Source organism: Epinephelus lanceolatus, chromosome 11, assembly GCF_041903045.1.
Source record: "Epinephelus lanceolatus isolate andai-2023 chromosome 11, ASM4190304v1, whole genome shotgun sequence".
In the NCBI taxonomy this organism is placed as follows: Eukaryota; Metazoa; Chordata; class Actinopteri; order Perciformes; family Serranidae; genus Epinephelus; species Epinephelus lanceolatus.
In genome coordinates, this window is record NC_135744.1 from 33703962 (window position 1) to 33812220 (window position 108259).

The following is a 108259-nucleotide window of genomic DNA, read 5'->3' on the forward strand; positions in this document are numbered from 1 at the left end:
TGAATGAATACTCCATGTGGTATCGGATGACATGGTTTCATCAGTGTTATCATAGCTTTTTGGTACACAGCGGCTATAGTTGTTGCAATACGTGTTTGAAACAGTGAGGCGCTAGAGTGCGCCATCTGTTTGAATACAATATATGATTTCAACGTTAGATGGGAGAAATTCCTACACACTGTGGCTTTTAACATAATCAAGAGCAGAAGTTTAAGACCAGAGAGGTCTCGGTGTCTCTGGGGGACTGAGGAGGAATTCTGTGGAGTAAAAACGGCAGTGTCAAAGGATTTGAGATCAGTTCTGTGGATAAACAGAGCGTGCCACCCTAAAAAACACAACGTTTTAGGTTGTTTAAGCCAAATATGGCAATGGCTCAGGAACCAGCGGAGAGATTGATAAAGCTTTCTCTTTACATTTAGCTGTTAGCCTGCTGCTAATGCTCCCTGTGCTCCTTCCTAACAGATATTTAAGCATCTACAGCCTGTAACCTCAGCTCCCACTAATAAAATAACTGGATTATTTATTTGATGTAATTAATTTGGCCATCTGAGGATTAGAATTATTTATTTTTGAGGGTTATCAAATTCCTACATCCTGCCACTTGCCGGGCTCTGTAAACATGCTGGGCTGTACCCAAAAGGTCCTTTCTATTATAAAAATAAATGAATGGTATCTCAGTTTTAGACTCCAGTGATTTGGTCCATCTCTGTCAAATTTATCAGCAAATGTGGGCGGCTCTGAATTTTGGAAAGGATGCTGCCTGCCGCGTCTGTTGGGAAGTTGGAAATGAGCAAAGGAGCCGAATGAGTGCTGGTGGAGTTACATAAGCTCATTACAGCGGTGTGCATGCATGCACGCACTCTCTCTCGCTCTCTCTCTCTCTCTCTTTACACACACACACACACACACACGGAAACAACACTATGTTGCATTTTGCCGCCTGCAGTCTGTCATTAACCTTGACTGTATTTCCACTGTGACCCCACTCCTGCTTCTGTCTCTCTCTCTCAGGCTGGATGAGGATAGGTTAAATATCAATACACAGGGCTGTGCCACTTTGAGATTTAAGGGGTAGACTCGTTGTTTTTTGCTGTGTTTGTGTGTACGTGTGTTAGTTCTCGAATCCAGGTTAACTCTATTTCCCATTATTTGTGAATAGCATAACCTCAGGAGGAGCTTTGCCTCTCATACATGCACCACTCGGCTGCAGCCTCTCACTGGGTTAAAACACAGTTTAATGGGAAACTGATTTGGCATTCAAACACCAGGATAAATTTTACTTTCTAATAGGAAGCTCAGGGGATAGTCGGGCATTTTTCTATAAGCTCTACAGTTTTAAATGATTGCCAACTTTTTTTAATGTCTTGCTGTTTCTTGTCTTCATCATCACCAGAAGCTGTATTAAATTAAAGCATGCCTTGCAACTCTCTTTACAGAACATAAGCCCTGTTTCCACCGAGCAGTACGGTACGGTTCAGTTCAGTTCAGTTTGGTATGCTTTTTTTTTTGTTTCCACTGTGAAAAGCTGTGGATGTTATCTATGGAACTGTTCCGTGTCATCTCCATTTTTGGTCCCCCCTCTGTTGGGGTACCTAGCACACTGATGCAGTACTAAAAGGTGGAGCTGTGAACACTGCAGTCTGTTGATTGGTCAATAGAAGACTGTCACTGTCTCAGGGCTGAGTTGTGGCTGGTTTTGAGGCTCATGTAGCCACTGTTCATACCATGGCAACTTTTACATACATTAGTAAACTATAAAATGAAAGGATGTTTTGCTGCCTCTTGCAGCAGCTATAGTCTGAAAAAACTCATTGGGTCGACTACCGGTGACTTTTAAGGTGGAACGTAATCTTGTAATGTTACTAGATGCGATGAGTTGACAACGTGAATTCATCATCACACCTTAAATTTCACTGTGACAACTTTGACCATTCCATTAGTTTTTATTGTCTCTCTTGGATGACATAGAATTTCAGTACTGAGTAGAAGAATATGAATTTCAACTGGGTTATGTGAACCGCATATATTCTAATCCTCACCCACAGAAAAAAAGCATTGCAGAGCATCATTCCTGTGGGCTATGGTAAAACTTGCGCTTGCCTGAGAAAGAGTGAATGCACATACCCGCTGTTTTTAAATATCCAATGGAGAGAGACTCTCACTCCAGTTCGTTCTTTTTGTTCAGAAAATGTTGGCCTAGGACCCCGTTCTGTGGATGATAAACAAAGTGCAGACTTCCCTCTTTGTCACGGTGATGAGCTAATCAAGCAGGTGCTGGATGGAGCGCTGAGTGACAACCACCCCGCCCACATTTAAGAGTACTGTCTACAGTGGAAACGTTAAATGGACCTAGGTCTAGGTACCATGTCTGAAGGGTTACTTTTGGTGCCAAAGGTACTATACCGAAAATGTTTTGTTAAAAGGAGGCTTTGGTATTTGACAGCATCTTGTCTTCAGAAGGAGATTTATCCTGGTGTTTGAGAGCAAATTGATTGGCCCACAGCTCTGTGCTTGAGCCCAGTGAGAAACTGCAGCAGGGTAATGACTGTAGTCTTTATCTGTCAAGAGGTGCTTCACAGTAGAATTATACTCTCACAGAAAAAAGAGTTGGGTTTCAGGGTCATAATATTTCTGTCTTATCTTAAACTGTAAGTGTATTTTAACGTCTCTTGACTTGAATGGATTGAAAGTGCAATCTCAGACAACACAAGAAATTGAGTTTGGTACATTCCTGAAGTTAATTGAGAACTAAACAGGAGAAAAGTGCAACAAACTTCTGAATCAAATCTGAATCATGAAATGTCTGAGCAAATGCCACCCAGGCTGTGTTTGGCAGCTGTGCAAAGATTTGACAACTTCAGCTTGAGAGCTGGGAATCACAGTGGTATTTTGTCTGTTCAAACACACCAAATATCATTCATTTGCAGTGCACTTCCAACTCTCACTGCTCCTGTAAGCAGTGTGCATTGCCACCACAGAGAGTGTGCTCTTGGGAAAGAAGATTTCAAATTACTGGATGATGGTGTGTGTGTCAAACAGATGTTAGTATGTTAGTTAAAGCAGCGCAGCTACAAAAGTGTCAGTGGAGGGGAAGCTGCAATTTTGCTTCAGTAATTTTCTCCCAACTTAATCGAACCACTCGGTAGACTGCCAAAAGAGAAAGATCATCAAAAGTGAGACTAATTCTGAGGTACATTTCCCAGTTATGATATTGACCCTTACTTGATGTGCAGAGCAGATACACAGACATGTGAAATGAGATAATGCACCAGACTAATCTGCTCAAACCTTGATTTTTACCTCGCTTAATTCATCAGGGATATGCAAAGCAATGCTTTGAAGTATCAGACAGTTAAAGTTTGAGGTCATGAGTTTTGTCAAGTCTTTCTGAGTAAGCAGACTGATTTTTCTTTTTCTTTTTTTTTTTTTTTTTTAACTTTTTTCTGCCTTCAAGTGAAAAGCTGATGAAACAAGCTCCAACCAAGTTAGCTGAAAAGAGATTATTGATCATTCCAGTCACTACAGGGGCTAAATAAAAAGCTGGGGACCTCATAGCTGTGGGCTGAATCCAATTCAGACACTTATGTTGCACATTACAAGTCCAAAGTTGTTTGGTAAACTGTTGACGGCATTTTACATCAAGATGTATTGGAGAAAAATAAAACAAAAATGTGGTATAAATGTGTAATTTCATTGGGTTATAGTTCCTGAAATGTTACTGTGTGTGCCTTTGAGTCCGGCTGTCTTTGTGTCCACTTTTAAGTTAACAAATGAGGCGGGTGAGAGAGCGGAGCAAGAGGACGTGTCAACTGTCAAGTAGCTGTCAGGTTATGTAAATGCGGGGCGAAGGCAGGAACACAGCGAGGACACCGCGCTCACGGAGCTGGAAAAAAATATGCGTCACCGTTCAAAATCAATCTCCATCGATCTTCTGCAGCGACATGATCTTCCAATAGCCACTCAGTGTCAAAGGCACAACACCACTCCCATCCACACACACACACCCTCTCAAATAAACACAACCCAGTGTGAGCAGATGAAAAAAAGAAATACATACATGTTTATTTTACAACAAGGGCACATTTTTTTTGTACAAACTGTAAACTAAATACTGTAATTATTCTGAGGGTTATAATCTTTGACATCACGTTCATGAATGAACACCAGAAACATGTAAATAAATAAATATATAAATAGTCAGTGACTGCTGCATCTTACTGTAAATTATAATCCCACACTGGAGAAAACATACAGCATGTAAGTTTGCTACACACATTAAGGATTTTTGAAGATAAAAAGCACTTGTGTTCATCACAAAGTCTACATTTTGAACATCATTGTACAATACTCTATCCCTGCACTCCCCAACCCTAAATACTGCAATTTATTTTTGAACATGAAGCTTTGTCACTGAATTGATGTCGAGGTAGGGACTCCTTCATTATCCTAGACGGTTTGAATAAGCTAAAGCATCATCACCACGTTCCCAGGGCCTAGGTGTGCTGCTCGGCCCTACGTCTGCTGCGTCCCTTGGCCCGCCATCGGAGGGAGAGGAGAGATTCTGCACTGTCAGATTTGCTTAAGCTGTCATACGTCATGTAGCTACACTGATTGAGAGACCGTGTACTGTCACCGTAGCTCCCCCAAAGCAACATGTAGGGCAGCCTGGAGGAAATGCTCCGGATCAAACAAAACATCTCGCTTGCGGGACTGTTGCCTGACATCACCCTTCTCCAAAATCAAAGCAGTGGCATCTGGAGAGATGACTCACCGAGTTGACAAGGTGAGGGCTCGGGGGGCTTTTACATGGAGCCAAAATACAGCAGAGATCATTTCAACTCACAGCTGGAGGTATGTTTCTATAAATGTGTACATACAGCATATACGAAACATATACTGGTAAACCTGTAAATGCCAATGATGTCACGACAAATGGCAGATTAATCTCTATATCAGTAAGAATACCCCTACCCACCCCCTCAAATTTCAGCTTATAAAACACTGGTTAAATCACAGCATAAGCTACAGTACAGCCACATTCAGCCAAAAATAACAATTTTGGCAACAGCAATAATAATAATAATCATAATCATAATCATAATAATAGTAATAAAATGGCCAGGTGGAGCTTTGATTCAGCGCCTTGACTCAAACTACAGAAGGGAAACAGTAGGCCCTGTCTGTTTAATAATAAATCCAATCTGTGTTAACATCGGGAACGCTCATCAAGTCGACAGAGGCAGCCAAGGGAAAAGAAAAAGAGATGGAGAAAAGGGAGGGTAGGGGGTGGGGGTGGTGGTGGATGTGGAGAGGGGGGGAAACCAAATCTTCCCTTAAGCAGTTCCCCTCCACGTCCAATGCTGACAGATTATGTGCAGTTCATGTTTTATCGCATGTTTGAGCTGGCTTGTGTTTGGAAGTAATTAGGGAGTAAATTAAGAGGAACTGATGAAGAGAGAAAAGGCAGGGCCACTGAGCTGATATGGTTGAGAATTTGTAAAAGGCATGGGACTTAATGGGGGATGTTATTGTATATTGTTGCACTCACATAGAATTTCATCTGGAAAATTATATCAATTCACAATAAAAGATGACTAATCCAAATCCCAGCGCGCCAACGTCCGTTTTAAAGGGATGGTGCAGCAGCAGTCAGCAGGAGCCGAGGACAGGCAGGCAGAGAGGACAATCAGTTGCTTTTATGTCACAAGCCAAGTCACATATTGAGCTAAAAGCCCCCCCCCCCCCCCTCCCCCCCTTTGTTGCCATCTAGATAGCATTGGATTTTCCAGAGCAGGAAAATCAAATGCTTCGTTCAAGACCAATTGCTTTCTATTGGATCAACTCTTCCTTTCTCTGATGTGCAACAGTTTCACGCCTTCATGGACACACACACAGCACACGCTGGACGCTCAGCATACGATGTCAGAAAGCATGCTGTTGAGCATTCTTTCCACGGCAACGCTGAACACAGCAGAAAACTAGCTGCACGGGGCTTCGACAAGAGAGCTAATTATGTCTGATAATTATGTGTGCCATGCAGAGACTTTGCATCTATTCAAACTTTTAAAATATATACAATTAAATCTAATTTAACGTTTGAAAAGAACAGTAAATTACATATAGTTTTTAACTTTATGAAGCCTGTTAGGTGGAGATAATGAATAGGCCCTTTTCCCACCCTCTGCATTCATTATCATAACTTGTGAGTTCTTTTAAATCAAAGTTAAAGACTTTCCTGTTTGCTGCTGCACTTTATTAAATTAGATACTTATTCATTTTTCACACTGCACAGTAACTTTCATACTTGTATTTTACATCTGTCTTTGTATATATTAGCTATTAGCTATTCTTTTCTATTCTGCAGCTCTTCAATTGTATTTAAATGTCCTTCTATAATGTGTTTCGTCTGCTCTGTCTTGATGCTTTTGATGTTTTACCTAAAGCACTCAGCTTTGTTGCCAAAATGTGCTGCATAAATAAACTTGCCTTGCCTATGAAACGTTGAAAACACAAGCAATAAAACTGCTAAATTAAACACACAGAGGGTTGGCTGGTTATTTGTCCTGGTAAGACCAGCAGCTTATGGTGGCTAATGTTAGCAAACAATGGAGCTGTAGCTGTATTGTGGACATTAGTCTTTGATGAACAACTACTGTGACATTGTGTTTCGGCATTTACCATTATCACAAACAGTACTTAAAATACTGTAGTCAACTGTGGCCACACCGGTCAACGTTACGCAAATCTTACATTGTTTTACTTTAAAGGTCCAGTGTGTGGGATTTAGTGGCATCTAGAGGTGAGGTTGCAGAACTGAAACATCTGCTATGAGTCCAGCTTTTAGGAGAATGCTAGTCTGAGTGGGCGGAAGTTCGCTGCATAGATCAGCCTCTCATTGGGCGGAACGAGCCACCCGCTGAAGTCCCGCCCTACCACCTCCGGTTGTGTAGCAGTTTTCAACATGTCCTTTACTAACTTGTGCGGTGTTTGATCTTGCGGGGATGTAGCCATTTTTCTGCCATGGTTCGCGTCTGTAGGCGATATTTTTGCAAGCGCACTGTTGCTGTGGCACCGCCAAGAACGATTGTGATTGGTTGTAAGAAATAAAAAACAGCCGGGGCGTTTTTTTCTCCTATCTTAAAGTGAGAGTCGGCGCAGCCAGATCTTTCTTTTCTTGAGAAAGGTCTGGTGAGCGAGACTAGGAGAACGCGAATGGTCCTATCTAGAGCCACTGTTTGGTTTGTCCATTCTGGGCTACTGTAGAACAACATGGCGGACTCCATGGGTGAGGATCAAGCCCCCAGGAACAGTGGCCAGCATGGAACCCAATTTCACATGGCCAAATGTGCAATTACAACTTCTGGGTTTGACACACAATACCATAGGTCCCGATAACACGTTTTCCCATAGACTTATAATGTGAAAGAGATCCCTGTGAATCAGTGGATTGGGATTTGATCCATTCAGTCTGATAACATTTCTAGAAGTCTAGAAGAGCCGCAGGATTAAATAAGTTTTATCCCTATTCAAGTTAGCAGAGGGCTGAACTGGAAGTTAGCGGCTCTGCCACACTCAGCCATTTTAAGTTTCTAGTGTGCTTGCTCCATGGACCCCACAATGCTGCAGATCCAGGTAATTTCATGCCATGGAAATTAGCTTTTTTAGGCTTCATGCGCCACTAAGCACCTTTCATGACTTTCATGGCACCTTTCTAATGCTGTGTTCATTTGTCTTTTTACATCCATGGAAAGGACTCGTTCTGTATGTAGATTTAAATGGCTCATTTTAAGCTCATGAAAACACGATTCGTAGATCAGGTAGTTATAAATTAATCATAACATAGTTAAGAAGAAGTATATTAAGTATTTCTGCCAATCAATGCCCCTGAATGCTACACAAAGGACCTTTAAACTCAAACTCAACCTTGAATGTGAAACTAACTGTAAAGTATCAATACAATCAGTGCGAGTGGAGCCAAGCACAAACACCACAAATACAAAAAAAATTAAAAAGCTTGTTTGAGCACTGTCAAAAATATTTTAAATGTAGTTTTATAGCTTATCTGTGGTTATAAAAATCATTGCATCATAGGGACTAACTCACCCAAAACTGCCTTTTGTAATGGACTTTATTCTGACTAACTGCATCACTTAAAATGTAATTGCATATATTTTAAATGCTACTTTGCAAAAATACATGGCAGAGAGGAGTGACAATAAAAATGTGTTCGATATCTTGAAGGTAATCCACATTGTGGTGGTTTGTCTTGGACTCCACCCCTGCGAACAGAGCGACTGTCACACTGCATGCTCCACATCGCCACTACAGCACAGCATGGCTCCCAGCATGAGCAATTTACAAAATCAGATATCTGCAAGTTTGCAAAAGGTCACAAAGTGTCACTTGCATTACGGCTGAATGAACTCCGCTGCTGCTGCTGCTGCTGCTGCTGCTGCTGCTGCTACCTCCTCTGTCCAAGTGCGGGAGTTTTAGTTTACAGATTTACATTCTTTTTTAATCATGGACTGACAGCATTTGCCAAAAATAGAATCATAAGTACCACTTTGAGTGGGCAGGGTAAAGACTTAAAATGGAGGGCTGCCAGAGGAGATGGTGAGGCAGACAGGAAAAGAAAAATATAAATGGAAGGTATGGTGCAGGTGAGGAGGACCGTGCTGACTGAGGGAACAGTGAGGAGGAGAGAGGAGGGAAGAGGTTGACAACGCTGGAGAAATGAGGGCAGTGCGAGGGAGGAAGGGACTTTGCTGACTGAGGAAAGGGGAGCAGGAAAATGGAAAGGAGAGGAGACTATAGGGCCCTAGAGAGGGTTTGCTGAAGAGCAGCAGAGAGGGGAGACAAAGCTAATGAAAAGACGGAGTGAGGATAAGGAATGGAGGAAACTTCAGGTGAGCCAGTCTGATCGGTCCCAGTTGGGCATGACTGAGGAAATGGTCAAAATAGGATACAAGGGAAGGAAAGTAGAGGGGGGACTTTTCACTGCAAGATAAGATGTCTAAAGGGGTGTAAGAATGAAATCTTTAAAAATATATGGCTACTTGGCTTATGGTAGTGAACTCTATCACCTGCCCCTGCCTGTTTTAAACTGAATATTCTTACTTTGGTGTCTGAAGCAGTTTAAACCCCAAAAAATTACCACTGCAATACAGGTGTTTTGATTCTGCAACAGAATTGCCACTAAGAAATGTACGGAAGAGAAATAACCGCAATAAACAACTTATTATACTGTACCAGAAGCTGATTTACCCACATTGCTCTCTCTCCCATGAAACACATACAAAGCACCTATACCTACAAGACATTTTGCTAATAGTTACTACATCTTCCTCCACTGTATATACTGTGTTTAAGTCCTTTCGGGATTGTGTCAGTACTGTACAGTATACACATGCAGATGTATACATCTTTAAACATGTTAGAAAAATGTATACATGTGCACATAGCTAGTGTTCTGCGTTAATATTCACATTATCAACATTTATCATCAAATTTCAATTTCATCAATAAATGCTGAGAGTATTTTGCAGATAGTTATATCCAGGATAAAGTGCCTTTACTTTAAAACATTCTGTAGGTTTTTCCATGTAGATTTTTTTTGACAGTCTTAAGGTCCCGTATATCCCACTCACTGTCTCCCTGTCAGGCATGTTCATAACGATATCTGTCTCTCTCGTTGCTTCTGCTGTCCTCCTGTGTAAGCTTTCCGTCCCTTTGTGTGTACATACGTGCCTCGATGTACCCCTCTCCATCTTTTCTCAACATGACACGGTTTTATGCTGTCCATTCTGTGTTATGGGATTGATCTTTTCCAGTGTGACCTCAGTATCGCTGTCTAAATTCCCAGAGATGGCTGGCGAGAGTTTCTCCAGGGCGTTGTTTACCATGCCCACCTCGATCTCCCCTCCGCATCCGTCCTTCTTGTGTAACTCCTCCTCCTGACACAGGATGCTGTGGGGCATCACATAGCTGGCTGAATGGTTGCCCTCCTTTGGGATGTGACTCTTGGGCTGATACTGACAGTTGGGGTTCGAGGTAGGGGCGCCCATGTTGTTATTAATACTGACGATCTCAATGGCATTGCTCCCCGGGCAGAGCCGGTGGCAGCCCAGGAGGATGGAGAAGGCCTTGCGGAAGTCGGCGTTGAAGGCATAGATGATGGGGTTGAGCGAGGAGTTTGCCCAGCCAAACCACACGAACACATCGAAGGTGGTGGAGCTGATGCAGGGGAAGTCCGTGGCACCGTCCGGCAAGTTTGGCTCACAGAACGGAACCATGCAGTTAAGGATGAAGAAGGGCAACCAGCAGCACACAAACACTCCCATGATCACTGAGAGCGTCTTTAAGACTTTGGTTTCTCGTTTGAACGACATTTTGAACGAGCTCTCGCTCTCTATGCTCGAACTATTCCCCATGCTGCTGTGACGGTTTTTGGCACTCTCTGCTGCCCGCTCCAGGGCAGATATTCTCCGTATCTGTTTCTGGGCGATCCGGTAGATCCGGGTGTAGGTGACGATCATAATAGCCACGGGGATGTAGAAGCTGATAAGGGAGGAGGAGATGGCGTAGGTCCTGTTAAGGCTGGAGTCGCAGTTGTCAGGGGGCAGCTCACCGGGGTACGTTCCATTTAGCTCTGCGTAGCTGGTGGTCTGAGCTTTGTGCCAGTTAAGCTGAACAGGAATGAAGGAGATGAGGACTGACAGGGTCCACGCCACACTGATCATCAGACATGCCACTTTCGGGGTCATCTTGCGTTCATAGCGGAACGGGCTCGAGATGGCCCAGTAACGGTCTACACTAATCACACACAGGTTCAAGATGGAGGCAGTGGAGCACATGATGTCAAACGCCACCCAAACGTTGCAGAATGCACCAAACGGCCAAAACCCCACGATCTCAGTCGCTGCCTTCCACGGCATTACCAAGATAGCTACCAGAAGGTCAGAGATGGCCAGCGAGATGACAAAGAAGTTGGTGACCTTCGACCTCAGATGTCGGAACTTGGTGACGGCAGCACACACCAGTGTGTTGCCTAGCAGCGTAGTGAAGATGAGGAGGGAGAGGAAGCATCCTGTCAGCACGCGTTTGGAAGAGTCTTTCTCTGCTAGCAGCTGCTTTCCATCTCGAACTGTTGAGAAATTCTGATCCATTGTTTAAATTACACTGCTAATAAAGTGAGATAGGGGGTGGGTGAGGGGGGTGTCGACAGTCACCCCATCACATCCCCAGCCTGCAGCAGCTGTGCCTCTCTCGGGAGGAGTTTTAGACGGACGGCGTAGCTGGTGGAGAGGTCAACTGTCTCGGCACCAGCTCTCCAACAGACTGGGTCATCCATAGGCGCCTTGTCACAATCACCATCCTTGCACAAGAACTGCTATAAATATTTCAAAAAGATCTCTTCAGATATTTGCCCCCCCAAAAAGCCTGGTTCATTAATTCCTGCAACAGCAGCATGGGCAGCAGACATTCTAGTGTGAAGAGGAGGAGGAGGAGTATCCCAGCTGTTGTTTGCAGTTTGTTTACAAATCAGCACTGCAGTCATAAAAAAGCAGCAGTAAAATTATATTGAAAGTAAAGTCCTTGGTCCTTTTTCTCCTCTCTGTGGTTGCCTCAGCTGTCAAGCGAAAGTTTCACATCATATTGTTGCCGAGCTGTTGAGTAAACAGAGGCTTGGCCAATCATTAGCCTTATATACCACCTCATCAATAACTTGTATTGATGGTTTTCGCGCTGCGTTTATCTGATTTGTTTAATGATCCTCTAGGCGTGTCCGTGTGATTATATTGGTGCCTGCACCAGAGCTGATCCACCCCAGCTACAAGGTGTTTTATTTTTTTTCTTAATTTCTTTGAATGCAGCTTCCCGTTAGTTCATGGCACAGTCTCTTAACAACATTTCCACCTTGGTGACAAGTCAAAAAAAAATAGGCTGAAAACAGAATTCAAAGGTCTCGACAGTCCATTTAGATATCAGAGAGATATTAAATGTCTAATTCATCACATGTAGGAAAGCACATCAATACCACAGCTTTGTTTATGCTGACATGTCGCTGTAATCCAGATGCGAGGTCGTTTTTTTTATTTTTGGTTTAGTTCGCGTGCCCATTTGTGTGGACACAGCAAAACGACCGCTCAGCTTTCAAAAACATTCAAGAGTTATTTTTGGCCACCCACCTAAAGTCTCTCTGGCAGTGCAATCCCTGGGTTGACGTCTCTGTAAACAGGAGCGCAGTTTATTTTCTTATTTTCGAAATCTTCAGACAGCGCGCGCTCCTCTCCGTGGATGTGCGCAGCTCTGGACCGGCTGCACCGTCTTGGGTCAGTTTGAAAATAATTGAAACCCAAATCAATTTGCATTAATAAAATCACTCAGTCCCGCAAAAATCCACATCTCCTCGGCGTACATCCAACTTGTATCTTGGTACCAAGTGACGGAAAAGGAGCTCGCCGTCTCTGCGCGCTCCTCCATGGGAAGTCAGTCACGCTCCCCTGTTGCGACGGTCCTCAGGTGTTTTTTTCTTTTTCCCCCCTTATCAGTCCTTATGCTTCTCTTTTTAGGGCCATCCTCTGTTGTGCAACATTCACTTACCCTGTGATGTGTCTGCGGTCTGACTGGCCGGCGGAGAGTGATGGGAATGACTCTCCAAGAGCCGTTTTCATGCGCGCTCCTCTCTCTCCGCTCAGCTGCAGCCTGCTGCTGTGCGCCACGGTCTTTGCCACAACTGCTCCATCTATCCAGGGAGGCTGTGAAAGGTAAAGCCACCCAAATTCACACTATAAAGCACCTTTTGTTTGCTTAAGAGTTTAGCCACATATTGTGTATAATGACAAAAACCTTTAAGGCCAAATTTGATGACAAAGAAGGTTAAATGGGGGAAACATAAGGAAAACATGACTTCATTTCTGTTTCTCAAATTATGTAAATTTCAGATTTTGGTGACTTTCTCATTCACAAACAGGCCACACCATAAACTCCCCACACTTCTTACATAAACAGTGATGATGGTAGCCCCTTCATCTGCTTGCACTTTATTTTACACTTGACCCACACTGTCAAAAAGTGGAATAACATCACTGCTGTAAAGTCACCAAAAGAAGAGAGGAGCTAAAAATGAAGGTGCCTTGATGCCCTGAGATGAACTTGTAGCCAGCAGGCATGCACACAGAGGCACAATGAGGCCATCTACTGGATGCAAGATCGTGGGAGATGATGTGAGAGTGGGGGAGTGAGGGAGTGAGCTGCAGTTACATTAACGTCACCTCAATAAACATGACTGAACAAGTCTGAATTAGATTAGAGTCCCATGAGCCACTGCAGAAGGAAGACCCGTGAAGTCAGAGAGACAGTGAGTGCTGAGATATGAGTGTGTGTGTGTGTGTGTGTGTGTGTGTGTATGTGGGGGTGTGGGAGGATGTGAATTACAGGAGCTAATGCTATCATGCCTTTAGCTGCCTAGTAGGCCTGGCCAGTTTGAATATTAACTATTTAGCAGGATGAAATCCTCAATGGACTCTGTCCCTGTGTGTGTGTGTGTGCATGTGTGTGTGTGTGTGTGTGTGAGACTGTTGTTACGCATGTGTGTGTGACTTTATATGTGTGCATTTATGACTGAGCATGTCTGCAAGTCTGTGGATGTGTACACATGTATTTTTGTGTGTGTGTGTGTGTGTGTGTGAGTAATGCATGTAGACAAGCCAAGTGTAAGAGGCCTGGCAGACACAACGCCCACATTTCCCTGTAGCACAGAGCCAGGGTGTGCGTGCAGCCGACAAAGTTCAAACCAAGACCACGTCACACACAAAAACACACACACGCGGACTCGCTCACTCACTCACTCACGCACGCACACACAACCAGCCATGCAGGGTAATTTATGTATGCTCCAAAAAGCAAACAAAATAGAATAGAACGGAATAGAATAGAAATGTCTTTTTGGGATGACTTTCTGCCACATATATATATGGGTCAGATGTTTGATTTGTCCTTCAATCTTTCGAAATATGACTTCATAGATGTGTCACTATTCCATTTGCGTCCTTTGTGCTTTCATATGTGGCAGCCTACAATTTAAAAAAGCCAAAAATTAAGACAAAAGCAGAGCCTTTTGTCGTTAGGCTTTGTACATCAAAATTCAAATCATGTCTTGATGATGTATTGAATGTCCTTGATGCATTTGAAATGAGCTGCAAGAGTCTTCTGACACATGTCTGCTGGTTTAATTCAAATTAATGCAGCAAGTTTGCTAATGAACCGGTGTCTCAAAAACTTAGTGTAACTTTTCATGACGCTTAGAGAGTGTGGCAGCCCGCCTCCTGACAGGAAGTTAATCAAATGACTCTAATTGTCATTCTGCTGACCCTCCGTTCTTCATACAGGCAATGAATCGCAGGAGATAACCTGAAAACTCCCAGGAAAGGTTTCTCACTGTGCCTGTGTGGTACGAGCTGATCTCTGTGGGGGGAAAGTGCCATCCTTTAATTTTCAAGGATTCAGGCTAAACCAGACCAATTTTAAAATATTACCACAAGCAGAGTTCAGCATTCCAATCTGATATGAAAATACCAAAGATTTAAGGCTGTGAGGGGGGCAAAATCTGCAGGGAACAGCGCAAAGATTAACTCTTGGCACTCACCACATGTTTTATAATACACTTTAATGTTGAATACGGTTCTGACAGCAATGATCTATATGTTACATACATTTATATTACCCCTAATATAAAAGATAACTGTAGCCAGAAGGGGTGTGTGAAACCAAGATGCATCATTCTGCGGCTCACAGATGAATGTAAATGAAAATTGGTACTTATGCTCTAAAGTTAGTTCCTTAAGTCAAAACAAAGCTGGTTTTGTGTAACAGCATATTTAAGGGACGTTCCCCAGCGTGTCTACCAAATGTTAGGTGGCTGCTTCATTTGAAATTCAAATTTGGTGTGGTACATTTACAGCAGTTAATGTAAGAACCAATTAAAATTATAGCTTTTTTTATGACATTTACCAGGCGCTGCTGTCATTACTCATTAGCTGGAGCCTATTTGTTTTCTTCAACAATAAGTGGGGCAATTACCTAAAGAACAACAGTGAATACTGAATACTGAGCTCCCTGTGCTACAGATCTGTTTAGAAATTCTCTGTTAGGTTGGCCTGAGAAGTGTGAGAAAAGCCTGTGGACCTGCTTCAAACCCATTCAACCTTTCATGTAAAGTATACGAGTAATCTTCAAGTGGTATCACAGTTGCTTTGTGTAAATTTCCAGTCAGCTGTATCAAATATATGGTTATGTAAATAACTTAGTGTTTGAAAGTTCTGAGATGAAATTGCATCATTAGGACAACCCCTTCTCACTCTGAAGTTGTCGAAATCTGGCACTTGGTCAGTGACTTCCGGCGTCAGACACGAAAAGAAAAAGCCGTCCTTTTATGTTGGCATGACACACAGCCAGTTGCTGTTATTGTTTAACAGTGCCCTGTGGCATCGGTGGAAATGCAGCGGGACAACAACAAAAGTTAAGGCAGTGGAAGTCCAAGTAGGGTGGGTGGGTCCAACAACCCGCCGGGAGGCGTGTGTTCGCGCTCCGCAAGATCGTAAAATCAAACCCTGTACTTTTTTTTTTAAACCCAACTACGTGCGTTTGTTGGCTAAACATATCCATGTGCATAAGTTGTTGAAGGAAAAAAATGTCAATTTGCATACACTCTCTCAAAATAAACGCACTACATTGGTACAGTGCACATTTCTTGTGAAAATGTATTTTGAAAACAGACAATACATGCAAGTAAGTAGTATTACCCCCCTTATGGTTGTATGCTTCCACTAACCAGTCATGTTGCAGTTTACATCCATGTCTGTCCAGACTCATATGAAGCCATGACAGTAGACAATGCTTCAAATATGGATGTTGAAGATCTACAATCAGCACAGTTTCAAGATGGACACCCAAAATTAGTGTCACCAATTCAGTATCCCAGATAATGTCTCTCCTTCTGTTCCACAGTTTTGGTGATGAATAATGGCCAGAATGATCCTGTCATATAATCCCTGCAGTGAAGCTGACCTTTGACCTTTTGGATATAAAATGTCATCACTTTATGATGACATTGTATATCCAATTTAAAATTTCACTGATTTTATTCTATTAGACATGTGTGTGAAATTTTGTCATAATTTTCACGTGAAATCTTCAGTCAGGGTCAAATACATTGTTTTGTGAGGTCACAATGATCTTGACCTTTGACCTTAGACCACCAAATTTAAATCAATTCATCTCTGAGTCCAAGTGGACGTTTGTGCCAAATTGTAAGACACTCCTTTAAGGGCCTCTTGAGAGATAGCATTCACAAAAATGGGAAGGACAACCTGAAAAAACAATGCCTCTGGCCAACACATTCACACACAGGTACCCTGGATGTGTTGGTGTTGACGTTCTGGGACGCCATGTCAACTTCTGCCTGTTACACGCACTAAGTGTTTTCAAAATATACCTCTGTTTTCTCAGAATGTACAGTTTGCATACAGTCTCTTTCAAAATAAACTCACTACATTGGTACAACACTGTAAACTGATATTTTTTTTCTTCAACAACAAACACACGGGGTTACGTTTAGCCAAGACATGCACGTGGTTAGGTTTAGGGAAAAAGAACAGGGTTTGGCTTTACAGTCTTACGGGAAGCAAGCACCGGCCTACTGGGTGAAAGTCAGTTGTTGGACCCATCCAGCACCCCTTGTACCTGCCCTACTTGGACTTCCAACCCCTTAACTTTCATTGTTGTCTCATTGCGTTTTCCCCATGACATGGAAGGAGAGCTTTTTCGTCGGTGTCTGACACCAGAAGTCACTGACCAAGCGCCAGTATTAGACAACCTCTGAGTGAGACCCGGTTGCTCTGGTCTCAACAAGGTTAACTCTTCCTCCAGCCTCATCACCAGAAGAAAGAGTTGGCATTGTACATTTCTGCTAACCATGGATATGTAACATTTGTGTGTTTCATACATAATATATCAACATTTCTATGACATAGTTCAGATTACATAAACTGACTTTGTCATCACGAGCTGGAGGGGATGGCGTGACACCTTGGCAAGACAGCTGACCACTGCAGATCAACAAACAACAAAACTGGATGCTTTTTTAGTGAGACATTGGGGCTTTTCCAGTGGTGACTGCGGCATCAAAACCAGGTATTTTAAACCAAAACATGTTTTTTTCCTTGCCATAACAATATGCTGTTTGTGCTTGAACATAACCACATGTTAACCATAGTGTTGGTGAAACATAAAGAAGTGTAAGGTTTAAACATATCTGCTACATAAAACGTACAAATGTTACATATTTGTGGTTTGCAGAAACACACATATCCATTTATTCTGGTGGTAAGTCGCCTTCTCTTAGACTTGATACTTGCTGTCGGGACAGATTGCTTTTTAAAGGCACATTGTTTTTCCTGTCTTACAAGAAATGTCATTTACAGTGAATGGCAATAATAAAACACCAGTGTGGACATTTATGAGACTTCTATCAAGGTGAGATGTCACCGTTTTTCAAAGCTGTCAACAGCATTAGATTATTCTCTGTAAAATAACCAAATAAAAACTATCATTATAAACAAGAACTGTCAGACCTTACTGAGTCATATTTGTCTAATATTTTACTGTGTGTGTGTGAGCGTGTGTGTGAGAGAGACTAATCCACAGCATAGATGTCCCACACACACACACACACACACACACACACACACACACCTCTCTTCCAAATCCTCTTTGTCAGTGTGACATCCATCAGGTCCCAGGTTGTTGTTGCGGGGCCTCAAACCACCACACAGTAGCTGTGCCCTAATCCCACCACTGAGATTCACCATCTGACACACACACAAAACAGCCTTCATGACATTGAACATAATTCTTCTCATTGCAATAATTCAGTGTAATCAAAACCGGCTGTGTGATCTGTGTGTGTGTGTGTGTGTGTGTGTGTGTGTGTCATCACATTCATCTGCTGCTGTTTGCAGTGTGTGGCAGCCTGTCGAGTGATAGAAGCTTATTGCTGCTTCCAGTAGGACCTCTGAGTGATCTCATTGAGCCATTAGGCTCTTAATTACCGCATTGCTTGAATTCCCTCAGAGCTAAAAGGATATTTATTTACACTATGTAAGATAATGGGGGCAGAGGAGATAGCGTGTAAAAGTAAAGAGACAACAGGCAGTGACCTGGATAGCAAGGCCGTTTCATCATGAGTTCTAGCATTGAAACGCCTCAGTCATGTCAGATCCTTGGCAATTAAAAAGTCTGCTTTATAAAATAAACATTTAGAGGCAGACGTTATGTTAAAAATTTCCACAACTTTCTAAAAAATGTCTTTACTTTTGCGTGACCGTTCAACCTGAGGTACCTTTGTAACATTTGTGTCTTTAATCTCTGCAGTTCCCAGTTATGCACGCACACACGCGCTGGCAAGCACTTATGGTTTTATCTCCCTTTCTTCTTCTCATTCTCTTTTGTCTCTTCCCTTTGTCTCTGAGGATAATACATTTAGAGCAGCTGATGATATCTGGACCATCTGTTGGCAGTTTTATTTGATGAAGTAGGTTTTAAAAGGTCAATCTCTAAATATAATGCACACACACAAACAAACACACACACACACACACACACACACACTATCTATCTATCTATCTATCTATCTATCTAGACTACAATAAACTGGACTGCTTTCTGACAGAATTATATTGCATGTTTGAATTTAAAGAATGTCATCATAGTTCATAATGTGTTTTTAATTATACAGTTCTGTATAGAAAACTGTGTGAGAAGCAGGATTTGGAGTTAGTGAGGTCACTTCAGGGTAACTCAGGATTTTCAGTACTACAAAGTTGGTTCTCTTTCTACCAGGATAAATCACCGTGGTTACTTATACTGAACAGCTAACCTGCTCCTATGCAGGTTAACTTCAAGGTTACAGCCTGTCAACACCCTGACCTCTGACCAATCAGATCACTGAAGAAAAAAGTATCTATGAACCTAAGTCCGGAGTGACAGGTAAAAAAAGGAGCCTATATGCTGTTATAGGTCAGTGGAATCATTTCATTCAACAGAACTTCTAACAAACACAGAGATCGTTCACACACTAAACATATGATTTCAGCACTATTTGAAATTATGCAAAGTTTATTTTAGTCCACAGTGATAGCTGACAGTGCTGCTACTTTTACACTGATTCCATCACTGCAACTCAAAATAACCTACATGATGAGAACTAGGATAATATATTTTTAGTAAATAATCCACACACTGTTAATTGGCTCCTGTTATAATAAATGCAACATTTCAGTCAGACAGACCTCATTAGTCACTAACTACTTACTCACCCTTTACTTCAGCAGCAGAAACAGTCTGGCATCACTTTCAAGTGTTTTATGTGACATATTCAGAGTAGTATTGTCATCATCCAACTAAACAACAAAAAAATATTTTTGTCCTTTACATTCACGCCACTAACATTATACTGTCCTGTATTCGTAGACTCCGACGCCACCATTTCATCTAATATCATATGAAGATATTATTACCAGACTATTGCAGGTCTAACACATAGAGACAGACAACCATTCACACCTACGGACCATTTAGAGTAACCAATTATGCATGTCTTTGGACTGTGGGAGGAAGCCGGAGCACTCAGAGAAGACCCACACTGACACGGGGAGAGCACAATTTGAATTTGCTCAGCAAGTCACTCTGGCAATCAGTATTGATGCTCATTACCCATGCCATTGGAGCCGAGCTGCACCAATCACATCGGTGTATCTGATATAGGCGGGCCAGAGGCAAGCTAAACAGATGACGACAGCGCTGCGATGATGAAGTCCGGAATCAGTCAGTAAACATTGCAAGATGGCTACGGATGAACACCAGTTGTTTGAAACGGCTTTGGCCGCTACAATGAACGAGTTAGACTTGACTTTTTCTCTAAAAGAGGAACAGAAGACGGCGCTCGAGTCTTTCCTTTGCAAGAAGGACGTTTTTGCTGTTTTGCCGACTGGATATGGCGAGAGTCTAATCTGCCAGTTAGCTCCGCTGGTAGCTAAGCACTAAGTATTGTTCTGATTGGTCGTAGTGTTATCCCTCGATTTGGGCCATTTTCATTACTCATAGCCAGACCCTAAATCTTTCTAGATTTGGGTCTGGATTTCCAGGCTAGGGAGAATATGCAAACTCTGTAAACCCTCCTGGGATCGAACCAAGATCCCTCTTGCTGTGAGGCAACAGTGCTAACCACTACACCACCGTGCCACCTTGTCCTGATGATGTCGCCAGCAATTAACAACCTCACCTCTTTCACATGAACAAGGGCTGGATAGGAAAACCCAGAGTTGACTGAACTGGCTGATAGCCAGCTTTGAAGTACTGGTTATCCAGACGGCCAATGTTAGGGTTAGTCAAACCAGATAACGAGAAGATATCCTGGGTAAGTTGAACTGACCTCATAGTACAGGCATCTGGAGTTCCTTCATCTGTTTTCCCATTTTTCATCCGGTGGCAGGTTCTACGTGTGCAGCATTGTAATGAGATCATTCGCTGCGGTGAGATTTAGTTAAGTTATTCTTTGACAGTAAGTTCCTGTGTTTTTTTAAAGAGATGGTCAATACAAAATGTGCCTCAGAAACATATTTGCAGCTTCAAATCCTCCGTGTTTTATTGCACTAACCTTTCAAAAGGTATTTTAATTTGAGCTTTAGCAAAGCACTGAGGAAGACAACCTGCATAAAAGCAATAAGGCAAAATAAGATTATACTGTACTTTCCAAACTCCTGCTCAGCATCCTGATTTTTTTTTAATTAAGTTGTGTAGGGGCAGAACATTTCCTCTCTTTGAAATGTCACATTTGATTGTGTTTAAGTTTGGAAAAGTTGCCTATTTTCTAAACCCTTTCACAATAATTGTCTCTTCTGCAAGCATATCTAGGAGAGTGGACCCTGCTTTGATGGCACCACTTTGTTCAGATATAAGATGTTTATGTCACACGTCTTAAGACATTGACTATGATATACATACAACACATTTTTCATTTACTTTCTCATGATTGCCTACAAATTGGTTCTCACTTTGACAGAATTATGTCATTTCATTGGAACATATTCCCCCAAATTGTGACAGTGTCTGAATTTTAGTTTAAGTTGATACGTTTTGTGTCTTTATTAACACTCAGTGATGTCCTAAAGCAGGGGTCTTCAACGTTTTTTTGGCCAATGACCCCTTAGCTGAAGGGAGATGGAGCAGGGACCCCCGAACTACTGAAAATTGAGTTTCATATTAAACTGGGCTGACAGTAGAAACATAACTTTTTATGGTGCATGCATTGCTCAGCTATAGATATAGATATTTCTAAATAATATTTATACATTATGAATTTATTTGACAAGAATTCATTGGTAACAGTTAACCTCTCATCAGTGCTGCGTACTGTAAATTATTATTATTACTATTATTATTTTGAATAGGCCGATTTATCTTCGTTAACATTTTGGATTCATGTTAATGTGTTTTTTAAACAGTTTTTAATTAAAAAAAAAAAACAGTTTGGCGCCCCCTGCAGTAACTCTAAGGACCACCTAAGGGTCATGGACCCCCTGTTGAAGACCCAGGCCCTAAAGCATACTGTATGCTGGTAGATTTTACTAAAGAACCGGACAATAAAGCAACAAGGAAAAAGCTTTTTTGTGTCTTGATCTTGCTGTGGCAGTCTGGCAAGACACCTCAAACTGTTTTGAGATTGTTTGAAAATTTCATTGTCCCCTTTATGAATTTTAATTGCTTAGGGGGATTCATTAATTTCCTTTTTGGCACATTTTATCTGTTTTTCTCACTCTTTGTCTAACACACACACACACACACACACACACTCACACCACAGATTGCTTCCCACCAGACACTTTATTTCAGTGTTCCATCCTTTTTATCAAAAAGGCTTTGCAGCTCAGCTTTAGTGCGCACAGCTTTAAAGCCAAGTGAGTGCAGCTTACATTGTGCTGTGGAATGAGTACAAAAAGTTTAACCTCACTTACAGTAATTCCAAGCCAGGGATGTTCTGCTTTCGGTGGTGTGTGCGGGCGTCATTCGTTATAGCAGCAGTAATGAGGGCGACAAGTATGCAGTGGCGTGAAACACGGCATTACACAGAAAATGATGATGAATGAAGCATCTTAACACTCAAATCTGTTTAAACCGTTCATACTTGACAAGCTCAATATGTTTCTTTCTAATAAGGATCTTGCAGTGTGGCCTCTGGCTCTAAAACTAAAATGTATGAAATCTGTGCCTCTCAGGGGCGAAGCAGCCACAGGGTATGACCACCAGTGAGCTATCAGAGGAGAAAAGGCAACACTGGGAAGTCATTTCAAAGAAAAATGCTGAACTGGAAATGGCACAGGGTGAATGTAACTTTTCCAAAGATGATTATCTCAGATGATGGTTTATTACAATAAGAAAATGGAAGTTACTTGTGCCATTAGGAGCTGGAGGTCTATCAGAGGGAGAGTGATTGCTCCATTTGAGAGTTTGGGCTTGTAGCTGAATGAAACTTTACTTGGAGACCTTTACTGGAGAAATCTGCTCCAAGGCCAGCTTGTCTACAGAAATGGTGCCTTTAACATTGGAAATTGTTAATTAGGCTAAATGTTTCAGGGGAAATTTGAATTATGTACCTGATATCAAATCAGATGCTCTCTCCTGCTTTAACTGTATCCATAATTAAAGTTAATGGAGGAAATAAATCATTATAATAAATGAGGAAAGTTGTTTGGGGTCTTTTTTTGTTCAGACCTATAATTAACACAGATTATTAACTGTGGAGAATCTGAAAAGAAATAAAATATAAAACTTGGGAGCGATACACTGGAGTTTAATCTCTTATCTGGTACAAAACTCCAGTCTTGTTGTGATCTATCAGACCAGTCCAAACAGCTGCAGCATGCATCCAATCAATAACAGATATCCAGTAAGTGTCAAGCACAAAGTAAAAGTTCATGGTCTTTAATCAAGCTCGGTGAGTACACAGGAGATCAGGAACACAAGCAAAAGTATCCAAATCGACAGGCAAAAAGGGGCAGTCAAACGGCAAAAACACACTCACAAGAAACACTAGGAAAAACAATGGAACGCTCACTCAAAGGTAAAGATGATCTGACAACAAATGAGGGGAAGACAGGGACTTAAATTCTCTAAGACAAAGGAGACAATGAGCGACAGGTGAGACATATTAGGGTGGGGCCAATGGGGCAAGTAATCCCAAAGGAGGGTAACTTGACAGGATGTGGGGTCTGAAACGAGATAGTGGTTACCAAAATAAAACAGGAACACAGGGATGACAAATAACTTTAACTTAGCTTTGAGACAGTCTTCAAGACAGTGGACCAGAGCGACTTCTGGCGAGGAAATATCAAATAAGAGACTTACCATTATGACACATTAACACTTCCTGTGTAGACAGGGAGTTAAAGCTCAGAACAATGGAGTAGAACCATTTCTTTGTTATTTAATTACAGAACCTCACAGTAAATTTAATTTTCAGTGCAGGTTAACATCAGCATAATACCTTTTGTCCAGAGCATGTGAGCGGAGCAGAGCGGCAAGCGGAAGGATTTTGCGTTGAGCGAGGAGCGGCTATTTTTTTTAAAAGGTGGAGCGAAGCCTTATCTCTCGCTCCAATTTCGCTCCGGTCGCTCATGCCCCACCCAGAATGCATCTTTGCACCTGCGCACACCCACACTATTTTCTTTCAAAACTATGGAGTTTACTGTGTACTTCAGAAAAGAAACTGAGAAGAGAAGCAGCAGTACCTTGGAGAACGGTCCCTAACTGCAGGGAGAGGGGAGAGGGCTTCCCCGGAGAATCTACCAAGCTCATGTTTTATTTGTGAATAGAAGATTACAGGTTAGGGTAGTACGGCGAAGTTTTTTTGAGCGGAGTGGTGAGCGAGTGGAGCGGGATCAAATTTATTATGGAGTGGAGCGGAGCAGAGCGAAGAATCTGCAGAACCAAGCGGAACGGACGAGCGGCGCAAAGTGACAGGTCTGCGAGCAAAGAGTGGAAATTTTCACCCGGTCCGCTCCGCTCACATGCTCTGCTTTTGTCAGATTATTTAAGGTCAAATCAATGAGAAACTACGTCAAGTTTATGTTTGAAGATGGAACGCTGATGTCAAATGAGGTCATACTTATTTATTTGTCATATACATTGCCAGGCCCATATCAGGTCCTGGCTCAGTCTGTGAGTTGGTGGAGATGTTTTGGTGTGGGTTGTGCAGCATAATGTAAGCCAGGGGTGCTGCTGCATCTGCTCCAGAGTGGCACGCTCCTTAGGGTTCACAGCCAAACACAACTTCAACAAACCCAAGCAGTCTTAGAAGAGAGAGAACAGAGAGCAAAGCAAAGGGTGTAGGCTGCAGTTATTATTGGTGCCAAAACTCATCTGCTGTATTGACACCAGCATTGTCTTACCCGAGGACAGCTTACCCGTGAATTTATTTTTCTTGCAGAGAAGCTTGGAGGTGGTAAACTGTTTCTCCAGCATTTCATAGAGCAGTGCGCCCAGCTGCCAGACTGTGGTGGGACCGGTGACATATGTCCCCTGTCTGTAAAAGGAGGCACTTGAGAGCCAGTTTCAAGAGGGACATTTTTCTGTTTTAATGTCCTGATTGAAGACTCCCACCAGGTGCATCTTGATGGAGGCTTCCACCAGCTTCTTCACGATGTTCTGAGACAGAGACAAAGACAAACAGATGAGTTATAGATGAGTGAAGAAGGGAGTGTAGGGCAGACCCATGATAGACACAAGCGTCAATGGTTGTGTTTGAATCACTTAACACATGTTAATACCAGGCGTAAACAGGCTAACTTAACTCCTCTGTGTTGAAAGCAAAGCTAAATGCTATGGTTGAAATCAGTGGTTGTTAATGCGGGGTTGGCAAAGTCTTCCTCTACTGTTCCTTTACATTTTATAACACACAAAATTCAAAACTTTTGGCTTTAATTACAGTTTTCTTTAACGAGAGGAATATTGTGACATTTCGGGAAATGCAACTAATTGCTCTCTTGCTGAGAGTTAGAGGCGTGAAGTTACCACCCTTGTGTGTGTATGGTACATATGAGGCTACCACCACTGGCAGGTTAGCTTAGTTTAAGACTGGACTCAGGGGGGAATGAGCCATCCTGCCACTGTCCATAGCACCTCTAAAGCTCACAGATTAACATGTTATATCTTGTTTGTTTGATCAATACAAAAACCAAAGTGTAAAAACTGCATGTTGTAGTTTTACACAGGGTAATGTGCTAGATTATTTCAGGAGTGGTATACGTGCACATATCTAATTTTCTTTCCCACCATCACCTTACCTCTGCTGATATTGAATGCGTCGTATGTGCTCCTATAGTTTTTTTGGGAGGTTGAAGGGCTGCTGGAGCTCAGGGAGAGGAGTCTCTCTGGCCTCCGTACTCCCGTCTCTCGGACGGGACGTCCTACACTGACACCCTGGTGGGTTCATTAGTGTTGGTGTTACTGTTTTTACTCCTCTGCCTCTTGCTAGGTGTCTCTCTTTTGGTGCTGACCTTCGTCTTAGTGTCCTTCATGGTCACAGTCTCCACTGCCACTCTTGGGGACTCTCTGGAGCCCCACTGCCTTTTTCTGGCTGACCTCTTCTTTTTTTTTTTTTACTTTTCACCCTGGCCTCTTCCCCCAGGCACTTGTTGGGGTCAGTGGTGCCACGGTTCTCTACAAATAAGATAAATCCATTTTACATCAACTCAGTGATATTGGATGATTCTGCAAAAGTCTGTATTAAGTTCAGCAACATTGTTTTGTAACATTCAATCCCACCAGTTTTAACTTCAGTTTTTTTCTATAACATTTGTAAATAGAAAATACTGTATGATAAGGTCAGGTAAAGACTGTTAAGGCCCATTTATGCTCAATGTTAAATACGGATCTGGATCCGGACAGAGCCTTCTGTCCATGCTCCGCATTCATTTCGTCCGTATTTCTGCACGTTTCCATAAAGCTTACAGATACGGGCCAAACGGAGCAGTACCACCGGAAACCGTGGGGGCAGTGTTGCTGTCACTAACCGATACGTAGCTTTAGTGAAACATGAAGAAGAAATAAGTTCGAAACTATAAACATCTCTATGATGTTACTTCTCCTGGACACCGGGGGCCTGTATCATGAAGCAGGATTAATGTCTTAGCGAGGTAACTTCAGGGTTAACCCTGGGTTTTCGGTCTCACGAAGCCGGTTCAGTTCTTATCGGGGTAGATCACCATGGTAACTTACTCTGAACAGCTATCCTGCTCCGGAGCAGGGTAAGTTCAGGGTTGAATCTGATCCTATAAAAAGCACCACTCACTGGCCAATCAGCTGTTGATGGCCGACAGAAATGCAGCCCAGTCATGACGGGAAGTTTAATTAATTTGATTGATTTTGATTTGAAAGTTTATTTTGAAAAAAGAGAAAAGAGAGAAGTAAGCAACAACAACAGACAATGAAAAGATTGTTCAAACAGGAGTGGAAAGAAGTGGAACTTTCATCCCACCCCTTCATAAGAAAGAAACTGATCATTTGTGGACACTTAATAGCACCATTAATTAGTGCCAACATTTTGTTTTGTTGGAGGAAATGATCCCTGTTAAAGATAATGGGCCTAATTGACAGCTTTGCTGCTGGAAATGTGGAAAGTAGCCTATCATGTCTACACCTCATGGTGTTTGAGGGATTTTCCTTTTTGTTTTTTAAAGAGGGACACTAGGTATATTTCTAACACAGCTCAATATCAGGATGATTTTATTCAGACTATCAATTTGGTGTTGATATGATTTAATTGTGGCGTCAGCTTTAAGCTTTATTGTAGCATATATAACGTTATGACAAAGAAGACCAATTTATCAGACGCAATGATGTTAGACGATAATTGTAATACACGCAATTCATCTGTGCAGCATTGATTTCATGGGATTCAAGGGTGTGATCAGTGTCAGATGTACAGGTACAGGTACTGTAGCTACTTGAACCAGTGACGAGTCATTTAACCTACACATCATTTTATTTGCTGCCTTGTTTTGTCTTGATTTTTCCCTCTCTCCTCCTCTATTTCTTCTTTCCTCACCCGTTTCTTTTTCTTCTCTATTATGTGATTTCATTGATGTTTTGACAGGGGAATTTCTTTGATAAGCTTTTAGTGGCTTCTAACCTCTCCGGCACTTTTCTTTTTTTAATCTTGTAAATGTTATACTGTCTGTTTTTAACATTATGTGCAAATAAACTAATCTAAACTGAAACTAAACATTATTCATCCCGTTATGCGTTGCCACGCATGTTTCCTCCTCCTGCAGCTGCCACGGTGTTGGCCTTTTCTCTAATGTTGCTTTTCTCCTCCTCATATTTTAGTAGAATTAATCTCGGATCCTCACATGAGAAATACGTTTTTTTTCCCTCACATACGGCGCTCTGTGAGGACGCTCAGTGACGCTGCGCTTCTCTCATAATTGTGATTGGTCCGCTGCATGCGTGTTCACGGCTCTTGATAAAGCAACCCTGGGTTGAGTTACCGAGTTGATATCCAGCGTTGTGATACCGATTATCCTGATTGCCATTGTTGGGGTTAGTCAACCCAGGATAGGTCTGGGTAACCCAGGAAAGGTTGATCTCACTTTGTGATACAGGCCCCGGGATAAGCACATGCTACAGAACAGCTGGGAGGAGATCGGAAGGGAATTAAATGTGAGTTGGTCGGTAGCGAAGGAGAAGTGGAGGTCTGTGCAAGTTATCGAAAGCCCCGGCGGACATCTGGAAGTGACGCTCGTCATCAATTTCTCTCATCAGCAGTACTAGAGAAAAGAATTCTCCGTCCTCCAGTCGCGATGTATTTAACGGCCTCACCGACCACCGCCTCCTACAACGCTGCCTCTGTTATTGTCTTTTATGCAAGAGGTACATTATCAATATCTCCTCCACAGTCGCCATGTTTGTTTTTGAGTTTGTTGTTGTCATAAACTTTTGCCTCTGGGCTGCCTTCTGGTGGATATATTGGTTAACATCCATGCCAACGTAAAGGACGCATGGAAGTATGTGGGCAGTGATGGTAACATTGTTTGAAACGGACGTAAACATTTTCGTACGTAGAGGGAGCATACATGGGCCTTTAGAAGGTCACGGTTTACAAAAGTGAATGTCAGGTCTGTGACAAGACACAAAGTTTGATCTCCTGCATGAAAGTCAAATGCTCTACATGCCTATCCACCACCTCAGTGTTTACATCCTTACCAGTGTTCGGGAGTAACTAAGTACATTTAAGTTGCCTACCCTTTGTAAATCAATTAATTGTACCTTGTTACCCGGAATTTGTGAAGAACATGGCAAACATGTTGGTTTTCTGATTGACTGGAGACCTCATTAAACAACAGCACAGCTGTATCAAAACATTCAGAAGAAAATATTGTGCTTAAAATGAAATTATTTGCTTTGTAAACGATTAAAATACGAAAACGAAGATTAAAATAATAAAAGCGCTGGCAGATTTTTAACTCGTTTTGGGAAAAAAACAAAACAAAACTGGTGAGCCGTTTTCAAACTGAATCATTCTCTGAGTCCAGAAAATGAAACGTCTTCTTTGCATCCATGTGGTGTTATGAACTTGCTTTCTTTCAGGAACACTACATTTTTAGGTGGCTAAGTTTTGCCGTTTGGCTTCGAAACAACTGTAATTTAGATTAATTAAATGAGAATGACAATTTCAAATGTCACCATACAAGTTTGGTGGAGAATACATGCAGCTTTTGATGCTCCTGTATTATCAGTTTTTATGATGTCTTTTTTTATTCACTGCCTAATAACAAACGTACACTGTAAAAATAAAGGACATATAGCTATCAGGACGTCTAGTTTGGTTTGTGGAGTCATATTCAACATTTCGGGCGAGAGATTGGAGCGGTGGAAGAGCAATTGGTGGATCTGACTGAGAAGCTGAGGACACTACCAACAGACAGCCTGTCACTTAAAGCAGCCCACCCTTAATTATGCATAACTTTAAGCCATGATCAAATGTGAACAGGTAAGTTATATAAAAATGTATCCCCCCATGGTTGTCGTGAACAGGGTTATTAGCTATAAAACCCCAAAAGCGATTATTGTACCAGGCTGTAAACATGTTTATTTCTGCTGTAAAGGTGAACATTTTAACATGGGCATCTATAGGGATTGACTTGCTTCTGTAGCCAGCCTCAAGTGGTCATTCAAGGAACTGCAGTTTTTGGCATTTGTGTGTTGGCTGAACTTTAAAGCTCCGCAGGTTGCCGGTTGTCTGATTTAGTTCATGTTTCTATTAACATTAATGATGCCCTTCATGATATCTGACATTTTTGCTAATATTTCCTCTTTATTATTCCTCTTCATGTGCATTGTCAAGATCAATAGCTGTTTTAACCTCAGTCAGTCCAGTTTATGTGCACATACATGGACAGAAAATATAGGAAAAGAAATTAAAAGTTAAAACATTGTGCAGGAGAGGTTGGCTTATGAAGATACCTCCCCTATTAAATAACAACAGTCATACATAAAAAGAAGAAGAAGATCTTATACTCTTTATAGCAGGGGTATGTACAAGGACTACAATAAAAACAGCCTTTTGCATGACACTGGTACATTTATAACAATGTTTATTAATGTTTGTTGTCCTTGTTAGACAGACCAATAAAGAAAGAAAGCTAGTGTCCTGTTCCCAGATAAGGCGGTACAGGGGTTTAAAAGGGCCAGCTAACAAAATGAAAAATGTACAAGATTTGTAACCCTAGCTCTGTCCCTCTGTGTTGCCAAGCAAGCCCAGAGCTGCTCTTTCCTGGCGGCTAATAAACAAAACAATTCACAGATTATGTAAAAATGGGCATGTTGCCTAAATGGCAAGGCTCACATTCAGATATTGTTAGGGTGCCCAAAAGGCCAGCGACAACTCTGGGCCCTCCAAGCAAAGCAGAGAGCAGCTCTGTGCTGTGTTTATATTGACCACAGTTACAACCCTGCTGCTGCTGCCAGCCTGCTGCTCCATATCTTAGCTTGTCAGGGGGCTCATGAAAAGTTTTGAGACTTTGCACCAAAAGCTCTCTTCTTCTTTCTTGGAAGACCTTTTGAATATTTCAAAACTTTCTTCTGTGGAACTCATCTGCATATTGTATCCAAAACAGGAATGACAAACTAATTGAAATGCAGTGTTCTATTATGTTCGAGTGAAGGCAGACATCTCTACAGCCGATACTTCCAACACTCGGGTGAACTGTCCCTTTAAAACGTGCGTGAGCAAAGATTTGATCTCATTAAAATTTAGGTGATAGTCAACATTTGGTCAAGTAATATATTAAATACAGTCTTCCTAAAAGTACTTGCAGATTGAAGTTAATAATTGAAATAGATCAAAATTTTTTAGAATTGTCTTTACTGTATTACACACTTTTGAAACCTGACAATATTTAAATGAGCTGGTCATTCCTTTAAGGTCATCCATCATAGTCTCAATAGTAGTATTGTTCCTTGTCTGGTCTGAACTGACTTGAGGGGTGTGTGTGAACATGGCCGGGCTCTGAAGATGAAAACATCACTCAGAGAGACATCAATACAGCTGTTTTCATCCACTGCTGTGAAGCCAGACTTTAATCAACGCTGTTGTCACTCTGATACCAACCATCGCAGTATGTCCCGGAGCACTGTCTTTAATAAAGCTTCAGAGGAACTGTCAACACCTGCACGCTTGGAGAGATTGATACAGATAGCAAACAAATATGTTGGGAAAAATCACCGAAAAATGTCAATAATTTTCAGTGTGTGGGGCATGCTGGATACAAAAAGTGACATCACACCATGATGAATCATGTGGGATGTTAGCTGGCTGACAGCCTGGTTTCACAGATTCCAATAATCATTGTAATCACTCGAAAAAGTCTTTAAATAGATGCTCAGTGCTGGAACGTGAGAGAATTGTATTTCCTCGCCATGAGATAATTAATGCATGCAAGAAAGATAATGAGAAGCAGTGATTTAATGCTACAGAGGGACATGAAGTGTTAGGAAGCCTGGCAGATAAACATGTACAATATCTAAGTCTCACAGAGATCGTCTTCACAGTTACTAGTCCATATCCATTGAGTGCACAGTTGCCCACGTACAGTTTCACATGGCGTGTGTTTGGGATACAGGTCATAGGAAATTGCAGATTAAATGTCAACTGAACCCATTAAGAAGAGCAATGTATTCAGACAGAGTTTTTGTGAATTTGATAGTACGATTGCTTTATTGAAAGTACAGTAGTACCATTGCCAATAGTGGGATAGTTAGTGGGCTAAAACTGTACATTAGTAGTTGAGGTAGCACGTTGAAAGGCACATAGTTAAAGTGTTTATATGTTGTATTGACTTAAAAGTGGGGCGCACTGGTAGTTCACATGGGAAAGGTGCGGCTAGCCCTTGTTGCAGCAGCATACCATACCATGACTTAGTCATACCAAAAATTAGAAAAAAACAACAACATTGGTCCACAGGGGGAGCCACAGCGATCGGTCGCATTTTAGCCATTTTTAAACATTTTTCTGTTGTTATAGCGCCACCCAGTTGCCAATTAGAGTTAAATTTCTCCAGTCACCTTGAGGTGTCCTGTTCTACATATCTACCAAGTTTAGTAAAAATCCATATGGCGGTTAGGCCTAGATAAGAAATTAGCTCTCTAGCGCCCCCATTTTGTTTGATGGGGTCAATAATGGAGGGGTCCCCTCAGATTATGTGTGGTCATATGCCTACAAAGTTGCGTGGTGATCAGTGAAACCCTTGAGATGTTATACACCTTTATGTGATGAGCCATGCCCTCCGCAATATTCATTACCTTATAGAAGCTCAGTTTTAGTAAGTTTTCCAACTTTTGCCAAGAGGGAACTTTAGATATTGGTCCCTAGATTATGTTCACCCAGTTTCATGCAGATCGGTCAAACTTCCTAGGAAGAGATCGATTTGAAGTGTTTTTCAAAAAATTCAAAATGGCATAAAATCTATATAACCGGACGTTATGGGTTCTTGAGGCAAATGTGTTCCTCATGAGGAGAGGCATCTCTGTGCAAAGTTTCATGTCTCTACGACATACGGGGCATGAGATATGCCCATTCAAAGTTTGCAATTTCAGTCGGTTGCTATAGCGCCCCTCTTTGGCCAATTGATGTAATATTGCTTCAATCACATCCTCCCATGACCTTCTACCACTGTGCCAAATTTCACATGGATTGACCAAGTCAGTGAGGAGAAAAACGTGGAACAGACCCACACACACACTCACACACACAGACAGACAGACAGACAGAGTTTTCGTCATTATATAGTAAGATGGTGCAAAATGTTTCTGGTGTTGGTGAGGTTAGTTTAATGTATAGTTTTTGGTTACATTTTTTTCAGGCAAAACTTTGACCAAACGTCATTATAATAACATTGTGTTGCCTTCATGACTTCATGGGAATTGCTCATTTCCAAATTATACATTTTTTCAGATCTACAGAAAGTGATGCATTACTCCTGTCTGGGGTCTTAAAGACCACAGCTGTAACATATGGTTAAATATAACACATGTTCTTATGCTCTCTATCTGCGATTGGTGACCTTAAACATAAATAATGTCACTATGTAGGATAACAAACTGAAGACTTCTTTGTCTGTGAATTACTTTGGAAAAAAGCAATAAAAATTTGGTAGTGCATTGTCTATATAAAACATTTAAAACATAAAATATATCCTTATTTGATGGAAAACCAATGTTATATGTGCACTTCCTGTCACAGTCCAGTTCTCTGCATTCAGAGACTTTTTGTTAACTATTTGGCATCATCTTTTAGTTGCTTATATTAGTTTATCTCAGCCAGATCTGGAAAAACTTGTCCATGCATTTACCTTCAGTAGACTTGACTATATGGGATCTTTACAGGTCTCCTTAAACAATCGATCAGACAGCTGCAGCAGATAGAGAATGCTGCTGTTGAGTCCTCACTAAGACCAAGAAAGTGGATCACATCACTCCAGTTCTGATCTTTCTGATCAGGTCTTTACACTAGCTTCCTGTCTGTCAGAGAATTGACTTCAAAATACTGCTGTTGGTTTACAAAACACTGAATGGTTTGGGGCCCATATACATTTCTGACCTTCTGCCACACTGTGAACCACCAAGACTAAACATGGAGAAGCAGCGTTTAGTTTTTATGCACCACATAAGACGTATCTGTTTGCCTCTGCCATTTGTTAAATCAATTATTTATTAATTTCTTGCACTGTACTGTTATTTTAAATTATGCAAATATTTGTATTGCTTTTAACCACACTGCAACTTTATTAAACTCAATTTTAAATCATTTTAAATAATATTTTTGTCTTTGCACTTCTTGTCTGCACCTTGGCTATTTTTAATAATTTTTTTTTTGGGTCAATCGTTTAGAATTAATTTGACCTTTTATATCTTTTTTCTCTTTATTCTTTTATTGTTAATCTGTATCCTTTATTATGTTGCATGTTTGCTCTGTGAAGCATCATCAGTTTCACCTATCCCTCTTCCAGGTTTCACCTGTCCCTCATTATCCTTCCCTCCCTAAGGGTTCCAGCCTGTTTACTCGTGTTTTCCTCATATTTGGCATTTCTATTTTTTGGGATTTTGTCTGTTATCTGACCACGCTTTTGCCATCTCCCTACTGAATTAGTTTGCTTTGTCTTTGCTTGACCTCCAGTGTGCTGAACCCCTTCTGACAAGTAAAGACTGTGACTTTTATGTAGTTTTAGTGTCTGTTTTGTGCATTTGAGTCCAGTTCCTGCATTTTGGTTGTTTTTAACCCTGCCTTCCAAAATTTGTCACCTGCATTAAATGTGCATGTCAAGATTTTTCTATGTACTGGGGCTTTAATAAGACCAGAAGAAAAGAAAAAAAAAAATAGGAAATTGCTTTTGCATGTATTCTTATTCTTATTCTTATTCTTATTCTTATCTACACATAAAGCAGTGGGGCATGTGCAGCCTTGTCTCTTATTATTTCTATATAAACATAATTTTGGGACCCTAAATATATCATTGCATACAGTGACTGACAACAGAACGCATGACTGCCTTAGATCAGACAAAGGAAGCGCCTGACATAGTCACCTCTCTTGTTCATAATAATTGCTCCCTTTCTAGCTGGCTGTCTTGGGTGAACTCACTTGGCAACTTTACCTCTGCTGATTTCACGCACCAGCTCATTTTCCATCATGCAAGTTCCATCAAAGTGGGACATCGAGCTCGCGGCTGAGAAAAGATGGGAGTTACAAACAATACAGCGAGAGATTCCAACAATGGGCCCTGAAGCATCTGCTCAATACATCCATATTTCTCCTCAAAGAAACCACGTCTGCACCTGTTGGAATTCAGAACAATATAAAAGGAAAGCTATAGGCAGTGTCAGCTCAGCTGTCATTCTGTTTCATGCTAGACGAGATGTTTTACAAAGTAAAAAATCAGCCTTTAAAATGGCTTCAATCTGCACACAGTTGACACTCTACCAATAATGAAATTGATATAATGTACAAAGATGGTTGCTTAACTCACATTTCAAGTCTTTGTAAGTCCATTTTCACAATGCACTGAAATGAAAGGAGGTCAGCTGCTGCCTGAAAGATGGGGAGGTCTTTAAAAATATATTACAACTGTAAGATGCTTTGTAGAAAATGGCACTTACGTGGAATGTTTTACAAAACTGAAATTAGTGATTAAAGGGATAACTACTGTGCTGACGCTGTAAAGTGTCACTTAAGTTAAAATCTCCGTCAGAGCAGCAGATTCATTTAAATCAGATTTACTTGTCTGCTGTCTCCCTCTTTTCCCCTCTTACTCTCTCCCTCCCTCCTTTTCTTTGTTGCGTTGGTCAATGCTCAATACTGTGCCATCGATGCTGTGCATCTCCTGACACCACTCCGCCTCAGCAGAGGGAGGCTAATTTATCTCCCATTACCAGGTCTGGCACATGTTCCCCCCTCTCTCATCAGCTTTGTGTCTGCTTCATCCACTCTGCTGTAGTCTCTCTGCATGTGTATTTGATGCCACAAAAGCTGAGAGAGCAGTGTGTGTGTGTTTGCCTGTGTGTCTCCCTCTGTTGTTCCCCTTGTTTTTCTTACTCAACAAGTAATGTTTATATTACCATAATTGTGCTGACCTTTATCTTTTGGGCAATTTTCCATGCATGCATACTGAGGGGGAAATCTGGCAGAGATGTAATTCAGTCAGGTGCAGTGTGCCTCCAAAACCCCCTGCAAAAGGCCTTTTTCGTGGAGGACATGTTAACTCAGGTGTGACTAACAACATTAATAATGGCTGCATTCCATTTGGCTGTACCACTTCCAGGCCTTACTCAGAGATGACATGGTTTTTGTTATGGGAGGAAAAACACAGGTGTAAATACTGAAATTAACGATGCCTGAGTTCTATGCCACTGTTGCAATTTCAGGGTGCTCGTATTGTCATGCTGGCTCACTGTCATGCTGTCAAGTCTAACTGGGACACTTACAACAGAGGCATCGTTAATGTTATTAGTAACACCTGTGCTTTTGTGCATGCTGGACACTTCCTTGGACACTCCCATGAAACAGGACCTTCATTAATGTCATTAATTACACCTGTGGAGCGACAGGATACATATACACATTCTACTCTTGTGTAAGTGAGCTGGGGCCATCATTCAATATCATTTTATTCCCCTCTACCCAGCAGCCACTTGTGTCACCTCCACCTTTTCTGTTATTAGAAGAGAAGTGGAGGAAGGTCTCTGTGACCCTCCTGCTCTCATGGTACTTTGGCTCTCTGTCATGACTGCTGTCTTTCTTTGTCCACACATCTCTTAGAATAGCATTTGTTCAGTCTGGTTTACAGGTAGCTGGCAGACTGATGATGATGTACACTCAAGTTAAAGTTGTCCACTGAGCGGTGTAGAGTGCCTCTCATTCAAGATGCTTCATCAGCAGAGGTGATGAAGAATCTTGGATGAGAGGTGAAGTGTCTTCAATTCGACAGAGCTACTGCCCAGTGCCTTCAGAAGTCAGAAGACAATGTACCCAGAAGCATGTTTAGCCCACCATTTAATATCAAGTAGCCCATATTTAGTGACGTATAAGAGGTCAGGTCTGTTGCTAGAGTCACTTTTGTGTGTTTCGTGTTGTTTTTGTGAGCATTTAGTCTGACTCTGGCTCAGTTAATGTGACAAGTTGGACTCACCACAGAATATTTAGTTAAAACAAGCATCATTTATTTACCTAAGATTACTTTTATCACCAATGGGGTGTGTAGGTCAGCATAGTCAATAATGAAAGCCATGCATGGATGTGTGTCAGGTGTACTGTGGAGGTGTTGAAGGTGCGAAACCAAAAGGCAATGATGCAAAAAATGTTAGTTTCAAATTTCCATAATTTTGTTGTTTAGAAACATAACAATCGTAACATTTTTTTCAGTCTCCCAGTACTAATTGAACACAGTGCTGTCAGCATGAGCTGTCAGCTTATAAACAACCCACCAACAACCAAATCCACAAGAGGATGAAATTTCACAAGATAATTGGTGGTGTGTATTGATGACCTTGACGTCAGAACCAGATCTAACAATGCATTTAGCTGTGCTCATGATATATGAAAAAACTTTGGATGATTAATATTGTTCTAGTTGTTGTATTTAGAGGCATTGCTGCTGAATGTAGCCACTATCAGAAGCCCCGTGCTTAAGTAGGTATCATTTTGTAAACAGGTGTAGGTTTGACAAATTACCTTAGTCTTAAAGGTCAACAAAGGTCAATCAATCAATCAATCAATCAATTTTATTTATAAAGCCCAATATCACAAATCACAATTTGCCTCACAGGGCTTTACAGCATACGACATCCCTCTGTCCTTATGACCCTCGCAGCGGATAAGGAAAAACTCCCCCAAAAAAACCCTTTAACGGGGAAAAAAAATGGTAGAAACCTCAGGGAGAGCAACTGAGGAGGGATCCCTCTTCCAGGACGGACAGACGTGCAATAGATGTCGTACAGAACAGATCAGCATAATAAATTAACAGTAATCCGTATGACACAATGAGACAGAGAGAGAGACAGAGAGAAAGAGACAGAGAGAGAGATGCAGGTAATGACAGTAGCTTACAACAACATTATTGAAAGTAATAATATTATAGTTATAGTTCTGGCTACTGTGGTACAATATGTTGAAAGTATGTATTAATATCTGGCAGTATACATGTGTGAAAATAATCATATGTGTATAATAACAGTAGAAGTATGACTAATGACTAATGATGGCAGCAGCAGCAGGAGGCATCTGGCAGGACCACGGCAGCAGCACAACCACACACGTCACGCTGTCCAGGCACCGCTGTGATATGAGTTAACCTGAGAGACAGTGGAGCACAAAGACTCCGGAGAAGAAGCCGAGTTACTGACATCCAGAATGGCCGAGTTAGCAAGATGCAGTAATAGAATACGAGAGAGAGAGAGAAGGAGAGAAGGTGCCCGGTGTATTATAGGGGGTCCTCTGGCAGACTAGGCCTAAGTCAGCCTAACTAGGGGCTGGTACAAGGCAAGCCTGAGCCAGCCCTAACTATAAGCTTTATCAAAGAGGAAAGTCTTAAGTCTAGTCTTAAATGTGGAGACGGTGCCTGCCTCCCGGACCGTAACAGGAAGATGATTCCACAGGAGAGGAGCCTGATAGCTGAAGGCTCTGGCTCCTGATCTACTTTTGGAGACTTTAGGGACCACGAGTAACCCTGCGTTCTCAGAGCGCAGTGTTCTGGTGGGATAATATGGCACTATGAGCTCACTAAGATATGACGGAGCTTGACCATTTAGAGCTTTATAAGTTAACAGTAGGATTTTAAATTCAATTCTGGATTTTACAGGGAGCCAGTGCAGAGAAGCTAAAACAGGAGAAATATGATCTCATTTCTTAGTTCCTGTTAGTACACGTGCTGCTGCATTCTGAATTAGCTGGAGAGTTTTTAAGGACTTACTAGAGCTACCTGATAATAGAGAGTTACAGTAATCCAGCCTAGAGGTAACAAAAGCGTGGACCAATTTTTCTGCATCTTTTCGGGTCAGGATAGGCCTAATTTTCACAATATTACGCAGATGAAAAAATGCAGTCCGTGAGGTTTGTTTTAAATGAGAATTAAAAGACAAATCTTGATCAAATATTACTCCGAGGTTTCTTACGGTAGTGTTAGAGGCCAGAGCAATGCCATCTAGAGAAACTATGTCATCAGATAAAGAGTCTCTGAGTTGTTTGGGGCCAAGAACAATAACTTCAGTTTTGTCTGAATTTAACATCAGGAAATTGGTGCTCATCCAAGTTTTTATGTCTTTAAGGCAGTTATGGAGTTTAGTTAATTGATTACTTTCTTCTGGCTTCATCGATAAATACAACTGAGTATCATCCGCATAACAATGGAAATTTATAGAGTGATTTCTAATGATGTTACCTAAAGGAAGCATATATAGAGTAAATAGGATTGGTCCGAGCACAGAACCTTGCGGAACTCCAAAACAAACTTTGGTACGTAAGGATGATTCATTATGAACGTCAACAAACTGAAAACGATCAGATAAATAAGATTTAAATCAGCTTAGTGCAGAACCTTTTAGGCCAATTAAGTGATCCAGTCTCTGCAGTAGAATTTGATGGTCAATTGTGTCAAACGCCGCACTAAGATCTAATAAAACAAGTACAGAGACAAGTCCTTTGTTTGAAGCAATCAGAAGGTCATTTGTAATTTTAACTAGTGCTGTCTCAGTGCTGTGATGCACTTTAAATCCTGACTGAAATTCCTCAAATAAATTATTATCATGGAGAAAATCACACAGCTGGTCTGTGACTACTTTCTCAAGGATCTTTGACATAAAGGGAAGATTAGATATTGGTCTATAGTTGGCTAACACCTCTGGATCCAGGGTGGGCTTTTTTAGTAGAGGTTTAATTACAGCTACCTTAAAAGACTGTGGTACATAGCCTGTTAATAAGGATATATTGATCATATCTAATATATGAGTGTTAACTAAAGGAAAGACCTCCTTAAGTAGCCTAGTTGGGATGGGGTCTAAGAGACACGTTGATGATTTAGATGAAGAAATCACTGCGGTCAATTCTTGAAGAGAAATTGGGGAGAAGCAATCTAAATATATATTAGGTCTTACAGCTGTGTTTGAGGTTAGATAGGTACTATCTGAGGACAGGAGGTCATGAATTTTGCCTCTAATAGTTAGAATTTTGTCATTAAAAAAGCTCATAAAATCATTACTGCTAAGGGCTAAAGGAATACAAGGCTCAATAGAGCTTTGACTCTCAGTCAGCCTGGCTACAGTGCTGAAAAGAAACCTGGGGTTGTTCTTGTTTTCTTCTATTAATGCTGAGTAATAGTTTGCTCTGGCATTGCGGAGGCCCCTCTTATAAGTTTTGAGACTGTCTGTCCAGATTAAACGAGATTCTTCCAGTTTGGTCAATCGCCAATTCCTTTAAAATTTTCGCGATATTTGTTTTAACTTACGGGTTTGAGAGTTATACCAAGGAGCGAACTTTCTTTGCTTTTTTAACTTCTTTTTAAGAGGAGCTACAGAGTCAAGTGTTGTTCACAGCGAGCCTACGGCGTTAGCTTAGCTTAGTTTAGCTTAGCATAAATACCAGGAGCGTGGGGACACAGCTACCCTGGCTATCCGAGATACATTAGTGAGCTTTAGAGTTGCTGATACAAAGATTTTTTTTTTTTTTTTTTACCTTTTGACAGAACCAGGTGAACTGTTTCCTTATGTTTTATGTCTTTGTGCTAAGCTAAGCTAAGCTAACTGTCTCCTGACTCAAGGTTTAAATATTTCCATGTGGTGTGAAGCTTCTCATCTAACTTTTGAAAACAAAGCAAGAAAGCGTATGTCCTAAAAAGCTTAAACTTATAAATCAAATTAGTGTCACAGCTGGCAAGGGCCCACACAGTAGAAATTGGGCTGCTGGCTTGTATCCAACAAATAGCTAATGTTATGACGTTGGAATAACATTTAAGAGTTGCTGCATGTTAAATAAACAACAGTGACAGTAAAGCCAACAGCTTTGGCACCATGGGGTCATATTCAAACTTACAGTGTGACCACAGAATGGCTTATAGACAGACCCTTTCACAGAAATGTCACAGCTGCAGCCAATACGAATTAATGTGATTCAGGTGTGCCAATACAAATAGTCAATTTTATTGTCAAGCAAATATTGTTAATTGCCTCAATTAAATCAAGTGTACCCATTATTAATTTTATTGGTTGCAGCTGCCCATTATACAATTTTTGTGGATTTTAGGTTACGTTGTTATTAATGTTATGCAGTCAACCGTAATTGAATTCACTGACCTCATTACTGCCACTGAAAACCACGACCTGTGTGTTCATTATTTCCCTCCATATTTCCCTCCACCTCTTTTCCCATTTCACCTGCTTATATCCACCAATTCTTTGTCTCCCCACCTTCTCATAATTGCCTGGTTCAAAATCAATAGCAGCCACTTCTCTCCCAGCTGATTAGAAAGTCACTGGGAGTGAAAACACACCCAAGGGCATAGAAGCAATAATGCTACTATCTGATAGGCAGTTGCTTAGTGAGCTACACATTTAAGGCAGGGAGATATTAAGAGAGGGATAAATAAAACACAGGGATAATAACACAGGCTATCGGACACTCCTTCCTCAAAAAGTATCCATAGTGCATGACTTGTTTGTGCATATTGAAAGTGACAGAAATGTGTGAAGAATAAAAACAGAGTTTAATCGATATACCTACTTTCTCATCCCGCCACACCTGCCATTTGCGGCTCGGGACAGTCTAGAGGCACCCTGTCTTCATCTTACGTAATATTTAATACTGTCATCAGTCATGTCCTTGGCTGCCTTTTTGATCCAAACTGAGTGAATAAATGTGTAGCCAAGCGTGAAGACAAAGAGCAGTCTTTATGAAGAGCGCACTGAAAGTGGCTTAAAAAACTGCCTTGTATAAGCCAAGGGAGTATTTCTGTTCATATGAGCTGATGGGAGTAAAGAGAGGTCAAAAGAAGTGTGCGAAGGAGGGAAAGATGCAACAGAAATTTGTACTGGAGTGTCTTTTATTGAAGAGTGTGTTTTTGTGTAATTGTTAGATAAATTCATTTCATCCCTTCAATATTATGAGGTGCCACTAATAAAAAATGCAGGACATAATTTTATTATTAGCACTCTTGTATATCCATTCATCCATCCATTTTCATCCACTTATCTGGGGCTGGTTTGCAGGGGCAGCAGGCCAAGCAAAGCACCCCAGACATGCCTCTCCCCAGCAACGCTTTCCAGCTCCTCCTGGGGGACCCCAAGGCTTTCCCAGGCCAGATCCCTCCAGTGTGTTCTGGGTCTGCCCCAGGGCCTCCTACCAATGGGACGTGCCCAGGACACCTCCAGCAGGAGGCGCCCAGGAGGTATCCTAATCAGATGCCCGAACCACCTCAACTGACCACTTTTGACGCAAAGGATGTAGCAGCTCTACTCCGAGCTCCCTTCAGATGTCCGAGCTCCTTACCCTATGTCTAAGGCTGAGCCCAGCCACCCCACAGAGGAAACTCATGTCGTCCACTTGTATCTGCAATCTCATTCTATCGGTCACTACCCAGAGCTAATGACCATAGGTGAGGGTTGGGACGTACAGTAAATGGAGCAGTAAATCGAAAAGCTTTGCCTTCAGGCTCAACTCCCTCTTCACCATGACAGTCCGGCGCAGCGTCCACATCACTGCAGATGTTCTAACGTTCTATTCTACCCTCACGCGTGAACAAGACCCCTATATATTTGAGATCCCTCACTTGAGGCAGTAACTCTCTCCCAGTCCGGAGTGGGCAGTCCACCGGTTTCCGGCAGAGAACTATATATAGCCTCAGATTCTGAGGTGCTGACTCTCATCCCGGCCACTTCACACTCGGCTGCAAACTGCCCCAGTGCATGCTGGAGGTCACTTTGTGATGAAGCCAACACAACCACATCATCTGCAAAAAGCAGAGATGCATTTCTGAGGTCCCCAAACCGGACCCCTTCCTCCCCCCAACTGCGCCTTGTCAAATTGCTTTTAGTTTATCTTGCTACATACAGGAGTATATGTAGCAAGAAAAGTTAAAGGCATTTTTTTTCCTGTTCTGTTCTTATTACTTCCCCTCCTAAACTGAAAGCTATCAAGCTCTTTTTGAAGGAGACAACCTCCTCCCCTCAAAGTTTAACTCATTTTGACAAATCCTGACTGTGTGAGAGGTGCTTTGCAAGATATGCACGACCAGCAGGACTTCAAAATCAAAAAGGAGGGAAATAGACATTAAGACGTTTCAGTGATTATACTGTAAAGCCCTGGGCATAAATGTGAACTCAAACAGATGTAAATGTCCCTCTGACAGTGTAAAATCACAGTCACACCATAAAAAATAACTTCTCATGACAGCACTGTGTACTGTAGATATCTTGCTGGGAGATGACTCACACAGATGTAGGCCTGTGCATATATATTCCACAGGAATTGCACTAGTGAGATTCAATGGAAATGCCACGAGTCCTCCCTCTCTTTTTCTTCTTGGTTTTTGTTGAAGGGATTTCAGCTTTGTTGTCCCACAACACAGGAAATGGATGTAAAAAGAAACTGCAGCGGAAGCAAGGCTGGGGGTGGCAAGAAGAAGACAAGTCACTATTCATTGGATGCTGGGGAGATGAGGGCAAAACGCTGCTTTTCAGAACTCAGCCCGTCTCTATTTTCGGCTTGGAACCATCTTACGGCCACTGGCTGAAATGGGCCCTACTCAGAGCTCTCAGTGGGGTAGAAACTACTTCCAGGAAACTGCTGATTGTTGAAGAAAGAAAAAAAGAATCACTTTCAAGGATTATTTGCTGTGACATGTATAATTTGCCACGTAATGTATAATTTCAATCCATCACACAGCAGTCAAACCCAGGATGCACCTTGTAATGCACCATCACTGATCATTTTCCTCATCTTTTATATCATCTCTCTCTCTTTCTCTGTCTAGAGATGTTTTCCAGAGATGGGCTGCATGAGCCCAGTTTGCCATCAAAACAGTCCCTCGGGATTAAATAAAATATTGAATATAATATTGCTGCTATATTTGTGAAAGGAGTTTGTAAAATGTCAAAAAACAGACAGTTCAGTGAAAGGTAAAACTGTCTGTTCTGCTTCTGGGTCCGCCACTGATGAGTGCTGTTGGCTGTCAGTCCACAACATCTCATTTATTTATTTAGAAGAGAAATATAGCTTTGTTGCATTGTTTCCCTTCTAACTTCTTCCCTTTGCTCCTTTGAGCCCCCTCAGTTTTTTCTCTCTCCTCTATCCTTAAGTGCTCTCCCACCATGTGTTGATGATAAGCGGCGGAGAACCAGCTGGTTCCCGATTCGTCTGTGTGATTATCAAAAACGCCAAGTAAACCAATTCCATTAGCCATTTAGACAGGGAGGGTGACCGCGGGCATGTGGGATTAGGCTTTCACACTCAAACACATAAACATAATAACACACACATACACATATACCTCCAGTGGTCCAACACAACACACAAGGTCATGACATTTTCATGTTGGGACAGGATGAAAATAGAAATAGGGCCATGAGCTGGACAGACTGAGGCACAATGAGTCAGTGGGCTGATAACACAGACAGACTGAATCAGTGGGCTGAAAGCAGAAGGCGGTTTGTGGGAGTGTGTGTATGTGTGTGTGTGTGTGTGTGTGTGTGTTTGTGTGTGTGCATGTGTGTTCTTTCAAGGGGGAGAGAACAGAGAGGAAGTCGGAGAGATGATGTTCTCAGGTTTTTAGGGGGTTAGCTGCAGGTCGTGAACACCAGTCCTGCAGGTCCCTGTGGACGTCCGCAAACTGTTCTTCATACCCTAAACACAGGCCCAAAATAACTCATGTCCCTTTATCCCAATTAGATTTCGTCTCTCCCCTCCTTTCTCACATGCACATACACGCACAGTCTCAGCTGGTTTGCAAGTTTTATGTTCGTACCATCTGTTTTTTATTCTGTTTTTTTTGCTCAGGCACTGTGATGTGGGAAAAAAACGCAGGACAATTTGTTTAAAAACAGAGATGATTCCTGAATGAATTTTAAAGTTTAAAGAAAATTAACACCACTTTGCACTGTACAATTTCTACATTTGGGGCTTGCTATTTATTGGAATTTACAATATAATTTTTTGAAATATACAGAAATAAACAGATCTCTTCTGCATGTGAATGATCTCTTATAACCGACATACTGCAATGGCCAACAGCATCATCACAGCACTCCCCTTTTATTGCTGGTAGTGCCTAGCAAAATAAGAAGAGGAGAGGAGAGGAGAGGAGAGGAGAGGAGAGGAGAGAAAGACTATCTGTGGGATTTGGCAGCAATGGCCTTTCCACAGGGAAACACTGTCCTCTTGTGGTAAATGTTCTGATGAGAGATTGTTGGAAACATAAACATAGGCCTACCTGAATGAGAACATGCAGAGGTTGGAGTCGGTTAAAATCAGTTCTGGATTATGAACATGCATGCTGCACGTATATGCCAGCTATAAAGTACATAAACAGACAATTGTCAGTTTACTATGTTGCATTAAAAACTATAAATACAATGAAGGTGATTCACAAACAGTGTAGGTTGTAAGACAGGGCAAAAGTGTTTTGTAGGATAATCCTTTTTTTAAAAATCAAACCAAAGGCAATGAATGAATGACTCACAACACTGCAGGACTCTTTGCAGAAAAAAAATATAATTTATTGCACCGATGCAATAAATTATATTTTTTTCATTCACCCTTCTTTAATCCTTTTTAACACAGTGGTATCTTGTTTCATCATAATGAACATGGGCACTACAGTTTATTTTGAATTTATCCCACATACCACACCCTGAAAATACTCATTAGCACTTCAACTGTATATTAATCCTCTGCTAAAAATAGTCCCCGACAAAATGCACTCCTGTTTCAGTACCATCTGCTAAAACTATATGTTTGATAGGGGTGTAAATCACCAGCTTCATCACGATACAATATTATATTGATTTGTTTGGATGACAATTCGATGTTTGCTGATATCACAAAGTCTGTCACAACACGATTTTGATTCGATTCGATTCAGGAGCCTGCGATCGATATGACGTGATATCATATGCCCATCTAACACAATCATTTACATCAACTCACAAAAACAATTAGAACATGATTTGACCATTTTATTTCTGAGCTCTGTTTGTTGTTTGAGCAGAGGCACGCTTGCCCAGAAATGGTGACACAGACGTGCTATGTGAATTTCAAAATAAATGTGTATCTTTAAGATGATGATATGGATTGATGTTTTCATTTTGCATCGATATAATCGGATCGTTAATCAATGAATCGATGTATCAATGTGGATCGATGTATCGTTACACCCCTAATGTTTGAGACTATTTTTAAAAAAAAATTACATTTGCATCATTAAAAGGACCCAGCGGGATTGACGGTGAGTGCCACAGTGTATGGAAGTCATAAAGAATTGAGAGCTGGACTAATGCATTGTGGCTTTTGTTCTTTTATGGGATTTGCTGACAACAAAGACCAATATATATTTAAAAATAAATAATAATAAAAAATGATAATAATAATAATAATAATAATAACAATTAAAGCTGAAAATATATTTGAAATGTCAATTTGAGGATGAAAAACGGGATATGATCAGGATATGATAGGCTTTTAGGGACAGCATACAAGTCTTACAAGGATATGGGGCAGAAAATGGTCCAAAAAGGCTTCATATATATAATATAGGTAATATTATTATATATCTGAGTATGTATAGATTTGTAACAAAACAGATAACAAAAAGAGTGAAAGAGACAGTAGCATTTTTCTTCTATACTTCTAAATTACTTGATAAGTCTCATCAATTCATTAGAAATAACTCCCTAGATGGAGTTTGCCGGTCAACACAGAAGAGAACTGAGCTGACCCCTGGTCATAGAAATAGAATGAATAGATAAAGCTCTTGTAGCCGTATATCGGCAATTCAGTCCTTTAGTGTAGTTAAAATTACTCTTTTTGCTTATGAGTAAATCGTGTAAATCAACATGTATTTCATTTATCGACAATGCAAAGACACGGTGACATAAAGCAGCATATTAGAGTGTGAATTGCCGCTCTATATGTTTGTATTCTATATCACGCTCCCACTCCCGGAAGTCAGAAGTCGGCGCTTTTTACGTCACATTCCCCACAGCGCTAAAACTGTACTTTCACGTCTGGACCAAAACAAAACTCAAAGGTGGGTTTTATTCAGAGCATTCACGCGACTAGAGAGTACTGCAAGTAGCGGGAAGCAGCCTTGTTTTATCGCACTCTGTTTGACAGTGAGTCGCTGGCGCTAACTGTCAAACTGCACAACTGACGTTGCTAGCTAACGTTAGCCTGCTGAGTTGGTAGCCATGTGTAATGTTAGCTTCCCGGGCATCCCAGCCACACGGATGTTGTCACCAAACTCCTTGAAAAGACCAAAACCAACAGTGAATGCATCATAAACAAGCACTGCCTGTGTATTCAAAGCCTGGTAAAGCTTATTGCTCTGTGCTATACCCCTAAATGGTGTCCAAAACTATTAAAACCACTTACAAAGCCACACTGTTGCACTTATTATGATTTATGTGTATGTATATATCAATTCAGGATGAGTTTAACTGTTGACTGTATGTGTTCACATTGTGGAGCTCTTGCGCAAATACAATGTTTTTGCATAGTTTGACTAAGTAATCTAATTTGAGGCAAAAAAAAAGTACCAAATTGTTTGATAATCAGTTGGTGTCCCCCTGTTGAATATTCTATGATTGTAAATGCACCACAGCTGGAGGTTTTGATCACTTTTCTTTGTCAGTACATTGATATATTGTGTGATTTACTGTCATGCCCATTTTTGCAACAATATTCAGGCTCTTTAATTGATCCCACAGTCAAATGCTTTGTGGCTTGGTCTAGCTTGTTGGTTTATGTCATGTGTTCTCTTTCTCCTTATTTTTCAGAAAGTAAAAATGTCAAAGATAGACAAGATGAGCATCCTTGGGGTGAGGAGTTTTGGGATTGAGGATAAAGACAAACAAGTCATCTCTTTCTTCACTCCACTGACTGTACTGGTTGGACCCAACGGAGCAGGGAAAACGGTATGAGAACATGTCTGGAGGAGAGTAAAGGCTGACTATAAAGCATGACCTGTTGAGAATGAACAAGGAAGTTGACAGTGTACATAGGGGTTATGCTCTGGTCTGGTGATTTGTGCCCTTTTTTTCCCATATTTTTCTAGTAGCAAATATTTACAAATGATAACTGCAACTCTTGTGTATTCATATGACCCTCTTCTTTTCTGTTTCCAGACTATTATTGAGTGCCTTAGGTATGCAACATCAGGAGAACTTCCCCCTGGATCTAAAGGAGGTGCATTTGTTCACGATCCAAGGGTGAGCTTTCTCTCTTGTACTTTATTGCACTTACTTACTACAGTGCACACCAGTCCACAGTGGTCTGTTTGCAAATTCCTCACATGATTGTGTTGTCTCATGTGTTAAAGGGTTAATTTTAGATAATTTTTCGTGTGATCACAGCAACCGCACTCAGTGTGCACCAAAACAACCGGACCGAGACCCTCTCAAAGAGGTGGTCTCAGTCCGGTTACAAACAAACTCTGGTGCGGTTCGTTTGTGGTGAGAACGTGTTCCGACCTCGGTCTGAACCAACACCAACACGTTGTTGGGGTTAAACATGAGCATGTTACAGTCCTGGAGGATTATTAATGTGCACCTCCTCCTGTACTGGCTTAATATGCACATTCAGCACATCCAGTGCATCAAAACATTGTTTTCTAGTTGGAGCCGCTCCTCGTTTTCAAACTGTATGGTTTGACTAAAATGAACAATGACAGCAATATAGTCCACGATGAGCAGCGCTAAAATCAACCTGCGTAGTTGTCCCTCCACTGTGACATTAGAAAGTGTCACATTTATCTTGCAAGTGTACTCTTCTTCAACATTTTGTTTACTTCCTGGATTTTTCAGGCATGGAAATTCTGACCAATCAAGAGCAGCTTCCTCGCACAAGGCATTTACTCTGGTCCGCTTGTAAATGCTGCTGTGAGAACACGAACCAACTCTAGGCAATTATGCAACTCTGTAACAAAATGAGTCCCTGATTTGGACCAAAGCAAATGAACTCTAGGTCTGAAAGCAACTACAGTAACATGAAAAATGATGTAATAAAAAGAACAAATATTTTATGAATTAAATTATTTGAATCTACCCAGCTGTCCTGTCATTTAATAGCCAGATTATGAAAGTGATCAGCCTCATACCAGAGACAGAATACTCACTTAAAACAATGCAATGAATGACTTGTAAGATTTACTATGACTTGTTGGATGTTTCGAGCCAATTTGTGATGGCTTTATTATTACAGCAAGCTAATTTATATGCGTTTATCTTGTCCCTACTATTTTAATCCTAACCTCATAACAGTCCCTGTCTCTAGTCCCTGTCAGAGATTGATTACTGAGGCTATCTTTGTTAATGTCAATTCATGCTGTGTGAATTCCAGGATGCCCATGAGACAGATGTGAGAGCACAGATTCGGCTCTTATTCAGTGACGTCAATGGAGAGAAAGTGACTATCCAACGCTCCATGTCCTGCACTCAGAAGGCAAAGAACTACTCCTTCAAAAGCTTGGAGCAGGTCATCACTAGAATGAAGTAAGCCACAGTCACAAGTTTCTTAACTCATTTTTTGTTGACTATTGAGAGGATTTATTTATTCATTTATTTTTGAAGTGATGTTAATGTTACATGACCCCTTTCTTTACATGTGACCTCCATCATCATTCATCCAGAGACGGTGAGAAGGTGAGCTTGTCATCAAAATGCGGCGAACTGGATCGGGAGATGATTTCTTCACTGGGTGTGTCGAAGCCTGTGCTGAACCATGTCATCTTTTGTCACCAAGAAGAGTCTAACTGGCCCCTCAGCGAGGGCAAAGCACTCAAAGATAAATTTGACTCCATCTTCGCTGCGACTAAGTAAAGACCACTCATTCTTACATTTTTATTCAGTTCTTTTAACGTAAAGCATCACATTACGTAAAATGATTCAGACGCAAACATACTGACCCGCATATTATAAGAGAAATTCTGTATCCCTATGCTTTGTGTTTCTCCAGGTATATCAAAGCTTTAGAGACGATGCGTCAGTTGCGTCTCAAACAGAGTCATACAGTCAAAGAGTGTCAGGTGGAGCTGCGCTACCTGAAGCAGAACAAAGAGAAAGCCCAGCAGATCAGAGAGACCGTGGCCACCAAGGAGGCTCAGCTGACGGCCTCTAGGGACAGCATCCAGCAGATAGAGAGCCAGATTGATCCACTGGAGGTTTGTTGAGGATGGATGTTTGTGTGTGTGTGTGTGTGTGTGTGTGTGTGTGTGTGTGTGTTTATACATACGTTTCAAGGCAAAGCCAACAGATGATGTTATCGGACAGAGATTATTTTTTTTACATAGTTCTAGTTCTCAAATGTCAAACTGATGAAGTGTTCTAACACTATTAGTTTGCTCAGATATTTTTATCAGTGTAAGATGACAGATACTCTTTAATTATCTGTATTGTTTCATAAACTATTTTTCTTTGTATGAAGCACGTTTAGGGGTGCGTTGATAAATAGACCACTTGTGTTGATCCAGTTATTTCACTGCTAACACAGTGTTTCATAGTTAATTGTCAGTCATGTTACGAGCTTAAATAACTGGATCTGTGGCCATGTCTGACATGAGAGCAAGTTGTTTTACACATTCGTTTTTGAGGAGATTCTTACAACAAAGCATATTGATATGTATATCAAAATACTGATGTAGACGGTTGTAATTAACTGTCATTTTCAGCATTTTTTGAGTATTAATACGCTATTAATTGCCATCACAAGTCAAGTTATTGATGTGACAGAGAGAAAAAGTTAGTGTTTACACTTAACAGCTGTAATCAGCAAATATATAGTATTTGACCTAACAAGCATTTAAAGGGATAGTGCACCCAAAAATGAAAATTCAGCCATTATCTACTCACCCATATGCCGACGGAGACTCAGGTGAAGTTTTAGAGTCCTCACATCCCTTGCGGAGATCGGCGGGGGCAGCGCTAGCACACCTAATGGCTGACGGCGCCCCAGACTAACGTCCAAGAACACAAAATTGAGTCCACAAAATACCTCCAACATGCCCATCCGTAGTGATCCAAGTGTCCTGAAGCCCCGACATAAAAAGTTGTTTCGAAAAACGTCATATGAACTCTGTTTTTAGCCTCACTGTAGCCTGTAGCTCTGACTGCTTCTCTGTGCTCTGCGCTCACGTGTGCGCGCTTGCGCGAGACCAGCGAAAGCATGAGCTTTGCTTACCTGTGTTTACATCACGTGACACGTGCACCGCAGGGGGAGACAACAGTAACCACAGTAGCTAAAAGATAATTTGCACTACGGTCTTTTAGCAAAGGACAGCCCAACATGTCTGAAGACTTTGAAATTGAGGAGGAACAGCATTTCTTTGTTGAGCCGTATTTGTTTGAGCCCGAGTATACAGACGTGGAACTCAGGCTACTGGACGAAGCAGCCGCCGCAGCTCATGAACCTAACCCTCAGCCAGCCGCAGAATACCGGAGTCGAGCACTGGAAACCTGGTGGTGTAGTTGTTTCAAATGCAAAGCAATGCCAACGGATGAGGAAAGTCTTTGCTGCTCAGACTGGGAATTGGCGATGCCTGCACTTGAGAATCTGGACATCAGTACTGACAAGACTGCTGCTCTTCAGAGACCGTGCATCACTGATCACCCTGAGCGCACACATGTGAACGCAGAGCACAGAGAAGCAGTCAGAGCTACAGGCTACAGTGAGGCTAAAAACAGAGTTCATATGATGTTTTTCAAAACAACTTTTTATGTCGGGGCTTCAGGACACTTGGATCACTACGGATGGGCATGTTGGAGATATTTTGTGGATTCAATTTTGTGTTCTTGGACGTTAGTCTGGGGCGCCGTCAACCATTAGGTGTGCTAGCTGCTCCCCCCGCCGATCTCCGCAAGGGATGTGAGGACTCTAAAACTTCACCAGGGCCTCCATCGGCATATGGGTGAGTAGATAATGGCTGAATTTTCATTTTTTGGTGCACTATCCCTTTAAGATATTTGACGATAGTATTTCATTAATAATTGTAATCAAAGTCATTCAACAAATAGATTAATCAAATACGAGTTGGAGCACTAGATATTGGTATCACTCTGGGAAAAAAAATCTACATGTACTGTATGTTAGGTACTTATTTTAGCTCTGCATGTCCTAAAAAGAGAGGTGAAGGTATTTGGTCAACTACTGTACAGAGCCCAGCAGCTGCATATAAGCTAAACATAGAGTACGTTTACAGTTGTAAGCATGTCTGATGTCTACCAGTAGCTCATTAACTTTTATTAACATTTTTCAGAATCGACTGACCGATATTGACATGAAACTGGGGAAAGTGATGAAGCTGGACAACGACATCAAGGCTTTAGACAGCAGGAAGAAACAGATGGAGGAGGACAACAAGGAGTTGGAGGAAACAATGGAACAGGTACCATAAAATATGTCATATACACATGTAAACATTGACATACACATGTTACTGTTATGATGTAAAAATGGATAAGCTCATTAAGGAATGAGAGACAGAAATGACTAATTAAGAATGAGAGGAAACTGGTTCCAGCACTAAAATCAATGCTCACATACCACTAATTGTGGAGGCAGCACATTGGCTAAAATGTTTTGGGAAACCTGACAAGATGCTTGGAAGATAATAGAGGATGGATTAAAAGAAATGAGATAGAAAATGAAATGCATGAACGGGGATGACGAGTTTAAAAAGAGGAAAACACAGCAAGTCTTCCTATTTGTCTCTCTGACATGAGGGTTTGTTCAGCTAAACACCCGCTTAATGATTCTCCAGACACCGCTCTATAAGTATCATTAACCTAAATGGGAAGCTAGCAGAAAGACTGCAGATGGCCAATGAGGTTGTTGTAATTCTGTAATGACAAGGAGGTTCATCACTGGTCTGTATTGATATGAATGTCTTTTACAACTGATGGATGTTTCTGCTCGTCTGCCTTACAGGAACCAGAAATCTTTTTGTTCCATCTGTTTGATGCCTCTCAGTCGTGTTTGTGTCTGCATCTGAAGAGAGTTTGCTTTTGTTTGAGACTGGGAAAGTGCCAGAAACTGAGCACCCTATTTTCTATGTGTTGGCATGTGTTGTTTTGTCAGTGTGTTAGCATGACTTCGTAGGGAATTTAAGGTGCTTTGTGTGATTGATATACATTTTGTTTATGTCAAAATTATGACCACAGTTACCATTTGCTTTTGGTCGCAAAGAGGCTGATCATTTTTTGGCATTTCCACCTTTTCATAATGTAATAATAATGTAATGCTGTGACTGTGTGACATTGTTACTCCTGAAGTGTCAATATGCTGTGTCTTTCATCCAGCTCATTTTCAAAAATCCATTGCCCAGGGCTCAAACCTCTGACCCTGTCACTTTGCTAAGTTGTAGTCATTGAGCTTCTGAGCCACTCTAACCCAGTGAACTGTGTATGTGGCAGGTGTTCCAGGGTTCAGATGAGCAGCTGCAGGAGATTTACCAGAACCACCAGAGGACGGTGAGGGAGAAGGAGCGGAGGCTGACAGACTGCCAGAAGGAGCTGGAGAGAGCCGGTCGGGAGTGTCAGAGACTCAACAGAGTCAAGGCCGATCTCCTGGTAGAACAAGGTACACACACCTGCACACATGTAACACTCTTATAAAGGTCTGAAAACGTTGTCCAAAATAGCATTTTGTCTGAATTTCTAAGCAGACCTTACACCCATATATAAGTGAATGTGTCTTATTCTTGATTGTTTGTGAGTGCAATGGAATACTCTGTTATTCTCTTAAGGAATAAAGCACAAAAAAATGTTGGTGATAGATACAAGGATGGATGGATAGACAGTAGGAATGAAGAGGGATGTTTCCTTCAGACTAACTTAGCTGCTGAAATCTTGTCTCTGTTCCCAGGTCGTCTGCAGCTGGAGGCTGATCGCCACACTCAACATATCAAGAACCGCGATACTCAGGTGCCTCCATGCTCTCGTACTGCAACACTGAACACACTCTTAGTGTTTGAAAGGGATGCACTTACATTTTTGATGACGTCTAGCTGTTATTCCCATAGAGGTCGAATGCAATTGTTGTAAACAGTGTTGGGCAGTAATGCATCCAGTGATAAGTAGTGTATCTAATTACTAATATGACAGTTAGCCCAAAACCAAACAACTCGTTACAACGCTGCATTTAATATCACATCACTACTTACAGTACCTGAAATACAACATCACATCTGCAAACTCATTTCTTTAAACATCTCGAAGCAGCGAGCTAGTTGGAAACACTTACCTTCGCAGCTGGAAATGTTTTCATCACTTTGATTTTGTCAGGAGGAAAGATGACAAAAACACTGTTGCTGCATGTAGTCGGACTAAAACTCTTTCCACTGCAAAAAACACGTCCTCAAACCTCCTGTCTGAAACACCTCGGCTACTACAACAGCACAACCCCTTGTAGCTCCAGGAAATACACCCCAGATTTTACTCAAGGACAGCTGCAGGCTACGAAGAAGTAATGAAGCCTGTGGCTGGGTATGTGGTAGATGAAATGTTGCTCCACAAGTGACCCTCAGTCTTTCGGGCAGAGCCTTGGGAAAATACCGGTCACAGGCAGCACAAAACCCCCAGGTCAAAAAAAAGAAGCTATTTAGCCTTAGCTACTCTTAACAGCAGTTACCCTGACATTCACACAGAGGCACACGTCTGAATTTTGGGGAGATGCGCAATAGCCAGTGTTATGGGGTGTGAAAAAGTAATACAACGAGTAGTAAATTACTGTTCGCGGGGAATGATAAGTAAAGTAATGTCATTGTTGAAAAGTGTACTGAGTAATACATTACATTTTTAGAGTAATGAGTCCAACACTGGTTGTCTGTCTGTTTGGACAAAAGTAACTGCCAAATGAATGTAATGTAATGTAAGGAGCAAGTCAAGCCCACACACACAGCCTGCCTGTCAGCTTAACAAAGGGTCCCTTCATTTCTGTAACCATGTACAGTAACAACTTAATATTTTTCCATGTACAAAGACACAAAAACTTTTGCAGTATGTTGAAAATGACACTTGATACCTAAAAATGACTGCACCTAAAGATTTTGAACCATGTTTGATATAAGTGCTTACATATTTCTTTCTTAGGTTCGCTCTTTGTCGTCCTATCTGGACATGGAGGGTTACGACCGCCCACCCTTCTCCACTCTTCAGCTTGAGAGCTTCAATCGTCACGTCACACAGAGACTGGAGCAGGAAAAACAGACACTCTCTCAGGTTATGGTAAGAAAAGCTTTAGTTTAATTTCTGAAAACAACAAAAAAAAGTCACAGCACTTCTCTTCTCAATGCTGTTCATAATATTTTATACCACAGACATGGAGTAAATAAATGAGCTATTCAGTAGTGCCTGATGCCTCCTTTTATTATTCTGTCCACTCAGGCGGACCTGCAGGAAAAGGAGCAGCAGAAGCAGCAGTCCATTGATGAAATGAGGGATAAGAAGACCGGCCTGGAGAGAACCGTGGAGTTGAAGAGGGACCTGCAGGGAAAGAAGCAGCAAGAACTGAGGAACATCAGGGCAGAGCTGCAGAGGCTCGAGGGTTCATCTAGCCGACTGCAGGAGCTGGAGAATGAACTGGCCAAAGCAGTGAGTATACACACAGTGTAAAGTGTGTGTAAAAGTGTGTCTGTTGTTTTGTTTAAGTTTATTGTTTTCTTGTTTGTTGAAACAGATTTGGCAGTTCAATAGCATCTCTTTCTGTTTGTGTGTGTTTCCTCTTCAGGAGCGTGAGCTGCAGAGCGCAGTTCAGAGCTCTAACGTGGATGAGCTGAAGGCCGAGGTTGTGGAGCTACAGAGAGAAAAGGCTGAGCTTGACCGCACACAGAGGCAGCTTGACCAAGAGATGGGAATGCTCAACACACACACCACCGCCCGCACGCAGATGGACATGCTGAATAAAGACAAGGTAATGTGTAACCACTGGAAGGCAACTGGTGTGAAACATTCTCCCCCTTTCTAGTCTCAGACTTGAGCCTCTTGCACTGTGAATATGTCCACCTTCTTCCTCACCGGCTCCTGTCATTTCCTATTCTCATCTTTTCTCTTTTGCTCGTCCAGACGGAGAAGGAAGAGCAGGTTCGTAAGATCAAGTCTCGTCACAGCGAGGATCTGGTGTCATTGCTGGGTCACTTCCCCAAGAAGAGAGAGCTGGAGGACTGGATCTATTCCAAGTCTAAGGAAATCAACAGCACCAGGGATAGACTCGCCAAACTCAAGTCAGTAAGCCTTATTTACATTCAAGCTCAGACATAATAAAAAGAAATATGAGAAAAAGATCACTTCCTGTGACACTGACCTGAACAATGTCTTGATTTTAAAATCTTTCAGCAAGGACCTGGCATCAAGTGAGCAGAATAAAAGCCACATCGCTGCTGAGCTACGGAAGAAAGAGCAACAGGTAACCGGCGACGAAGAGAAGTTCTTCAATGTGTGTGGCAGTCAGGATCTGGAGCAGGACCTGAGCAAACTGGGAGACGATCTGGAGAAGATCTCCAAGCAAAGAGGTGAATTATCCAAAAGAGAAATAAGAAGTAACTTCCTGACATAGACGCAAACAATAGTCTAGACCTGGAGAAGCCCTTCATACAGAGAAGTGAAAGAAAAACCAGCAAACAAACAAATGAATGAATGATGAACAAGCCAAGTATGTGCACCGCTTTTTACTCAACATACCACAATGCAATGCTTGCCATTTGATGTGCGGTACATTAATGTGACACTGTACCTGTCAGTGATAAAGGTACAGACACTACCAGTTTTACTATTGGTCTCTATGCTTGGAGTAAAACAACCAAAGAGCAGATAACTGTACTGTGTATCAGACACAGTGGCAGTTGAACTCATGTATGTGCTCATTTTAACCCCATAGTCCAAGTGATAGAAGTAGCATAGATTAGGATATTATGAATTTATTCTCTCTCCCTCCACCTGTGTTTTTATAGCCATGCTAGCCGGAGCCACAGCAGTTTACACCCAGTTCATCAGCCAGCTGACAGAGGAGAGAGAGCCCTGCTGCCCCGTGTGTCAGCGGACATTCCCCTCAGAGTCTGATCTGCAGGAAGTTATCAGTGACATGCAGTCCAAGCTGCGCCTGGTGCCAGACAAGCTGAAAAACACAGAGCAGGACCTGAAGAGGAAGGAGAGGAAGAGAGATGAGATGTTGGCGCTCAGACCTGTCAGGTATGGAGAAAGCTGGCTTTTTGGAGATTGTGTAATGGTGCAACAGGTGTACAGGACTATCAATCATTCTGTTACTTCTCACACTTAAAAAAGGAATATAGACATTGTAGTGGCACTACAACAAGGATTCACTGACTTTATATGCACTCTAATGAAGGCTCAGACATGTCAGGTGTGTTCAGGGTTGCCTTTCTTCTGTTGTGTCCATAAACAAAAACCAAATCAGCTCAAGCGTCATCTTCATTAGTGGATACAGTTCCTCATTTGAATGTCTTGCACTAGACTACATGAATTACTCATGATCAAGACCATTTAAAGCAGGCTACTAAAATTGTCAAAAAAATCCCTGATGTATTCATTCAGTCACCCAATCATACACACACACACACACACACACACACACACACACAAACAACAGACTATAGACTCGCTTGTCACACTAAAAATAGATATTCAGCTGTGTTCATTCAAGCAGTCTGGCATGTAGAGAAAGGAGGATGAGTTCTCAGCAGCCCACTGGGGCTGTGTAGCACAAGATTGTTATACTGAATATGAATCATGAAATAAATAAATGACCATCAAAAAAACATGAAGGACAAATATAGAATTTTAAGAATAAAGTTGTGTTTGGTATCAGAATAAGTCTGCTACTGTCACTTGGGTAACTCAGAATTTATTTTCATAGTTTTCCTTATTTCATAGCCTACTCTCTTGCAAATTGAGTATCTGTGTTTTCATTCAGTTATTCATATTCCCCTTGATTTGATTTCATATATTTACACCATGAAGAACAAAAAGTCCTTGTCCTGTTTCTACTCACGTTTGTTAAAGAGTGAAGTGCATGTTTTAGTCCACTAGATGGAGCCAGATTGTCATATGATTGAGATTTTATCTGTAGTTCTCTCCGCTGTCTTTTACTGACCTGAGCAGAACCCTACCTTTGAGAGAGAAAAGACGCACCAGCCTCTTTTTTTTGTTTTTAAAAATAACCTTTATATCTAACGTTTCAACAAGATCCACTTGTTTTCACTCAAGCTTTCTTTTGTGGCTGTCATCAGCAGATTAGGATTTCTCGGTTGTCATGATTTTGTTAACTGATTTACTGTGTATCCGAAAACCCGAGAAAGACAACGATCATCATCTACTAATTTAGTGACTTATGGAAACAAACATCACCAAAGTTTTAGCACCCATCGCAACGGATTCTTCACTGTTTGTCTTAATGTGTCTTAGTTAACAGGTTACGATGAAACCTTTTCTTAGCGTTTTAGGTTCAGCGTACCCTCAGGACCTGAAATCCTAGACAATTCTCAAATGATCTGGTTGTGCTGAAACTTTTGCCATAACTTGTGGGCATCCTTTTATAAATCCACAGGAAGCTTCAGAGAAAACAGTTCCCTGAGTAACAACAGGAAGTCAAATAAGAGTGAATATTGGATGACAGTATCTAAAGAAATGTAACACACATCTTTATTCTCCGCTCTATTTAGAACAGTATCGCTAATTGTCTTTCTGTTCTCGTTCATGCCTTCCAGGCAGTCCATTGTACAGCTTCAGGAAAAAGAGTTGCCTGAGTTGAGAAACCGCCTGCAGACTGTGAACAGAGACATAGAGAGGCTGAAGGGCGACGTGGAGGAGCAGGAGACGCTGCTTGGCACCCTGATGTCAGAGGAGGACACAGCCAAGGCCTGCCTGCAGGACATATCTCTAATGGACAGATACCTGGTACCATCCTCCATCCTTCTGTCTTTCCGCCCGAGTCCATCTGCATATTCCCCAGATATAAACTATGAGGCTCTTTCTTTTCTTGTCAGTTTTAATTATATCAAACTCACAAACAGCAGCAAAAAAACGAAAGAAACATCACAAGACTTTACATATCCCTAGAAATTTATATACATCTCCTTTTTCCATGTTGTTCATTACCTCACTGTATTTTTCTTTCCAGATGGACCTTAAAGAGTTGGAGAGGAAAATAGCTCAGCAGGCAGCCAAACTCCAGGGAGTAGACCTGACCAGAACCATCCAGCAAGTCAGTCAAGAGAAACAAGAAACTCAGCACAGGCTGGACACCAGTAAGATGACATCATACAGTTGTACCCATTTAGAGGGAAATGCTGTGTGTCTACAGTTTGGGTGTCATGTTGTAGTTTTGCCACCACTGGTATTTTACTCGTCTTTGCTTTAATTGCTGAAATTCAGGGAATAAGGTTAAAATGCTGTACACGGGTCAACAATATTAAACAAGTCCCCTTTAACTTAATCATATCACACATAAAATATCTGTTATAATATGGTATAACATCAATTTTTTCATTTGCTCTCAAAGTCTGAAAGACGTTCACAACAGGCAATTTGGGTTATAATTTTAACATCAATCTTAAAGGGATAGTGCAACCAAAAATGAAAATTCAGCCATTATCTACTCACCCATATGCCAATGGAGGCCCTGGTGAAGTTTTAGAGTCCTCACATCCCTTGCGGAGATCAGCAGGGGGAGTGGCTAGCACACCTAATGGCAGGCAGCGCCCCAGACTAACATCCAAGAACACAAAATTGAATCCACAAAGTATCTCCATATTGCTCATCCGTAGTGATCCAAGTGTCCTGAAGCCCCGACATAAAAAGTTGTTTTGAAAAACGTCATATGAACTCTGTTTTTAGCCTCACTGTAGCCTGTAGCTCTGACTGCTTCTCTGTGCTCTGCGTTCACGTGTGCGCGCTCAGGGTGATCGGTGATGCACAGTCTCTGAAGAGCAGCAGTCTCGTCAGTACTGATGTCCAGATTCTCAGGTGCAGGCATCGCCAATTCCCAGTCTGAGCAGCAAAGACTTTCCTCATCCGTTGGCATTGCTTTGCATTTGAAACAACGACACCACCAGGTTTCCAGTGCTCGACTCCGGTATTCTGCGGCTGGCTGAGGGTTAGGCTCATGAGCTGCGGCGGCTGCTTCGTCCAGTAGCCTGAGTTCCGTCCGTATACTCGGGCTCAAACAAATAGGGCTCAACAAAGAAATGCTGTTCCTCCTCAGTTTCAAAGTCTTCAGACATGTTGGGCTGTCCTTTGCTAAAAGACCGTAATGCAAATTATCTTTTAGCTACTGTGGTTACTGTTGTCTCCCCCTGCGCGCACGTGAGTGCGGAGCACAGAGAAGCAGTCAGAGCTACAGGCTACAGTGAGGATAAAAACAGAGTTCATATGACGTTTTTCAAAACAACTTTTTATGTCGGGGCTGCAGCACACTTGGATCACTACGGGTGAGCAGTATGGAGATACTTTGTGGACTCAATTTTGTGTTCTTGGACCTTAGTCTGGGGCGCCATATGCCATTAGGTGTGCTAGCCACTCCCCCCGCTGATCTCCGCAAGGGATGTGAGGACTCTAAAACTTCACCAGGGCCTCCGTCGGCATATGGGTGAGTAGATAATGGCTGAATTTTCATTTTTGCGTGCACTATCCCTTTAAAGCAACACAATGGAGGATTGTGCTTTTTACCTCACGAGGTCCCCCTACAGACGAAAAACGGCATTGTCTGTTAGAACTGTCGCAAAAATCTTTCTGTGCGTGCATTTGTTGACGAGCTAAAGATACCGGTGAACTTCCTGCAGCTGGCCGTGTAATGCGTGATCATCATGTCTTCAGAACAGGTAAAGTAGCCTTATAGCATTTTGTACATACATGATTAGGCCGATTGCTTTATTTATTTATTCATTTTCGAAACTCAGAAATGAGTTGCTCTCTGCATGTCAGGGCTGACCTCCTCTTCACAGCGCGTGCGCGCACTCACACAAACACAACAGGGTGAAGTCAGACAACAGCAGAGAGGCCTCGATGCAGATGAAGGGAATATAACTTCAAGATCACTCTAGTTGACGACAACTACGCTTGTTACTGTAAGTGCGATAAAACCTTTGCCAGCCAAGCCAATACTTTATCACTACATGTGATCAGCATGTAGAAAGCCATATATCAACCTGCTCTGTCCACAGTCTCTATCATGAGACCACTATCATGATTTACGATCGCGGTCGACACAAGCACATCGCGCTCGCAGTGCTGACAGCAAACTTTTAAAGACAAACTAAAATGAAAGCTGTCTGTATGTAGGCTAACACTTTATCTTAAAATGTACCTGAGGCAGCCGACCTGCAGACAGTGAGTCACCTCAGTAGAGGGTAACAGCAGTAACAGCGCCAGGTCACCATCGGTCGGGCATCCCTCCTCCTCTTTCAGCTCTCGCCAGCGTGTGAAAGCTGGGCCAATAATAATCCTTGTTCGCTCTCCCGTTTTCTTTTCTTTGCCTCCTCGGACAACACCTTCACCTTCTTCCTTTTCTTTGTCGCTTCAGCCATGACAGCCACATCTAACTTCATTCACCTCGGTTCGGCTGTGCTACTCTAAAGAGAGGAGGAGGATATGACTTATGCCGTAAAGCAGCCAAATTTTGTAGTCCTTTTTGTGTCCGGGTTCCTACCTGAACCCTGAAACTGCATAGTGCCAGTGCAAGCGAAACAGATGCTCTCGAACAATGACGGAGGTGTCATCCAACCTATTGTGAGTTGATGTACCATCACAAGGATCTTGGATATATATTTTGAGGGCTCAAAAACTCCAGTGTGTTGCTTTAATTTTCTCTTCTGAAGTTAAAGTTGATCACATAATACTGATAGGTATTTTTCACTTTATTAATATCAGTGAGGCAGAGTCCTGCAGGGCTCTGGTTTGGCAAATCCGTTCCCACCACCCATACAGATCATTACTGGAGTCAATCAGATACCCACTATTTTTTCAAAGACAAATCTGGGTCTGACCCAACCCATTAATCAAAGTCCCACCAGTGATAAACCCAACTGGTGACTGAACACACAGACTATACACTCACTCACTTTAAAGTGCTTTATTTGTACTATTTTTGTGCAATTGGAACATCTGACATGAATTCAAATCGTAATTAACCATCTATGTTGCTGAGATTGCTGTGCAGAAAAAGAACATCATCCACAGTCCCTGATATAAGCTGTGTCCTGTGTTCTTGAATCACAAATCCAGCCGATGACAGCTCTCTTTACTGTCTGCATTCAATGCTGGGTTGGTGAGAACATAGCTTTCATAATAAAAAAAAAAAAAAGTCCTGACAGCTGATTAGGCTTGACAATATTAGCTTAGCCTAGAATAAGATGTATGTTCCATACCCATACCTGTGAATTGATATTATTATATTTTTTACCCCTTACACAATGGATTACCCACTGGGTACTGACCCAGTGCAGGACAGTGCAGAAGCATTTCTCTGTGTAATGCAATACAGTTCACCTGCACCACATATTACATCCTCCAAAATGGTCATGCAGTTGAATCAACACCTCTGAAACAGTTACAACTAAAAGAACATTTGAACCTTCGTGAAGGAAGGGTTTATTGCACGACTGCTGTGTTAGACTGCATTAGATTGAGCTAGGTGTACCTAATAAACTGGCAGCTGAGTCAAAAATTGGCTAAGTATCTCAGTGATGTAGATTCACAGTACTGTATGCATCTTAAAGTCAGACCACAGTGACCATTTTGTAGAAGCTTGGGTCAGAATTTTGGGAATTGTGTTTTTCGCACCTTCTAAGCCACAATATTTTTTGTTTTTTGCCATATAAGTAAAGGAAATAAAATTAACTTTCAGAGACTCGAAGCATGCTTAAATGGATGGAAGACAGAATAAATTTGAGGCAATTGTAAGACTTTTTGGCTCTGCCTGTTTGTAAATTTTTGTGTCTTTGCAGCCTCCAGCAAGATGGAGCTGAAACGTAAGCTGATCCAGGACCAGCAGGATCAGATTCAGATGCTGAAAAGTGCCGTGAATGAGACGAGAGCAGAGAAACTGCAGCTGAGCAGTGATTTGCAGAAACAGCAGCAACTTGAGGAGCAGTGTGTCGAGTTCACCACTGAAATACAGGCCTTTACCAGGGACATCAGGGTACATGTTACTGCTTTTGTATGTGTAAGATGCTGATATAGAGGCAGCTGTGAATTACAGTAGATAAAGATTTTTGTAGTGCTTACACCTTCACGTTTTTAAGTTCAAGTTCACCCTCTGAATAAAGACTGCAATGCACATTTTTCACATCGGAATTTTTATTATTACGTTGTGTCCGGCCAGGAAGCGAAGGAACAGCTGTCCCCTTTGTCTGTAGCTCTGGAGAAGCTGCAACAGGAGAAGAAGGAGCTGGTGGAGCGCAAGAGGCAAAAGCAGGAGGAGGGGCAGGAGAAGGTGGACACATTCTCAGTTTTGTCTCTCTATCACTGTACTCTTTCTCTGTACTGATATCAGCAAATAATTCTGAAACAAACTGTTGTTTCACTCACATTTAATCACTGGATATATTTGATGACAAAACATTAGTTATTTTAGAAAGCACAGCCAGTTATTGAAGTTAGCGGTTAAGAGTGTACTTTGAAAGTATTTCTACAGCAAATTAGGCAACACAAAAAACTGTAAGGATGGATTAAAAGCAGTGTTAAGCTTCCTCTGCTGATTACTCATACTCGAATCACAATTCTGACCCTTTGCCTCTGACAGATCAACGCCATTAAAGAGAAAGTGAAGGCGATCACCTCTTTGGAAAGAGACATCACCAAATATGTTGATGACGGCAAAGACGAATACAAAGAGGTAACATGTTTGCCACTAACATACTTGATGCATCTATGTTTCTGCTACCTCCATGGCTTATTTTGTGACAGACATTACATACACATGGTTATCATGAAAGGTAAATGTATGCTGTCTTCGTTCACTCTGAAACACCAGCTTTCCTTTTTCTTTGTCATTAGCCCTTTTTAAATAGGAGTTGTGCAAATTTGCAGGAAAGCCCAATCAGTCTTCTTTCAGCATTGGCAGTATAAAAACAAAATCGGGGAGTGCAGCAAAATGCCGCCTACCTACTTTTGTTTATACAGAATGCGCCTTTTTCGGGGCAATGGGGGGCGTGAGCAAGTAACAAAACGTGTAGCTTAGCGTGTGACGTAAACAGTGACGTGGGAGGGAAGCCGCAGCTAGTCAGTCCTTTGGCGATTCTCTCATAAGTCGGCCCGTCCTTCACCGTCCCGTCATCTGACGGTTAATGGCCTCTTCATTTGCGAGGGCAAGGGGGGCGCGCAATTCCTTGTCTCCCCAGTTGCTCATCTTTACAGTGTCCGTGAGGTTTGTGTTTCCCTCTTGCTACTAGCTGCTTGCTAATTCCTGCTATCATCTGTTTCCTGTTTATCCACCGTCAGTGGCTGGCACAAGCGGCATCATTAACAGCTCCTCCCACAAGTCATCAACAGCTCCTTGGTCTTTTTAAACTAAAAGGGTTCCGCCAATATGTCTACCCTACGAGGTCGAAAACTGGGCACCTCGGATCAACTCGCCAATCCGGCTTTGTGTGTCTAAACGCCTGCAGCTTGCCGGCAAAACGGCCCAACATTCGCCAAAAATCTGGCAGTGTAAAAGGGGCTATTGTTTCCTTTGATATTGGCTGCAGAAGCTTGGCTTTGATTGTGTCAGATTATTCACTTTTGAAAGTACTGAACAACTTCATTGACTTTGTCTGTTGTTGCTGCAGCAAAAAGAGTCTGAGCTTCAAGAAACCAACACTCAGCTGCATGAAGCTGAGAAGCATAAAGACAAGATAACCAAGGAGATGGGAAACATCCGTCAGGACATAGACACTCAGAAGGTACAGCCCAATGAGTCATTATTGTCTTCATTCTCATCTTTTTGTCTCTTTTCTTTTCAAAGAAAGTTGTAAATTCAGTCCGCCATCTTTGTTGATGCAAGTCAGGCCCTCATAGAGTCTGAGTTTCTGGAAATTCATCCACTTAAAAGATGCAAAGAGAAGATAGGCAGCATAAAAGTATAACTTTTTGTATGTCTCTTAGGTCCAGGAGCGCTGGTTGCAGGACAACCTGACCTTAAGGAAACGTGTTGAAGAGTTAAAGGAGGTTGTGTCTAAACGTGAGGCTCTTCTGAAAGAAATGGGCAACATGCAAGTCTTGCAGCTGCGCCAGTAAGAGCACAACACTCTTGTTAATTATCTGTAATATCAATTAATTTGATCAAAGGGAGCCAAACTGCACAGAGGCTACCTTTTCAAGACATCCTCAATCTCTATCCCCTTGGCAGTGTCACTCTTGTGAAGGTTACTCATGGTCACGCAGGAAGTAATATTAGAAGTTTGCGACAGTGTTTTCACCTCTTTGCTTCATGTGATTGTCCAGAGAACGGCGTGAAGCGGAGCGCAAGTTGGAAGAGTTGAAGAAGAACCGCAGTATTGCGCTGGGTCGTCAAAAAGGCTTCGAGGAGGCAATACTGGAATGCAGGTGAGATAGGCAGAGCTGTTGTTGGGTTTATGCAGTACAGAGCTAAACCAGATTCAGCTGAGATGTTCTTTATTATACCATATACCATATGTTGGATCTAAAATAAGTGATTTCCTGTTAACATCTTCATCAATTACCGAACAATAGAATCACATGTAGTTGTTGGTTATGTCCAGGCCTTTTGCTACAACGGTATTTGTTTTATCAATACCATGATTTCTTTCTCATGAATTGAACTTCCTCTATGAATCGATTGTTTGCAGAAAAGAGCTGCGAGAAGATCAGTATGACAAAGCTGATGAGCGCTACAAAAACAAGATGATCACAATGAGGACGACAGAGCTGGTCATTAAAGACCTGGATCTCTACTACAAGGCCCTTGATCAGTAAGTGTTGCCCAAACATGTACACACACACACACACACTTAAAGTAGGTGTTAACTACAAAGTATTAACTAATCAGAGATTGCAATGGAGCATGAGGTATTAGTGTTAGTGGTGTTTTTCTATCACCTGATATTGAAAACACAAATCAATTACCAAAGCAGATTTCTTTTTTTTTTTTTCAAAGATATTTTTTGGGCATTTTTAACCTTTATGGTGACAGGACAGACAAGCGTGAAGGGGGGAGAGAGAGAGAGAGAGTGGGAGTGACATGCAGCAAAGGGCCACAGGCTGGATTTGAACCCGGGCTGCTGCGGCAACAGCCTTGCACATGGGGTGCCTGCTCTACCACTAAGCCACCAACGCCCCAGATTTCTCCCAGAATTTTCATAATTGAGGTTGTGAGCTGGAAATGACGGATGCAGTTTATGTAACTTGTATTATTATCGCGAAAATATCGTCTGTTTGTTATGTTTTTTCCCCCCGCGGAGGGCGGTGCTCGTAGAAGCAAATGTCAGAGATGTTGACTCAGCTTGGGAAAGTGTATATGTACGTATAGAATGACACAAACTGAAAACAGATCTTAAAGAGTGATTTCACCGTAAAACCACAGAGAAATGCAACCACGTGTGATTATGATAGAGAATTAATAAATAGTGTAACACACAGTGTTGCTGACTGCAATGTAGTTATCTGAAATCTAGTTTATCATGGGGTTCTTACAGGTGGATCACAATATCATTTTTGGGTAATGAGCGTATGTAACGATTCTCTACACAGATCTTCGTAGTGTCAGTTTCTTAGATTCAACCAGTCAGTCTATGCAGTTTTATTTTGTTGTCACATATGCTATCTACTGGCTAGGTAAGGTGTAACATGATGGGCTCTTCGTCGACAAAGCGGAAGACAGGCTGAATTTGAGCCATGCTGTGCTGCTAGCTAAGCCGTAAAGCAAGACGTGGACTAACCTGTGGTGTTAGCATGTTTGTAGCAAAACAAATAATGGAACAGATAACAATTGGAAGACATATCATTTTTACATGTAATGGAAAGGATTATCCAAAGTTTGTATCACTCTAGGAAATAAGGGCAACCTAAAACGGCATTTTAAAACCATACACAAAACCTACTAGAGAGATTTCCCAGCCAAAGGTGGGCTCCCAAAAACTCCCAAAAAACTCAAGACTCAAGAACTGGAATCTTAACTAGCAGCACAGCAGCCCATTTTCACAAGGCCAAGCACCATGGGAAAAGCAAACACATAGGGCTGGACGAGTTAGAAAAAAACTCCTATGTCGGTATTTTCAGGCTGAATGGCGATGCACGATATATCTCTCATTATTTTCTACAAAATGGGCCACATGTTTTAAGTTGCAAGTCAAAGCCGCATTTGAGATGTTACAAGCGCTTTTATAAAAAGAGACTGTGATCAAAATAAAATGCAAAGACAGGGATTTTTTCCCTGTTTGAAAATATACAGCAGCACAACATGTAAATGAAAACTGATATAAAAGAAATGGCAGGGCTGTACATGAACATTTTGCACACAGCACTGGAGCTACACAAGTTTTAAGGTTTGCAGCACAGGACACAAAACTTTAACATAAGTATATAAGTATCAAGTTGGCCTAAATCTGCTGTAGCTTGGAACAATTAAAATTTTTGTAGGGGGAGTTAAAGTCGCTTTCCATGGCCTTTCAAATGAATCTAGTGCTGGAAAATGATTTAATTATTTTTGATTTATTTAAACTATCAATCTTATTTATGCACATAGCATCAACAGAGAAGACAAGGGAGGGAAGGGGTGAGAGACAATGTCCGCGTTATATACTTCTTATATATTAAATGCCTGTGTTGTCGCTGCATTATTTAAACATCTGTTGCCTGCATCCAGGCGATGTCTCAGTGTCCTAAAATAGACTACCAGCGACGCGTTTACAATCACCACACAATCTAGCAGTGCTGGATTGCACGTGTGCTGCTGCAGTCATTTCATTCATCTCAAAGTTTGATTAAGTGTAGCACGTGCAAGATACACACCAATGTCGCACTATAGACTAATTAACAGATTAAACAGAGTAGCAGCTCAGTGTCTCTCTTAGTGTTACTGGAGACTATGTGAGTGAATTAGTGGGGTGGAGCTGTGCGGAGATTGTGAGAGAGGAAAGATGAACACTGGAATGCATTATGTAACCCAACTTGACTCTGTATCGATATAAACGGTGTTGTCCAGATTTATATCTTGCTCAAAAATATATAGATATAATGTACATAGTCGTCATATTGCCCAGCTCTGCAGCCACCACAGCATCGTATCGAGTGAGTCAGATCCTCATGAAACATAAAAGCCGTTCAAAGATGGAGAGATGGTGAACGAGGCCGTTTTTGGGCTTGTGGACCGGCTGTTTGGAGATTTTAAAAATAAAAACTCTGATCATGGCAGCTGTCAAGGATATTCGCTTATCCCGAAATACAGTAGCATGGCAATGTGTGGAAATAGCAGAAAACATTGAGGATAAACTTAAAAAAAGACTTTTGAGAGTTGTGAGTGTGTTTCCCTTCAATTTGATGAGTCCAGACATCACACATGTGGCACTGTTGTGTATTTACATGTTCAACAACATGAGTGCCCTGGACACTGGACTGGACATTTTCCCTCTGAAAGGATGTACTTGAGAAGAGGATATTTTCCTGCCTATTTCTAAACTAGTCTCCGTTACCACTGATGCAGCACCTGAAATGGCGGGTGTTGAACATGAGAGATGTGATGGAAGTTAACACGAAGACTGTGAATATCATTTGTAAGAGGAGCCTTTCAAGGAGGCTATCCAGGCTCAGGTGGAAGATAATGAAGCCCAACGTGTGATGGCTGAAGAATGGCAAATTTCTGGTGAGATTTTGCAAGCTGTTGCCTTAAGTGAGAGAGTTTCTCAGGCAGTCTAAAGGTGCACTGTATGCAGAGCTTGATGACAAGCAGTTGCTCATGGACTTAATGTTTCTCACTGACTGAACTAGCATTTTGAACACTTATAAGCTCAAACTACAGCTGCTTTCAACCAAGCTGCAGCACCAGGACCTGCACTACTTTCAAAACATGCAGTCAGAACTCGAATGTCAGGGCAATGATGCAGCTCAACTCGAAAGTGCCCATTACATTGAACAAGTTCAGAGCATTGCATCTGAGTTTGAAAACCGTTTCACAGACTTTGCATCACTCGGGATGTGGGTGATATTACCTCCAAAGTGGGAACACTATTCCTCCTGGACACTAAATTCTCACCCTTCAGGATGACGTTAAGGTGAAATCCAGGGCAGCTACTGGTGACATAAAGGGTGAATTTTGGCACCTGCTCTCAGAAGAGATGTATCCTAATGTAAGAAGATATGCTTTTTTTGCCTGTCAGCCCTATTTGGATCCACCCACTTTTGTGAATCTGCCTTCTCCCACATAAAAACCCACAAAGGCCAAGTTCCGATCCACCATGACAGGTGACCACCTATCCGCCTGCTTGAGACTTGCCACCAGCTGCTACACCCCTGATTATGAGAATCTAACATCCTTCTCCCAATGCCCATTAAAGATGTTTAATCCCTTTTCCAAAATATAAAACATGTCTGCTGTATATAAGTAGCTTTGTTCAACTCAGAGTTCCCAAAGTAAAAAATTAATGGAATTTCACAGTTGCAATTTCCAGGTCTGGGAATGTCATGGAATTAGTAAAATCATTGAAAGTTTTGGAAAAGTCTTAGAAGTTTGTTTTGTATGATGAAAATGTTATGTAATCTTCCGTGGATAACCTTACATGTAATGTATAACGTCATATTTATTGCCTGTAGATGTCGATGTTATGTAGCTATAATATAAGTCAATGGGTGACATTTTGTTTACCATCATATACGTTTCTCCATTTTCTCTGCATGTTCTGTCTCTCCCTTCAGGTATGCCAGCTAACTGAAATTATAGTCAAATAGAGTTTGAATCTAAAATGTTTGAGATGTGCTGGGCAAGTGGAGCAAAAAAAAAAAAAACCCAACAACAATTATTATGGGTCCTTAGAAAGTCATGGAAATTTTGTCCATGAAAATGTGTAGCTACCCTGAACTCATCATGGGACTGAGGCTAATTTGGGACTGATAGATCTTGTGATGCTGAAAAAATGTAAAAGTAGATCTGAAGTGTACAAAGGCTGGGTGCCCCTCATTTAGAAGAGCCAACAATCAAAAACAGCTCTGAAGTCACTTCTTTGATTTGCAGAGATTTGTATAAAGAAGACGAACACTGAGGAAAAATAGTTACAGAAAAGAATGAAAAGAAAACATTATGATAACATCTTGTTTATGAAAGGCGATTCATGCTTACAAGTAGGTAGCAGTGTAAGATTTAGTCTCAGCTTCGCAGCACATCCTTTGTCAAACCATCCTTAGTAATTTTCCTGTCATGAGATATCTGTCTGCTGTCCTCCTTATCAGGCCCTTTGAAGTTAGTCTTTAAAGCCCACAACAAAGTTTGTGGGTTGTTAGCTAAAAGTCAGTTGCTTGTGTGTTGGAAACTTGAACAGTAATATCAGTTACTTACTAATAAGGACAGCACAGTGACACAGTGTCACCACACATCCTGCCAACCGACTAGGGCCATCCTGTGAAGAGTTTTCTTTGTATTGTCTTTTGCATGCAGTCATTGTTTTGAGCTCATCACTGTAGCACTCTGAATCCAGTGAAGCAGCTTGTCCTGGCAGTGTGAAGCTAATGTTGCATCACGCAGCTGTAGTGCAGATTATCAGCAGTAGCATTAACCCATCTCAGTGTCATCAGTTGGATATCAATACAGTGACATATGATTCACCAGGTCATTATTGCGATAACTGGCCAACTGTGCAGCTGTTATCAACAAATATAATGCCACTTTTGAATGTCATGACACAGTAGAACATTATTGCTTAACGTCCAGTATACCATCTAGTGACCTAGCTTGTACTGAATTATTCAAAAGCAGTGTTGCCAACTCGGCAACTATCTTGCTAGATTTACCGACTTTTCAGACTGTCTTTATTTTATTTCTAAAAAATGACCAGCAACAAATTAAGCGACTTATTCAAACCATAGAGGAAAAAGAGAAATATAGTTAAATATATTCTAATTTTATTTATTCCCATGCCTGCTGCTCAGAGTTGCTGCAGTTCAAGGCTCATCTGCCAAGAACACAGTCAGTAGGTGTAGGACAGGCATGACGACAGAATACACCAAATGTTTTGAGCATTTTTCTGTTGAATCTAATTCAACAACGTTGTAAAATGCTTCCAGTAACTCACAATGCGCATCAATGCACAGTGACATCACCAATATGCATAGAAACGCATGACATCATCTCTTCGTAGTGACTGGAGCTAGCTTTAGTTGGAAAACAGTTGGCAGCGCTGATCAAAAGCACACCCATTCACCACAAAAGCAAAGCAGTGACGACATTTGTTGTAGCACTGTGTGTAGGTGTAAGTTTCTGCAGTAAAACACGTCAGTCATTGTGAGTAAGAATTGTTATCTTTTGTCACCATTATGGACTGGAAACCGATGTGGTAAACACATGAAGGTTTTGCAAAATGTGTGGCTTCACTGTAGGGTTGGACTTAACATTTTCTTTCTGTGTATGAAATAATTAGGCAATTAATCAATTAATGAATTAGTCAATCAAAGAAAACTATTATGAAAATAGTTTTAGTTGTTTTTTTTTTTGGTTGTTTTTTTTTTTAGCAAAGAATGCCAAATATTTGCTGTTTCTAGCTTCTTCAGTGTACTGTTGCTTTTCATCGTCACATATTGTACACTGATTTTGGACTGTGTGTCAGAACACAGCATTTTAATTAATTTCAATTCACTTTAATTTACAGAGAAATTATGATCTTATAATTGAAATTATATTTTTCACTGCTTATTTCACTATATTAATTGATTCACTGAAAAAAGAAAAATCATTTAGTTGGAGCCCTAACACATTTAGTTTTTATTCTGGATATCCAAAGTAAATGTTCATTATTACAACATTGGAAATAACGATTATTTTCAACAGTCACGTTAGGTATACAATTAGAGATAAGATTAAGGGGATAAGGGAATCAGCAAGATAATCTATGGATGAAATACAATTGATGCATAAAATGAATTAAGTGTGAAATATTTGCCTGTAGAAATGCTCCAACAAAATACCCAAATACTCTGCAAGTCTGACAAGCATGAAACAAATCACAAGTTTGTTTCCTAGAAATGTGACCACGTTACTATCATGGTAATCATTGTAATGTGGCATCAGGTTTGCATTTGCTGTAATGATTTCTGCGATAAAAATGTGCAAAGAATTGGAAAATAATCAGCATGGTCAAATTTGAAAAAATATTTTAGAGGTTTTAAATTTAGAACAAAATTGCTACAGCTTGAATGTAAATAAAGCCACATTGGGTAGCTGTTTTGTAAGGCCATTAATCAGGCCTTTTATTCTTTTTCAGTGGCTTTCTTTCCCAAAAAACTTTCTTTCATTCCATCTTCAAATCCTATTGAAATCAATATGCGCAGTCACGGTGACAGACCATTTTTTTATGTTCTGGGACATAAGAAACAGTCTGATAGAGAAACAAACAGAGGATGAAAGTCGTAAGTGAACCTCAGAAAGCAAGTGTGAACTCAGTGTCAGATACCATCTGAGACGAGAGCTGAAGCATCATTTACCCATATGTGTGGGTTAAGCCATCAGTGTCTGAAATGATGCAGTGTTTGTTATCAAGATTGAAAGCAAGCTTTAGCAGCCTTCCAGCAGCAGACGCTACATCCAGGTCACAGTTTCTGTTTGAATACACAGAAAATGATTCAGAGATGTTTGATTTGGGAGTGTAACAAAGGCAATATGAAACTCACACTGTCACTTGTTTTGTGATTATCAAATATCAAATAATCTCAATTGCATTGTTATAAAATTCAAAATTCAAAACTCATTGTATAACTGTGTGACTGTTTGTTTATTTCTAGTTGAAAATGCACATTATTTGTCCACTGGCATTTCAAAAACATCACTATAAGTGGCCCAGGTTAACTCAATGACAAATTTGTACCTGTGGTCTCAAGTAGTGCATGTATAAGTCAGATAAATGGCAGGTTAATCACGTTCAACCAAAACTATAAAGCAATCATTTGAATATATTGTTATATACACATATATAATACATTATAATTTTAGCTTACATAATATGCAATAGCTGTCCTGATAACTCCCTAAAAACCCATTCTAACAAAACAGTTTATGTTAAAACTAACTTTACTACAGCTAGGCCACAACAAGCAAGGGATAGTAACCTTTAGGTTTGGGGGGGGGCGTCAGCTCTATGCAGAGCCTACACCACTGTGAGGTTATCAGGTATCACTCTGCAGTTACACCTCCAAAACATTTGTCGGTGTCAGGGTTTCTGTGAAGTGCTGTCAAGTTTAGTTTATGCAAAAAATACTCAAAACACACTTAAAACATAGCTTAATAGAGACAATTTTAAACACAAGTAAACAAGTCAGCTTCACTTTAACTTACAGCATTCACAGACAAAGCATTTGTCCTTTGCTGGACATGTTTTCCACACAAATAAAACATGCTAATGTTTTTAGCAAAAGCCTTTGGCATTTTACATTGTATAAATTAGCTGAACTGCTAGCAGACTTTTCCTCTATTTATATAATGGCAGAGACAACAGCAACATTTAACACAGGTAACATTACAAAATTCGGTTCTATTACAACTCACATGGTTCACTGACAAAACAACTGTCTTATACTAAGTGTGTTTTCCAAACACTTATAACATGCTAATTTTATTAGCACAAGGCATTTTACATTGTATAAATTTGTGGAAGTGGAAATTTCCTCTACCTATATGAAGCCAGGATAAATCATACACAAGACTTAAAATGCTATTTTGTGAAGGCTTTATTGTTTTTACAGTGTATTGTTTCTTATTTGTGAAATTAAAGTAAGTAACAGCTTCCTTTCCACTGAGGGAAATGGTTTCAGCTTACAAAAATGGACAGGGGGTCTGCGTCATGCAACGTGTAGTTACATTTCTGGGGAGGTGAACGTCAGGCTAAGGGTATAGCGTAGGCTCTACATCGATGCAGAGCCTACGCCCATAGTATGGCGTCAATGTGACACAGAAGTATAAATCCTGCTTAAAGGGATAGTGCACCCAAAAATGAAAATTCAGCCATTATCTACTCACCCATATGCGGAGGGAGGCTCAGGTGAAGTTTTAGAGTCCTCACATCACTTGCAGAGATGCCAGGGGAGAGGGGGTAGCAACACAACTCCACCTAATGGAGGCTGACGGCGCCCCAGATTCAGACGTCCAAAAACACATAATTGAAACCACAAAATATCTCCATCCTGCTCGTCCACAGTGATCTAGTATTTTGTGGTTTCAATTATGTGTTTTTGGACGTTTGAATCTGGGGAGCCTTAAGCCTCCATTAGGTGGAGTTGTGTTGGTTGTAATGGCTGGATTTTCATTTTTGAGTGCACTATCCCTTTAATACCTTCCTGAAATTTCACCAGGTCCTTCAGGGTGTTCCAGGGGATCCCCAGAAAAAAAGATAAATAGTTTATTTTGCCCTATTGAATTCACTGTCGAAGTAAGCCAATTGTGAGTAAGTGACTATTCTGATCAGAGGTTTCACTTCCTCCAGTTGTCTTCTTAATTGTAATTGCCAACTATAGAATTCTGTTCTTAATCATATCTTACAACCAAAAACTGTTCAGCTGTAGGTCCCTAAAGCGAGATCTCATAAAAATGGGGGTCTGTGGCCTAATGGGTATCAATTCATGGGTTCTTGGCACAAAAAAATTGAACTACTGGTCTAATTAGTTCACTGCTCTAACAATCACTGGCTCTTCTTTGGTCAGGAAAAATAAACTTAATTGACCGAGTTAGATTTGAAAATTTGCTGTTCTTCCCAGTCTCTCTGGCCGTCTTTTTAAAGTCTTGTAACATTGTCACCACCACTAGCTGTCAGCTCAGCTGCCTGTTTCACCAGTAGAGACTGACCTTTATTGACGCGTAATGTGCACTACATCCAATACACCCTCAATACAGCATCTCTGTATTAGTTTAATACAAAGATGAGCATCTGTGTTTTTGATGTTATTGGAAATCATACCATCAGGATATCTATATACCCTGGTGCATTGTGATACCTTCATACTGCCTAAGCCTAGTAGCCTCCAGCGTTCTGTTTATTTCATTTAAAACTAAAAGAAATGTTTTACTGGACTCATTTCAGTGGGATAAGTTAAGGTTTGCTACATCAAATGTACAGGTCTTCATGTATTTCTCATGAAACAAAATAGATTTTAAAATTGATGCTCTATTACGTTTAGGGAGTTGTAAGTATGTCGAAGCAGGCTGCCAGGTTATTGGGTCACAAAGAGAGAGCAGTCACTGTTCTTGTGTGTACACGTGTGTGTCTGCTGATTCTGGTTTTCTGTACTACTTGCAACCCTGACATGACCTACATGATTTCCGCCTTGTTGTATACATTATATATTTGGGAGTAAAAAAAGGAAGCTTCACCCAGCTCCACTTACAAAGTTATGAATTTTCACACCTGGACACTTGCTAGTACAACCACAGTCTGATCTGCTGGACACTGAGCACCAACTATCTTATCATTCATTGCAGTTATGGCAAATTAACGGTAGAAATACAGCGTTAACCTACCCAATGTGAACTTAAATGTATTTAATTGGCCACTGCAGTGTCTTGCCAAATGACATTGTGTTGCTACAAAAGTGAGTATCATCTAATGTCAGTCTTTTTAGAACAAAATTCCCTCTTTGTGTAACAACCTCTCCACTGCAGCTCAGCAAGGAAACACTGTCCAAGGAAAAACAAGTAGAAAATTCTGTACTAAACAGGCTGATACTTCGGAAGACATTTAATCTCTAAAAGACTTTGGACTATATTTTCACACAGGTCAGGAACTGTGGATTTTGTCGGTCATGTCTCACATCAGGGAACGTATTTTTTAATAGCCATCATGAACAGGAGGATGCTGTTTCACTCTAATTCAATATTCTAAACAATATAACAGGACAATCCTAGAGAGGGCAATACTCTAAAAAGGCCTAATCAGCAATCTTCTGATCATGACTTAATCAGGTTACATTTTTGTTTCCTTGAATTTGAATTCCCTTGCAAAAGGAAGTCATAAACCATGACTTCCTTTTGTTGCATAAAGAGTGTAAATACATGCAAGGTACACAAAGTCAGATGAATTGATAAGGACGGCTCTACTCCCTCTGTCTTTTCTTCCTTTCTTCATGGTTTGTCGATATATCCACCATATATGGGCTTCAAGAAGAAGCTTTGTGTTATCACTGTGGTGTTTTCAAACCACACAGTCAGTTTGCTAGATTATAGACAAAATGCTTCTTGGTATGCCGGAAAGCAGCATCTAGTTGGCTGCCTTCATATCTTTTATATCAGTATGTATCTTTGCCATGTATCAATATGAGATGGCTTTAGGAAAAAAAAAATGCTGTCACTGTCATTTTGTAACCAGATGATCAGAAAATGTCTTGTAGTTAGTCAGGCCAAGTGTGCATTGGCACACTTGTCTAAACTGCATGAAGGTTCATGGTAATTATCTGTTTGTGTCGGTTTCAGCTCACATAAATGCCCTTTATGTGTGCAAGCATGTGTGCACATTGTGGTGTGGCCTGGATATCTTCATCTCTGAACCAACGGAGAGTTTAATCTACCGTATGCTGTAATCCTGCAACGTGCTCCCTTCTTCATCTAAAATACATTTAGTTCTGTCCTTTTGTGTCCTTGCACACGCCAGGACCTGTAAACATATAAACGTTTTTTATATTATTAAAACTATTTGCTTTACAGTTTGGTATGTATAAATTACAATTACATTAAATTACATCCCTTTACTAGGGTAAAGTAAGATGTCAAACAAAATAATGTGTAGTAGATTGGATTTCGGTAAGGTGGACATGGTATCTAGTACATCGTAGCCAACGTAACGTCATGTCACCCATTGGTTTGTGGACTCTCCTTTTTAAGCCTCGAGTTTGGCGCTTAGGCCATCGCCATCTTGGCTTTTCGGAGCCAAAAGTGACTATATTTTGGCGAGAGGCTGGCACTGTGAAGGAGTGAGGGGTAGATCTGACTAAGAAGCTGAGGACACTATCAGTTGACATCCTGTCACTCAAGGCATCCCACCCTTAATTCTGTGTAACTTTAAGCCTTAATAAAATGTTAATAGATGAATATTATATAAACAAAATCACCCCCTGTACAGTTGTCATAAAAGGGGAAATTGGCTATAGAGACCAAAACTGTTTTGCACCAGGCTGTAAACATGTTTCTGCTGTAAAGTTGAGCATTGGCTGTCTATGGGGATTCACTGGCTTTTGGAGATAGCCTCTTGTGGCCATTAAAAGAACTGCACTCTGGCACTTCCATGTTGGCTTCATATTTCAGCCCAGTAGGTTGCAGCTTGGTTTATACCTCTGTTTTCTTTTTGCTTTCCTCAGAACCATCATGAAATTCCACAGCATGAAGATGGATGAGATCAACAAGATAATCAGAGACCTATGGCGCAGCACCTACAGGGGTCAAGGTGTGTTTCACTTAAAAAAAAAAAAACAACTGAATCTGTTGTGTTCATTGTATGCACAGTTCTCCTCCTTCACTCAGTGTGTAATCATTCTCCCTTGTCCGCTCGCCAGATATTGAGTACGTGGAGATCAGGTCTGACGTGGACGAAAACTCGTCTGCTGGAGTGAGGCGGAGGGTTTACAACTACAGAGTAGTGATGGTGAAAGGAGACACAGCTTTGGATATGAGAGGACGCTGCAGTGCTGGACAGAAGGTACCAGATAAGTTATTTCTATTTTAGCACATACTGTATATCACAGAAAACCCAGTCATGTATGTGATTAAAAAAAGGTACAGTTTTCTCCAGTGAATCATTTTGGAAGCAAGTGGAGTACAAAAGTCTAGCTCATACAAAGCAACTTCGCAACACCGGTTTGGATTTTTTTGTTTGATTAATTTGTGTGTGTCTTTCAAATCTGGCGTGGTGTGTCTAGGTGTTGGCGTCCCTGATCATCCGTCTAGCTCTGGCAGAGACCTTCTGTCTGAACTGCGGCATCCTGGCCCTGGATGAGCCCACTACCAACCTGGACCGAGAAAACATTGAGTCCCTGGCACACGCCCTCGTAGAGTCAGTACACGCACACGTGTTTTTGACTTTAAACTTGTGAAGACCCTTATTGACACAATGCATCACTCAATCTCTTATACTGCCTAACAGTCATGTCTATATGCCATAACCCCAACTCTTACCTGAAACCTGTAACTATTAAATCCATGTCTTAATCATGAAACAGAAACATGAGACATTTGAAGAAGTGAGGATTGACCCAAATGTTCTCACTCTCAAAGTATTGAAAATAGGTCTCAAACACACTTATGGTTCTCACAAGGGTAGAGGTACAAAACACACCCACACACACACTGACTTTGCAGCATGCAGACTCTGGTTCAAAAGCCTCTTCAACTCATCTTCAGCCTTGCATTAAGGCCATTATTACCGATGTACTGATAAACTGATAAACGGCTGCTTTCTTACGGTGGAATTGGGCAATAATACGATAATAAGGTATCCCGCGGTATCTAAAAATAGCAACGGTATCAGTTTCATTACGTCATTAAACAAAATCTGCCGCCCATATAGGCCTATGGGGGCCTGATATAATATTAAATATAATTTAATTTATTTAATGCCTACATAATGAGTGCTTGTCCAGCACCTATGTATGTGTGGTTGAGTTTTCAATTTAATACTCATTACGATTTCAAACTAATAGTAGGCTGTAATGTTTCTCTTATAACTGCCCTTCACTGTTGTTGGGAGATGACATTTGATAAAGTTTTTGGATGTGACGTCGTCACGTGACAGCTCAGACATGAGAAAGAGAAGAAAAGATGGCAAGCCGCGCATCAAGCCAGTTGGTTGCAAAAAAAACACATCTTCTGCAAGCAGCAGCAGCAGCAGCAGCAGCAGAAGCAGCAGGTCCAGTGGCCATCAGAGTGGAGGAGGGAGAAGTGCAACCCGAACCACCGAAAAACGGATGACTCTGGGCAGTCTCCTTCAAAGAAGAGCCGATGTGTTGGCAGGTCCGGTCGGCACCATACAGGAGCCAGCAGGAGCAGAGATAACTGCCTGTTGTCGCGAGCCTGTTATTCAGGGAGACAAAGACGCCCTTCTCTGGTGGAAAAGTGATGGAGCCAGGCGTTTTCCTCTGACGTCGGGGGTTGCCCGAAAGTACCTGTGCATTTGTGCCACAAGCTCTCCATCAGAGCCGATGTTCAGCACCGCGGCTGAAGTTGTCAATTCACTACGTGCCCTGCTCCAGCCGGAAAAAGTAAACATGCTGTTTTTTCTGGCGAAAAACCTTGAATAGTTTTGAAGCATAGGATGCTGCTATAGTTATCATTAGTTTGTTGAAATGTCATTTTCAATGAGGAGTAGCCTGTTCTGACGGACAGAAAAGTTCGGACTTGGAGAGGGTGAACTTTTCAAACTAAAGGTAGGCTCTAAAAATAAACCAGCAAACAGTATTTCCCGTTGCTTTCTCAGGATAGGATTATATATGCCCATTTTCGGTTATGCCTTGTTAGTTATTGTTGTTTTTCTTATTTGGTAAGCCCTAGTACTGGATGCTGTAGAGCTGTGCTTTTAATTTATTTGATTCATGTTGATAGGTTCTAAAAATAAACCATCAGACAGTACCCGTTGCGGTCTGAGGATACGCTGTATAGCATACATATATTATGTATATTATCGTTACTGCCTTTGTTATTGTTACTTTTTTGGAAGTGGACTGTAGCCCACAGACAATTTGTTGTTATTTCATTCGGTTTTGGTGACTGCTGCATTTGCACTTTTTTAAATATTTATTAATAAAAGTTGTTCATGTTGTACATGTTTTGTTGTTATTTTTCAGTATTCTTAGGCCTATGTAATGTTTGCCATTCTGTTCATCTAATTCATGTTCTTTTTTTTATCTCCTCTTGCTCACTCTCCCCAGAATCATTAAGAGTCGCTCACGCCAGCGTAACTTCCAGCTGCTGGTCATCACCCACGATGAGGACTTTGTGGAGCTGCTGGGGCGGTCCAGCTACATCGAGCACTTCTACCGCATCCGTAAAAACCAGGACCAGAACTCTGAGATCACAAAATGCAGCATCACGTCCCTCTCATCTTATCTCCACTAAACAGTCGAGAGACTCTTTACACTCCTTTGCAAATGCACAGTGTCTCTTGATCTTCTTGTTTTGGGCAAAATGAATGTTCAGTTGATTTAGTCAAACAGCAGTAATGATGAAAATGTATGTCTGTGTGTTTGAAGCCAAAATCCAATTTCAAGTCACTTGTTCCATTTGGAGGTTGGAGAGTTAACTGATCTGCAAATACTTAACCTACCCAAACCAAAGAGATTCATATACAAGTAGGCTCTCTTTACATATTACATCAACACAAAGGGCAATCTCTGTCCTGTCTTTTTTTACATCCAGCTGGAAAGACATTTCCAAAAACTCTTTCAAAGTTTAGTATGTTGATAATGTTCCTTTTTAATGTCACTGTTCAATAGCCTAGACTTCAGCTGTGCTTTACACTGTGTTACGGCTTAAATTCAAACAAAAAAGTACAAGGCAAAGTACCTACAGAGTTCATAAATAATCTGGTGCTTTTCAGATGTCTTATTTAAACGTACTTGGATGATATCACAAATCAAAACCATTTAAAAACAAACTGACAGTGATAAAGTTGATAAAGTCTTGCACTGGTGTTTTTACAAAGTGTTCAGTAGGCACCTGCTGGCCAGCAGTGGCAACAGAAAGATGTGTTCTGCTAAAAAATGCTGGTTTATATTGCAGTTAACAGTTGTAATTCCATGTTTGCCACTTTATAAGATCAACATTTTCATTAAATCTCTTGGGAAGGACATGGGCTGTTAATTATGAGTCTCTTTTCACTGGTGTAAGAGAATCATAGCTCAGTTGAGGTGATGTTGCTCATCAACCGCACTTTAATCAAACCAATCTTATCTCACACATACTGCAGACTCACTACTTTTTTTTTTTTTTTTTTTGGTGTAATGAGGGGAAAAACGTGTCAAAGCGCGTGGGCGAAGCAAATATAAAGCCAAGACCTCAGAGCAAGCTGCAAGCTGATAGTTGAGTGATCAGTTCAAACAATTGTTGAAATAGCTTCCTTCAGAGATCGACCATCAACGAGCTGGTATCACGAACATGATGATGCTTCTGCTGGTATCCGCTGCGGCACTGCTGGTCAATCTGGCCGCTGCCAGTCCTCCTCATCGCAAGCTTGAAGATAATCTGAACAGTATAATTGACCTGGCAGAAAAATACAATGAAACTCTTGTAAAGGTAAGAACTCATCTAAACTGTTTTCTTGCTAGTTAACTTGTTATTTTTGCAACACTTTCTATTGTGTTAAACCTTTATATGTTGGAAAAAAAGGCTGCCTGAAGTAGGAAGTTACCTAATTTTTTTCTTATGTGCTGCAGGAATTCTTTGTTGAGGATGTGTCACACTTGGTTGAAGCTGGATGTCAGGTGAGAAGAGTGTTATGTCCTTGAAATATTGTTGCTTGCAGTTCAAGTGCTGTGAAGTTTGGCAAAACGAATGTAACTGTTGCAATTAGACAGTAGCACAGGTACTTTTTCAACATATATTTGTGTTGGTCTGGTGTCTAAAGCTAATATATTCTTGCTTATATTCCATCTAGGACAATTTCTTCTGCAAAGTGTATGATGTCCTGCACAAGCACGAACACTTCGGTAAAAGGAAGGAAGGAAAGGAAGAGAAGGAGCTTGTGAGAAACTTGAAGATATTTCTTGATGGCAGCAATGTAAGAATTCCCTCTGACATCACAATTGCAAAGTGAGAAAGTCAAATCTGTGTTACGCGTGTCTAGAACACCACACACACTCTGTACTTTTAGATAGTAAAAGCAAATGCAGCGGCAGTGTAGAGTGACATATGACAAACTGTCATGAGGGTAGTGCACTGAACCAACTTTATTTCTTGTCTTTCAGTCAAACTGTACAGAGCTCCTAAAGGAGGTGACATCTAAAGGCGAGAGCAGACCAATACCCGCACTTGTGGAGAACCTCACAGCCTGTATCCGGCAAAGAAACCTCACTCGGGCCAAAAAAATCCCAACCGCTGCGCCCTGAATGCCTCCCAAGCCTGCGACCCAACTGTCAGTGGAGCACTTGAGCCTTAAGTGTTTTCTTTTCCCATGTCAGTATTTAATTCAAAAATGAGATGTTAACATTTTCAAAAAGTTGATACTGATAATGGCAAAGAGCAAAGTATTTCAGGATATGATTAGAAATATGGAATGATCTATGTTTATTTTATTTTATGGTTTGTTTTTTTGTTTAACAGGTTTCTTTGTTAGCAGTTGTTTTTGTTTAGGAGCAACTACACAGTATAATTCTAAAGATTGATCGAGTCATCTTCAAACAAATTCATATCTACATTTCCTCGGCATGACTCACAGCCAGCACAGTTCCAGACAAGACAACAGTAAACCGTAACATATTCAAATAGTAATTAACTGTCTGGTTAGCTTTTTTTAATCAGCACAGTAGTGACTGTAGTGACTTGATAAAGGGTCTACACAGCTTTTCAAGTAGAAAATTAAAAGTGAAAGTTGTTATTACGCAGATCTGAGCACTATCAAATACACCTGCATATTTATTTTTTTTTTCCATTGTATTTAAAATAAGTTAATGGATTTAAGTTCTTTTATATATTTGAATCACATATTTATTGTAATCATATCACACAGCATTGAAATAAGTGTTTAAAGAAAAATAAATCATATTACCCATGAGTGGAGTGTGTATGAAAATGATTTGTGCTACATGGCCTGTTAATTAACATTTAAAGAAAGATTCTTTTACTGCGCTTATTTTTACCTGTAGCGTTAATTTTGATGATGCTGTGCTTTTGACAAGTCATCTTCTCTCTTTCAGTCGTTCAAACAGCATCACATGCCTTTGACCTTTTACTATATAAAACAAATAGTCTTAAAATGTGTGAATCACATTAAACTGCTGAACTGAACTATAGCTTAACCTATATTTATAGTCCCAAATTCAGTTCTGTTTCACGTTTTGTGCATTATGAGAATTGATTTATTTTTGGATTTGTTTACTTTTCATTTCTTTGAATGCATTTTTGTGGCATTGACCTTAGATACCAAGTGGCAAATTTAACTAGATATTTGTTGATTTCAAGATAAATTAAATCAATATGTTTGTAATCAGTTTATGAAAACCACTGCAGAATTAGAAAAAATATCATTTAAAAAAGGCCAAATGACTCTTTGGGTTTGTTTAGTGCTGGCTGCTAATCCAGCTGATTGTTTGATCAGTGAAATTTTTTATCTATGTGTAACTGTTGTACTAGAGAACTACTTTTACCACTTGCCTTGGACAGCAATACAAAATGAACACAAGGCAGAGAATGTGATTTAATGATGTTACCTCTATCATCCAAGATTGTTGTCTCAGTGACTAGTGGTCAGTTTCAGACATTTCAAACCAATGACTTGTGTTTGTAGCTTGCCTTGTAACAACAATAAATTACTTTATTGCCAATATTTGTAGGCTTGATGTTGCTGTATTTCTTCCCTTTTCCCTAGCGACATACAGAAGGTTGTAACACAGTATCTAAAAAATAATCACTTTATTCAAGGTTTGATTATCATTTATCAGTTATAGTTGTATATCAGCAAACATGCTTTTTTATTTTTATTTTTTGCTCACTGACAAATATAGTATTAAATAGTTTTACTTGTCGTGCTGTTTTCCTTGAAGTTAAATACCCTTTGTGTCGGAGTTCGACACAAAGGGTATTGTTGCACAGGAAATTATGTAAATAAGATAAAGGAGGTTTGATGGATTGATAAGTCTTGTTCTGCTTCCTCTGTCTTCTTTCTGACATGTGGCATACCCGTGGCCAGGTAGTGTTTCAGACTGTGTTTGGTAACCAAGGATCCAGGCAAAATAATACAAGGCTGCTTGGTAGCGAGTTGAAAGTGACTGGGTACACACACAAAGCACAGAGAGTGGGAGGCCAATTGGTGGGTAGCATAAAATGAAGTCTGTATTTTCTTGTGTATCTGGGATAACCAGCATGAAGTAAAGGTTACACTGTTAAATCTTGTTTCATTTCAGTTTTCAACCAGAAATCTGATTTTGAAACCATAAATGGAAGCAGTCTTATGCACAGTATTTTTTGCTATATTTTATAATTCTAGTTCTCCTTTTAAACTTATACTGTCAGCTGTAAATATAAGGATCTTGCTTAATTTCCACAACATGTAAAGTCATCATAGAGTGATGTAAAGTACTAACATTTTGAAAACATAGATCACACTGCAATTATAGACATTTTTATATTTACCGTACCCCATAATGATATTGGAAAACAGAACATGTTTCTAACATTTTCTTCCCTCGATTTAGAATTTGTGTGAGGTGGAGTTCTCATGTTTCATAAATGCTGCTCGGTGTCCTGAGTTTCATTTTATTTTGGTGTGTTTTTCACAACGATGCTAAAATTGGATCAACTCAGATTCACCCCAGTCCAGTTTGTATCCAGAGCTTATCAAAACTCAACTGATAGGAAGAATGTGGTGTTTGGATATCTGAAGAGTAAAATCCTCAAAATATATTGATATTTTAATGATTCTACATATGATAAGTAAAGAAAAAAATCATCAGCATATAAAGATATTTAATGATTCTACATCTGATAAGGAAAGAGTAATATCATCAGCATATAAAGACATTGTAATGATTATACATCTGATAGGTAAAAAGTAAAAATCATCAGCATATAACAGTTCAGTGATTCTACATCTGATAAGTAAAGAGTAAAATCATCAGCATATAAAGATATTTCAATGAATCTACATCTGATAAGTAAAGAGTGAAATTGTCTGCATATAAGGATATTTTAATGATTCCACATCTGACAGGTAAAGAGTAAAATCATCAGCACATAAATATAAACAACGTTTTTTATGATGCTACACATGATAAGTAAGGAGTAAAATTGTCAGCATATGATATTTTATAATATCATATGCTATATTTTGGTTGTTCTTCCTCTTATATCACTGACTGGTGTTATTTTTTAGCATTTAGTTATATCAAACACTATAGTTGATTTTTTGACGGCCATGTATTATATCTTGTAACCAGAAATTAAGCATGTTTACCTATTGTATAAGATCCAGTTGTACCCCACAGCAGACTTATGAATAAATGACAATTCAGCAGCAGTGACAAACAGCAAAAAAAAAAAAAAAAAACCCATCCATTTATACAATACTCATTCAAGAAGAAATGAGAAGAATAAATCCATTAACTTATCAAGTAATAAAAAATAAAATAAATAAATAATGCTAGTTATAAGCTATATTATAAAGATATGTTTTGAGTCGTTCTTTAAAACTGTCCATTGAGCCAGCAAGTCTAATATTTAAAGGCAGGGTGTTCCATATTTTGAGGGCGTATTAGCTAAAAGAAGCATCCCCAAAGGTTTTTGTTATGGCATTAGGAACAGTTAAAAGAGTAGCTGTGGAGGATCTCAGGGTTCATGGAGGGACATAAGGTGATAGGGATTTTATTATATAGGATGAGGCGATACCATTATGAGCCTTAAAAACCAGAAGTTTTAAAATAAATTTTAAACAGTGTTGCCAGGTCCACTTATTATAAGCGACTTTGGGCTTGTTTTTCTGTAAAGTCACTTACAAATATTGGTAGTCGCGGGTCGCGTTTTTTTTGGGGGCTTGTTTCTAAAGCGTAGTTGCATATTTGGGCTTGTTCCCAGCTCCATAATAAGTTGTCAACCAGATATTTTCGATATGTTATTTAAATGTAGGATAGTTTGTCTTGCCTGTTCCCTCTGTCCTTCCCCTTTCTCCATACACACAGGAGACAGCAGAGTTTTTTTTCCCACCCACATCCTGCTTCTAATTGGCTCTGACCCTGATGGCAATGAGTACTAGCCAATCAGAGGCAGAGCAGGGCAATGTGTTTATTTTTCTGGTTAGGAAAACGTCAGTCCTGTAACTAAAAGAAAAAAGTTAGATGAGTGCATAAAAAGCAATAATAAATAAAGAATTTGTGAATTCAGGATGATATTTATTTGTGTGTGCAAATTTTAATTATCAGAGGTTTACTGTGTATATGATGTACTTGGTACATCAGTCTATATTTGATATCCCATCTGTTTTCTAATGTTAAATAATGTTAAAAGGTGGTTTAACTCCCTCTTGTGGTCATTGTCCTGAAGCTCAGGAGGGAGAAAAATAAATAAACTGTGTACCGTGGGTACAGTTTTGCAAAACTGCGCACAGTTTACCAATCTGTCCACGTGGATGTATATTGACAATCTGTACCCACAGTTTAAAATCCGTCCCCATGGATTGTAAAACCGTCCAGTTCCAGTTAGGGGAATCTCAGTCTTATCTTCATTTAGCTTGAGGAAGTCCTTCCTCATCCATTCATTGATGGCTGACACACAGTCAGTTAGATTATTTGGGCCATCTGGCTTCACAGACATATACAGTTGTATGTCATCAGCATATGCTGAATCAGCTTATGACTTCAATTGTGTTGACTTACTGCAGTCATATAAAAGAATTCATTTATACATTTATTTATTTCAGATAATATTGTGCTTATTTCTTATAGCCTGCAGCAGAGTTAATGTCAGCATGTAATGATTATTGTTAAGGTTTAAAAGATAAATACAAGCAAAATAAAATCGGCCAACATCAATGGAAAATTTGACATGACTGGACTTTCAATATCTTGACAAACTCAAATTTAAATCCCACTGTGTACCTTTGGCTGCAGATGTAAGGTCCATGTAGTCAAGTCTCGCCACAATATATAATTTAGGTAAATTTTTTTTTTTTTTGAAGAAGAAGAAGCTGTCTCTACTATTGATTCATGGGTTGTTTTTTTTAATTGATGATTGATTAATCATTACTGCCTACACTTTATGGCCATTTCCTGTCCCTTTTGCACATAAACATACAAAAATAATGTGCGTTTGGAGGCAGCTAGTCCATATGTATTAGACCTACTATATAGTGCTTTGTGGTAGTCATTGCATTTCTGCAGTTTAAAAAGATCTTTAAAAAGGTCTTAATCCTTGTAATATTCAGTGTTTTGAGAACTGCTTGTTGTCACAAACTTCCATGCATGAGATAACTTCCTCATAAAGCTTTCTGCTTTAGGGCCAACAGTTGAAATAGCAAGATATTTCATGCTGAAAGGAAGGAAATAATACAATGGTTTGTCATTTTGGTTATTTTCTCTTTATGAGGTCTTAACATTATGTCGCTGAAATACTGGTGTGAACACAGTAAATCATTTCTAATATAATTTCAACTAATTTTCTGAATCTCTTGGGACTTTTCAGTGGTGATTGCTCAACTGTGGAGCAGTCCCAAGAGATTTTTTTCTGGTATAGATAGAATCTTATAGATTGAATTCAGATAAACATACCTTGGTTTTGGTTAAGTTTCTCATCAATCAAACCATAATCAGTCACATCTTATCTCCTACCATAGACCAACGTCATTGGTTCTGTAATGGAGGGAGAAAGCGTGGTAACAATGAGGGCAAAGCAGTTATAAATCATGTGTTCTCAACTAAGACCTCAGAACAGGCTGAGTAATCAGTTTAAAGGCCTTTTGAAATAACGTCTTATGGAGGTCAACAGCCAACAAACTAGTATCATGAAGATGCTTCTGCTGGTATCTGCCGTGGCTCTGCTGATCAAGCTAGCTGCTGCCAGTCCTCTTCATACTACAGAGTCTGAAGTTATTCGAGAAACCCCGAACAGGATGTATGACCTGGCTAAAAAGTGCAGTGCATCTCTCTCTAAGGTAAGACTTTATCTATAAACTTTTTTTTCTTGCTTTGTAATCTTCACCATTTATTGATGCAATATCTTCACATCTTTATGTCTACATATTATATAAAATTATGCCATTTAAGTAATTCTTATATGTGCTGCAGGAATTCTTTGCAGAAGATGTGTCACATCTGGCAGAAGGCAGCAATAAATGTGGGGTGAGTAGTGTTATGTTTTTTAAACATAAATAGAGTGTGTTTACATGGTGATGAATAAGTGGTTTATGAAGCTTGTCCAGGTTATGATCATATTTGGGATTTAGTGTTCACATGAGCACAGAAAAATTGAGTTACTGATATTCCCTGTTAACATGATAAATACTTGTAACCTGGTTACCGATTACTCTCAGAAATTGCTTTAAAAAAGGTAATATAACTATCTGTCTTAAGTTGTGTTTACTTACCTTTTCCAAGACAATCAGTTTCCCACATTTTTTTAATTAAGATATCAGATTTTACATTGCATTTACATCCACTTGGCAGCATATCTGCTAATCTCTTCTGCTCTGAATGCCAACAGCAGTCTGCTCTGAGCACATCCACTGTCTCTTTTTTTCCTTGTCTCTCTTAACCATAGACTCCATACATTACAACATTATTCCTGAAAGGCAGCACGCTACTCTGATAACACTGTCCTTCACTTCACCAGTACCAGCCTGTCACTGTCACACTTAGGACAGGTGAGCAGCGGATGAGGATACACAGCCTTTCATTACCAAAATCCAAATCTCTTGGTGTTTCTCAAAGTCAAGGATCCTTCCTTGGTAGGGCAGGTCCTTCCAAGGAAGAATCCTACAGAGGCAAGGCAAGACTCCTTCCTGGCATTCGGTCAACATACATTGGAACAGGCTAGCGAGTGCCCCCAGGCATGCGTCATTAACCCTCTGGGGACTGAGGGGGTTTCATGGTACTGCGATAGTTTTGGCACTCCCTAATGTTCTACCATTTGAACAAATATAAGCAGTATTACGTGTCTTTTAGGAGCTCCGCTGGCACAGATTTCATTGAAGAGGCCTTGCCTTCAATTCCAGCAGAATTGTGGTCACTTTATACCCATTGAGGATACATACATGCATCCTTGAAAATTCTCTGAAGGAAGGACAGTCCTTTGTAGAATTTCAAGAATCCTTGACATTGGAACAGTTCTTAAGCAGGATTTGATGACATAGCATCTTTGAAATTCAGCCATTTAAGGATCCATTAAGGATCCTCTTTTTCTTAAAAGCTCCAGTAGCACCATTGTTTGTGTTTTTGGTACTTCACTTAGCTGAAGCCACAGCTGGGCAGGTAGGCGTCAATGCAACCGTATACTACTTTCTTTTGGACTATTTTAGGTACAGTAGTATACTCGGGTTTCTCATAAACAGGTGAAGATCTTATCTGGTTTTCTGAAAATGGGATAACGTGTTTACATGCTCAAACTAATAAAAGGGACACACTCATAGTTAGTTGTATTTCATATGATGCATATTTTTTTAGATCTCCTCAGAAAAAAAAACAAGTATTTCCCTTTCTTCTGTTCTAAATGTGGTTTTAAGGCCTTTTCAGTGCCACTATTTTTGATGAAGTTTACTAAATCCTTTATATTGTAATTTATGTAGTTTGTGGGCTTAAGAAGATCTGATTTTAAGCTATGATTTAAAATAATTTATAGAATTATTACAGAGGACAGGGAGTGTCCTCAATAGAAAGCAGTCCATATAAGGTATAGGAAAAAAATCAATGGCCATTTCACCCAATTATATATTTGTGTGGCTGGTTTGTTTTTATAATTAACTAGACATTGTTTTATGACATCAAATCTAATATATTTTGGTCTCCTGTGTAACTTGGCCATAACAATGATGTATCTGCCCCAACATACAGTTGTGCTCATAATATTCTTGCTTATGTTCCATACAGGATAAGTTCTTCTGCAAAGTGCACCACATCCTGCACAACTATGGCCAAGACTTCTGTAACGGAAGACACACGGAGGAAGTTGTGAGAACCCTGAAGGTGTATAACAACAACAGAAACGTAAGAACTGAGAGCCAGTTGTGTTCGACTGACATGTGAAAGTAGATAAACATTTATGAGGTGCTGACCGTATTTCTTTGTCTTTCAGGTAACTTGTGAAAAGACACCAGAGGGGATGACAAATAGAGTTGGATTGTCCAAACTGTTTGAACATCTCATGTACTGTGTCCAGCATCGAAACACCAATGAGGGCAAATAATAGCAGCCCGTGAATACAAGACCCAACAACAACCAAACAAAGATGGGATATTTGCAAACAAAACTGTCGACCAAAAATGAGCAACAGCAATTAGAGAAATTCAACATGGAAGTTCTTGTAGTCTCACCTGAATGCTATCAAATACACCTTTATTACTTTTTATTGTGTTTAACATAAATTACTCTTAACTATATTTGAAAGGCATATTTATTGTGTTTAACATAAATTATGAAGCTATGGATGTTAAATGTACTTGAAAACATATTTATTGTATTTATATCACTGCACTGACATACAATTGTAAGGTGTTAAATGAAAAATAAATCGTTTTCTTCTTTAATGAAGTGTGTATGGAAATGCTTTGTGCTGTTAATGTTAATCAAATTGTACAGAAAAGCACTGACTAAATATTTATTTTAATTTTAGTACTGTTTTTTAATAAGAATCTATTTTTGGCAGACCCCACTGACTTACTGTTTTATAAGTCAGTGGGGGCCTTTAAGGGCCTTTAAGCTGCTGACACACTTCAGTGTCTTTCACAAAATCATAAACATGACTAAAGTTCACCATGTAGATAATGACGTAGATTCTTTTTTTTAAATTTCTTTAATACATTTTTATTATATTCAGAATGGATTGTGCCAAGATGGTTATAAATCATCGAAGCAGGATACAAAAATAAAAACAACCCTGGTTCTAAGGTGATCAGTTGATCATTTACTTTTCAATAGGACCAGGGGGAACCACTCAACAAAATAATTCATATGTGTACAGAAATAGCAATGCAGAAACGTTTAGAAGTTCAAATGATTGCTCAAATATTCATGATTCTGTAAATCATTCAGTCCCCGAAGAACTTCTGAAGAACCCTGTTTTCGTGGAGTGCACTCAACCAATCGGTGCGCCCCAGAAATACATTTGTGTAGATGGTCTCTGCCTGGCTGTGGTGAGCTGGTTGCCTGACTGACTGAGGAGCTCTCTGAGAGAAACATTTTTCACCACTCTTTTCCCCCTTGCCTTGGACAATGTACCCGTCACTCAGTGACTTGATGCAATGTGAGAGCTATGGGGAGGCTTGCTCTTGGTGGTGGTTGGGTCTCTGGCTCCCTCATTACTAAATAAAGAGAATCACTCTCCTTTTTAACAGCGCTTTTTATAGAACTGTTGGAATATTCTCAATACTTTGTATACCCATCCCTCCCTTGCTCGTCTTGAAGGACTTCAAAGGACAAATGAACTCTTAGATCTGTTTAACATTGTGTAATGAGAGGATTAACCTCCACGTGCCATGTGCCCACCACACTGCATTTTCTTGTAGTCCATAGACTGATAAACTCATTGGTGAAGTATTCAGAGACTTTACTCGCTTGGAAATCCAGACCCAAATCTAGAAAGATTTAGGGTCTGGCCATGAGTAATGAAAATGGCCCAACTCGAGGGGCGGCACCAAGCATGCATTTGTAAATATCACTCCACGCAATTGGATAACACTACGACCAATCAGAACAATACACGGGGTGGCGTATACGCTTAGCTACCAGCGGAGCTAACTGGTAGATTAGACTCTTGCCTTATGCAGTCGGCAAAACAGCAAAAACGTCCTTCTTGCAAAGGAAAGACTCGAGTGCCATCTTCTGTTCCTCTTTTAGAGAAAAAGCCAAGTCTAGCTCGTTCATTGTAGCGGCCAAAGCTGTTTCAAACAGCTGGTGTTCATCTGTAGCCATCTTGCAATGTTTACTGACTGATTCTGGACTTCGTCGTGGCAGTGCTGTCATCATCGGTTTAGCTCGCCTCTGGCCCGCCTATATCAGATACACCGATGTGATTGGTGCAGCTTGGTTTCATGGGCATAGGTAATGAGCATCATTACTGATTGCCAGAGTGACTCGCTGAGCAAATTCAAATTATGCTCTCGCGAGAACTCTGGATTTCCAGGGTAAGACTTTACTGCAAGTGTAATGATATAGAAATACATCATTACAGTAAGTGAAAGTAATGCACTTACAATTGTATTATCAAAAAAAAAGTTTATCAAAGGTGGAACTTCTCAGTATGCAGCAGAGTGGCCTCTGTCAGTGGTATATGTGTGTGTGTGTATATATATATATAAATATATATATATATATATATACATTTTTATTTATTTATTTTTTTTTACTTATCCATCAAAAATTTTAATGTAGCAGGGCAAGAAGAAGCTAATCTTACCAACTCTATACTGTCGGGTAATTCTGTGAATAAAAAGAATAATATTTTATTAAACAGTCATACATTTGGGATAAAACAGTGCAAATAGCTCAAAATTGCATTTAAGTACGATACCTAAGTAAGATGAATTTACTTGGCTACATTTCACCACTACTGATAAATGTTTGTTGAATGAATGTAGGCAACCCTTGAAACAACAAGATAAAGATTCAAATGCCTCTGAGAACATGCAGCTGCCTGCCTTGCTGAGGTAGCCTTGAGCAGACACTAAAGTGAATTGCTTAATTTCTAGAGGACGGTTCACCCCAAAATCAAAAATCCACATTTTTCTTTTACCTGTAGTGCTAATAATCAGTGTAGATTGTTTTAGTGTGAGTTGCCGAATGTTCTCTGTCTTCTCTCCAATATAATGGAACTAGATGGCACTCAAATAAATAAACTGAAAAACTCAACAGCAATGTTTCCGGAAATCATGACCCGGTTGCTCTAAATAATCCACAGACCTTGTTGTGAGCAGTTTAATGTAAGAACAGTTTTCTTTCTACTGAACTACACCCGCCAACCGTATCACTGCACAAATGGAAGCCTGCATATCCTCATGGATGAGAGGCTTGTGCTAGGGACAATGGCGTGCTCCTTGGCTGAGCTTTAACGTTAGCGAGCTCAGTGGTGCTAGGTGAGCTGGCAGTAGATGCACACTTCCTTCTACAAGAGATATAGTTGGCAGGTGTTATCAGTAGAAAAAAAAGTTCTAACATGAAATGGCTCACAAAAAAGTCTGTGAATTATCTTGAGGAACCGGGTCATGATTTCTGGAAAGTGACAAAGCATTTTATTTTATTTTTTAGGGCTTTCAGCACCACAAGCTGAGTCCCATCTAGTTCCATTATATTTGAGAGACGGCAGACATCTCTATAGCCAATATCTCCTACACTCAGCAACTCACGCCAAAACAATCTAGACTGATAAATAGCACTACAGGTAAGAGAAAAAATATTTACATTTGATTTTGGGTTAAACTGTCCCTTTAAATTTTTTAAAAACAATACCACTAAAGCAGTGGTTCCCAATTGGTCCAGCCACGGGGTCCAGATTTCTCCTTACTCATAGTTTCAAGGTCCACACAGTTTAAGGGCCGTTACATAGTCGACGCACGCAACGCGAGCAAGCGAGGCAAGTGACGCGAGCAACACACTTCCTTTCATAGTCAACACATTTAACGCAAGCGACACGCGCGACACTTGAAATGCAATACATCGCTCACGCAATAGGGGGTGGCAGAGTCACCGGTACATTCCGGCTAGCTAGTACTGCTGTAGCTAGCTAGTACTGCTATTTTATTAGAGTGCAGGGCACTAGAACTGTCATATAAATGGGGGTGTGCCCGTACGAATTCGCAATGTTTTTCCTCCTTGCCCGCCATATGTCATACCTGCTTCTTCTGTGAATAACGAAAAGTGATTAATGTCAAGTATGTCGCTTGCATTATCACCCCGTATTACACGCGTCGCTGCGTTACGTATCCAAAAAATGGACAACACATTTTGAGACGCAAGCACGCATCATGGCGGCCAATGCGTCTCGATGCGTCCCAATGCGTTAGAGTCTGCGTGCCTTTGCGTCGACTATGAAACTGCCCTAATACATTCAGTGTCATACTTGTGTTTGGCCATGTCTCAAGCTAGTTTGTTGTCTCTGTCAAGTAGCTGTTAGTTAGTTAGTCATTCACTCTATAGCAGGAAACGGCACTTCAAAATAAAAACTCTGTTGGGAATTCATCGTACTTCAAAATAAAGTGTGTCTTTTAACAAACCTGACACGTTTCTAAGTCATTTGCAGCCCATTCACAATGGACCCGCGACCTACTTTTGGACCAGTTGGGAACCACTGCTCTAAAGCTTTCCTTGCAATCATACCATTTGATTTTTTGGCAAACCCTGACCAATCTTCATTCTTAGTGTGATTGTTATTGATAAAATGTTAATCATCCATCTTTGTTAATTGAAGGTAAACACACTCAGATCACTCCTGTTTTTGTTTCTTGTTAAATCAGAGGACCTCATGTTGTCACGTGTACTTAGGTAATTTAAAGGAATCTGTGCTACCAGTAGTATCATGTGGCCTCATTAAAGGATAGATTAAGATTTGTTTAGAGCAGTTATCATGGCTACCAATCCAAACCCCATGTGGGAATGTTTGAAAGTATGCAAATAAGCTCGAATCACCCCAAGGCGATATAACCTGACCTGTTATTCAACCATATCACACCAGCTTTGTTCTCGTACCTGATCTGCTGTCAACTGAAAGATACTCACTGCGTCAAACGTCTGACAAGAGTTCAAATGACCGCCATCATGAAGACATGACTCTCTTTCTGTGTGTAAAAAGCCCAGCTGATCAGGATCATTATTTGTATTTGGAGTGGCTTGATAAATATCGTTATGTTACATTCTTCCTCTTGATCTCTACACGCCCATAAGACATATGCGCTCAGCACCGGCTGCCTCTGCTGCCTCTTTATTGTGTTCCTGGTCGATTAGCCTCGGGGCTGTCTTCAGGGCCTGGGGCCAGTGGGAGCAGGAGAGGGGGGGAGGGCGGGTGGCTGCATCTGCTTGGGGACCTCCTTCAGGGGCCCCACTGTGGCCTGGCTTGGTTTTCATGTCTGTCTTCAAAAGCACAGCCCCGTGGAGGCAGAGAGCGAGAGAGGGAAAGACAGTTCGTCGACAGTGGCGCTGCCATTATTATTTTCCCATGTGCCCTCGGTCTGTACACGGGTCTGAGGTGGTGGAGCGTGTCAACAGAGAGCTGCTTTGCACTTTCTTGTTTACATGTTTTTCACCCTCAAGGCGATGAGAAATACAGAATGTATACAGCACTATCAAAAGACATGTCTCCGTCCAACAATATGATTTGTCTTTTCAATCATTTTACCTGATTTTTTTATTTTTTTTCATTTTTTTTTTTTTTTGACATATTTACTTTATTAGCGGCAAGTAAAGTGAGTCTTGGTCTAATGTTACCAAAGAGAATACACACTTGGGTACATTTTGAGCTTGTCATGTTGGTAAACAAGATACAGAATATACTGTTTGCATGATTTGGTGTAGTTTTGATATTCTGAGGAGGGCCTAGCAAGATTTTTTAACAAAAAAAAGCCTGTAATTCTTCTGTTACATATAGGTTCTTCCCACTTATTATCATATTTATTTTTTAGTTTAACAAAATAAAATGTTTCCTCTGCCACTATCTTTTAAAGAATTTTATATTTTTCTTCTGGTGCAGCAGACGTTTAACAGAGGGTGGCAGCAGCACACCAAGGTTGCACCTACTTTTTTTTGTAAATGAAACAAAAGAAGAAGAAGCATCTTTCAGCATGTTTATTTAACACAAATGAGATTCCATCGCTTTTATACATGATTGCAGCCAAGAGTAAAACTGCATTATCTGGTATTTATATTCAGTTTCTCTTGTGCACAAATTCAGAATGAACCTACAGGAAGAGTTAAGAGCTAATTAACAAGCTGTGTAAATGGATATGACTTTAGATTGGGTGATGTCCCTCCTGTGCAGGGGGGGCGTAGCCTCCTCATACCTCCTCTCCTCTTGGCTGCGGCTCCTCTGGGTGCTCCTGCTGTCACAGAAGTTTAGTGTCAGACCGTCCGGGCCGGCAGGGACGCACTCGCCTTGACATGATCAAGTTGGAAATAAGGAGAACTAAATCCAGACAGTCAGGATGACAGACATGTCGACCGTTAGGGATTTAGTCTTTTTCTTTCTTTCTTGTCTTATCTCCATTCACATGTCATTCCTCTCTTGCTTCTCTTTCTTTTACCCATCCTCATCTTTCCTTTCCTACTTCCATCCATGTTCTCTTACTTCCTTCCCATTTTATTTCCTTTCTTCCTCCCTTCTGCCCTTCCTTTCTCCATTGTGTCCCTCTTTGTCTTTTATATTTTTATGCCATCTCCTTTCCCCTACTGTTCTTCAACTCATGCCTCTCTCTAACAATCCTTCCCTTTTCCTCTCCTCTCTTCCTTCTTCCTCCGTCTCTCTACACTAGGATTATTATGTTCAGCAGACTGTGTGGTGATTATATGTTCAGATACTCTAATCTAAGTTTGTGTGCAGACCTGCACCCGACCAGCTAAGTGCTTTGTAGAAAAAAAATCACGCCACAGTGAGTTATTTCTGGCTGGGTTAATCTTATTTCTCTGGGCACTTTGATAATGGAGAGGACTTGAATAATGAATAAGGTGTATAATACTGTTCTTCAGGCCCGCTGAATGAATTAAGCAAGTGCCTATAAGTGACACAGTCACTTAAGTGAGTTTCTGTGAGTGTCTCTAATATAGAGCACCTCCTTTTATCCTTTCAATTCCACTCTCTGATTTTGTATTTTTGGAATAAGAACAAAAATACACACTTGAGCAGTGAAGAAAATAAAACGACAGAATTTTATTAATATAACTGAAATATATATCACACAGTTGTGTCTATCTCATTCCTTATCATGGCTAGAAGAACATGTCTCCAGGTGTGTGTGCACATCTCAATAGTCTCTGCATAATGCATGGTGTGTTCGTTAGCAGACAGCTTGACCTCACACACAGACCATGAGACTGTAAGTGTTCCTCCGTCACAGAAGTTCTCTCTCTCTCTCTCTCTCTGCAGAGCTGTGCTCAGTGCAATTTTAAATTAATGTAGAGTGAGTGTTGTTTTTCATTAATTAAATGTGTGTTTTTTTAACACATTAATCATTGATTTGGTTTATTTGATCAAATGTTAAGTAGAAGCGACATGGGCCGAGGCTTTGCATCAAATCCACTTAGCTCAGAAGGAGGTGAGGAAAAGTCCCCAAATTATTTTTATTATAGAAAATACTCAGTAAGCATTTTCATTTTAGTTGTGGCACTGGTTTCATTTCTCTTCCTTTATCTGTTGATTAAATATTCAATCAGTTGATTTAGGCTGTGCAATCAGACCAAAGTGATGTCCTAAAATTGTCCAAACTTCAAAATATTCCACTTAAAATGATGTAACACAGAGAAAAGCATTACGTTATTACACTGCAGATGCTTGGAATTTAAAAAATGACATTATAAACTGTTGATCAATTTATTTTATGTCAATTGTCGCTTTGATTAATCAACTAATTGTTTCACCACTATGTAGCACTACTGTGCGTTGGATCGTGTATCCATCAATGGGATAAGAAGAAGATGGTAGTAATGCCACACTGTGAAAATACTCTATTACAAGTAAAAGTTCTGCATTCAAATTAGTAATAAAGCTTTTGAAAAATAGTATCTATCAGCACAATTTACACTAAGGGTACAGACAGTTTTTCAAGATCTTAATTGGCAGAGGAACATGTAGAAATAGCAGTGTCCCCCTAAAATTTTGTACAGCAGATAAATAGAGAAGTATAGAATTACGATACCTGTGAGATATTTTTTCCACCACTTATATCTATATCCACAATATTTGTCATTATCTTAATAGAAACACACACACAAAAAAATGTGCACTGACACACCAAAGTGTAGAGAAAGAAACAGGAGCTGCAGCTGGACAAGATCTCCTGCTTTACCTTTTTAAAAGACACCCATCACCTTGGCCTCAAGTTTCCAGAGAGTAACACAATCTCACCGTGCGTGTGTGTGTGTGTGTGTGTGTGTGTGTACAGGTATGCGTGTAGACTTCAGCAGGTTGGTCCCGAGCTGGCTGGGCTTCTGATGATAATAGAAGGTGACTAATAGAGAGCGCAGAGGTAGCTGTCTCCCTGCGCTCTGGCCACATTCTCATTTGTTGCTGCTGGCACTGTATGAATTATTGAGTTTGGGGTGTCTTGGCTCCCACCCCCCCACCATACCTACACCCCCCCCCCCCCCCCCCTCGCATTCCCTCAAACTGTTCCCAAGGATGACAGCCAAACTGTATGGTGTGTGTTAAAGTGAGTGTATATGTATGCATTCTTCAGCAATTAAGCAGAGCTTTCATCCTCATTCTGTCAAAAGGGGTCTTTCCTGCATGAAAACATCTTAAGCAAACACATTGTTTCTCTCTCTCTCTCTCTCTCTCTCTCTCTCTCTCTCACACACACACACACACACACACACACACACACACACACACATCCTCTCTGTCTCTCATGCTCTCCCTCTTATTCTTTTTGTTTGTTTATCTTTGTTTTAATTTCCACTCAGCCTCAAACACCAGCCTGAACTCTATTAAGTCAGCTTATTCACAGTTGTTTTAAATCCACCTTGATTCCAAACGAGTTTTCATATTAAACATTATCTCCAAATTGGCCCCAACACACCTCCATTATTGCATGAGAAAATGCAATATACCTTTCAGCTGCTGCTGAATAATTCAGGTGCCCTCAGTCGCCACATGCCGCTAACTCGCAAGCCTTCAGCTCAACTTACCACAAAGCGAGTGCGTTATGATATCAATACGGGTATTACAAAGATCAATTATTCACACGGCCGAAGCTCCCCCTTTTTAACCTGAACATTTACGTCAGAAAACACGCAGAGCTGTGGGGCGTTTACGGGTTTAATAATAGTTGTCATTGTTGGAGGGTTTGATCTCATTTTTTAATCACGACACACCGGCTGAAACATGCAATACATGTCCAAATAAATATGTGACAGGGCTGAGAAGGAGGCCCAAAAAAATAAATGAATTTTTAAAAGTCATATTTAACACCGTGAATTACAGACTGTGATTAATCACCCTCAGCATCAAAGAGAATATTAATAAGAGCCACAAACGTTTCCGCGTAATTGCGAATTATTGATCCTCTGGCGGAAACAACCCGCCGACAGTCTCTCTGGGAAAATTACACAACCGCAGGTCATGTTGGCTTGGACAGGATTCCGGTGGGAGCTTTTTATTAGGCCTTTTATTATTAATTTTATTATTGTTTCAGAAATATTTGGTTAATGTGAGGAGAGAGTGACCGCAAAAGTGATTTGCGCAAAGTGCGCAGAGACTAAATCAGGAATTGTGCGTAAAAGTATTAACAATATTAAAGAAGTAAAGTGGACTTATTAAATACGCGAAAAAATGCATTAAATGAAGACTTATTTTCAACGGTAATAATATTATTTATACTAATTATAACATTGTTGGCCTATATTAAAATAATAATAAAACAGACGTCCGTTTAAGTGCGCCCCTGTTCTTTAAAATTAAAATTTTAAAAAATGAAATAAAAAATAAAATTAATAAACATAATAAAGGGGAAAATACTTACTTTGTCAAACGAGAGAGGGGAAAAAAAATCATATTTTCTCTCCTCGGGTAACCTGTTGTGTGTCCACTTCGTCTCTCCCTAGAGTTCCCAGAGTTCCCAGTCAGACTTCTACTCCCAACTCCTCCACATTACTTCGTTTTATACCAATATATAATTAATATTGCATCGTCATTACTTAATCATTTCAAACCCCCATGCACGACATAACCCGGTGACATGAGGACATCCATAATTAAAAGCGCGCGCTAATCAGAGGAGGACGAGGGGGCCATTAGCGGCGTGTGGCGGACGCACATTCTGCGCTCCGCGGTGTGAAAATACTGTGAAAATGGAGGCCTTTTATTTTTCTGCGGCGCTTATATCATGTACGACAATACATATTTAATCCCAGTAGAGGGTTGGGGAGTCATAAATAAAACAGGCGGGAGAGTATCCATAAAACAAACAAAGATTTTATCGCCCATTGGTGCAGCTCAGGATTTAAAGACAGTTCATAACCTTTTTTTTAAGTCTATATTTTACATTTTATTTGCCGCATTTAAAGGCCTCGAAATTAAAATAATACAACTAAATAAAGCACAAAAATAAGAGATTTTTTTTTAGAAAATAACCAATAATTTATTAAGTTTAAACTTCACACATTTTTTCCAAGTGAAATCAAGAGTGAGGAAAAATAAATACTTAAATTAGGTGATACTGTATATATATCTGGGCTACATAATAAATATATAGCTCACCTGTAATGCTCCAAAACATGTTCACATCAAAATACTAAAATATAGCAGCAGCCAAAGCCACACGGATGTGCCTCATAATATGACGGTGTCATTTCCATTTCTAAATAACTGAATAAAAACAGACTCAGTGTGTCATACCTTGTGAAAGTCTTACTGGAATTATTCATATTTGTGCGTAAATGACTATCAAACAGTTCACGAAGAGAGCAGCAAAAAATAAAATAAAATAAATGGTGGTTTAAAAGGTGAATCATTGGACTCCTCATCACTGAACTCACATTAGTCTGGATTATTACAAAAATAAGTGAGAACACAGATCAGGATATGATGGTGTACATCTGCACATGTGAGCCAGTGAAGTGGAGGATAAACTCAACCAACATTACAAATAAAAAATCCATGATCTTTCTTTTTTAAATTCTTCACACAGCATCACTTTAACACTGCTGATAATTAAACAGCCCATAAACGCAGCCTCTAAACTCCATGGTTAAAAAATAAAAGTGACTTAATATCCCTGAATGTGACAAACTGTCAGGGTGGATTTGCTGAAAGTTCATACTTAGTGTGCAAGATACATGATCAACAACATCATAAACACCCTCCTCCTCCTCCTCTTCCTCACACATCACAATCATCTACGAGTCCCATATAACAAAATCCAAAAAAGTGCAACAACAAAGAGTGAGTGACACGAACTGGAAAAAAAAACTTGAAGTCTTTTTGGAGATAATCCCAGATGAGTGAGGAGCTGTTGATAAATCCCTGTTAGTTAGGCTACTTAGGCTATTATTAATCACTCGATCAAAAATGTAGTAGGCTATTTTATTCATGATGTGTGAAACTCAGTGCACCGCAGAGTATTTCATTCGTTTCTGTTTTTGCCGCTGGTTGCAAAACCACACTCGAACCACGTTCTTTTTCAGGTCCAGTTTTTCGGCGATGGCCGCAATTTTTTCCGAGGAGGGCCGAGGCTGGATGGCAAAGTACGCCTCCAAAGAGCGCTTCTCCGGCGCGGCGATGGAGGTGCGCTTTCTTTTCCTCTCGTTCCCGTTGAAAAGGTCCGGCTTGCTGCTTTTCTCCCGGTACGCAGCCTCTGCTTCCTCCAGCCAGGCCTGGAGAACCGGCTTGAGCGCTATCATGTTGTTGTGGGACAAGGTGAGGGACTCGAACCTGCAGATGGTGCTCTGGCTCAAAGACCCCACTCCGGGGATCTTGAGGTTGGCCAGCGCCGACCCGACGTCCGCCTGGGTCACTCCGAGTTTGATCCTCCTCTGCTTGAAGCGCTCGGCGAAGGCTTCCAGCTCCCTGGGATCCGACTCCACGTCGTTGACGCACGCCATGCCGCCGTGCACTGACAGAGAGTGAGGGTGGGCCATGTTGGCCATCGCCTGGTGCAGCTGCCCCATGGTCTGCAGGTGGTGGTGAGGGTGCTGGTGGTGGTGCGCCGACGTGGTCATCCCGGGAGGCTCCGGAGCACCCATCCCGGTCACGGCCAGGCTGGTGGAGAGGTGGTCCAGGAGGTCCCCGGCCTCCAGGGTCTGTCCCAGGTGGTGGTGATGGTGGTGGGAGGCGATGGTGGAAGGGACGTGGGAGATGGGCACGGTGGTGGAGGAAGAAGAGGAGGCTGAGGTGCAGGGGACACTGCTCATGGTATGGTAAGTCACGTCTGGTTTGAACGGGTGACTCTTGCCGTGAGAGACAATGCTGTCAGCAGCCGCCAGAGCCTCTGCCCGTGCCAGCAGGCTCTCATCAAAGCCTCCGAATATATTGCCCTGCAGCTGCAAGCAAGAGTGCGCATACTGGAGTCAGTGGGGAATTCTGTCAGGCAGCTCTCAGGATCTAAAAAACATTTTCCAAAGGCAAGCAGCGCTGAGGAGAGGAGAAAACCCTCCTCAAAGCGCAGGTCATAAAAATTAATATGAAAGCAAGAGCGTTGCTTGAAAAGACATGTGGATGAGTGGGGGGAGGAGGGGGGTTGGGAGGGGGAGAGGGGGGGACACAGACAGAGGAGGGAGAGAGAGAGAGAGATAGCGGATAGAACAAAGTCCTGTCAAATCAACTTTACAGACATTTTCAGTGTGATCTTTTCTCCCCTCCTCTCACCCAGTATACTCCACAGCCATTCTCCCTCGACCTGAACGTACCTGCGGGGCGGGCAGACAGACTCTGCGCATGCCCTCCGAGCCTGAGTGCAGGCCGGGATACTTGGGCTCGTGCAGAGCCGGGTGCATGGAGAAATGCTGCTTGCCGTTCATGGTCATCATCCTCCTCCCTGCAAGCACCTCGCAAGCAGTGTGGCCCCTGACATGAAAGCCGGGGAGCGGACAGCTACAGAGCTCCTCTCGCTCTCCTTCACCAGACTGAGCTGTTCACATCGGCAGCGCCTCCCGGCATCCCTCTCTCCCTCTTCCTCCCCACCCACCGTCCCCCTCCTCTCCTTTCAGCCTCCCTCCTCCTCCTTCCCTCCCACCTGCTCCTCTGCTCAACTTACAAGTTGCAAAATGTTGGCCCCTGTGCGCAAGCGTCAAATGAACCCAACCAAAATCACTAATGATATTGTAATAACAAATTGTTCAGTGACTAGATCATTATTATGACTTCATGTGACATTTTGGCACATTTTACAGGCAATAATAATCCATGGATTCACCCGTTACAGTGGGCCAACATGTCAGCACCACGGACAGCGCAGCACCGCAGAGGTTAGTGCAGGTGGCTCCAGAGCTGTCCGCGGCGCTCACAGGTTTCCCCATCTCCTACACGAATTCAACAAAATGTAAACTACATGCTTCAAACTGTATCTAAGGCCTGCTGCAGGCTGCTGACCAGTTGACCCGAGGGCCCTGGCCTGCTCTGCTCTCCAACGCCCATGTGCAGGCCGCTTCACAGCCTTCTCATGTGGCCGCCTGCTCTACACTCATGAAGCCGGGGTGGACGGGCCAGAAAGAGGAGCCAGGCGGGCACAGGCGGACCGATGACACAGCGGGTCCATCCGATCCTGCTGGCCGCCTCTCTGGTTCCCCAGACTCTGAATAATTTAGCTGCACGGTGGCAGGCATCCATTACCACGTTGGCATGTTCTTATTCATTACACAGATTAAAACAGCCGAGGTCTTTTCTCACCATGCAAACCTGTTGCAGGCTGGGGAGCCAAACACTAGTGGGCTGCCTACTTGCATGAGGAGAGAAAAGACATATGACTCTGATATGTGCATATATATATATATATATATATATATATATATATATATATATATATATATATATATATATATATATATAGTAAAACTTAAATTAATAGCCCAGGCTATTATCTGCTTAAATCACTTGGGACAGGCGTCTATATGAGACAGGCCTTTAATTCCTTTCACACAAAACTGTTGCTCAGTAAACATGGGGAAATACAATCAAATTATTTATTTACACCAGTATGAATGTTACTTGTATAAAAATTAGGCTTCAGATAACAAATCAATGTCTCTCATTTCATCTTGAATTAGGCTAATATTTATGATATGATTGATTCTTTTGATGTCAGGACCCTTAAAGGAATATGAATACCTTACAGGGTAATTGAGGAATGGACTCATCATTTGACTCTATGACTGCTTCAGAAGTAGGGAGTCACCACCTTTTTTCCTGTCTGTCTTGTTACCAGGCCGGTAAATCTGAATGAATTATTCTTTGGCACTCATGGTTTTAGTAAAATGATGTATACCTCATGTGTATATGTAGCTCAGTCCATAGGGAACCAGAGGGTCGTTGTTCCCTGTCCAGACCAAATATGGAGCATGGACTGGTAGCTGGACAGGAGCCAGTTTGACTCCTGGGCACTGCCAAGGTGCCCTTGAGCAAGGCTCTGAACTCCCAACTGCTCGGGACACCTGTCCAAGGCAGGCCCCTCACTCTGACATCTCTCCATTCAATGCATTTATAGGTCCTGTTTCTTCTTCTTCTTATTCTTCTAACCATAGAGTATTAATAGATATTAATTTCATAATATGTAAAATTTAAATTAAAAAAAGGAGACAGAGAAAGAAAATGTTAGTGTCATATTAAAAAAAAAGATCTATGGGTATGGATCCCAGTGAATGTAGCTTATAATATGTTAGTCTGAGTAAAGCCTGAAGTCCCTTTTCTCACCCTCATGTCACCCTTTCTCTTTTCTCTCCCCTTAATAGCTGTTATATAGCTGGGGCCATCCATAATTCAGTGGCCATTGTTTACAACCCTGTCACCTCCGTGCTTTTTCATATACTGAAAATTACATCTGACATGTTTTATGAAAAGCGTTGTCATATTGTGGCCAAATGTGACAGCATCTCTTCTCTTTGCAACCTGCCCCCCCACCCCCATCTGGCCTGCATATACACTCCCCCCAGATGACCTGACTACTGTCACAGCATGCAGTCATGTACCCGCTGTGGTGTTTCACTACAAACTTCAGATAGCTACAATTCAGCAGATTATATCAACATAATAATTGGAAGTATGGGTCTGTTTTACTAATTTTAACATCAAATATTAACATTTAAACATTAATGTCTTGTATTTCTTTCCAGGCACATGCAATAAAAGAAGATAAAAATAAATAAGATACAATAAAATACAAGAATAAATCAGAACAAAACAAAACAAAAAATGTATTTCTGTATCTAGACCTATATCAAATTGTACTCGGAAAAGTGGCCTTCACAGAGCCCAGTTATACCAGTGCTGGTTCTGTCCCCTCCCGGTCACCACCCTGCTGCAGATCTAGTATCAGTGTGCTGTTCAGACCCCAGTTTGAAATCCCTTCCTCTGGGGAGAGCCACAAGCTCCTGAATTAAACTAAACAGACTCTGAGTGTTTTCACTTGACTTCCTAAAGTCAGAAACGCTCGTACATTATTCATGGATATTTTAATATGTCGTTGGCTGCTGTAATTAAACTGAGCGTCAGAGGTCACGGGCTGTGCTGTGACGTGGTGGGATTTGTTTGATTGGTTTATTCTCTTCAGTAAGACAGACACAGTGAAGGCTATTAAACTATGTTGACTATCTAGTTAGATTTGCCCCATGACATGTGCTTTAAAAACTTCCCCAACATAGACTTACTAAGATTCCAAAACCTGCTGCGATAATTGTGTTTTGAGGAATTTTTGGAGCCCTGGGTTGATTGTTGGGGTACATTTCAGCATGCCATGGGCCAGTGGTGCCCCCAGAATGTTTTTCCTAGGGGTGGCCTAATTGGGCTGATGAAAATCCAGGGGTGTCACACCAAAAACCAAACACCATAAGTGAATTTAGGTACCCTTCTAAAAGTGACCATGCCAGTTTTTCCCTCTCTAAAATTTAGCCCAAGTTTGGCGCTCCTTCCCAACAAGTTAGCATGACATGGTTGGTATCAATGGATGCCTCAGGCCAGTGGTTCCTAACCTGATTTCCCCTTAGTCATTAGTTCAAGGTCCACACAGTTTCATACATTCAGCGTCATACTTGCATTTAGCCATGTTGTTGAGTAAGTTTGCTGTCTTTTTTAAGTAGTTTTCTGTTAGTCACTCACGCTACAGCAGGAAAGGGCACTTCAAAATAAAAGCTCTGTGCCAGACTTTCACTCTACTTACAATAAAGTGTTTTTTTTTTTACAAACTTGACATGTTTGTGAGTCACTTGCGGTCCATTCAGAATGGACCTGCAGCCCTCTTTTGGACCATGACTCATCACTTTGGAACCACTGCTTTAAGCTGTCTAGTTTCATAAGTTACCACTATTTTTGTAGCTGTTTCAGGGTGGCTATGGACCCGCTGGCCACCCCTTAGGAGCACCACTGGCCATGATTCATATTGGTTGCAAAAAAATTCATTAAAACCATCAAGAAACATCAAAGTAAATCAAAAAAAGTTCAGGTCACCATTTACTGCCTTTAAATTTGGGCACAACTGGTCCAGTAACACTGGTACACTTGATACTTTCAGCGATTTGCCGAGCCTCACAGGTGAACCTGACCTAGTCGTGGTTTTGACCGACAGTTACTTTGTAACTCATACAATCTGAGTACAGATTACTTTTGTCTGTGCTAAGTGGCCAAGGTCTACGTGCAATAATGAACTCCAAGGTGTCTGTGAAGGCCATTATTTTTAGTCATATGGACACCTTGTCTCAGGCTTCTGCTTAGTTAGTAATGCATAATTACTTCATGTCAGGAAACTAATGTAGTAACTATCAGATAACATGCAAAATGAAGGAGACCACACAAGAGTTCAAAGTAATATTTTCTGGAATGCTTTTGCTTGCATTTTTTTCCCTTGCCAATATTGACTCGTTTTTTTGGTCAATTCTCTTCTTTTTATCTCAAAAAGTTCTTTTTTTTCTTTTCCCAAATCCAATTCAAATTGTATTCTTTTTCTTTTCATCTTTTTCTTTTTTTTTTGATCATCTTCCAAGCGCCCCATTCCTCCATCTTTATTGGCAAAAGCAAACATGCTAGTAAATTAGAAATCCATTTTTTACAAACAAAATACATGAAGAAAATACATCCACATCCTGCAAATATAAACAGTAACAAATCCAAAACTATTATCCAATAAACATTTTACATTATTTTTACACCATTGTGATAGTAGCATACAGAAGATAGTACAAAAAGTGGGAGAGAGACCTCTGAATCCTCACTTACACGAGCAAGAACCCTGCCAGGATTTGTTTGTCCTACACAACTGCCAGTGACCTCATGTTAAAAAAAAAAAATTCATGAGCAAATTTAAAGTACTGAGTGCCCAAGAGAGACGCTTCAGCTTTCCATCGCACACCTGAACCTAATCCGATCGCCACAGAGGTTTCAGTAGGACAATGAGGTCACTGGCAGGAAGCTTGTGAGTCATCAGTCAACAGATATGCAATCAAAACAAGAGCGCTACTGACGTTGTAGGTGGGAGGAAATCGCGTCATGTGTTTCAAACAGTTCTTCACCCATGGTCCAAGTTCAAAGGAGACAAATTCTCTGTTACTGCATGTAATCCAATGCAGGAAGAGATCTGCAAGCATACTGTGCTTACATGCACATCTCTCCCCGCATGTTTTAATGTAGTGAGGCTGCTACAGTTAACGAATAGGCTCATGTATCTCCTTTGTTTTGGGGCTTCAGTCTGACTGGTTGTGTTACCGGATATGATTAGTTGAGGTGTGATAAGCATACTTCAAACAACACTTCATTAGTTTGCATGTAAACAAAGTTATTTGTTTCAGGGCAGCAACAAAAGTAAAAAAAAGTATTTTCTGTCACTGAGCACATATGAACTTAATAAACTGTATTCCTCCCACCCCAAGGATTCTAAAGTACAGTATTTGCAAAGAAGGCAAAAAACGCAAAATAAAACTTTTGTCATTGACGGTGCACACTTTGGTTGCACTTGTAGAGTGGGTTTAGAGTGCTGTCCGACAAAATTCAGGTGCAGGCGAAGCTGCTCAAATCCTATCATGAGGTGCATGACTCCCACTGCATTCCAACTGAGTGTTTTCCACAGCTTAGAAAGTTGTTGTTTTTTAAAAGAAATGTGCTATGTAGATGATAAATTTAGTGAAATAACGTCTGATGGGTTCAACACAAATTAAAAAAAATAAACCTTGCGAATAAGCAGAGACGCTAAGCACTCTTGCTTGACCTTTTCTACCTGACTCGACCTTGTCATTTATTTAAAATGACAGAAAGAAAGAAAACAAAAAAAAGTACAACAGTAATTTCTCTTTCAAGCATTTACAAAATTTACAAAAGTAAATCACAAATCTTGTAAAAATTCAGCCATGTGCTGATTGTGTAAGGCAAAGAAAATTTTATATATATATATATATATATATATATATATATATATATATATACATATACATTTTATTAAAATCAACTGTTCAGTATTACATTCAAACACCTGTCTATGGATCTCACTTTTTTTTATTTTTTTTAAAAATGGGTGATGTGATCCTTGTCCTGTCAGGCCCTTTAGACGACCAGGAGACAGAATAAAACAAGTGGAAAAATGTTACACACTCTTAGAAAATCTAGAACACCTGTGTGGGTGTTTGTATTTACACAGAGTGGCACTGGACATTTAGTGAGCAACAAAACACACGCGGGGAAAGTTTTAATATTTACTACAAGACTGTATCTGACGTGCATGGACACGGCAATTTGTAAACATAGGTTAGATTTATCTATTGCACCGGCATCCTTCCTGCACTGGCTCTAATATGGGTATGGTACAGTGTCAGCACCTGTGGGTGCTGGGCAGGGGTGGCTCTGTTTATATAGAACGTGCAAACTAGCATGTAATCATGCCAGCAGTGAGTCACTGTCAAAAATATTTGGATCTTTAAACACGTTGGGGCTTAACCATAGCAAAACAAAGTGAGCAAAGTAAAATGGAGAACCATACCATACTGTGCCAATATAGGTACGGCACAGTGCATTTACGCAGTGGAAAAATAAATAAATATC

General features: G+C 40.7%; 5 protein-coding genes across 5 annotated transcripts; 3 read left to right on the forward strand and 2 right to left on the reverse strand.

The window, feature by feature from the left end:
• Positions 1–4039: 4039 nt before the first annotated feature.
• Positions 4040–12687, reverse strand: drd1b (dopamine receptor D1b). Its single transcript, XM_033636458.2, has one exon. It carries the CDS (start codon positions 11163–11165, stop codon positions 9774–9776), a length of 1392 nt encoding a protein of 463 aa, XP_033492349.1. The 5' UTR covers positions 11166–12687; the 3' UTR covers positions 4040–9773.
• A 33621-nt stretch (positions 12688–46308) lies between these two features.
• On the forward strand, positions 46309–80071 carry rad50 (RAD50 homolog, double strand break repair protein). The gene is made up of 28 exons (XM_033610882.2): positions 46309–46397; positions 47146–47283; positions 47494–47577; positions 48707–48858; positions 48996–49181; positions 49322–49526; positions 51618–51746; positions 52774–52939; positions 53225–53283; positions 54451–54585; positions 54745–54951; positions 55088–55270; positions 55423–55580; positions 55693–55868; positions 56307–56544; positions 58080–58269; positions 58493–58619; positions 62316–62509; positions 62693–62803; positions 63113–63205; positions 64140–64253; positions 64456–64583; positions 64795–64896; positions 65160–65282; positions 76846–76931; positions 77041–77183; positions 77404–77537; positions 79408–80071. Exons 2-28 carry the CDS (start codon positions 47155–47157, stop codon positions 79592–79594), a joined length of 3939 nt encoding a protein of 1312 aa, XP_033466773.2. The 5' UTR covers positions 46309–46397; positions 47146–47154; the 3' UTR covers positions 79595–80071.
• Positions 80072–80439: 368 nt separating this feature from the next.
• Positions 80440–82247, forward strand: LOC144464711 (uncharacterized). Its single transcript, XM_078172552.1, has 4 exons — positions 80440–80770; positions 80911–80958; positions 81132–81254; positions 81442–82247. The coding sequence occupies exons 1-4, from the start codon at positions 80633–80635 to the stop codon at positions 81580–81582; spliced, it is 450 nt and encodes a 149-aa protein (XP_078028678.1). The 5' UTR covers positions 80440–80632; the 3' UTR covers positions 81583–82247.
• A 4685-nt stretch (positions 82248–86932) lies between these two features.
• LOC144464589 (uncharacterized) lies at positions 86933–89912 on the forward strand. The gene is made up of 4 exons (XM_078172089.1): positions 86933–87332; positions 87466–87519; positions 89263–89379; positions 89468–89912. Exons 1-4 carry the CDS (start codon positions 87153–87155, stop codon positions 89576–89578), a joined length of 462 nt encoding a protein of 153 aa, XP_078028215.1. The 5' UTR covers positions 86933–87152; the 3' UTR covers positions 89579–89912.
• Positions 89913–100495: 10583 nt separating this feature from the next.
• pou4f3 (POU class 4 homeobox 3) lies at positions 100496–102132 on the reverse strand. The gene is made up of 2 exons (XM_033650550.2): positions 101935–102132; positions 100496–101568 (listed from the first exon to the last, which is right to left on the reverse strand). The coding sequence occupies exons 1-2, from the start codon at positions 102052–102054 to the stop codon at positions 100633–100635; spliced, it is 1056 nt and encodes a 351-aa protein (XP_033506441.2). The 5' UTR covers positions 102055–102132; the 3' UTR covers positions 100496–100632.
• Between the last annotated feature and the right edge of the window lie 6127 nt (positions 102133–108259).

Excerpts from the sequence above, each read along its gene's own strand:
- pou4f3 (XM_033650550.2), bottom strand. The coding sequence starts at position 102,054 with ATGATGACCATGAACGGCAAGCAGCATTTCTCCATGCACCCGGCTCTG. Across the intron at positions 101,569-101,934 it reads TCTGTCTGCCCGCCCCGCAG|CTGCAGGGCAATATATTCGG; the intron begins GTACGTTCAGGT and ends TCTTGCTTGCAG.
- rad50 (XM_033610882.2), top strand. The coding sequence starts at position 47,155 with ATGTCAAAGATAGACAAGATGAGCATCCTTGGGGTGAGGAGTTTTGGG. Across the intron at positions 53,284-54,450 it reads TCAAGAACCGCGATACTCAG|GTTCGCTCTTTGTCGTCCTA; the intron begins GTGCCTCCATGC and ends TTTCTTTCTTAG. Across the intron at positions 58,620-62,315 it reads TCAGCACAGGCTGGACACCA|CCTCCAGCAAGATGGAGCTG; the intron begins GTAAGATGACAT and ends GTGTCTTTGCAG.
- LOC144464711 (XM_078172552.1), top strand. The coding sequence starts at position 80,633 with ATGATGATGCTTCTGCTGGTATCCGCTGCGGCACTGCTGGTCAATCTG. Across the intron at positions 80,959-81,131 it reads TGGTTGAAGCTGGATGTCAG|GACAATTTCTTCTGCAAAGT; the intron begins GTGAGAAGAGTG and ends TATTCCATCTAG. Across the intron at positions 81,255-81,441 it reads TATTTCTTGATGGCAGCAAT|TCAAACTGTACAGAGCTCCT; the intron begins GTAAGAATTCCC and ends CTTGTCTTTCAG.
- drd1b (XM_033636458.2), bottom strand. The coding sequence starts at position 11,165 with ATGGATCAGAATTTCTCAACAGTTCGAGATGGAAAGCAGCTGCTAGCA.
- LOC144464589 (XM_078172089.1), top strand. The coding sequence starts at position 87,153 with ATGGAGGTCAACAGCCAACAAACTAGTATCATGAAGATGCTTCTGCTG. Across the intron at positions 87,333-87,465 it reads GCAGTGCATCTCTCTCTAAG|GAATTCTTTGCAGAAGATGT; the intron begins GTAAGACTTTAT and ends TATGTGCTGCAG. Across the intron at positions 87,520-89,262 it reads AAGGCAGCAATAAATGTGGG|GATAAGTTCTTCTGCAAAGT; the intron begins GTGAGTAGTGTT and ends TGTTCCATACAG.